General features: G+C 38.6%; 9 protein-coding genes, 2 non-coding genes and 1 pseudogene across 16 annotated transcripts; 7 read left to right on the top strand and 5 right to left on the bottom strand.

Moving 5' to 3' along the window:
• The first annotated feature begins 19,042 nt into the window (after positions 1–19,042).
• On the top strand, positions 19,043–22,290 carry LOC121780449 (proteasome subunit beta type-3-A-like). The gene is made up of 7 exons (XM_042178085.1): positions 19,043–19,192; positions 19,312–19,493; positions 20,235–20,342; positions 20,650–20,739; positions 21,239–21,323; positions 21,787–21,881; positions 22,004–22,290. The coding sequence occupies exons 1-7, from the start codon at positions 19,187–19,189 to the stop codon at positions 22,050–22,052; spliced, it is 615 nt and encodes a 204-aa protein (XP_042034019.1). The 5' UTR covers positions 19,043–19,186; the 3' UTR covers positions 22,053–22,290.
• Positions 22,291–23,792: 1,502 nt separating this feature from the next.
• On the bottom strand, positions 23,793–23,895 carry LOC121780473. Its single transcript, XR_006046017.1, has one exon. It is a non-coding gene; the product is annotated as a U6 spliceosomal RNA (small nuclear RNA).
• A 3,096-nt stretch (positions 23,896–26,991) lies between these two features.
• Positions 26,992–27,094, bottom strand: LOC121780505. The gene has a single exon (XR_006046046.1). It is a non-coding gene; the product is annotated as a U6 spliceosomal RNA (small nuclear RNA).
• Positions 27,095–27,295: 201 nt separating this feature from the next.
• LOC121778449 lies at positions 27,296–29,428 on the top strand. Of its 3 annotated transcripts, XM_042175802.1 has the most exons (5): positions 27,296–27,670; positions 27,818–27,830; positions 27,907–28,009; positions 28,627–28,727; positions 28,818–29,428. In XM_042175802.1, exons 3-5 carry the CDS (start codon positions 27,912–27,914, stop codon positions 29,357–29,359), a joined length of 741 nt encoding a protein of 246 aa, XP_042031736.1. In that variant the 5' UTR covers positions 27,296–27,670; positions 27,818–27,830; positions 27,907–27,911; the 3' UTR covers positions 29,360–29,428. The 3 variants fall into 3 exon arrangements, with proteins under 3 accessions (XP_042031736.1, XP_042031737.1, XP_042031735.1); XM_042175803.1 differs by lacking the exon at positions 27,818–27,830; XM_042175801.1 differs by having other exon boundaries at positions 27,296–27,830.
• A 6,376-nt stretch (positions 29,429–35,804) lies between these two features.
• On the top strand, positions 35,805–36,134 carry LOC121780141 (GPI-anchored hemophore cfmA-like). The gene has a single exon (XM_042177663.1). It carries the CDS (start codon positions 35,805–35,807, stop codon positions 36,132–36,134), a length of 330 nt encoding a protein of 109 aa, XP_042033597.1.
• A 9-nt stretch (positions 36,135–36,143) lies between these two features.
• LOC121780140 lies at positions 36,144–41,128 on the top strand. The gene is made up of 4 exons (XM_042177662.1): positions 36,144–36,343; positions 36,401–36,530; positions 40,666–40,758; positions 40,847–41,128. Exons 1-4 carry the CDS (start codon positions 36,144–36,146, stop codon positions 41,126–41,128), a joined length of 705 nt encoding a protein of 234 aa, XP_042033596.1.
• A 10,048-nt stretch (positions 41,129–51,176) lies between these two features.
• On the top strand, positions 51,177–52,585 carry LOC121779964 (NAC domain-containing protein 2-like). The gene is made up of 3 exons (XM_042177455.1): positions 51,177–51,425; positions 51,514–51,791; positions 51,925–52,585. The coding sequence occupies exons 1-3, from the start codon at positions 51,263–51,265 to the stop codon at positions 52,342–52,344; spliced, it is 861 nt and encodes a 286-aa protein (XP_042033389.1). The 5' UTR covers positions 51,177–51,262; the 3' UTR covers positions 52,345–52,585.
• Positions 52,586–66,398: 13,813 nt separating this feature from the next.
• On the bottom strand, positions 66,399–69,681 carry LOC121778085 (replication factor C subunit 5-like). The gene is made up of 9 exons (XM_042175367.1): positions 69,184–69,681; positions 68,479–68,695; positions 68,054–68,133; positions 67,812–67,971; positions 67,592–67,673; positions 67,226–67,355; positions 67,083–67,146; positions 66,943–67,011; positions 66,399–66,687 (listed from the first exon to the last, which is right to left on the bottom strand). Exons 1-9 carry the CDS (start codon positions 69,374–69,376, stop codon positions 66,588–66,590), a joined length of 1,095 nt encoding a protein of 364 aa, XP_042031301.1. The 5' UTR covers positions 69,377–69,681; the 3' UTR covers positions 66,399–66,587.
• Positions 69,682–70,511: 830 nt separating this feature from the next.
• On the bottom strand, positions 70,512–73,669 carry LOC121779834 (aspartic proteinase Asp1-like). The gene is made up of 9 exons (XM_042177279.1): positions 73,326–73,669; positions 72,746–72,863; positions 72,438–72,664; positions 71,803–72,030; positions 71,588–71,726; positions 71,324–71,518; positions 71,175–71,247; positions 71,001–71,088; positions 70,512–70,899 (listed from the first exon to the last, which is right to left on the bottom strand). Exons 1-9 carry the CDS (start codon positions 73,487–73,489, stop codon positions 70,803–70,805), a joined length of 1,329 nt encoding a protein of 442 aa, XP_042033213.1. The 5' UTR covers positions 73,490–73,669; the 3' UTR covers positions 70,512–70,802.
• Positions 73,670–76,612: 2,943 nt separating this feature from the next.
• Positions 76,613–82,294, bottom strand: LOC121778534 (annotated as a pseudogene).
• Positions 82,295–84,973: 2,679 nt separating this feature from the next.
• Positions 84,974–87,842, top strand: LOC121780283 (protein YIF1B-like). Its single transcript, XM_042177827.1, has 5 exons — positions 84,974–85,127; positions 85,932–86,124; positions 86,210–86,308; positions 86,381–86,532; positions 87,211–87,842. Exons 2-5 carry the CDS (start codon positions 85,954–85,956, stop codon positions 87,596–87,598), a joined length of 810 nt encoding a protein of 269 aa, XP_042033761.1. The 5' UTR covers positions 84,974–85,127; positions 85,932–85,953; the 3' UTR covers positions 87,599–87,842.
• Positions 87,843–90,522: 2,680 nt separating this feature from the next.
• Positions 90,523–95,063, top strand: LOC121779838 (probable L-ascorbate peroxidase 6, chloroplastic/mitochondrial). 4 transcript variants are annotated; one of them, XR_006045942.1, is made up of 13 exons: positions 90,523–90,757; positions 90,832–90,981; positions 91,536–91,656; positions 91,728–91,828; positions 91,928–92,015; positions 92,780–92,847; positions 92,927–93,013; positions 93,287–93,361; positions 93,452–93,529; positions 93,975–94,079; positions 94,509–94,583; positions 94,719–94,775; positions 94,863–95,063. XR_006045942.1 is itself a non-coding variant. In XM_042177286.1 (12 exons), the coding sequence occupies exons 1-12, from the start codon at positions 90,599–90,601 to the stop codon at positions 95,013–95,015; spliced, it is 1,257 nt and encodes a 418-aa protein (XP_042033220.1). In that variant the 5' UTR covers positions 90,523–90,598; the 3' UTR covers positions 95,016–95,063. The 4 variants fall into 4 exon arrangements, 3 of the variants coding, with proteins under 3 accessions (XP_042033220.1, XP_042033219.1, XP_042033221.1); XM_042177286.1 differs by lacking the exon at positions 94,719–94,775 and having other exon boundaries at positions 90,835–90,981; XM_042177285.1 differs by lacking the exon at positions 94,719–94,775.
• The last annotated feature ends 18,999 nt before the right edge of the window (positions 95,064–114,062 follow it).

The raw sequence follows: 114,062 nt of genomic DNA, 5'->3' as shown, positions 1-114,062 counted from the left end.
AATTAATTAGAGTTTATTTGCTTTTCTTTTACTTCGAGAGATATTTTGGATTTCCTTAATTATCGTTTATTTGCTAGTCAAATCTTTTCGGGTTTTCTTCTTGATTCTTTTCCAAATCGTAAGTCCAAATCAAGTAGGGGGAATTCTATAAATTATAGAATTCTCATAGATCGAGTCTTGAGAAATAAGTAATACTCCCTTCGTCCCATTAAAGATGACCCACTTTCATTTTTTATTTGTCCCAACCAAGATGACCCATTACTAAAAATGGAAACACTTTTTTTCTCTACTTTATTCTCTCTCTCTTACTTTACTCTCTTCACTTTATACACAAAATAAAGTTGCATAAATTTTTGTGCTGCCCAAGGAAGGGGCCATCTTCCTTGGAAGGGATGGAGTAATTTTTTTATTGTCTCATCCATAATCTTCCACAAACTAGACATGCCCACGGTTTCCGGTTTCGGCGGTTAACCACCGAACCGGAACCGTGACAATTTTTACGAACTGAAACTGTCGTATTTGGAACCATGGGCCGGTTCCGGTTCAAGATTTTACGAACGAAACCGTCATCGAACCGCTGGTTCCGGATGGTTCTGAACCGCCGGTTTCACGGTTCCGGCTAGGTATCCGAGGAATCAGCCGTTGGCAGCTTTTTCAGGCAATTTTTTGACCGGAACCGGCAAAAACCAACGGTTAACCGGTTTTCTGGCGGTTTCACCGGTTTTACCCCAAAACCGCCTGTTTTGGCCGATTTTCAATTTTTTTGAAATTCTGATTTTGAATTCAAATTGATCCATTTCCCTCCCATTTTTTAGATCTCCAGCGATCGGATCTACTGGCTTTTCGAATTGAGTGTCGCCTTTGGGTGGTGGCGCCACCCGCAGCCTCTTGCATTTTCTCTTCTCACTTCCTACACTGGACATAGATAAGATTGAGCAAATAAAAGAAGGATTGTGAAGGAAATGGTGGTTTGAAAAAGTGAAGAAGGTGAGTGTAGATCAGAATCGGCTGAATTTAAGTAATGAAACGACTGTATTTATGGTGAGAGAGATGAGAGGGGAATCGGTAATGTACCTTTTTAAAATGACCATTGATAAAAAAAAATCAATTTAACCTGCGGTTATAACTAGAACCAGCGGTTTGGATTTGACTATTTGATTTGGATTTATGAGACAAGACAACACTGGTAAAACGTAAAAGTAACCTTACGTATATATTCTTAGGAACTGATCGGCTATCGAGAGTTTTCGATACTCTCGATAATGGCTAAGGAGATTTTCGCCGTTCCCGCTTCCACCGTCGCCGTTGAACAAGCTTTTAGTGTTGGCGGTTGTGCCCTACACGACAAAAGGAGCAATCTCTCCGCCAAAAATATGGAAGCCACTATGTTACTCGATGATTGGGTAAAGGCGGACATGAGAGCACAAGAGCCGGATTTCGACTTCCGTGTAGAGAGTGATGGTGAAGACTTTTCCACCGATGACGAGGTCGGAAGCGAGGGCGCTCAACAATATCAATGACGGGGGGCGGTGAATGGCGAGCACGGCCGACAAAAAAGGTAAGCAGGGTAAGAGAACTAGGTGGGCTTTGATTCCTCAATAAAATTATGGATACGTAGGCAACTCAACTTAAATTTGAAAAGTTTATATTTAAAAGTTTAAGTTGAGCTCAAACCCTTTTCAATTTTTTCCTTTTTCCCCCATTTCATGATTTTTTATTTATGTTCCGAAGACACTTGTAAATTATATCACATTGTTGTATATGTATTGTAAATTGTAATGTATCGTTGTCCGTTACAACTCAAATTCAATAAAACTGATATGATTTTCACCTTATTCGTCTTACTTCAATTTAAATTATCCATTGTCTTGTTCCAATTTATTGTATATGTCCAAAATTCCAAATTACATAGCAAAAAAAACCTCAAAAATCGTCAAAACCGAACCGGAAGTGCGAAAACCGTCCGAAAACTGGCGGTTCGGCACCGGAACCGGAACCGCCAGTTTTGGAACCAAAACAGGAAACGTGAAATATCCTCACGGTTCGGTTCCGGTTCCACATTTCTCAAAACCGGAACTGCCGATTTACGAACCGTGGGCATCTCTACCGCAAACCTTAGCACTTCAACTAGGGAAAGATCGACAAATTCCTATTAGCCACCACCGATAGGATCTCGTATCCTATTAACTGGCGCTTCATTGAGCTTCTCTACCCTTATAGTTTTTTTTACCACCCGTCATCTACCAGCCATGGCGTCCGACGACGTCGTAACCGGTAGAGAACCCAATCACGACTACACCCTTCAAGAACTGGGACAGAGCATGTTTGACATCAAAATTCGCATCGCCGGTGATGAGAAAGAGATATAGTCGAACTGTTTAGCGCAGGAGGGTTTTGAGCGACAAAAACACAATGGAATAAGAGCATGGATGACCATATGACCTGTCTGTTAATGGCCATCGAAAACTTAGGAAAAAATCCACCCAACGCAGTAGAACCGACCTCATTAGTGGCGGTCCCTCGTGGTTGAAAACTACCACCCTCGACCATGATCAAGCCGGTAGGGTTTACCCAAGATTCTTGGCCAAAATTGAAGATGGATCCACCCCGGTTCAATGGCGAGGGGGTGGTTATGTGGATCAAGAAAATTCAAAAATTTTACAACCATAGTTTCACTTTGCTTTCCGACCGTTTGTATCTGACAGAATTTCTGTTGGATGAGGCTGCAAATGAATGGTTTGAGTGGTGGGAAACTAACAATACCAACCGAGGTTGGGCCGAGTTTTTACTCAACATTAAATGGCGCTTCGATCCGGATTTGTATGAGGATTACATGGGGCATCTCGCAACCCTATGACAGAAAGGATCTTTGGAATCGTATCTGGCCGACTTCGATCCCATATTCAGGAAGGTGTCACACGTTGGCGACGACACCTTAACATCTTTATTTGTTGCGGGGCTGTCAGCTTCGCTCAAGCATGAACTGTTGATTCGCCATCCCGCCTCTTTCAGCGATGCCATCGCACTCGCCCAACAGTTAGCAGGTTGTCAGACGGCTTCAAATTCCGGCCAGTCATCACGAGCACGGCTGGCATGGCAGTCTCGTGACTTTAGACAGCAATAGAAACCTACCGGCCCTAACCCAAAACCAATTGACTCTGTTCGCCTGCAGAATTCTCAACCCCGCCAGCAGTGTGAGTCGCAAACCCTACTGATTACCCCCCATCGTCCGCATCTCAGTTGCCGAACGGGCGGACCGCACTAGGAGGGGTCTGTGCTGGTGTTCGGAACCATACTCTAGGTCACATGTTTGTAGCAAGACATTTTATGCTCTCATGGGCGACGACGCCGATGAAAGTGACTGCGCCCGTGACATTGAGGAGCTAATTACAGACGAGGAGGCCAAGAATATGGTGATCTCAGGCGATGTTTCCCACATTCTTGTTATTGGACACAAGCTCAGACCACGCTCGATTCGAGTCACTGGCGCTGATGTACTATTTATTAGCACTAAAAATACATGCAAGTTTACAGGGTAGATCTAGTATAGCTAAAGGTTAGTACCGGGATATCGAACACAGGGAATAAGATTGCAAATGGCTATGCGTCATATACTATCTAGAGACACATAGTATTTTTGGTTTTGGTTTATAAACTAGAAATAAATAAATAAACATGTATAAAAACAAAATAATACAAAGCAGGCTAAAAAATGTAGAGTTTTAGGATCCAATTACTACGATCTAGTGATGATTAATCTCACATAACCTTTAACTTCACGCATCTCTAGGATTATTAGGAAAGTCGCAATTCTAGGATAAGTCATCTGTCAAGTGCACCTATCTAGTAGATTAGACTCAAACTATCAAAGTCTACTTCCAATAGATTAGATTCTAACTCCTTAAGTTCCTAAGACTCAAGTCCTCACAAAGGGTCCCCTCTCGAGTGCAGATAAACCTATGTGTTGTACTTGTTCCTTTTACCACGTAAAACTAGCTATTTCTCGATTAATCTAGTTAGACGAATATAGTTCTAAAGTTGGTCAGGCAAAAGAACAATAAAAGCACAAGAACAAGCAAAACAATCAAGAGCTAGGAAAAAGTTCAATTCAATAAATCAAAACAAGTTCATAATAGTCTACAACAAAAAATCTACAAAGGTTGTTTAACTACTCATAGACAAGTAGTAAAATCAATAAAAGTACTAGACATGAAAGAAATTGATAAAACCCAAGTTTGAATCTTCAATCTTCAGTCTCTCTTGCCTGGATCTGCAGAGCTCCTCCGCTCCAGTGGAAGATGGATGAATTATTTGTGGAATATGGAATGGAAGAATATGTAGATGGGAGAAAAGTTGAAGGCTCTGAGATGAAGATTATGAATTCGGTTAGAGGTATTTATAGGTTGCAACAAGGTTTATTTTTTATAATTTTCGTGGTCTACAAGAAATGGGAGAGATTTGGCTTCATAATATAATAATTTCTTTTCTTCCGTGAATTTCCGCCTAAATTCCCGCCAGCTTTGATTGCACTGCGCAACGTTCGTAGAATAGTCATAACTTTCTCCAAAGAACTCCGATAGAGGCGTGTGAGATATCCTCACGAAGCCCTTTTGAAGTCAAAGAGAGTGGTATGCATTAAGAACTTAATAGAGTTCACATCTGCTGGAAAAGCGGCCTGAACTGATGCTGCTGCACTTTGGCCTTTTTCGTCTTTTTTCTATCATTTATCAACAAACACGTCAAAAATACCAAATGTATAAAATATTCAATTTAAGAACATAATCTGCATGATTGAAATTTAAAACAAGTCAAATCTAGCCCTTAAAAATATGCAAAATCCGTGTTTGTCAGGCATGATTTATGAAGCTATGGTAACATAAGGGAAGTTTTATCCTTCATTAATAAGGATGCCGCGAGGTTTTGTATCTGTGTTGATCGACGGCAGCAGCATCCATAATTTCATCAAGCCCTCCGTCACTGAACAGCTAAGTCTTTCACTTCACACTATCTCTCCTTTTCGGGTTTTTGTTGGCAACTGGGCATCATTGCGATGTGATTATGTGAGTCTCAATACTCCAATTTCTCTGCAGGGCAATTGTTTCGACATAGACCAATTTCTACTGCAAGTAGAGGGTCCCGACGTCATTCTAGGCGTCCAGTGGTTATAGGATCTAGGCAAAGTGACGTTGGATTTTTGTGACTTAACCATGGAATTTAATTGGAACAAGTCGCCGGTTATGTTGAAAGGCGATGACAGACCACCGAAGCGAATATCCTACAACAATCTATTTTCGCTTATTGGCTAGGACCGTGACTTAGAAATATTTGAAGTCGTTCCTCTGGACCCGAATTCACAGGTGGTTCGTGCACCCCAGACCAACGTGGACACGACCCTCTTGTCGGTGATAGACAAGTTTGCTGGAGTTTTTGAGGTTCCTTTGGGCCTGCCGCCTGCTCGCTGCAGGGATCACCGAATTCACATACCGCAGTCAAGCAAGCCAATCAACGTTCTCCTATACCAGTATCCTTACTTTCAGAAAGTGGAGATTGATCGTCAGGTGAAAGAGATGCTCTCACAGGGGGTGATTCAACACAGTACTAGCATGTTCTCTTCGCCTGTGATCTTGGTCCAAAAAAAAGGACAGCTCGTTTCGGTTTTGTGTGGACTACCGTGCTTTGAATACGGCTATGACTCCGAATCACTTCTCGATCCCCACCGCAGACGGGTTGTTTAACGAGCTACATGCAGCGGTGATCTTCTCAAAACTGGATCATCGTTCAGGTTATCACCAGATTCGAATGCAGGTGAATGCCATTCATTAGATGGCTTTTCGAACTCACGATGGCCATTTTGAGTTTCTAGTAATGTCGTTCGGTTTGACAAATGCTCCATCCACATTTCAAGCCACTATGAATGGGATCTTCAAATCGTTCCTCCGTCGCTTCGTAATTGTATTTTTTATGATATTTTGGTCTACAGTACCTCTGCAGAAGAGCATCTCACCCACCTCTACGAAGTACTCACCGTCGTTAAGGACAATGCATTCTTTATCAAGAAGTCGAAATGTGCATTTGACGTATCACCCATAGATTATCTCGGTCACATAATTTCAGCACTGGAGCTCCTGCTAGATCGAAGCTATGTTGATTTGGCCCCCACCCACCAACATCAAGCGTCTCTGAGGTTTTCTAGGCCTTACAGGCTTCTATCGCAGATTTGTGCATAATTACTCAGTTATAACTGTTAGAAATCAAGGATGAAATCAAGTGAAATTATGAAAAGATTATGAAATCAATTAGGAGTGATTCTTTCCGGTTTTGTAGCTAGGGTAAATCTTATGAAATCATACCATATGTAAATACTCTCTAAGCCTATTTAGGCGTGTATTCTCCTCCTTTGCTACATACTTGAGAAATGTATGAAAACCATTCTTCAACATGCCATCAGAGCCAAATAATCGAAGGCTCAAAAGATAACCTCATCATAGCCCGAATACCTGTCCCGACCAGAAGGTGGCGACGGACGACCAGACCTGAAAATGGCATACGAAGGAGATGTTAAAACCGATGATCTCAGACTCAAAGCAAGCAAGAATGTTACAGTAGCATTCAAGCTAAATGGAAGGAACTATGCGTTATGGGCTAGGCTAATGAGAGTAGCCATCGGGAGCTGAAGGGCATTGCGGCACATCACCGGAGTGCCGGAACCCCCAAAACCAACCGACAAAGAATATCTGGAGTGGGATGAGACCGACTTAGTGGTCTTCTCCTGGATCGTGGACAACATGGAGATCGAAATCATCACAGATTTCGCACACCACCAAAGTGCGAAGGCGATTTGGGACAGCTTGGCCGTGACATATCAGAGTATGTTGGATTCGTATATGATATACGATCTGGAGGACAAAGCCAGCCGGATTGTTCAAGGGGACACGGATCTGGAGACCTACTGGAGGACCCTGCACGGGGTCTGGATCGAGACTGATCGATGCCAAACCAAGACCATCACCTGCTGTGATAAAGGAATTGGTGAGTATCGAAACATCATCAATCAAAGGAGATTTTACAAGTTCTTGGCGGGATTAAACGCCCAATTCGAAGTAACCAGACGGGACATCCTCAAAGAGAGTTCAACGCCTCCGGTAGATGTTGCATACGGCTGGGTGAAACGAGAGGCCATATGGCTAAAGATTATGTCGTCGGCAAGTCCCGACTCAACCACTGGAGCAAATGGAATGGGGCTCGGTTTCAGAGCCCGAAACACCAGATTTCAGACCCAACAGACACCTCCTCCACCAATCCGTCCCGGACCACCACTCACTGCCACCAACGGCCGCCGCGGAGCCACTAAGCCAGACAAAACAAAGTTATGGTGCTCCAATTGCGGGATGAATAAACATACCCGAGAAAATTGCTTCAAGTTGATCGGATTCCCCAAATGGTGAGACGAGAATCAAAAGGGAAAGGCCAAACTGGCCATCGGAGTAGAAGAAACAGACGGAACAGAGAGCGCCGCTTGTGGATGGGGTGCTGACGGTGTCACTCCACGCGGCGGCGGCGGCAAGCGAGCGGAGGAGGTTGGACAGGCGGCATTCGCCAGACGAGTCGGAGAAACAAAGAGCGGCGGGGTAGAATGAGGTACTGGGCTAGGGTTTCGAAAACCCTACCCATTTTATAATTTGTTGCATAATCCTCTCATTTTGCATAAATTACATGATGCACCCCACACATCTAATTCTGATCCCCATAGTTTACATAATCCGAAAATACACCCCCAGTATGTGATAATGTTGTTTTCAGCCCCAACAGATTTCAAATATTGCATGATATGCCTATTGCGTGTAATGTGCAACGTAAATCTAGATATAAGATGAACGGTGGATTTTTTATTGTGGGGCGACTGACACAATGACACATGATAAAATGGATTTTGTGAATTTTTGTGGTACTATGAAAAGTTAGATACAGACAGCCGATGGGGAATTGACATCTGTAGAGGGGAGTGGAACGATAGAGATATCACCAACATTAAAACTGTCAAATTGCCTCTATGTTCCTAAATTATCGCACAAGTTGATGTCTATTAGTCATGTGACGAAGGAATTAAATTGTACACTGCTAATGCATCCCAATTTCTGTGTATTATAGGATATCAGGACGAGGAGGATAATTGGGCGTGGTACTGAGCGTCAAGGTCTCTACTATGTTGACGAGATGGCTCACCAAGGCAGTGCCGCAATGCTGGCTCACGGATCTGCGACTCGAGACGTTTAGTTGTGGCACAGACGTCTAGGTCATCCATCTCTTGGTTACTTTAAATTGTTGTTTCCTAATTTTTCCCACCTAAAGGATTTTCAGTGTGAATCGTGTGTTTTGGCGAAAAACCACAGACAATCTTTTAAATCTACTGAAACTCGGGTTGAGAGTTTGTTTTCTTTGGTACATGCTGATGTTTGGGGCCCTGCGCCCGTTACTGGTGATCATGGTTTTAGATATTTCTTGTTATTTGTGGATGATTGTTCGAGAATGACGTGGGTATATTTTTTAAATAACAAATCTGAAGTTTATGATAAATTTGTCCTTTTTTACAAACTAATCCAAACCCAATTTCAGACAACCATTAAAGTCCTTAGGTCTGACAATGAGCGGGAGTTCGTCAATAAAGAGATGTCAAGTTTTTTCATGGATAAAGGGTTAGTTCACCAAACCTCGTGCCCATATATCCCCGAACAAAATGGTGTTGCCGAAAGAAAAAACCGAATAATTATGGAAATCGCTCGGGCTCTGTTTTTTTACTCTAAAGTTCCAAAATTTCTTTGGTGAACCGTCTTCCTACGAAAATTTTGAAAATGAAAACCCTATTACAACTGTTATCTTATCTAGCCAACGTACCCGAACCCCTTACCCTACCACTTAAGATATTTGGATGTTCTGTATATGTTCATGTTCCCAAACACGAAAGAACAAAATTTTCCGTGTGCGCCTTAAAATGTGTTTTTTTGGGATGTGAAATCAATCAAAAAGGGTATAGGTGCTTTGATCCGACATCTAGGAAGATAATAACGACCCTGAATTGTAATTTTTTGGAGTGTGAGTACTACGCCAGTCTTAGTGGTCAGGGGGAGAGTAGCAGTAGAACTGATAGGTCAAGTGGACCCCTAAACTGGTTTGTGTCATTACCAAGCGACTCTGACGTGGAACCAACAGAGACAGTTAGTACTACCGTCGAGCATGTCTTGTCGACGGTAGAGCCTCCTCAACTGCCTTCGCCTATCAATCCTCCTCCAGTGATATCCGAGATAATTCCTGAAACTAGCATCAATAGTACAAATATTCCTGATGACTCTGCCGCATAACCTATAGAAGATAGGGGACCAACAGAGAATGCTGTGATCGACGGAGATACTGGACAATATACACTTCCATATCGAAGCACAAGATGAGTCCCACCTAAATGATATAGTCCAAAACGGATCTCAAAGAAGAGCAGATATTCAATGGTGAATCTGGATAAGGCGAATCTGACAGAAATGGCAGGGGCCTTTATGACGGCGCTATATGAGGAAGAAAAGATCCCTAGGTCAGCGGAGGAGGCAATGAAGATTCAACATTGGAGAGAAGCAATGATTGTGGAAATGAATGCACTGATGAAAAGCAAAACGTGGGTAGTATGCGTGAGACCAGAAGGATCTAGATTGGTGGGATGCCGTTGGGTGTTCACCATCAAGAGGAGACCAGACGGGTCTATTGAACGCTACAAAGCAAGGTTAGTGGCAAAAGGGTATACCCAAACCTATGGAGTTGATTATGCAGAAACCTTCTCACCCGTAGCAAAGATGAACACTATTCGTGTACTATTCTCGATTGCTGCAACAAAGGACTGGCCACTGCACCAATTCGATGTAACTAACGCCTTCTTGCACGGGGAACTCACGAAACCAATCTATATGGAAGCCCTACCGGGATTTGAAGGAGAAGTCAAGGCATGAGAAGTGTGCAAACTAAAGAAAACTCTTTATGGCTTGAAACAGTCACCAAGGGCATGGTTTGGAAGATTTACGGAAGTGATGAAGAAGTATGGATAACAACAGAGCAACTCAGATCATACTCTGTTTCTGAAGAAGAAAGAGGGGAAAATCACATGTCTAATTATCTATGTGGATGATATGATCCTTACAGGAGATGATGAGGAGGAAATAAGACAACTAAGGAAGAACCTCTTTGCGGAATTTGAGATGAAAGACTTGGGCCTCTTGAAATATTTTCTGGGCATTGAAGTGATGCGATCTAAGAAGGGAATATTTATAAGCCAACGGAAGTATGTCTTGGATCTCCTGACGGAAATAGGGATGCTCGATTGCAAGCCTGCAGAAACACCAATGATGCAAAACCATGGACTTAGATTGACGGAAGGGGCTGAACTCACTCACCAAACAAGGTATCAACGCCTAGTCGGTAAACTTATCTATCTCTCTCACACTAGAACGGATATTGCATATGCCGTGGGAATTGTTAGTAAGTTTATGCATAAGCCTCAAGCCGACCATTGGGAAGCAGCGTTGAGGATTGTACGCTACTTGAAGGGAACACCGGGACACGGACTCTTATTCGAGAACCATGGAAACTTGGAGGTGCATGGGTTCACTGATGCAGATTGGGCAGGTAATCCAAATGACCGAAAATCAACTGCAGGGTACTTTACCTTCGTGGGAGGTAATCTTGTGACTTGGCGGAGTAAGAAGCAAAAGGTGGTAGCTTTGTCGAGTGCAGAAGCAGAATATCGTGGGATCAAGAGTGGCGTGACAGAAATCTTAATGACAAGAAATTCGTGCAAACTCTTCTGCGACAACAAGACAACAATCAGTATATCTAAAAATCCTGTGCAACACGATCGAACGAAACACGTTGAGGTTGATCGCCACTTTATCAAGGAGAATAGAGAATCAGGGGTGGTAGACCTTCCATTTGTACGCTCGAAAGATCAGCTAGCAAATATTCTTACAAAGGCTGTGGACGCAAGGAGCTTCAGTGAAGTATTGGGCAAGTTGAACATAAGAGATCCCATTGTTCAACTTGAGGGGGAGTGTTAGAAATCAAGGATGAAATCAAGGGAAATTATGAAAAGATTATGAAATCAATTAGGAGTGATTCTTTCCGGTTTGTAGCTAGGGTAAATCTTATGAAATCATACCATATGTAAATACTCTCTAAGCCTATTCTTCAACAATATATGAAAACCATTCTTCAACAATAACAGCCCCATTGACGGAACTGCTCAAGAAAGACTCATTTATTTGGAGTGATGTTGTGGCGTAGAGTTTTACAGCACTTAAGGAGGCGATGATCTCGACACCGGTGCTTCGTCTTCCTGATTTTTCACTGCCATTTGTAATTGAGACGGACGCTTCCGACTTCGGGGTTGGAGCGATACTTATACAACAAGGGCATCTAGTGGCTTACTTTAGAAAAAAGCTTGGCCCCTACCGCCGCGTCACGTCAACATATTGTAAGGAACTTTACGCCATCGTCGAGGTGGTGCAGAAATGGCGACAATATCTTTTGGCCGTGAGTTTATAATTCTGACCAACGAAGCTTGAATGACCTCATCTCCCATGTAATGCAAACTCATGATCAATAGTTTTATGTTCGAAACATAATGGGGTTCATATTTGAAATTGAGTACGTATCTGGAGCATCAAATAAAGTAGCAGATGCCTTATCACGCTGAGATGATGAAAGCCCTGATTTTGTGCTTACATTGTTTGTGCTCTACGCACGACCAATTCCAGCCGTGATCGACACGATTCGGCGTGAGAACGAACAGCTACCGGATCTGCTAGCCTTGCATCGTGCGGTGAGTTCTAGAGAGGCACCGTCACATATTTCGGTCTCAGATGGCTTGCTCTATTTCGCAACGTATCCACGACCGTCGCACAATGCGGCAGTAGATGAGCTGCTGTTGGAAAGGCATGAGACATTGATGGCTCTGAAGCAGCGGATTACACGATCTTAGGAGTCAATGGCGGAGTTCGCAAATCGGCATCACCGTGACGTCGAGTTTAATGCAGGTGATCGCGTCTTGTTGTAACTACAGCCTTACCGTCAAATCTCACTGAGCAAACCGGTTTCCAACAAGTTGGCTAGAAGGTATTTTGGGCCCTACGAGATGGCTGAAAGGGTAGGTGATATGCTTGGATTTTGCATTATTTTAAGGCCATTATTTGGTTCGTTTTCAGTGTCAAAGTTGCATTACATGTCCATTATATGCATATTATATTCATTTTGGTATTTTGACGTGTTTTGTGAGAAATGTGCAAAATATAGCTAAAAAGAGCATAAAAGGTCAAAGTTCGGAAGCTGGAGTTGAAGGGCAACCCAACGGGCCGCTGGCGCATGCCAGCGGTCGCTAAAAATCATTCCAGAGGGTCAGAAGCTGTCCAGCGGCCCGCTGGACCTGTTCGTGCACAGCAGCCTCACTTCAAACCTATTTTTCTAGCGATTCCGAAGTCCGATCAGGGCGTACTACATACCATTCTTTGAAAGAGCTTCTCGATGGTACCTAGAACATCTAAATCGGATTTCTATGGAGAAAGTTATGGCCATTCTACGAACGTTGCACACTGTAGTCAAATGCTGGCTGGAATTTAGGTGGAAATTCAAGGAAAGAAATAAATATTACCTTGTGAAGCCAAATCTTTTCCTTAACTTATAGGCACGAAATTCACCTTCTCCAAACCTTTTTCAAACCTATAAATACCCTATAGCCTAATTCATATTATTCACCAATCTTAGAGCCTTAATTCCATCCCCTACCTTACATATAAATTCCTCCGTCTTCTACAATGAGCATAGAATTCAAGGGAGATCAAGCAACAACAAGATTAATTCTTCCGAGTTTTATATAGTTTTTGTTAGATTGAACATGTCTTATTTTGCTTATATTTATTTAGATTATCTGTCTATGGATAACTAAATTTATAGAATCCTAGGGGATGAAAGTAATTGACTCTATGTAGTTCTTTTTGTTTGTTTAATGTAATGGGGTTCGGTACGGTATACCGTACTATGGGTGTCATACCGTATACCGTACCGAAAGTTACGGTATGACAAAACACCATACAGATACCGTACCAAATTTTTCGGTATACCGAAGTTCGGTATACCGGCAATACGGTAAGGTAGTTTTTGATAACGTTATCATACCGTGTTTTCGGTATACCGTACCACATTTCGGTATACCGTACTTTTGCGGTATACCGAACTGCAGTACGGTATACCGTTATACCGGAAAAAAAATCTATTATACCCAAAATATTCAAAAAAACAATTCTAGTGTTCAACTACTTCAAAAAGGCTAAAACAATTAAACTTCATCACAATCAAATATTGTTCATACAATTATTCTTTTTAAATTTTGGTATAAATATAACATAAATATATATATATGTCTATATATATAATAATCAATCGGTATACCGAAGCGTCAGGTATGACGGTATATACTGGTATACTGCGGTATAGGAAATCTAATACTGTTACCGTACCGAATCTTTTGGTATGGTATCATACCATACCGAAAACTACGATACACCGAAAAATTGGTATTTTTGATATTTTTTCGATGCAGTAAGTCCGGCATTTCAGTATAATTCCCCACCCCTAGTTTAATGTTCAGAACTCGTTTTACATTAATTATTCCTTAGTTTATATTTAACTGCTTGGTTGTTACTTTGATTATTGTTTATCTCTTATCGGTGATGACTTTGAGTGGTTTATATTCTATGTGTCAATACAATATTTGTGACATGAGTGTTGATAGGAATAGCTCCTTGTAGAACTTGAATCGGATGAACATAGAACTAAATAATTAGACTTACTAATGAGTTGATGAAATCACTACCCTAGGATTTCCTTGTCTCGTCTGCTTTATCAAACCAAGTTTACTGCAATTTTGTTTCATTACTTGTTTTCTTTATTTATTTCGTTCTAGTTAATTACTCAACCTAAAAAAATCATGTTTTTCCAAATAGTCTTTGAGGTTGCGTATGTGGTAGATAAATCTGCAAATTTATTCCCCGTGTTCGATATTCGGTACTAACCTTTAGCTATACTAGATCTACCATGTATACTTGCAGGTATTTTTAGTGCTAATAAAAATTGCATCAGTAGGTAAGGTGGCGTATCGTCTCCATTTACCGGCGTATAGCAAAATCCATGATGTGTTTCACGTCTCGCTTTTGAAGAAGTTCGTGCCGTTTATTTCGGCCACTCCCAGCTTCTTTCCGATGAAGTGACCCCTATGACACTCCGATCAGTGCTTTCGCCTCACGCACAGTGTCTGTAGACGGGGTTCCACAAGAGCAGTGCTCGGTAAGCTGGGCGTAAGATGTTGGTGCAAAACCTTCATGGGAGTCGGCGGCCTTGCTAAAGAGACACTTTCCTGATCTTCACCTTGTGAACAAGGTGGTTCTCGTCGACGGGGGAGTTGATAGGAGCCCAACGATAGGTGACGCTATACGCACGATGAGCATGCATGAGGAGAAACCGACGATTGATGAGGGACCAACAACAGCGTTGAGCAGATCGAGCAGCACAACAATAGGGCCGATAGCAAGACCAAGGCCATGAAGAAGTTAGCCCAGCCGAGGAAGGTGCGACCCAAACGTAGCACGTCTCGGACCAGCAAGTGGAAGGATTTTGTATCAAGATAATTAATTAGAGTTTATTTGCTTTTCTTTTGCTTCGAGAGATATTTTGGATTTCCTTAATTATCGTTTATTTGCTTGGATAGATAAAGTCAAATTTTTCGGGTTTTCTTCTTGATTCTTTCCCGAATCGTAAGTCTGAATCAAGTAGGGAGAATTCTATAGGAATAATTCTATAAATTATAGAATTTCCATAGATCGAGTCTTGAGAAACAAGTAATAAAATTTATCTTATTGTCTCATCCCTAATCTTCCACAAACCCTAGCGCTTCAACTAGGGAAAGATCGACAAATTCACGATTCTCCACCTCCGATAGGATCTCGTCCTATCAGGCGACGAGGTTGACGGGGGTTGGAGGGCGGCGAAGTAGCTAGGCGGAGGGAGCGGTGGTCGTGGAAGCACCGATGAGGGAGAGAAAGAGAGATAGAGAAGAGGAAATGGTAGTGTCTCCTCTGTAGGTTTAGAGAAATATTAGGGTTTGAATGAATAATGGAGTAGTAATATTTGGGCTTTGTTTTGGGCTTTGTAATGTATTTTCTATAATAAATAGTAATAGTTGTATATAATTTTTACTCCTACTAAGTAACTGGTATCCTTTTAAGTAAATTGGGCTTTAATTTAGATGTTGAACGCTATTATCTATACCATACATAAAATGGGAGTTTTGGAGAAATTTATAAGATTGTCATTTAATTTGAAAATTTATATTAAATTAAATATATAAGTATAATTTAAAGGCCATTAAATATGTGATTAAGTGGAGTGAGTGGGAGGTTATACGATGTCATTTAAATTTGGTTTAAACGTTTGATTAGAATTCCAAATAAAAATATTTTTTGTCCTTTCATCGAATGCATGTGGTGTGAATTGTTCGATTGTGTACTTTCATGGGTCTCATCTTATGCTTTGTTCTATGGATGATTGTTTTAATACATATTGATTATTGATTTTGTGCATTGCAAATTGATTTTGTTCCTTATTTTATTGTAGTTTAGGTGAGGCGGTCGGCTTTAAAGATTACAAACGAGTTATTTTACCTATGAGTTCTGTTGAAGAGTGACGAATTGTGAAGAATTGAAGGTTTTAGTTTATAATGATGAGATTGATTTTAATTTTAAAGTTAACGTAGTGTATAAAGAAGTTTTAAAAATGATGAGTAATTATCCATTGTGTTTAATTCTTTATTGTGATAGATTTTTATCTTCCTACTCCAGGATTTAATGTTTAAACATTATGTTATGCGATTTGTTTCAAATTTATTATGCTTCAATGTTGATTTGTATAGATTTTTTATTCTCATATAACTAAAATTGTTACTCGTATGGGTCATGGTTAATGTTGATTCTAATTTTGTTTAATTAATTTAAAAATGAAAATTAATGTTTTAAAAATATACCATTAATATGTGCACATGCGTGTTACTAGTTATATCTTAAAAGTTGGGTTCCAATTTTGACTTTTAATATTTGTTACAATTTTATGAGTTTTTTAAGTATGTTTTACAGCTTTAGAGAAAATATAAAAAAAATTACTATTTTAGTATGTTTTACAGTTTTAGAGAAATTAAAGAAAAACAACTAAACTTGCATAGCACAATATATTATAGTATACTTTAACAAATGTTCAAAAAATTAATTACACAAAACGATATGTTTGGGTGATGGAATTCGTCGGATAAGATTATGACAAAATAATGTGTAGAATAAAAAATAAAATTAAATAGATATAAAAATATTAACAAAAGAATAATAATTACAAGAAAAGTTTTTAAAAAATTTGAACTTCATTTTCTTCAATAGATGTTGAGTTTTTAATCTTAAAGCATATGCTTACTTTTATTGTTGTAATATTTACTTTTTCTTATCTTTTTTTACACTTTTGTTATCAATCTTAGTTTCCGATATTTCTTTATGTTTAATTGTCTATTTTGATAAAAAAAATTTAAAAATTGTTGACTGATATTGTTTAATGACATGTATTATTTTAAGTTTTATACTCCCCGTCCTACTTTAACAATCTCAGTTGAGTTGTGCGCATGCGCGAATTTTAAGGAATGTAAAGAAAAATTGGTGAAAAAGGATAGTCGAACATGTGTCCTATTTTTATACATGAAGTAATGATTATGATTTGTTGAATATTAAAACTGAGGAAACTATGATAAAGTATGAATTTTGGGAAGTTAAAACTTAAAAGTGAATAAATAGCCAATTGTGACTTACACATATGGATAGGAAGTAAGGAAGTACCACAAAAGCTATGGCTAAATGATACTGAAACTAACTAGGTTATTTTAATAATTTACCATCCTTTCATTCGAGTAATTTTTGTTTACTCTCACATATTACAAATGCATTAAATTTTTTATACAATCTGTATTCTTTAGCCGAAATAATAATGATGATAAACTCGAAACCAAATTAATGTCTCTAATTAATCTAAGTTTATAGAATAAACTACGAAATTAGATGAAATTATAGATACTTAAAAATTAAATCTAATATGGAATTAGATTAAATTATAAATATTTAAAATTAAATCTAACTTATATAGTTTGTATGACTTCTTATAATATAAAGAGTAGTATGAATTTTAAGTGATAAAATGTTATCACTTATTTTAAGTGATAGTTTACTTTTTATACGTATATACGGCGGGAAATGAGAAATTTATCTTTATCCTATACTAAAAATACATTTAGTCTTTGGTCATGCATATCAAGTTATGCTATGGTCTAAAATTAAACATAAGAAATAAGTAATCAACCAAGATGTGATTATTGGATGATCCAAATTTTCTATCTTGGATCTCAAAGAAATTTTAAATTTCTATGATCTAATTTATTTGTATGTTTAATGTGGGTATGTTCAATTATTTATTTCTTACTATTGATAAAATATTTGTAAAAATTGTTGATTAGTATAGTTTGTAGCCATGAATTTATTTAAATTTTATTATATTTAAAACAAAAAAAGTAATAACAATAATATTTATAAAATATTAAATAATGATATTTATTAAGAAGATTGATGAGAGCATGATCAAAACAAAAATAATAATAAATACTTTATACATGGATCCTCAAGAGTTGTGCAATTGTTTACATGATCGTGCTATATTTCGTTGGATCGGTCTCAAGGTCGAATTTATTTGGGCTCTGATAGCATTTCAAATTCTGATTCGACATCGAATGGTTCTTCTGAGATACATTCAGTTGAATTTTGAATAATTTGAAGTGTTCGGGTACACCTAATCATGAATTGTTGTTGAAAGTTGGTACTCTTGTGATGTTGTTAAGGAACATAGATCACTATAATGGTTTGTGTAATGGCACCAGATTGATAACTACATGGTTAGGTGATTATGTTATGGAGGCTCGCGTATTGGGTGGCCATAATATCGGTCATAAAGTCTTGATTCCTCGAATGTCTTTAATATCGTTTGATCCAAAGTTGCCATTCAGATTCCAACGGCGATAGTTTCCATTGGTTGTGTTGTATGCAAGAACCATTAACAAAAGTTAAGGTCAATCTCTCCCTTATGTTGGATTATTTTTGAAAAAATTGATCTTCAATCATGGACAAATGTATATTGCTATATCTAGAGTCACAAGTCGTGAAGGTCTAAAGATTTTTGTTTTTGGAGATGATGATGATAGTGGAAGTGATTCTACTGTTAATGTTGTTTACAAATAAGTTTTTCAAAATTTATGGACTACTGGTTTATTGTTGTTTTTTAAGTATTTTTTTTTACAGTTATGAATACCTAATATTTATTGCTCGAACGAAATCATGAGCTATTTATTCATTCAAATTTTTTTTTGTATTTTAGGAATACATTTTCCTTATTTGTACATGTTATCTATTTAATTCATGCATGTCCTTTTTGTTATTTTTTTTTTATTTTATGTTACTACACCTATAATTGATATATTAAAATTGTATGATTGAATAGTATGTTGAGTATGAAATGTTTCATTAGAGTGGGTTGAGAATTATAAATGTTTGTATGTTGTTTTTTATAATTTTTAAAATTCTTTATAATCTTATTAATATCATTTTTAATTAATTCAGATTTTTAAAAGAAATAATTTTTTATATTATTTTTTATGTTCGTTAGTTTAATCTATTTAACTGTAAATATATTTTCATGAAAATCTTTTATCCCTAACATTAGTTTATTATAAACAAATTAAAATCAAATTGTGATTGTTCATACGCAGTGTAATTATTTTTGTTGTGACTAGTACATCAATTACAAACATAGAAATACTCCAACAAATTTAGATTGCAAAAGACTGACCCAATATAGTGAGCCCATTTAAACCTGGACCGGAACGGACCGGACGACTGAACCGGCCCGACTCGTTCACTTCAGACTGTCCCCTCCTTCAAGCCATCGTTCACCAAAACCAGCTCAAATTTCTCTCTCTCAAAATATTGCTTTTCATAAATTTTCACGTCTGCATCACTATCTAATCTGAATGTCGGTGAGTTATACATCATATCTGGTTCCAATTTTGGCAGCGGCGTTGTTGAAAACCCTATATTCGTTCCCTTTTTTATGCGATTTGTTGAGTTGGATTGATTCACGCGGCGATAATTGCAGATCTTTGAGTATAATGGGAGCGCCCTGGTAGCGATGGTGGGGAAGAACTGCTTCGCTATCGCCAGCGACCGGCGGCTCGGCGTGCAGCTGCAGACGATCGCCACTGATTTCCAGAAGATTTATAGGATCCACAATAAGCTCTTCATCGGTCTCGCTGGCCTTGCTACTGACGCGCAGACTCTGTAAGCTGATGCAATTTAAGAATTCCTTACTAGCACTGATTGATTTTGGTTAGGGATTGAAATTATATATATATATTTTTGTTGGAAATGTGAAGGCTTTAAAGTGTGGTATATGCTTTGCAATGTTAAACTCAGCTGTGACGCATTGACTAGCCATTTTAGGGCAAGCTTATTTTGTTTTCTTATGTGAAGTGCCTTTTCTTTCTTCTGGGGAAAGAGAGATTATAGAAATTTAAGTGGCCTTCATTGTTCATATGCTACTAGAACAATATTGTTAGTTCCTTTTTCAACACAGAGTTTAGAATATGCTGGTATATAAGAGTGAGATGCTAGAATGATACTAGTGATTTTGGCTGTACCCCCTTGATGAAAGAGAAATGATTGCCAATACATAAAAGACTCACATTTGATCTACACCTTACAGATCAATATAAAAAACTAGGAGAAAATGCGGATGCATTATTTCACAGACCTCAGTCCTTACTAACATAAATGTGGAAAAATACCCCACATACATCCTTATATTCAGCTGTGAGAGGCTGATAGCGCTTTATGTCTTGATTGCCAAGATTTTGGTTGAGGAATATTAAACAAAAATGGCTCTGGTTATGAACTTATGATGCATGTGGAGATAAACTTGGTCCTTCTTTGGTTATGTATAATGCACATGCATGGTTATCTTTTTTTGTCTAGTTTATGGTCAGGCTTATTAATTTGTGTGTTGGTTGAATCCACTCGAAGGTATCAGAGACTTGTATTCAGAAACAAGTTATATCATCTTAGGGAAGAGAGGGACATGAAGCCTGAAACATTTGCTAGCCTTGTATCTGCAGTTCTCTATGAAAAAAGGTATGTAGTTCCAGAGTTTAATAGTTTATACATCAACTGTGGTTGGAACTGCTATCATCAATAGCTGTTTCAGAGATTAAGTTGCTGTCTGCCGTCAATTTAGATGCAGGAAACAATTTTTCAGTGTTAATTCTCATTACCATGGATTCCATTATTTCTGTGTGAAGGACTATAAGTTGTATATTTTCTTTAGCGTTGAAGAATGTGGGACCCCTGAAAGTTATAACCGTTTTTTAAATAGGGGTGGTATATTTTGTTCAAGAAAAGGTTCAGGATGATATAATGTCTTTCATTTTATTTGGTTCAGGTTTGGTCCATACTTTTGTCAACCTGTTATTGCTGGACTGGGGGATGATGACAAACCCTTCATTTGCACCATGGATTCCATTGGGGCAAAGTACGTTAAACTCCTTCATTTTCTTATCATTTCATTTTATTCGCTAACTAGATTTCTTCAAACTCTGAACTCATTATTAAGACATTGTAATTTGGTGGGTCTATCCTTGATATTGCAAGTAATATAGAAACTACAGATTAGACATCCAAGTGAATGTGAAAACATGGAGGCATTTCCTACCATTGGAAACTAAATTCTTCTTTTGCCTCATGTAATTTTTTTTTCAATTGTCAACGAGTTCTTCAAATGAGAAAGGAGATTGGCAATCTTATACTAACATTTATTTATATGCTCTGAAGAAAATATGATTTTGGTGCTCATTATTCTTTTTTATGTTTAGACATGATTACTGTGTTATCATATACACTCCATCTGTACCAGTAATGCTTATCCAGGCATTTGGATAATGTGTATACATATCTATTGAAATTTGAAGGTACTCCCATTTAAGGTTATCATTTTTCTTTCTTTCTTTAATCCCTTTTCCCTATGAACTCAGGGAACTTGCCAAAGATTTTGTTGTCGCTGGAACTGCCTCTGAATCACTCTATGGTGCCTGCGAATCAATGTTCAAACCTGACATGGTTTGTTACTATACTTGATGTTGCTTATATCTGACTAATTGCTTTCTTATTTTTTTAGTAACAGGCCTTACTGTTCATTTTAAATTTTATGGAAACCCCATATGCACATTTTGTACTGAGTTAATACATACCACCTACTTGAAGAAATTGTCTTAGTTGCCAAATAACTTAAATTGGAGAAGCAATTCTTGGCTGCTTTATTGGGGTGGCTGCTTGGCTGCTTTATTGGGGTGGGGGAGCAATTCTTCATCATAGTACAAGATTTGCATGTTATGATTAAGTGATTGATATTGCTATCGCTATCGATCATATGAACCTTTTAATGACATGCTAGTCAAACATAGTGTTTCTGTGAGTAATTTCCTTTATTTGAGGCATGCTAATTGATAATAAAACTCCATATTTTAACAAAACTTACTGCTGCCGATTTTGTATTAATTGCTATTTCATACCAAAATAACAGGAAGCTGAGGAATTGTTCGAGACCATCTCACAAGCTCTGATATCTGCAGTAGACCGTGACTGTTTGAGCGGCTGGGGAGGACATGTGTATCTCGTGTAAGTATCTATATCCGATACTAGAGTCTCATTTTTCAAGCAAGGGTCTGACTTACTGCATCAATATTTTATACTTTCAACCAGAACTAAATGTTTGGATGAATATTTTATAATTGTAACAGCACTCCGACAGAAGTTACAGAGAGAATTCTCAAGGGAAGGATGGATTGATTTCTCAAGCAGCAAAACTAGAAGGCTATTTTTCGTTTTTAATAGCGACTTGCTTTATGTTGTTGGGACAATCCGTTGATTGTTGGTGATTTCATGTCTAGTGCTAGCTTTTGTCCCTGTCTCAAAACTTCAAATTTCTTAACATATCATTAGCAATGTGGAGATTTCAAAACAGACAATTATTGTGTTGTTACCATATTGCCGTGATTCGATGTCCTACTCATTTCAAATCTTTAAATTTGATGGTGTACACGTCAATGTTCTTCACTACATTGATTTGCTCAATGGTGAAAACGCCAAAGAAATCATCATCTGAGACGGCATTTATCACTGCGAACGAATGCAATGTTGTCTACACTCAGGCCATCCACAATAGGCGCCCGGCGACCGCCCAGCCGAGCGTCGGTGCTGGGCGGTTCGCTGGGCGGTCTATTGCAGTCGCCCAGCGGACGATTGGAGAGAGAAACCGCGCAGCGCTGGGCGGTTTCGTGGCGCTGGGCGGTGCGCTGGGCGATCCGCTCGGCGCTATTGCAGCGCCCGGATCGGCCAGCGCAATTTTTTTTTTTAAATTCGAATTTTTGAAATTCGAATTTTTAAAAAAAAATCAAATATAAAAAAATATTATTTATTTATAAAAATTGTTTTCTATATATAAAAATCAATTTTTATAAATAAATTTATACTAGAAATTCGTAATAGCCCATATATTTAATGGGCTTGCGAATTTATGAAACTCATTTTTGGTTGTCTCTCTTTTATAGAGACATCCTTGAATGTTTTATGTTCCACTTTCGATGTGGGACAATCTCATTCAAGGATGTTTCTCTTTTATAGAGAGATATCCTTGAATGTTTTATGTTCCACTTTCGATGTGGGACAAACTCATTCAAGGATGTTTCTCTTTTATAAAGAGATATCCTTGAATGTTTTATGTTCCACTTTCGATGTGGGACAAACTCACTCAAGAATGTTTCTCTTTTATAAAGAGATATCCTTGAATGTTTTATGTTCCACTTTCGATGTGGGACAATCTCATTCAAGGATGTTTCTCTTTTATAGAGAGATATCCTTGAATGTTTTATGTTCCACTTTCGATGTGGGACAATCTCATTCAAGGATTTTCTATAAAATTGTATTTTAAATTATGTCATTTTTATTTTTTTAAGATTTTAATTATGTCTTTTTTTTATTTTTTAACTTTAAGTTGTAATGTTATTTTAAATTTTCATTTGTAAATTTAATTAATGTAATTTTTTTAATTATGTAATTTTTTTTAATTATGTACTTTTTAAATTTTATTAATATTAGTGAATTTTCCCGTATATGTCTCGTAAATTAAACTTCGTATATTGCGTTATTGTTAATTATTGCATTTTGTATATATTTGTTAATAGTGATGTGGATAGTATGTGGCTAGGCTATGGCTGGGCTATTGCTGGGCTATTTGCTTGTTTTGATGAAGTGGCAGGAGGATTTTTAGTGCTGATGATGTGGCAGTGGCTAGGCTATGGCTGGACTATTGCTGGGCTATTTCTATTGTGGATGGCCTCACAGGCAGAGACAGAGTTCAAAGGTCTGATTGAGAAGTAAATTAAGTAAATGATTGATCCATTAAAGTTTAAACACAAATTGATGGAACCATGAACTGACATATAAGCTACTCTGTTTTGGAAACTCAAAATCCTCTATGCAAAAGAGAAATAAAGATGCCATCATTGATTCAGAAAAATAGGAAACAAAAAAAATTTGGACCATTTCTCGATTTATGCGTGTCATCCTTGCGCAGGGGCCATGTTAATCTTCTCTGTATCGTTCCAATTTTATCGGATGTCCCCGAAGGGACAGAATATGTAGCTTGCTGATGTTAAATAAAGACAAACAAAGCTCTTCATTTTTCCGATGTGGGAATTTGAATTAGAACCATAATTTGGGCCTTCAAATTTGGGCTGGGCTTTGTTGAGTCTGTGCCTATACTTAATTCCATCGATTTTTACATATCATGCAAAACACGTCAAAGTAAATAAATCCTTAAAATATGAAAATTTATTAAATTAGGGGAAAATTACATAATATGGTAACTACTATAATATGATTCAGAAAATCGAGAATCAATCCTCTGCTGTTTTATACTCCAAAAACACTCAAATCGTGTTTGTTCCAAAAAGCAATATGGAACGCAAATTGCAATATCCTTTTTTAACAATATTTTTATGTTTTGTTTAAACACTCAAAAATAATACTAGAACTAACTTTCAGTGAAATGTATAAATTAAATCACATACTATAAATTATGATTATGGTATCAAAGATTATTCTTAGAATAAAATGAATAGATTTGAGTATTTAAAGAATAAAAAGTGTTTTACGAATTAATCACATATTTAAAAAAAGTAAAAGTGTCAAATGAAAATATGAAAATTGAAAAATCGAGATATAAATATTCCAATTAGAATCGAGCAAACTATAATTGATTCATTCAATTTCTAAGGCTATTTTGATCATCACAGCTATTCTCAAAAACTCACTACTCAACATCAATCTTCCTCATATTTTGAAACAGGTGAAAATTGTCCATCCTCTTTCTTCTTTTTTTACTTTAATTACTACTTGTCTTGATCATCAATATGATAGTAGATACACAAATTAGAAGCTGATTCATGCAATTCTTAGGGCTAATTTCATTGTTTGGTGGTTTTAGATATATCATTAGTATTTCATTAAGTGATTCAATTGTAATTATTTTTGTTTAAAATAAAATAAATTTCAGGATCATTAGAAGCGGAACACAAAATCTTAAACTCAGTTGAGTTGAGTGACTTGAGCAGCATACACTATGAAGAGCTGGTTGAGCTGGAAAAGTAAATTCAATTAGTGCATATTTACCTAACTCATCTAATTACTCAATTTAACTTTTTGATTTTAGGAACTTCTCATGAAGAAGGAGAATCAAGAAATGTACCACTCGGTAAATGATTTAATTAAAACATTAGACCAATTTAACTCTATATTTGCTTGTATTATGTTGAATGCCTTTCTTTTATGCCCTTTGCTCATTCATCGAATTCCATTTTCCTTGTTATAGAATATTGAAATTTCAAATTTGGTTTTTCCTTTTACCTCAAGTAGAAGATCAGTTTGAATTTAGGTGAGTGCTAAGGTATTTCTCAATGCCTTGCATCCTTAAAGATGTCATTTAAATAGGAATTCTAAACTTATAAAATAAACCCTAGCTAGAAAGAAACTTGTAAAATAAATAATATCCAAAGAATAATTATATTGATTCTATCTCTAAATATAATCTACCACATATATTGGAGGAATGATACAAGTCTCCAATATATATATATTGGAGACTAGGAGTGTGCATTAGGGTTTCGGTTCGGTTTTTCCCTCAAACAAAACCGAACCCGAAAAACCGAATTTAGGCTAAAACTTAAACCGAAACCGAAAACCGAACTTAAAAAACCGAATTAAACCATAAAACCGAAATTATATAAAAAACTGAAAAACCTAAAACCCGAAAAATTGAATAATCTAAACCGAAAATCCGAAAAAAAACAGCACAGAATATTCCTAATCCATCAACCAACAAATACATACAAATATTCAATCCACATTCCACAATAAAAAAACATCAACCAAAATATCTTCAATAGTTTCAACATATTACATCAAAATAAATCCAAAATGAAGTTCCATGACAAGTCTTCAACATCTTCTAAGTTTCACCAAATAATCGAGATTGACTAATTTGTTGAATCTTGAGTAGACATCAATGCAATACCTACACAAAAAGAGTTATATAAGTATTATAAATGTAATAATCAACAAATAATGGAGATTGATTCATTAATAATGGAGATTGATTCATTTGTTGAATATTGAGTAGACATCAATGCAATACCTGTACAAAAAGAGTTATATAAGTACAATAAATGAAATAGGAGTAATCAATAACAATAAACTTAAATCTGAAATCTGTAAGTACATAACACTTTTATCAAACTTAAATCTGAAATCTGGAAGTACGAAAGAAACCTGTCAAAATTAGCACAACACTGTTATCAAAATTGGAGTAGTTTAAACGTGTTAATTTGTGCTCAATTTTTTATGCACAACTCTAAAACACTACCATTAGTTTAAACTGCTAAATGCCTAATAATAGATCTGCACTTCTGTTACTTGTCTTGGAGCTCATTGATGTTCATTGATACATATGAACATGGCAACAGTTTGATTAATTGAGTCAAACAAATCTTAGTTTGATTATAATAATTCTCAAAGTATTATTTCTTGGCATAATTAAAAATCAGTATGATAATTAAATCTCCATAAGAAACCACCCAAGGTAATTGATTTAATAAATAATCAATAAAACTGTATATAATATTAGATAATTAATTCATAACCTTTTGAAAGAATATGTAACCACCGATCACAGCATTATTGAACAAGCACGATGCAACCAACAATAACAATATTATTGAACAAGCACAATATCAGAACATACTAAGTCCTTTAAAAATCATTTCCCAGTCAGGCAGTCATCATCTAAGAAATAATTTCCGTCCCTCCGTCCACGAATAGGAGTAATTCACAAACCCAAAGCTTCGTGGGCGTTGAGATCAAAATTGCACCGTCTTCCTCAAACATGTCCATGTATAACAAACATGGCTTTAAGTAGACTAAAAAAGATTATAGTACCTCATTTTCAACAATCTCAAGCATTGCTTATTGTTGTCTTTACTACTGAACTTACGTTCCTTATTGATTCCCAATATTCTTGTGTGTGTTCTATATTTTTCAAAATACCTCCCACTACAACAATTGATAAAAATCATCAATGATAAGAGCATTAATTTTCCAAAAACAAATGCTTCAAGTTTTTGTGCTACTAGTGCCACTTAGCATCATTTGCATAGAAAAAATCGGATACAAAAAAAATTTGGACCATTTCTCGATTTATGCGTGTCATCCTTGCGCAGGGGCCATGCTAATCTTCTCTGTATCGTTCCAATTTTATCGGATGTCCCCGAAGGGACAGTCTATGTTGCTGGCTTATGTTTAATAAAGACACATAAAGCTCTTCGTTTTTCCGATGTGGGAAAAAAAACTACAACAATTTGGGCCTTGAAATTTGGGCTGGGCTTTGTTGAGTTGGTGCCTACATTTAACTCTTATCGATTTTTGTTTTCCACAGTAAATACAAGTTCCAATAACGGAAATAAAAAATGAATTAATCACGTGTTTCGAACAATTTATATTATGGATTCATAATTCGTATGGAATTAGGCGGATTTATTTCAAAATTAAAATACAAAAATTCTTCTCCTATTTCTTTGGAATTCATCGAAGAAGCAGTTATTTTTCTTCCTTGATGATGCTATATTTCTCCTTTTTCCCCCTATAATTTGCAAACACATGCTCTGTTCTTTTCATATTCACATACCAAGTGTTCGACGGAAGTTCCGAGTGACAAATTTTGTGCAGAAACTGATCGGCAACTTCGAAGTTGGGTGAGGCGGCAATTTTTTACAGCCTGAAAGTTTCTGAAAATGCTGGCTGAGACAAGAGAAGAAGGCAGCAATCGCGGCAGCGGAGGGCAGTGATCCATTTCGGTTAGAAATCTCAGATTCGTATGAACATTTGAAAGAGAATTAGAAAATAGTGTGATCATAGTTGTGTTCCTCTTTGATTATGATGAACTCGTTTATTGATACTTATCGCTTTCGAATCCGAATTTCTTCTCCACGGATGATTAACAGATAAAATTTCCAGGTAGTTTCTCGTGTTATTAAAATGGAGGGAATTTAATCTCGTTATTTAGAACTAATCTGTATCTTATTTTTGGAAGGATCAATGGGAAATTCAGTTGGTTCGGTTTTCTCAGGAGTTGGACAAGTTGTTGGAAATATTTTCGGCCATCCTCTTGATTTCCTCTCTGGAAAAGCTTGCAAGTAATCAATCTCGTCTTACTCTAATTTCTTATATTTTCAACTCTCTTGAGCTTAACCGAAATCGGCTTACCGGCTCTATCGCCTCGGTTTCAGAATTTCGAAACCTTAACTAGCGATTAACCGTTAATTCTGGCTGGGAAAATCGTTGGAAATCTATAAAAAAACTGTTGGAAATCAGCAAAAAGGCGCCGGTTTTGAACTGGAAGATGGAACATTTTTTATCAGTTCAAAACCGGAACCGTGAATTCAATCTACACTGGATTCTACCAATTTCGAAGCCGATTTATTCATTTTATGAGCTACATTTTGTCAAAATCCAAACCATACTACCAAATTCAGTCTACACTAGATTCTGCCCAAGTTTCCGTAACCAGATGAACGAGTCAAGTATTCAGATTCGAACCCATATTCAATGACTTATTTATACTTTCAGTAGCATGCATTAGTTTTTGGCTCGGTGTCTCTCGACATCCCTGTTGGCTTTTGACCAGTCGGACGATCCTACACAAGACTCTTTCTAGATCCCACGATAGGAATGCTATAGTTTCTTGATCTATGGTGTTAAAATAGACTAAATAAATCAATCAAATCTCATTCTAATTTAAATCTTCATGCAGCTCAATATGTACACCAACATGGGATTTCATCTGTTACATCGAAAACTTCTGCGTGGCACAGTTGTTGAAGTTTGTGATGGTTGCAATCTTGGCCTACTTCGGTAATAACTGCCTAACTTTTCTTGATAAATCAGACATTTTCTTCCAACTAACAAAATTGATATGTATAATATCATTATATATCTATGCAGTGCTCTTGTTCTTTTATTTATTGTTCAGCTTGGGAATCTGCCAATGCATTTGCCGCACACTTTGTCGCGTTATATGGTGCTTTTTCTCTAGCTATTTCTCAGCACTACACTGCTGTTGCTCCTACTTCTGCCTCAAGCTTCAATCTGTGAAGCAGAATCGGAGGCGGAGGCAGAGGCGAGATGTTGAAGCACCGAGCAGTAGCAGTAGCAGCAGCAGCAGCAGCAGAAGTAGTGTTGGAGAGGATGAAGGTGGAGAAATGTCGACATTTGGACCGCATAGGAACATGGAGTGTAAGAGATCGGAGTTGAGTAAGAGGAAGAGGTACAAAGAGGAGCATTTGAAGAGATCTTTGAGGGCTAATTCTCATCGAGCTGGCGTTGAGGTTTCTGGGAATTCTCGTCGTTTGAGTAGGATGAGGAATGTTGATGATCATATTCGAGTGACTAGGAATTCTAAATTTGCCCGCAAGGTATCGAGGCATGGGGCTAGGCCTCGTCGCGGGAGGCCTAGCCCTATGTTGGAAAGTAGAGTGACTGAGTGATGAGTTATGTTTTATGATGTAAATAGTTATTCTATGGAATGTTGGTCAATGGTAGTATTATTGTTGTGATCTGTGGTATTATCTTGCATTAGTTCAAATAAAATTTCACATATCATCAAGAATAATCAAAAAGAGATTACGAGAATGCAAAATCTTTGTTAGGAGCATTTGAGAGTAGAATGTGATTAATATTTGATTCATGAATATCACTTTCTGAATCAATAATATATCTTACAGTGCTAATTAATAATAATAGTATTACATGATCAATTAACTGATATCGTTTTAGTTATAAGAATTCTCATTTAAAAAGCTTCTCAAAGGAACCACTCCCATTTTTCATATACTATAATTGCACCGTCAGCAAGTTTATCGCTTTTATTAACGGGTCAATTGCCATCTTAACACAGGCATTTACCATATTCATAGATACCACATGACTTTATAAATGTCACAATTATAAACAATCTTTTATATTCAACTATTTATGTTGCGAGCTAAAGCGATTAATACTATATTTTTACACATGTGCATAGGCGTGCGTGCGTGCATGTGACTAAAGCATAAGTCATTTAGGATTGAATTGAATTAAATTCAATTGAATTTGCCGGGTCTAGAATTATGGGATGTTTTGACCTTATCCTAAAATAATAGTACTATTGAAGCCAAGTGGCTAAGTTTATTGCATTCACACTAGGATGTCAATGTAGCCCGTAACACGTGGGCTGACCCGAATAGCCCGCTAAATTTATAGGATTAGGGCTGGAAATTTCTAGTCTGATAAAATTAAAACCCGATTAGCCCACACCCGATTAACCCGCGACCCGTTAGGGCTAGACCCGAAAACACGATGGGCTGGCCCGAAAACCCGATAAAATTTCTATTATTCTATTTTTTACTCCTAATTCGACACTTCATTGATTAATTTTATAATATAGATAACTTAAAAAATAACTTTCAATTTTATATTAAATATACAAATTATATATTAAATTTTTATTAATATAATAATTGTTAAATAAATTAAAAACTTCAAATTCACTTAAAAATATTTAAATTTCTAAAACATGTATTAAAATTTCACGAAATATCTCAAATATTAGTATTTGATCATGTTTATGATTGAGTTTGACCATATATCTCAAATTTATCATAATTAAATATTTTACATTTTATGAATATAACTAATTTTCATCATTATTTATTGGATTGATCGCATGTTAATCTTATCGGTAGCAACCCGATTAATCCTCTTGGCTAGCCCGAAACCCGAGCTTTTAGGGTTAGGGTTGAACTTTTACAACCCGAAAGAATTCACAACCCGATTAGCCCGCACCCGATTGACCCGCAACCCGAGAAGGTCTGGCCCGAAACCCGATGGGTCGGCTCGATTAACATCCCTAATTCACACACAAAAAGTGACATCTAGCTAAATAGTTTTAGTAATAGTCTATACTACATTATTCTCTATTTTATTTTACTTCTATACACTTTAATATTTATTACTATCATTTTCTTAAAATACATGCGAGAATTAAATGTAAAGGAACTTAAATGTCTCGCTTATATTGAGAAAGGGATAATAATGCAAAGGAACTTTAGTGTAAAATAAGAATTGGACCAAATTTCAAGCTTAGATGAATTATTGTGTCACATTTTTGTTGATTAACATATTGCCCACAAGGCTCTTATAATAATTCCAGCTGTCTATTTATATCGGCAGTCTGATAAAATTAAAAGTGCTTTTAGACTCTACAAATAAGAATGTTGAAATTTAAGACGACGGCTAAAAAGTCCAAACGTGACAATTATATATCTCAATCACAATGACTTTGAAGTAAATGTGGTGATCAAAAGGGTAATAAAATAAATTAGGGGTGAAGTCATCATATACCCATCCATATCCTTAAGCCATTGTTAATTATATTAGGGGTGAAGTCATCATATACCCATCCATATCCTTAAGCCATTGTTAATTACACTAATTATACTATGTCTAGTGGGATGATGATTATGATCTTGCCCACCGTTTATACTTGTCAACACATGATTAAACTTATTTATTATCTATTGGTTGAGTTATTACACTATTGGTAATTATTGATAGTAATTTAATTTCGGTTGAAAAGTTGCGGCTGCTTTATGAGAGTCAAGAATCATGTGAGTCCCTAAAATGACAAAATAGGCTACCTGGAATTTTGGGGAAATACTAAAAAGTTTATCTACAAAAAAATAATTTTAAAATAGTTTATACTGTATTAAACAATATACGAACTTTTATTCATTTTGCAGCTTTAACATGGTTTTTAAACGTGACCAGAGATTGAACAAAAGAAATTAGTGGTGTTGATTTCGAAATAAATTAAGAAAACTGTGTTGGATCGAAAAGTAAGTATATTTTTTTAACACAGCCTTTATTTAAGAATAGTAAACTATAAAATGGTATCTTAACAATATAATTTAGTTTCACTAGATACCTTAATATGCATCCTATATTTTTCATATATCATTTTTGTAGTTCACGTTTAAGAAAAATCCATAAGTTTGAATGTTTGATTATGTTCGGAGATTATGATGAAATAGTACTATATTTCCACATTCAGTTTTTTATTTTATTATTATCATTTATCGGTAGGTGAACAATCAGATTATTATTGAATGTGTGTTGAAATGATATATATCAATGACGTGGAAATGAGAGTATAAAACAATAATGTAAAAGAATAATTAAATTTTGATTGGACTTGATACTAGGATAAGTTACATAATTATTCTCGTGTAGATTATTATGTCTTGAAGTGTCCAGCCTTAAATAAATTAGCAGATTCACTTTAAATCACACAAGAGAGTGACGTTTTTATATGAGACATTTACTTTTATTCTTGAAATTTGGAGGAATTCATACGAGTTTGTTATTTCTAAAATATAACAATTATAACTAATTACACATTTTTTAAATTTTTTTAATTTTTTCGTGACTTTTGTTTTATGGAGTATTAAAATTTAAAGCTGTACTATATAATTGAAGTATTGAATGGAGTAGAATAGATGTAAGTTTAGAAGTAACGATTGAAAACAAAAGACAAGAAAAATCACATCAAGAATAGCAAGGCGGCTGGAACTTAATTTTTTATAGTCAAACTGTCATTGCGCCAATCAAATATTCTAAATACTTTATTGAAACAAACAGATAAATAATATTGGAGGTTTCCTTAATTCCACATGGGGAAAATCTCAAAAATCGTCTTCTTAATGACAAGCTATAGTAATAGTACCATATGATATTATTATTATAAAATAATACAACATATAATCATATATGTATCAGTGACGGATCTAGAATCGAATACATACAGCGTGAAATGAACAAACATGAAATAGAAGTATTTTATTCAGCCTGAAATGAACAAACATGAAATAGAAGTATTTTTCTCTTTAATGAGAAGTAAAGTTGTGATTTAACAAACAATTTTTTTTTATAAAAATATCATCAGACGACTAACCTTTATCACGCTCCCCATTGGTTGTCCCTTCCCTTTTAAATCCACCACTGCTAGCTATGATTCGAGATTTCGAGTCATATTATGTTTTAAACTGAAATAAACGGAAACTAATTTTTGTGAACAACTTAAAAAAAATAAGTCTATTTTTCATAATCAGAACTCATAAGTGGCACTCCCTACGTCCCATAAGAATATGCATATTCTAATTATAGAAATTATTTTTTCTTTAATGGGATGAGACATATTTTCCACAAATAATACTTTAATTAATTTATCTTTACCTCTCTCTTACTTTATTAGGTGTGTATTAAAATTTGTGCCCCAACTAAAATTATCCCTCCGTCTCTGAAAATTTGTCACTTTACACTTTGACTATTTTGGTAGTGGAACTTGTATTCCACTAATTCATTCTCAGTCACATTTAATTATAAAACTAATACTTATTCCATAAAAGTAGTATTCATGTTTTATTAACTTTTTCAGTTCACTTTCTATTACATTTCTTAAAATTAATGTCAGATCAAATGGTGATAAATTATAAAAGACGGAGTATAAAATTTATTTCGTTTAAAATATGAGTGTTTTATAATGCGTGGGTATGAGTGGTTCCTATTAAAATGTGGCGTTTCTGGTGAAGGTCTTGTCAATATACATTTATGACAAAGTCCAAAACAACAAAAATTAGAGAGCCGCAATTTACAACTACTGAGTTCACTTCACTTGGACGATTCCTGAAACTTCATGCGAAACTTCCTTCCGCCACATCAGCAAACCTGTCTTAATCCATTTTCCTTTTTGTATTCCTCTTCTACGTCGGTAAAATTAAAATATTGCATCTTTTAATTAATTAGTTAATCTATGCAAGGATGTAGCAATTCTAGGTTGTGTCGACATGTTTTAGAATGGTACTAAAAGAGGAAATGGTTGTTTTGATTTCAAGAACAATATGTTTTTATTCCCTTTAGGGGATGTTTTGTTAGTATTTTAAATGATTATGCTAGGTAATAAATGAAGTAGGTATCAACTGAGAAACGATCTCGTTTAATACTCCACACAGAAGTGGGGTATTATTCGTTCTTTATGTTGCACATTTATTTTAATTCTATTTCTATAAAAAATATTATTAAGTTAAACTCAATTATTATTTTTTTTTCTGGTTATAAATGAATGATAAAATTAATATAGTGAATATTTTAAGCGTAAGCTGCAAAATTAATATTATTTGATAGAAATTTATGGGTTCCATCCTAAAACCAATTTGTGATAGGAGGAGAGGAGAGGCCCATGAGACTTATATAGTGGATTAAGCTCTTTGTGTACACCGATGTGTGCTATTATTATATTCATTTTTATATTTCAATTGCCAACACTCTCCCTCAAACCTTTTAATGTGAATCTTGGAGGGGTTGGACTTTTTTATGATCGATTGGACAATGGGCCCAATCTTTTTTCCGATCGATTAGACCACTGGCCAAAATTTTCAGCCCAGTTATACTGGAGGGTCAGTCATTTTTTTCGGTTTCAGCCCAGATATACTGCTGGGTCAGTTAAATATGACCCACAGTCGGCGACCCGCTCTGATACCATGATAGAAATACATGAGTTCCATCCTAAAACCAATTGGTGATAGGAAGAGAGGCCCATGAGACTTATATAGTGAATTAAGCTCATTGTGTACACCGATGTGAGATATTATTATATTCATTTTTATGTTTAAATTGCCAACATTATTAATAGCAATTTTTAGAGTATTATATAGAGATAAATTAGATATATAAAATAAGTAAATAACAAAGCTAAATGAGAGCGGTGATCGATTTTCACCTCCATTTGTTTCACCGTAGTGGAGGGGTTTCTTTTTGGCATACAATTTTAAAAAAATTGTGTTACGTGAGTTAAGTAAATAAAGAATAAAATAGGAAATGAAAAAAGTAGAGAGAATAAAGTAAGAGAGAGTAAAATAAATTATGAGAAGTTTATTGACTTTTACTAAAAAGATAAGTGACTACACTACTATTAAAGGTACGAAAAAAGACAAAAATGACTCAATTACTATGGAACGGTCACGTTTCTCTTTATTATTTTATACTATACGAACTACCGTCATTTCTAGCTTTTGACTGGACTCAATAATTTTATTAGCAGCCTGAAGGTCATCCAATGGTCATGTGTGGTTTGGATTTAAGAATCTTGTATCAACATTAGAAACCATGTTCTTTGATCTTTTATTAGGGTATCCACTATGGAGTGGACGCGGCTCTACGGGCGGGCGGGCTATAGTGGCAAGGTTGTCTGCCCCGGGGGCGGACGTGGCGATGGTAGGCGGACAGGCGATCGCCGGGTGCGGGGCGAGGACGCGGCGGGGGGGGGGGGGGTCTTAGCCGCGCCTATAGGCGCGACGACCATAGTGGGGACATCCGCCGCGGCGCATGCGGCGCGATTTTCAAATTTTATTTTTTATTTTTTTCCTCTATAAATACCACTCCCCACCACCTATTTTTCACCATTTTCACAAAATTCATCCACTCACTATCTACACAACCACTCTCTAAAAAATGCACCGAGGAGACGACGAATCATCCGACTCTCAGGAATCGGGATATGGCAGCAATCCATCAAACCCCTCGGGCTATCCTTTGCAGCCATCGGGTTTTGGCGGATATGCTTCTCAGTCGTCGGACTTTGGCGGATATGCACCTCCGTCCCAGCATTGGAGTTGGAATCAATCTCCCCCACCGTGGGCATCGAGTCCACCCCTTCCTCCATCTCAGTCGTGGAGGTCTTCTCCAACTCCGCCACCGTTACAACGGAATCTGAGTCGTTATGCATTTGGAGATTACAGACCCAACCTAGACACGCTTCACCAGCCGCGTCCGGGTTCCCCTTTCCAAGCCAGCCAATCTCCGTTCACCGAGGCAGATCAAGACGTGTTTGATACTATGATGGGTATGCTCAGTTCTGGCATCCCAGATACGCCGGCAGCACGGCTGGAAACGCCCGTTCCGACCCGAGGAGGTAGCGACAGTCGGGGCGGAAGCAGTAGGGGCGGAGGCGACAGTCGTGGCACCGGCCACGTCGGTGGGTGCACGGGCAGCGGGGCCGGCATTCCGATTGGCGAGGGCAGTGGCACTGGCGGTAGCGGTGGCTCTGGTTCTGGGTCCAACCGGGGCAAGCCATACACCAAAGACGAGAGCATTGTCGTGGCGAAGGCTTGGGATGCTATCACTTCAGATTCCGTGGTGGGCACAGATCAGGCCGAGGGGAGCTTTTAGAGGCGCGTCATGTTTGCATACGAGGAGTTCAAACCCGACGGCGCCGAGAGGCGCGACCCAGAACAGCTCCGGAAAAAGTGGGGTAGGATTTTCCATGCGACCAAGCGGTTCACGTCCATATACGAGAACAACCTTCGCCACGCTGAGAGTGGCCGCAGCGCAGCAGATGTTAAGAACCTGTCTGAGGGCCAATACCACACGGAGGGCTGGTCGAAGTTCACCTTGTGGGAAGAGTATCTTGTCCTCGCGGATTGTCCGAAATTCAGGTCGATCGTGGCGAACGAGGTGGGAACAGCTCCTGGGCTAAAGCGCACAAGGCACAACCTTGCCAGCGACTACAGCAGTGGAAACGGATCCCAAGAGTTCGAGCAGTCCGACGAACAAGTCGAAGAGCCAGTCGATACTCACACTAGGCGACGACGGCCCATGGGACAACAGGCCTCTATCCGCAGCGCCAGAGGGGGTAGAAGGGCCTTCCGCCGATCGGCGGGCGCGTCGGGATCGCGCATCCAACAGCCCTCCCCAATCCCACAGCCCACGGTGCAACCTCACGAGGTATTGGCCAATACCATAGACGTGCAGTTGATGCAACAACTGCAAGACGTATGCAGGTCATACACAGAGGAAATTGACCCGTACGTCAGGAACGTCTACAAGAGGCTCATCAATCGGATTGAGAGTCGACTGGGGTTGGTTGATAATGCGCCTGGGGATACCGCGGCCGGCAGCAGCGAGAGAGGAGGAGCGGGAGGAGAAGAAGAAGAAGAGGAAGACGAGGAAGCCGACTTCGACACCGAGTAGACGGTGCCGGAGTTTTGTAGTTGTATTTTATTTTAATTATTCGTTGTATAATTTTATCGGTTTGCAATACAACGAATATTCGGCCCTAATTACCTCGTATTCTAGTTATTTACACTGCAATTATTTAAATTACACTTGATTGAAACTAAAAATATTTAAAAATGAAAATTGATTATAAAATTTGGGGGCTATTGGAGGTGTCCACTATAGTGACGGAAATAGAATTTTGGGGCTATAGACAACAAAATTGGGGCTATGGACAAAAACTGGGACGGAACTATTAGGCGTGTCCGCCTTATAGTGAACACCCTTAGCTTTTAGTTGAGTTTGAGACTCACCTAATCATTAGTTGAGTCAGTCATCTATTACTCATTAGTCATCTATTAATCATTAATTGAGTCAGACAGCTATTACTCATTAGTCATCCATAACAAGCAATCTTATCTCTAATTCATGTCACATGTTTCATTATTTATAAGAGCATCCACAATAACACCTAGCGCACCGCCTAGCCGAGCGCCGGCGCTAGGCGATCTATTGCAACCGCCTAGCGGATTTCGTGATAAAAAACCGCCTAGCGCTCAGCGGTTCCGCGGCGCTAGGCGGTGCGCTAGGCGCTATTGCAGCGTCCGGATCGCCTAGCGCGAATTTTTATTTTTATTTTTTTTTCCGAAACATTATATATACGCGACTTGCCTGTCATTTTCATTCGCACCACTTGTATTAACGAGTACTCTCTCTATCTAAATTTCTGTACAAGATCAACAACGGTAAATGGATCTCAACAACGAGCCTACTTCAGGGAGTAGCGGATCTCAAACTCCCCCGATCCCTGTGGGAGGTGGATGGAGTCAGATGCACCCGAGTCAGATGCACCCATACTAAAACATGTACCTGTGGCAGCAGATGATGCCCGGGATACCAGCTGGGGGGAGTCCACCGGGGGCGTTTCCGGCGATGTCGGGGTGGGCACCCAGTGTCCAGATGCCGGGGTGGGCACCCGGGATGCAGATGATGCCCGGGGGGGTACCGGCGACGCAGTGGACGCCCGCGACACAGGGGACACCGGGGGACGTCTATCGCCCCAGTTTTGATTTTTGGACTGGTTCGTCGCACACATCGACGCCAACGGAGGCTGCGCCTCCGGCCCAGTTTGACACTTTCTCCTTCGATGACTTGGGGATAGATCTTTCCGGTATTCCGGATGCTCCCGTTCAAACGGGGGGCGCAGGGCGGGGTCGGGGCGCCCCAAAGAAGAAATGCAAGGGGAAAAGGGTCGGCGAGTCCTCGCAGCCGGGTGAGGACGACAACGCGGTACGGAGGAGGTGGACGGACGCGGAGAACGTCGCGCTGTCCAAGGCGTGGGTGAGTGTTTGCGACGATCCTCTCGTTTCGAACAACCAGAGGATCGTCAACTTGTGGGGCAAGATAGCAGCAGCCTACCAGAGGTTTTGCCCGGAGGGGAGGCCACGCAATGGGGAGGATTGCCGGAAGGCGTGGGACCGAATCAGGGTTGCGGTCTCCCGATTTTCGGGCTTGTACACCAACGCCCTCCGCATGATGAGCAGTGGGCAAACTGAGGACGACTGCAGGAGGATAGCGGAGAAAGCCTTCCCCCTGAAGGGGGTGTACAAGGACTTCACCTACTGGAACTGCTATCTTGTGTTGAACGACTCCGAAAAGTTCCGAGTAGGTGTCGACTCTGGCTGGCCGAAGAAGCAACGGCTGAACTATTCCGGTGATTTCAGCGGCAGTAGCGGTGGTTCCCACGACCTCCCTGAGACGGCCCAGGAGGTCCCGACCTTTCGTTCGTTTGCTCGCCGTACTCGCCCGGTTGGGCACAGGCGGGCTCAACGGGAGGCGAGGGGGTCGCCGGGGGTTCACAGGAGGTCCAGTCGGCATCCCCCTTGGCCAATCCACAGCGGATCTCAAATTCTTCGCGCGTCAACAAATGCGCGCTCAGATGGTCAAGACGATGGCCGAATGGCGGGCGGCGATGGACCCCGTGGAGAAGAGTTTGCTTCAAACATTGCTCATGAGCATGCAGGAGGATTTGGAGGCGGCACGGAGGGAAGCTGCCGGGAGTAGAGGCGGCGGCGACGGAGGCGGAGGCGATGGTAGCGACAGCGACGGAGGAGACGACGACGGCGACGAGGAGTGAATTATTTTACTTTTTTTAAAAAATTATTGTACTTTTTTTTAATTATTGTAATATTTTCAAATTATTGTACTTTTTAAATTTTTAATAGTATTATTAATGTTTCTCGTATATGTCTCGTAAATTAAATTCCGTATATTGTGTGATTGTTAATTATGTCATTTTATATAATTGTTATTAGTGATGTGACTATTGATGTGGCTGGGCTATTTATGATGTGGCTAGGCTATGGCTGGGCTATTTATGATGTGGCAGGAGGATTTTTAGTGCTTATGATGTGGCAGTGGCTAGGCTATGGCTGGGCTATTGCTGGGCTATTCCTATTGTGGATGGCCTAAAACACATTTCTTATTTGTTTAATTATTTATATTTTATATAGTTTATAAGTGTAGATTCTAATTAAATAGATATGCGACTAAAAAAATAAATACTACTTCCTCCGTCCGCCATTAGGAATCTTATTTATGTGCGGCACGAGTTTTAAAAAAAATGGATGGAAAAAGTTAGTGGAATATGGGTCTCACTTGTATATATATATATATATAGGGGAATGTTATTCTCCTATTCATCCCTTATATCCTTTATTCTTCTCAATATGAGCCGTTAGATCTCATTCATCAACGGTCCAGATGATCTGCATTATTACACTATAATGGTGCATTATTAGTCGGTGTGCATTATTCAACTGAAAATCTGCATTATTACACTATAATGGTGCATTATTAGTCGGTGTGCATTATTCAACGAAAAATCTGCATTATTAAATGACACGTGGCACTAATCTAACCGTCGGATGACAAAATCGTGGGGCTGAGATTGAGAAGGAAAAAGGAGAAAATATGCAAAAAGGAAATGAATACATCCCTATATATATATATATATATAGGGTGCTGTTAGGTTGAGATTATTTAGCTAAATTGAGACATGAGATGCAATCTCAGCCACTAATCCACAAGATTAACGAAATGTCTACAGCTATCACATTATGTCAACACGGGGGTATAAGTGTCATTTCGTGTTTTAATGTGTCGGATTGTTGACATAGCTTGTATGTCTAGTTGACATGACTTATAATTGTTGTTGACATGGTTTCTATGTGCAGTTGACATGGTTGTACGTGTAGTTGACATGGCTTGTAACACAGTTGACATAGCTTGTACGTGTAGTTGACACGATATGTACCGTAGTTGACATGACATGTTAATATTCTATACAATCTCATCTACCAAATTGGTATTTTATGGAGTTGTCTTACGAAGGTCAAGGTATGTTCTCATGCTAATTCCACAAATGTCAGCAAAAAACATCCCATAATGTATTCATAAATTTCAAAGAAATGTCACTAGCAACGCAAATGTCAATATGTCAACAGACCTCCAAAGGCACCTACAAAATGTCATCCTAAATTTTCATATTCAATTCACAATGTCAACAAACCAGAATCTCCTACATTTCAACATGTCAACAGCAAATGTCTACAACTGAAGTTTCAATATAATGTCAGCAGCAAATTTGTTCACCCAAAAACCAACAGCCAATGCCGCAGATTTCAACAAATAAACAACATCCGAGAAACGCCGCAGAGACAGAATCAACGCTCAACTCTCCGCAAACTCATCCCTAAATCGCTCAACTCTCCGCAAACTCATCCCTAAATCCGAAAAGGTATTTTCCCCTCTTTCTCTGTCTCTCTCGAATCGAATCAAAATCGAATCAAAATTCTCACTGAATTGACCGATTCCGATCAATATAGATGGACAAGGCGGCGCCATTGGGGCACGTGGTGGATCACGTGAAGGAGCAGCGGCTGAGGGCGAAGGAGGCGAGCAAAATCAGCAGCGGCGTGCCGTGCGAGATCGACGAGGTAATCGTCGATCAGATTGAAGACGGATCGGAGCAGATCAAGTCGTCGATCTGTTGCGACGATCGGCCGGAGCTCTTCGCGGAGATCGGGAGCGCTCTGAAAGCGCTGGAAGCCACCATTGTTGAAGCCAACTTCACGAAGCACACACACCAGCACCCTCACAATCCCTAATTAAAATATGAAATTACCTTTCTGTCCTTTTATAATTAATTAATCTAAAAATATTTTTCATGTGGCAAATTCTGGACCACTCATTTAATAAAAATGAGTGGCTGAGATTGCATCTCATTTCTCAATTAGCCTAAAAATCTCAATTGATCATGGATCTATATATATATATATAGGGGAACGTTATTTCCTTTTCACATCTTAGATCCTTTTTCCTTCTTAATATTACGCATTAGATCTAAGGCATCAACGGATCAGATTGATTCTATAAAACTGGTTCTGTGTTGCATTATAGAAGGTGATTGTATGCATTACAGGGTTATTATTGACATTTGACGGAAAAGTAACTGCCACATTTTGGTATCTGCGAATAATGCACCACATGGTCACGAGTAATGCATATAATTGACTATATAATGCACAATATGTGAACTGCAATGCATACGAATAAGATGTACCATGTTATGATGTTTGGACAAACGTTTCTTGTTTCTCCTAAGGGTTTAATAAGCTTAGGGGCTAGGGTATAGTACGTAGACACGTATGTAATCTTCACATGGTAACGAGTAATGGATATAATTGACTATATAATGCACAATTTGTGAACTGCAATGCATACGAACAAGATGTGTTGTGTTATGATGTTTGACACACGTTTCTTGTTTCCCCTAAGGGTTTAATAAGCTTAGGGGCTATGGTATAGTACGTACGCATTAATAACAAATTATAAAACGATACAAATAATTCACCAAATTGTCACGAGTAATGGATGTTATTAACTATATAATGCACAATATGTGAACTGCAATGCATACGAATAAGATGTACCATGTTATGATGTTTGACACACGTTTCTTGTTTCCCCTATTACCATTTATGGTAAAACTGAATCGGGACTCCTATTCGCGGATAGACTAAAATGAAAAAACGACTCCTATTCGCGGACATAGTAAGTATTTCATTAAAACGTAAAATGTAGCATTACTAAATAAAATATTTACATAATTAATATATAAAATTACATATTATGTACTATATAAGTTACATTGCTGATAAAATAAACTTTAACCATTAGCTGAGGGGATTGAAATGCCCGATAAGTATTTTTTGAGTCAATCATGACTGGTGAATAAAAAATTTAATTCAAACAATCTTTCGACCAAACTAAAAACACTCTTGATGAGTCGGCGAAAATTTGATGTTAGTGATGAATGCAGGAAAATGCAGATCACGACACAGAGAATTTACGTGGTTCGATTTACTGAGGTAAATCTACGTCCACGGGAAGAAAAGAGGGCAGAGTTGTATTGCTTGATCTGTTTTCTACAGCTTACAATACAGACTTGCTATTTTGTATTTTATCTCTAGAGATCGAGAGAATGTAACCCTATCTATCTGATCTAGGTTCTATTTATACAAAGGACCAAGATCGTGGCATGCAGCTATTTACTAGGTAGTGGATGTCGTGGAGATCGTGGCGATCTTGCATGGGTCCACTATCCTGCATGAGTTAATGACTGCTTGACACCACTAAACAGATCGTGGGTGTAGTGGAGGTCGTGGAGGTTCTGCATGAGTCCACTATCTCCCAGTTCGGTCGAATACTGAGACCGAACTGCTGAATTATTGCCGAGCAGCTTTTGCCGATCTGAGAGTAGAGCTTGATGCCGACCTGAGAGCAGAGTTTGATTGGTTGGCTTTTACCGAGCTGTAGGCTGGGGCCGAACTCTTTGGTTGTGCCGAACTGAACTCTTTAGTCATGCCGAACTGATACTCTTTCTTGGGCTTTACTGCTGTTGGGCTTGTTTAGTACGTACTCCATCACTACCCCCCCCGGAAAGCGAAGTGAATTAGTTCGGCATTCTGAATAAAGGTACGGGGTAAGTTGATGTTTGTCCTCGGTCTTATGAAGTGTCGGCGAAAATTTGATGTTAGTGATGAATGCAGGAAAATGCAGATCACGACACAGAGAATTTACGTGGTTCGATTTACTGAGGTAAATCTACGTCCACGGGAAGAAAAGAGGGCAGAGTTGTATTGCTTGATCTGTTTTCTACAGCTTACAATACAGACTTGCTATTTTGTATTTTATCTCTAGAGATCGAGAGAATGTAACCCTATCTATCTGATCTAGGTTCTATTTATACAAAGGACCAAGATCGTGGCATGCAGCTATTTACTAGGTAGTGGATGTCGTGGAGATCGTGGCGATCTTGCATGGGTCCACTATCCTGCATGAGTTAATGACTGCTTGACACCACTAAACAGATCGTGGGTGTAGTGGAGGTCGTGGAGGTTCTGCATGAGTCCACTATCTCCCAGTTCGGTCGAATACTGAGACCGAACTGCTGAATTATTGCCGAGCAGCTTTTGCCGATCTGAGAGTAGAGCTTGATGCCGACCTGAGAGCAGAGTTTGATTGGTTGGCTTTTACCGAGCTGTAGGCTGGGGCCGAACTCTTTGGTTGTGCCGAACTGAACTCTTTAGTCATGCCGAACTGATACTCTTTCTTGGGCTTTACTGCTGTTGGGCTTGTTTAGTACGTACTCCATCACTACCCCCCCCCGGAAAGCGAAGTGAATTAGTTCGGCATTCTGAATAAAGGTACGGGGTAAGTTGATGTTTGTCCTCGGTCTTATGAAGTGAACTCTTCTTTGACCGGACTCGTCTTTGGTCTGATGAAATAAACATCTTTGACTGGACTCGTCTTTGGTCTGATGAAATAAACATCTTTGACCGGACTAAGCTTGTTGTCCTAATTTGGCGAGTTTTATCGCTCGGATCGGACTTTCCGTTGTCCTAATTTGGGGATCGGACTTTCCCTTGTCCTAATTCGGCGAGTTTTATCGCGTGGATCGGACTTTCCCTTGTCCTAATTCAGGCAAGTTTTATCGCGAGAATCGGACTTTCGTTGCAGTTCGTTTCAGACGAAGTGCTTGATTTTTAAGCCGAATTGTGGTCTTGTATCCTCTTTAGAAGCTTTGACTTCACAATCGTTGGCTTATTGCAGTTCGTTTCAGACGAAGTGCTTGTTTAAGCTGAATTGTGGTCTTGTATCCTCTTTAGAAGCTTTGACTTCACAATCGTTGGCTTATTGCAGCTCGTTTCAGACGAACTGCTTGTTTAAGCTGAATTGTGGTCTTGTATCTTCTGTAGAAGCTTTGACTCACAATCGTTTAGCTTGTATATGTTCTAAGAAGGGGATCAGCCTTCGAAGAACAAGATACCTCAGTAACATTTGTAAGAGACGACACGCACAGAGACAGACAAAACGCATATAGACAAAACGCACAGAGACAAATAAAGACCAAGTAAACCAAATAAAGCACATTGACTGAACAAGACTCAAGACTGACTGACCGGACTGTCTCTTACAAATGGAACTTTTTGAGGTTGGAAATGTGCCATGTTCGGGGTACCTGTTCTCCTGACATGTGAGCCAATTTGTAAGACCCTTTGCCGAGGACTTCTGACACCCGATACGGACCTTCCCATGTGGGTTCGAGCTTGCCCAGCTTTTCTGCTCGGCTTACTTCGTTGTTTCTCAAGATGAGATCTCCCACTTGAAATTGTAGCTTCTTCACCCTTTGGTTGTAATACCGGGCTACTTGCTCCTTGTACTTGGCTGCTTTTATGCATGCCAATTCTCTTCTTTCTTCGGCAAGATCTAGCTCGGCTCTCAGTCCGTCGTCATTCATTTCTGAGGAGAAATTTAGAGTTCGGGGACTGGGTACGCCGATCTCCACCGGAATCACGGCTTCAGTGCCGTACACAAGACTGTACGGAGTTTCACCGTTGGAGGTTGTGGGTGTAGTTCGGTAGGACCATAGGACTTGAGGGAGATTTTCTACCCATTGTCCTTTGGCTTGTTCTAACCGAGCTTTTAACCCTTTCACCAGGATACGATTTGTTACCTCCGTTTGTCCGTTTGCTTGTGGATGAGAGACCGAAGTGAACCGCTGTTGAATATTCAGCTCTTGGCACCAATTCTTGAACGTCTTGTCGGTGAACTGAGTCCCGTTATCCGAGATGAGGATGTGGGGTATGCCAAATCGGCACACTATGTTCTTCCAGACGAAATCCAATGCCTTCGAGCTCGTTATCGTAGCTAATGGTTCAGCTTCCACCCACTTTGTAAAGTAGTCCACGGCAACGATTAGGAATTTCATTTGCCGAGGAGCTTGAGGAAGTGGTCCCACTATGTCTATGCCCCATTGCATGAAAGGCCAAGGGCTTTGCATAGTGAATAGATCGGTCTGCGGCATCCTTGGGATATTTGCATGGATTTGGCACTTCGGGCATGTCTTGACGAGCTGCACTGCTTCTTGTACCAAGGTTGGCCAATAATATCCCCATCTTAGAACTTTTTTAGCTAAAGCTCTAGCTCCGATGTGGCTGCCGCACGATCCTTCATGAACTTCTCTGAGGATGTAGTCCGTCTCTTCTGGTCCTACGCACCGCAATAACGGCTGGAGGTAAGACTTTCTAAAGAGGACTCCTTCATGAAGTTCGTACCGAAGTGCTCGGCATGTGATCTTCCGAGCTTCTCTCTTATCCTCGGGCAATTGTCCTTGATCCAGATACTGCAAGATCGGCGTCATCCAGTTCGGCGAGCTGGATACTGAATGTACCTCGGCTTCATCAATGCTTCGATGCATTAATTCTTCCGCCTTTGAGCTCGGATCTGAGGCCAACTTACTTAAGGTATCTGCTCGGCTATTTTCCGCTCTGGGAACGCGGATTATCCGAAAATAGGAGAAACTTCGGCTGAGGTTTTGCGCTTTGTCCAAATACTTCTTCATTCTCTCGTCACGGGCTTCACTTGTACCCAACATGTGATTTACTATGACTTGTGAATCACAATGGACTTTGAGAGATTTGACGAGCAGACTTTGCGCTAACTGGAGTCCGGCCAGGAGGGCTTCGTACTCGGCTTCATTATTAGTAGTGGGGAATAGGAACCGAAGTGAGTAGGTTACCTCGTGTCCGTCGGGAGCGACGAGTAAAATACCAGCTCCACTTCCCATCTTGTTTGAAGCTCCATCTACGAATCCGCTCCAGCAGTCTGGCGGCTCTACTTTGGATTCCGAGGGCTGTGCTAGTTCGGTATTGGCAGAATTTTTCTGTTCGGCAATGACAGGGATTGCTTGATCGAACTTGGCCTCTGCAAGAAAATCTGCCAAGGCTTGTCCCTTGATGGCTTTCCGAGGTAGGAACTCGATTGAGTGTTCTCCCAGCTCTATGGCCCATTTGGCGATTCTGCCTGATGCTTCTGGCTTGGTCAAAACTTGCCGAAGAGGCAGATCGGTTAAGACGCATACCTTGTGAGCATAGAAGTATGGCCGCAGTCTCCTTGCTGCATTTACTAACGCCAGAGCAATTTTTTCCAGAGGTTGATACCTTGTTTCTGGACCTCTTAATGCTCGGCTTGTAAAGTAGATGGGAAACTGCTTTAGGCCTTCTTCTCGTACAAGCACCGCGCTAATGGTTTGATCGGATGCCGCTAAGTATAAGAAAATCACTTCGGCATCTGTTGGAGCAGAGAGAATTGGAAGCTCGGCTAAATAACTTTTGAGCTCGTCAAAAGCCTTTTTCTGCTCTATGACTTCAGAGACGATTTAGTCTTCCCGGCAGGGAGAGCGTCAATAGTTAGGATTACTCCATCATATTGCGGCTCGTTATCGTCTTCGGGATCCTGTTGCCTTTTCGGATCCTGAGGGGCGCAGTTCGCACCTCCCTGCTTTTTGTTCTTTTTCGGCTGCTTGCTTTGGTATTTTTTTAACGTCCCTGCTTTCACAAGGGCATCAATACCTGCAGCCAAATGTCGGCACTCCTCGGTATCGTGACCGTAGTCTTGATGGAAGGAGCAATATTGATCCTGAGGTCGGCGCGCGGCCGATTTCGTCATCCGTCTTGGCTTTTCGAACATATCGGAATGTAGTTCGAAAATTTCCGCTCTTGACTTGTTTAATGGTACGAACTGAGCGGGCGGCTTCTCAGGATTGAGACGTGGTCCCAATCTGCCTTGTACCGGTGCCCTTTGAATTCTTTCAAAAGGAGTTCGGCGAGGAAGCCTCTGATCGCTATGATCGGGCTTCTTTTCGTCTCCTCTAGATGAGCTGTCTAAAGACCGTTTTCGACGGTCTGCCTCATCGGCACGGGAGAACTGGTCCGCAATGTCCCACATCTCTTGAGCTGTTTGCGGACTGCATTCCACGAGCTTTCTGTAGAGAGCTCCGGGCAGGATTCCATTTTGGAATGCCGAAATGACAAGTAGATCGTTGAGATCATCTACTTGTAGGCATTCCTTGTGGAATCTCGTCAGGAAGTCGCTGATCTTTTCGTCGCGACCTTGACGTATAGAAAGCAGCTGAGCCGAAGTAATTCGGGCTTCCGCTTTCTGAAAGAACCTCCTGTGGAAAGCATCCATTAGATCTCGGTAGGATCTAATGCTGCCTTGAGGAAGGCTGTCGAACCACCTTCTGGCGTTCCCGATGAGCAGCTCGGGGAACAGCTTGCACATATGGACCTCATTGAGACCCTGGTTCGCCATATTATACTGATAGCGTCCCAAGAAGTCATGAGGATCCACCAGCCCGTCATAAGTCATTGACGGTGTCCGGTAGTTCCGCGGCAAAGGAGTTCGGGTGATATCGTCCGAGAACGGAGTCTTTAATGCTCCGTACATGGCGAACCCGACATCTCTTCGGCACGGAGGAGATGGAGTTCTCATGTGGTTCCGGTACCGAGGAGGAACAGGAACATGTCGGGGCTGAGGATTCTTTCTCCTGGAAGACACGTCACTACTGCGGTAGTGACTTTCATGTCTGGATGAGGAGGGAGAATCCGCCATTGTCTTCTCCGGCTGTTGGCTCTTCTGCAGGAAGGTTAAGAACTCCTCCTGCTTCTCGGCCAAGAACAGCTTGACAGCTTCATTTAAATCGGGCTGCTGGGAAGACTCGGTGCGATGACTCCTGGAGTGGCTTGTTCCTTCTTCGTGAGAACCGGAGGTAGATGTCTCCCGAGGCCGTTTTTCAGACCTGCGAGCTGGACTAGCTTCCTCATGGTTATCACGAACGGTATTACGGGTAGTGTGTGATCTGGTATGCATTTTTTTTTTTGGGGTGGAAAAAGGGTCAAAAATTCGCTTTTATCACAAATTTGGTTCTCTGTTTCCCACAGACGGCGCCAGTGATGAGTCGGCGAAAATTTGATGTTAGTGATGAATGCAGGAAAATGCAGATCACGACACAGAGAATTTACGTGGTTCGATTTACTGAGGTAAATCTACGTCCACGGGAAGAAAAGAGGGCAGAGTTGTATTGCTTGATCTGTTTTCTACAGCTTACAATACAGACTTGCTATTTTGTATTTTATCTCTAGAGATCGAGAGAATGTAACCCTATCTATCTGATCTAGGTTCTATTTATACAAAGGACCAAGATCGTGGCATGCAGCTATTTACTAGGTAGTGGATGTCGTGGAGATCGTGGCGATCTTGCATGGGTCCACTATCCTGCATGAGTTAATGACTGCTTGACACCACTAAACAGATCGTGGGTGTAGTGGAGGTCGTGGAGGTTCTGCATGAGTCCACTATCTCCCAGTTCGGTCGAATACTGAGACCGAACTGCTGAATTATTGCCGAGCAGCTTTTGCCGATCTGAGAGTAGAGCTTGATGCCGACCTGAGAGCAGAGTTTGATTGGTTGGCTTTTACCGAGCTGTAGGCTGGGGCCGAACTCTTTGGTTGTGCCGAACTGAACTCTTTAGTCATGCCGAACTGATACTCTTTCTTGGGCTTTACTGCTGTTGGGCTTGTTTAGTACGTACTCCATCAACTCTAATGAATAATCATATACAAAATGACTTGCCACTTGCATTTCGACGAGTCCAACAATGCACGCCCCTTATGAGTTACTCTCTATCCCATTAAAAATGAAACGTTTTCCTTTTTTTAGGTTATTCTAATATAAATGAAACGTTTCATAAAATAGAAATAACAATGTATCTACTTTTTCTTCTCTTTTACTTTACTTTCTCTCCATTAACTCACAAAACATCACTGAATAAAATTCTTATGAGTTATGACTTGTGAGGGACGTGTGCGAATTGCGAGCCGTTTATCGACTTTCCATCCATCCATCGCTCGATCACACCTTTTCCCATTGGCTTTGTGCAACACGACTTGCTGCCATCTCATTCTGATAGGGCGGGTCATGCGTCGCCATGTTGCTAATACCCAAAAAAAATTAATTTTATACATTTTAACTAATTTTGCAGACTTATACCACATCCATTAACAATTCACTAGTCTTATACTCTTATTTATCGTTATATAAGATCAAAAACTATTCCCGCTATTTTTAGACCGGATATAATACTACATGTGACCATATGATTTCATAGTCGCTTGGAATTTCAATAGTCAACTTCTTCATTAATGAACGATGGCGTGACGTACTATTTGATTACCTACTATACATACCATATTAAGAAGTTAATTACAACCTCATATCTAATAATTCAAAATATGACAATGAACAAAAAAAAATTAATGATATGAAATTAGAAAGTACTCCCTCCGTCCCGCACTACTCGCACTTATTTCCTTTTTGGGCGTCCCAAGTTACTTGCACTCTTTACATTTTTAGTAAAAATTTTCACCTACAGCCGTCATTTTTTACTTTCCTATACACTCATTCCTTAATCTCCGTGCCGAAAATGAAACGTGCGAGTAGTGCGGGACGGAGGGAATAGTACTTGTCATCAAAGAAGAGGTCTACAATCAAAGATCGACACATAGTTGGCCTTTAATCATTGACGGTTGTTGCCACCACCGCTTTGACTTCAGTACTCAATTTATTTAATATGGTACACGTCCGGTTGCCATGACTAATATCATGAGACTATCCATATAGGATTAAGTCGTGGGATTATTTTAGTTGGAGGGGAAGGTTATGACTAATTATCATGAGACTATCCATCTAGGATTAAGTTGAAGAGTTCAATTTTATGAACCAAATATGGTACATATTTAATCATGAGATTTAATCTTGCCAACCGAACACCCCTGTTAGTACTAATATGTTCGCATTGCATATCATAAAGTAGAAAGGAATCGTGTTTAAGCGATATTGTTTTTTTTATCTTCTCTAAGTTTTAAGCGGGTTTTATAATTTTATTAGTAAAAAGTGTAAAATTAACTTTTCCTACGCTCAAAATTGACATAGTAAAACTCTTTTATTAGCATATCGTTTCTCTAATCTAGAATATGGGTAAGAACGACTGTAATTTCGCTGTCTTCCTTCATGATTTAAAGATCTATTTGCCATTTTATCATGTCCATAATTTTTCAAAAAATCATTTTTGCTATGCAGATTTTATATTTCTATTTTTTTCATTCATATTTCATTATAAAACTAATACTAAAAGAGAGATATTTCATTAACTTATTCCATTCATTTTTTTTATAAAGCTAAATAATTTTTTAAAAATCATACCAAATTAAAATAGCACTTTAAATCATTGGAAGGAGTACTTCTAATCTTCCTCCATTAATTTACACCAACCTTTTTTTTTGTCCCTAATTGATTGACACCATTATTTTTTTTTACTTTTTAGTAATAAATTCCACATTCCACACTCATTTTCTACTAATTTATTCCACTAAATTTATTGTAATATATAAAAGTAGAATTAAATTCCACTAATTTTTCCATATAATTTTTATTATATGTATTAAAATTTATATTAATTAATGGGACCGATGGAGCAATGATACAGGAAAAAGGGTTAAAACAAGGGTCCAAATGCCACCGATTGCATGACCCTCCAACGTGTCACCCAACCCATTCCTCACTGCCCAAATCCGTCCAAAATTTATTGCGTAAGCCATGACAGAATCACACTACACTCAGACCCACCACTTGTCCTCTCGCCACGTGTCCCTCCGCTACCTTATCATCCACGTGTGTTCTAGAAACCGCCGCGTGTCCCCCTCCCCCCTATATATACCCCTCCCCCTCTTGCGTTTTAAGTTTCACAAAACCCCTCCTCTCTCTATCCCTCTTTCCTCTCCACAGCTCATTTCCCCCAATTTCCGAGAAAGAGATCTTTTTCAAATCAAATTCCTCCAATGGCCGCCGCCGATTTGCAATTACCGCCTGGATTCCGGTTCCACCCTACCGACGAAGAGCTCGTGATGCACTACCTGATCCGGAGATGCGCTTCTCAGCCTATCTCCGTTCCAATCGTCGCCGAAATCGACCTCTACAAGCACGATCCATGGGAATTACCAGGTATTGAGCTGCGAATTTTCATCTAATTCCCTCCGATTTTGTCAATTCGTTTACCTAATTCGCCGCTGCATTGTTGATTGATTCGCAGGCTTGGCTCTGTACGGCGAGAAGGAGTGGTATTTCTTCTCGCCGAGGGACCGGAAGTACCCCAACGGCTCCCGGCCAAATCGCGCCGCCGGGAGCGGTTACTGGAAGGCCACCGGCGCTGACAAGCCGATCGGTCACCCGAAATCCGTCGGAATTAAGAAGGCGCTGGTGTTTTACTCCGGCAAGGCGCCGAGAGGCGAGAAGACCAATTGGATTATGCACGAGTATCGCCTCGCCGACGTCGACCGCTCCGCTCGGAAGAAGAACAATAGCCTTAGGGTTCGTAGCTCTCAATTGACTAAATTATCGCTTAATTCGATTGAAATTGAAACTAATTAAGCATTTGCAGCTCTGAATTAGCTGATTCATTGCTGAATTCGATTGAAACTGAAGCTAATTTTGCGATCTACAGCTGGATGATTGGGTGCTGTGCCGAATTTACAACAAAAAGGGGACGATCGAGCGGCGCCAGCAGCAGCAGCAGCAGGGGAACGTGATCAGCCGGAATATGACGGAGCCGGAGGAGGACGACGACCAGAAGCCGGCGATTCTGAAGGCGATGCCGGAGGCGGCTGCGGTGGTGTACGACGACTTCATGTACCTCGACGCTTCCGACTCGATGCCGCGGCTGCACACGGACTCGAGCGGCTCCGAGCACGTGCTGTCGCCGGAGGTGGAGAGCGCGCCGAAGCTGGCGGAGTGGGAGAGAGATTTCCCGTTCGGGTTCATGGGCGGCGTAAGCGGGATGATCGGGTCGGCGTTTCAGGAGGGGAATTATCAGATGGAGGCGATGCAGGAGGTGTTCGCGCCGTATATGAGCAAGCCGTTTTGAGCCGGCGTGGAGAGGGTTTGGGTCGCACGTGGCACAGGAGACTTGGGTCTATGAGTGTGCACGTGTGAGCCGTGAGGGGGTTTAATTAAGTCAGACAGTCATGTAATAGTCATTAGTGGGTAATTAAATTTTTATTTACAGTGTAATTTGGGTTGGTATAAAATGATGGAAAACATTAGTATTATGGAAATGGAAGTTAGAAGTGTAATTACAGAAGGAATTTATTTTTTTGTTAAGCCAATTTGTGACGCTATAATACGACTCTTAATTTGATCTAAGAAATTCAATTAAAGAAAGGGTAAAGATAATATTCGTAATTAATTGCATGTTTAGCAGTATCAGTTAATCTAAGAAATGGTATCTGTTTCACTAATTTGTTTTAGTACTTAGTTAACATAAGTAGAAGAAATACTAGTATTTGTTTGTCACTTATATTTTTCTTAGTTATAGCTAAATTCGGAGGGTATCTGTTACTTCCGGCATCGAAATATTTCTCTCACTTAATTTTTTCAACAAATATATTTATTTGTCACTTATTTTTTCAACAAATATATTTATTTGTCACTTATTTTTTTCTTGGTTGCACTAAATTCGCGGGTATTGATATATGACCCTCCAACTCAAAAATAATTAATTTTTTATGCCACAACTTTTCATTTCAATAGTAAAAAGTTAAGAAAATAAAATGATTAGAGAAATGTTTAGAGATTATGTCAATCGGTATCGACATATATATGTATCAATGCAACGAAGAAATATATTTTTTTGTACAACTTTTTGTGTTAAGTAGAAAAAATTTAAGAGATTATGTCCATATATATGTCATTTTGGTACAATTTTTTCTATTCAGCAGAAAGAATTTAGAGATTAAGTTAAATGTGTGTCAAGTTAACATTTAAATAAATAATTTTTGGTATAACTGATAGTAGAAAAGATTTACTGATGTACTGTATATGTCAAATTCAATGTAGAAATAGATAACTTCTGATACAATTTTCTCTCTTCCGTAGAAAAAGTTTAGAGGTGTATACGTCAAGCTGATATATAAATAAATAATTTTTGGTATAACTTTTATTCTTAGTAGAAAAAGTTTATCATCGTATATTGCAATCCGATGTAGAAATACAAAACTTTTGGTACAACTATTTTTGTTCGGTAGAAAAGGTTTAGAACTTATGCCAATTGGTATCGATATACTCAATGTGACTCATAACTTTTTGGTATAACTTTTATTTTTAGTAGAAAAAGTTTATCATTGCATATGACAATCCGATGCGGGAATATAGAACTTTTGGTACAACTTTTTCTGTTCGGTAGAAATAGTTAAGAAATTATGTCAATATGTATCGATACACTCAATGTGACACAGAAATAAATACTTTCTGGTATAACTTTTATTTTTGGTAGAAAAAGTTTATCTTCGTATATGACAATCCGATGCAGAAATATACAGCTTTTTGTACAACTTTTTCTGTTCGGTAGAAAAAGTTAAGAAATTATGTCATTGTGTATCGATATTCTCAATGTGACGCATTAATAAATTTTACTTTTTTGGTATAACTTTTATTTTTAGTAGAAAATGTTTATCGTCATTTATGACAATCCGATGCGGAAATATGCAACTTCTTCTGCTCGATAGAAAAGGTTTAGAGATTATATACGTAGCTATTGATGTATATGTCAATCTTACGCATAAATAAATAAATTTTTGTAAAACTTTTATGTCTAGTTGAAAAAGTTGATCACGTACTATATGTCAATCCGATGCGAAAATACATAACTTTTGGTACAACTTTTTTCATTCGGTAGAAAAGTTTAGAGATTATGTCCATCAATATTGAAATACTCCATCGGTCCCTGAATAGTATGAATATTTGGTTCGGCACGGGTTTTAATGTATTATATAGAACTTTTGGTACGACTTTTTCTGTTCGATAGAAAAAATTAAGAAATTATGTCAATATGTATCAATATACTCAATGTGACACAATAATAAATATTTTTGGTAGTATAACTTTTATTTTTAGTAGAAAAAGTTTATCTTCGTATATGACAATTCGATGCGAAAATATACGACTTTTGGTACATCTTTTTCTGTTCGGTAGAAAAAGTTACGAAATTTTGTCAATATGTGTAGATACACTCAATGTGACGCAAAAATAAATACTTTTTGGTATAACTTTTATTTTTAGTAGAAAAAGTTTATCTTCGTAAATGACAATCCGATGCGGAAATTTACAACTTTTGGTACAACTTTTTCTGTTCGGTAGAAAAAGTTAAAAAATTATTTCAATGTGTATCGATTTACTCAATGTGACGCATAAATGAATACTTTTTTGGTATAACTTTTATTTTTAATAGAAAAAGTTTATCTTCGTATATGACGGATATTTACAACTTTTGTTACAGAAAAAGTTAAAAAATTATTTCAATGTGTATCGATTTACTCAATGCAACGCATAAATGAATACTTTTTTGGTATAAACTTTATTTTTAGTAGAAAAAGTTTAGCGTCGTGTATGACAATCCGATGCGGAAATATACAACTTTTGGTAATAACTTTTTCTGTTCGGTTAAAAAGGTTTAGAGATTATGTCCGTATACAACTTTTGGTAATAACTTTTAGTATATGTTAATCTTACGCATAAATAAATAAATTTTTGTAAAACTTTAATGTTTAGCAAAAAGTTTATTACGTACTATATGTCAATCCGATGTGAAAATATACAATTTTTGGTATAATTTTTTCCATTTGGTAGAAAAAAGTGCATCACGGGGGATATAAATTTTCTTAAATAGAAGTTTTTTCTATTTTTTACTCCATTCGTCCCTTAAAAATAGAAACTCGTTCCTTTTTAGTCCATCCCATAAAAACATAAACTTTCTATTTAAGAAAATTTCTTTCTCTCTAAAAAGGTTAGACCCATTTTCCACTAACACACTTTTCTTTCTACCTTTATCTTACTTTCCCAATTTTGCATTAAAATTTGTGCCGTTTCAAATGTTTCTAATTTTAGGAGACGGAGGGAGTGTTATTTTGTCTTGATTAATTAAAGTCTAATTTAGTTTGGTTTACATATTTTTCACAATAAATTATCATGAGTTGAATAATACTAATCCATTTTTTGGAAATTTAAATGTAAATAGGTGACTTGAATCCCTAAATCTTTTTTGAGATTTGGATGCACATGGGTTACTGATCACTCAAACTCTTGCATTATTGATTGGAAATTTGGAATGCATATTTACTGACTCGAATTCTGATTATTTTTTGAAGGAGAAAGATTTTTATTAATGTGAGACTTCAACGCTGACAACGCACATTGAGTTAATCAAATCCTTAAATTATTATTGAAATTTGAAACACACATTGAGTTCCTCAATCCTCTACTTAATAGAATACAAATTTCACCAACATTTGTTCCTTCACGTCTTCATTCATAATTTTTTAATATTAAATTAATTTATACAAGATTCCCCCTATATTTGGATTTTCTCACTATTCTTCTTTCGTCGCCTTTTCTCCACCACTATAATTAATTTTTGGTGCTAGACCAAATAAATTAAAAATTTTAAAATTATTAAATGATTCCTTCTTTATTTTGTTTTGTTTCTTTTCTTGATTCAATTTCTTTTCATGTAGTTGAACCAAATAGTCATACTGAACACGGAATCTATTAATTATTGCAGAATTTGAACATATATAAATAATTATAAACAAGATTTAAAAAAAAAGAAATACAACAATTGTTCTGATAATAATGCAGTTAATTTAATAAATTTGAGTAACATATTTTTGCTTTTTTGGCACAATAGTCAGTTTGATTATCCTGTCACCATTTATTAAGGTGCATGCATAGGTGCATGCATACACATCATAACACATGTTTTCCTTTTCTTGTATAGCAAAATTAATGTGGTCCAAAAATACGGGTCGGAGTTAGCTAGCTGGACTATTTGGCCCTAACCAACGTGTCAATCGGGTACGAATTTGGTGCATGTGGTCCTTCCCATTTTGCACCCTCTTCCACGCAATTTCTCGACGTTTTTTTAGAATAATCGAATATTCGTAATATCGCCACCTCCCTCCTCCTACTCGGTTCGTGTAGGGATCAACTATTCAACATTGGCCCATAGGAAATTTCATTAAACTTGGTTTTTAGAATTATTGTCGCCGATTTTATATTGTTGCAGCTCCACAACAACATTTTAGAAAGTGTTGAGGTTCACTTTCATTCTTGCACTACCTTTATCTTCTAACATTAGTGACAATTTTTTTCACTGTGTTCAGCTACTTGAGTTTTATTTTCTAGATATGCTATTGGTGTAGACTTAGCATAGACTATGTGCAATTGGTGTAGATGTAGCATAGACTATGTGTTGATAATTAAATTGGTGATGATTGTATTAAATTGGTACATATATCATAATTTAATAATATTGTAAATTGGTTGATATAAGAGATTGAAATCAAGAAAAAGACTTACGAAGTGAAATTAATGCGATAGAAGATAGATAGTATCACTTCCAAGCACCAAAAAACAATAATTTTGTTATTAAATGACCCAAATTTAAAAGATTTACTGCCCATGGCCCATGATGTCCTTATCAGCATTATTAATACTGTCTTAATGGTGTTTTTCGGGCATTCGAATGAGATTAGAGCATCCGCAATGGTGCGGATGTCCCGACGGACTTCCCAAAAACACCTCATGTCACGTCATAAGGACCTCCCACTGCACTGCCACGTCATAAGGACATCCCACTGCACAATGACGGACATCCCCAAGGACATCCTGACAGACATCCACAATAATAAAAAATCACAAATTCACAAATCTGCAATTTACGGAATTAAAATTCGGACACGAATACGGGAAAAATGCAACGATTTTATTTTTAAAAAAAAGCACACATATTTAAATTATAAAAAAACATCTCAAACCAAAAAACAATTTAAACAAAGTACTCCCTCCGTCCCAACTAAGTTTAGACATAACTTTTGGGCACGGAGATTAAGAAATTGTGTTGAAAAGTAGGAGAGAGGAATAAAGTAGGAAAGATAAAGATAGAGTAAAGTAGATAGTGGAATAAAGTAAGTGCGATTGAATGTTTTGTTTTTTGTTATAAAAAGAAGTGACTCAACTTAGTTGGGACGGAGGAAGTACATGTTATGCCTTGAATCTCTATAGTTTGCCGCTAGCCGAACGGGGGTATATATAGAGTTTGCAACGAGCCGTATATATAGAGTTTTTAAAAAAATCAAAAATCAGGACGTCCGTCGTGGCATCGCAATGGCGGACGTCCCGACGGACGTCGTCGGAAAGCCGCGGATCTGCGGTGTCCGCAAGCGACGTCCGCGTCCGCCTCTCGCTCGCCTAATGGCGGACGTCCGACACGCCGGTCCGACGTCCACCGGGACGTCCTCCGTTGCTGAAGCTCTTAAAATACTTGCTCCTGCAGCTCAAATGTTGAATGCAGCTCAAATGTTGAATGAACACGGAAAATCAAATCTTATTGTAGCAAAATTGTTGAACGATCAAAACAAAATAATAATTTTATACTCCCTCCGTCCCATGTTACTTGCACTTTTCATTTTAGGCCGTAAATTTGGGATTGATTTTTTAGTGTAATTAAATTAGAATTTCAAGTGTAATGAGACATCACTTAATAAAGGAGCTCTTAACTTAAACTAACATTTAATTAAATGCATTAATTCTAATTTAAACTATAAATAGTGTAAGGAGTTTGTGACGAGCTGAAAAGCAACAGTGCAATTAACATAGGACGGAGGGAGTACTTCTTTGATGCTTTCATCTTCGATCTTAGCACTTGTCCTCCCAAAAACACATAATATAGGTGTCGTTCAGTTGCTTTGATAATATTATATTGTAGCATTTTAATTGAAGAGCTTGAACTCTTGTCAAAAAGTAAAGAGTAAAATTGTACTACTGCAAAATATTAATTTGAAGCTAAGATTAATTTTGTTGGAGAGTATGGCAATGATTCATTATCTCATGATTATCTATTCGAAATTATATTGTGCGTAATCTCAAGAACTAAACATGAAATATACATACTATATAATCTAGAACTTCAGTCTCGCAAACGAACATAGTCTGCCACCGTCAAGACCAGCTCGCCGAATATGTAATATTGTACTCAACTTTGTATCCCTTATTACCAAAAAAGAAGGCCCATTAAGAAATTTGCGTAGTCTTATGCCCGATATTATTAGTAAGGGTTATATACTATAATACTAGGAAGTTTTACATATTATATTTTTAAATATAATTATTTTATGTAATATTGTACTCAACTTTGTATCCCTTATTACCAAAAAAGAAGGCCCATTAAGAAATTTGCGTAGTCTTAGGCCCGATATTATTAGTAAGGGTTATGTATAATATTAGGAAGTTTTACATATTATATTTTTAAATATAATTATTTTATTTTATTTAGAAGCTATAGTGAATGAGAAAAATGAGCAATACATAATCTTTTAGAAAGCGCCAAATCTCTTTAAATTGTGGGCTTGAAAAGTATAAATGGGTCAATCAATATCAAAAGCTTGCTCCTTTTAAAATCTAGCCCAATTGCATTATTGCTATAATTAACTTATTGTAAACCAAAAGATTGATGATCTATTGATATGTAGTAATTGAATAAAATATAATTGCATTGCATGTCATGAAATTTGATCAAATCGTCAAAATTACAGGGTTGAACAATATAAAAAAATCACAAAGAATTGATATGATTTAGGCCATCCACAACGCTGTCTCTATACCGTCTCTTAACTACTATTTGAGCACTATTTGAGGGCCCCACTGTCCTTTTTTCCTCCATCTCTTAACTAAGAGACGGAACCTGCAACGCTCCGTCTCTTAACCGTCTCTATACCGTCTCTTAATTACTATTCATTCAATTTAATTTATAATTTTTTTTAAAACCCAATTCAATTTAAACAAACACACTTTATTAAAATTAAAACAATATTACAACTTAACATTAAAAAAAACGAAGACATAATTAAAATTCTAAAAAAATAAAAATGACATAATTTAATCTTCTCCGCCAAAGTTTTCCCAAATGTGCTCAATTAGATCCTCTTGGAGTTGGGTGTGGGCGCTAGAGTCGCGTGTCCTTGCCCGAATAGCCAACCGTTCTTGTATAGATGGATGCGCTCCACTTCGCGGCGGACTACTTGCGGTTGAGCTTCCGGGGGATTCGGGGTCGAACCAATTTCCGGCATCGGGTCCTTCGTCTCGGACAATCATGTTGTGCAAGATTATGCACGTATACATGATGTCGACCATGCTCTCCATGAACCACGAACGAGCCGGGGCTTTGATGATGTTGAAGCGCGCTTGGAGAACCCCGAACGCCCTCTCCACATCCTTGCGCGCAGCCTCCTGCTTCTGCGCAAAAAGAGCCTGCTTTGGGTTCGCTGGCCTGCCGCACGTCTTCACGAAGGTCGGCCACTTCAGGTAGATGCCGTCGGCGAGATAGTACCCCATTTTATACCGCCGGTTGTTGGCGACGAAGTTGATGGCCGGCGCTTTACCATCCAAAACTTCGGTAAAGAGGTCGGACTGTTGGAGCACGTTTACGTCGTTGTTCGAGCCAGGGACCCCGAAGTACGCGTGCCAGATCCAAAGTCGGTAGTCGGCAACGGCCTCGAGTACAACGGTTGGGTGGGTGCCTTTGTGGCCGCTCGTGTAGGAACCCCTCCAAGCCACCGGGAAATTCTTCCATTGCCAGTGCATGCAATCGACACTGCCAAGCATCCCGGGGAATCCGTGCACTTGTTCGTGCAGGTTGAGGAGGAACTGACAATCCTCCGTGGTTGGCCTCCGGAGAAATTCGTCACTGAAGGCTGCCCGGACGCCTCTGCAGAAGTTGAGCAAGCACAAGCGCCCAGTGCTGTCTCCGATGTGCAGGTATTCGTCGAATATGTCGGCCGTTTGTCCAGTCGCAAGCTGCCGGATGGCTGCAGTACATTTCTGCAGCGTCGTGTGGCTGGGACGACCGACCGCGTCGAACCCTTCTCGGAAGAACTCCTCCCTGGCCGCCAAAGTATTCGCTATGTGGAGAAATAGCGGTTTCCGCATGCGGAAACGGCGACGGAAATAGGTATCTCCCCAAATCGGGTTATCGCAGAAGTAGTCGCGTACTAACCGTGCGGCGGCTTCCTCCCGGTTCCGATTGATGTACTTCCGGGAGCGTCGTGGGGGTGGTGCGGCTTCCTCCGCCTCTCGTCGTCGATCTTCTTCGAGTGATTGTTCCATTAATTGGCGCATTTGCTCAAAAGGATCCATTTGTTTGAGTTGATTGAAGATGGAAATTGGAGTGATAGAGAGGATTTGAGAGGAATAGATGTGTGTTTGTGTTTGAAATGAGTATGGAATAGAATTATTTATAGAGTAAAAAAATTAAAAATTTAAAAAATGAAAATAAATATTTAACGGTAATATTACCGTTTGAAAAAAAAAATTTATTAAAAATCGATTTTTTTTTAAAAAATGAATTATTGCGTCATCAGTGACGACAACGCCCACTCGCTGGCCAGCGAGTGGGCGTCACGCACGCATGGGGACGTGCCACGTGTCCCTGGCGCGTGGCGAGACATCTCGTCTCGTGTCTCGCCGAGACGAGCTACGCGACGAGATGGGCGCGAGCTGGAGACGAGATGGGCGCTGCAATGCGTCTCGCGGGGGTCTCGTCTCTCCGAGACGAGACGCGAGCCCGGCGCGAGACGCGTTGTGGATGGTCTTAAGCTTTAGCATTTTATAAAATCTATGGAAATAATAGCACTTTATTACAAGCTATGTATTAAAAAAAGGATGGGAATAAAAGTGAAATAATGAAGCGATTGAAAAGAAGAAAGTTTGGTATTCCCTATTCATGTAAAAGTTAACCCTTTTTCTATAAGTTGATAAGTTAAGTATACTTTTAGTGATAAGGATGATATGAATATATAAAGTTTTTAACTATTTAAGTAATGATGCGTCCATGCATGGGAAAATTTTTAAAATATTGGTCACATAGGCGACACCTTTGTCTCAATAACAAAATAGCCTATGTTTGACATGATTGTGGTTTTATCCCTAAGAAGGGTGATTGTTATTGAAAAATATGTAAAGTACATAAAATGCTCTCCCCCTGTTTCTAAGATTTGGAAGAAGTAATAATTCCAAGAATTGAGCCATAATTGGCCACATATATAATTATATTCCCCCTGTTTAGTATACTAGAATTGGCCCAAGAATTGATCCAAATATTATATAAAATAAAGACTTTGACTTAATAGAATTATGGATTGACAAATTTATCCCTCCAAGTGGAAATGTGGAAATGTGGAAATGTGAAAAAGTGGGGCAAATATGTAAAACCAAGTCCATTTCTTGGTGCACTTTTCAATGCACAACTAAATCTTACCTATTTTGCAAGATTTAAATTCTTCCTCAATTGGCATGAATAGCGCGGACCCCACCTCAATTATAAGGCCCCCAACAATTAATTAGTGGACGGTGAACACAAGAATTGGCCCAATTAGACCAAGAATTGCCCAATTCTTTCAAAGTGAACATGCCCTTAGTTGAATTATTTTCTTTATTAACAAAAGACTTTATTCTATTTCTTACTTTACTCTCACATTTCTCATATTATATTCTCTTTCATTATTTAACTTTTAAATATCAATTTATTGAATTTCATATTTAAATTAATATATGATGGAGATAATAATAAGCAATCTCGAAATTAACCTACTCATTTTGTGCCACTGCAAAAATTAAAAGTGTCACTTGTTATTGAGATCTACCAACCTCCGATAATTGCAAAAGTCCATGATGTCCATCGAGGTGGGATCCCCTGTTGTGGTGGGGAGCACATCAGGGGCTGCTGCTGCCCTCTCACATACAAATATTTTAATAATAAATTTGAATTATTAAAAAAATTAATATAAAATATTTTTGTGAGAGGGTAGCCGGCCATGCTGTCTCCCCACCACAGCAGGGATCCCATCCCATGTCCATCACCATATATTTGTCCTTATCCAGACAAGGCAGTTTCATCACGTGTCAGGTTACAATGGTAAATTTACCGCTACAAACAACGGGCCAAAACTATTTACCGTTTAATTCCTGCTAAAAATAACGGCTAGTGTTCTTCTATACCATTCGCCCACCAAGATTCAAATCTCACCTCTCTATTTATTTTATTAATTAATTATTCAAATGTATAAAGAAATGAGAAGAGTGATCCAACTGTGATTACCAGAACAATCATCCAATTTTGTTACAGTCTGATTAAGCTCACATTTAAAAAAGATGTGGATTATCACATTTTTAATATTTTTCTCAATTATTTTATAATGTCGAATGTGTCCCAATTTAGTAGTGACCACGTACTTATCTAAAAGTTAAAGACGTCACAGAATCACTTTAATTTATTAAATTAATAACATAGTTTCGATTAGGTGTATTTTTCATTTACCACATTAGGAATCACAATTCCATCAATAGCAAGAAACATAGAAAATTTAGAGGATTTTACGTTCAGCTTTATGCTTGCACGTTCATGTTCCATTCGTGCACACTCTAGTTTCTACAACAATAGAGAAAATCATAATTGCACATGAGGAAACCATATTCCATATGTCATTATTTTAGTACTCCTATATAATAGGATACTCTCTCAATATGAAAATGTAACCAAAAAAAAAGAAACAAAATTCACCATCAATCTACTTTTGACGTATTACAATGACACCAAATATATTTAGCCATTAAATAATCTAAAAAAAGTGCTCCCCTCTATTTCTTATTAATAGAGACATTTCCTTTTTACACGAAATTTAAAAATAGTGTGTTGTTAAATAGATGGTGAAAAAAAGTAAGAGAGAATAAAGTAAAATGGAAATTACTTTTTGCCAAAAATAGAAATGACTCAATTAACTTGTAACTTACCAAAATAGAAAAATGACTCTATTAACATGGAATGGGGGAGTAATAATTAGAACCTATTAGGCCAAAAAAAGAATGTAACGAGTTTCTAAATTTATATTTTAACTCATTTATACACACGAAAAAAGACATTAGAAAAGCAAAGCATAATTAAATCGTTCATGCAAAAAGGAACATGAAAAAGATAAGTAAGTTGGGTCATTAATAATGTTTTTGGACATGATGGAAACTTGATTTCCTGTTCTGCAGTTGAGTTATTGGAAGCTCAAAGAGTTGCAACTATGTAGTTTGGACACAGAAGTAGCAATTGTTTTCCTGTTTTCTAACAAACAAATAAACTCATAGCTCACTACTTGGCCCAGTAGCTCGTGGATTTGAATGCTTTCAATCACAAGGGAATTCAACTTGCAAATGTATAGATAGGCCATGTCTTGCAATATTCTACTATGTAAACGGATATGTTAGGCCGAATTGTAATGAACTAAAATATGTGTATTTTCAGGAAGTCAGGTGGTGATGCTGAAGAGGATGCTTCCAATGCATCCGCATATGAGAGAGAACTCACTACAGCTCGTTTGCTAGGTATAGCCAAAGCGAGAAAGGAAGGACGAACTCTCATTGCATCTCATGTCCAGGCAATGCCACTGTTGGTATCTATTCTTCGATGCAGGCAAAAGTAAATGAGTAAAGAAGAGGATTTAAGATTAAAGGTGCTTCTGGGTGGATGTATTCCCCATTTACTCTCACTATTGAAGTCTGATGCAACAGAAGCTAGAAAAGCCGCTGCAGAGGCATTATGTGAAGTATCTTCAGGTGGACTTTCTGATATTTGTTACAGAGTCCTTATGGGAGGCATTGAATGCAAAGTATAACCTTTGTGGGGATAAAAATGGGTTCTTGATGAAAAGGTGGAGTGGATTTGATTGTCAACCTTCTACATTCTGATAATCCTACTTCTCACTCCAATGCTGCCTCTCTCCTAGCATATCAAAGATAGTCGATTCAGGGGTAATCCGAGTTTTGCTAAGTGAACAGAAAGATGTTTCTGTAAAGGCCAGTGCTGGTGAAGCCCTTTCTTTGAAATCAGAGAAAGCTATTAGTGATTCACAAGGTATGCAAATACTAATTGGAGGTGTAGTTGCCTTGCTCCTTCAGAAGCACTCTTTAGCAAACATCTCTGGGGGGTATGTCGGCATTAATAATTCACCTTGAGTCACCAAGGTTAGCAGCTCCAGTTCCTGATATTCTAGGTTCACTTGCTTATGTGTTAATGGTTCATTTAAGTTAACCAAGGTCGAAGGTATTTTAGTTGCGCTTTTGACAGCAATCACAGCAGCTGGTGGAATTAGTAGAATCTGGGTCCCAGAAGGCAAGGGAAGTTGCAACTAATATTTGTGAAGATGTTCGAGCTTGTGTTGTAAGTTCTGGAGCTATCCCTGCATTTGTGTGGCTTGGTGGAGCAAAGGCGCAAGAAGCTGCGGCTGATGCCCTTATAAAGCTTGTTCAAGATGCTGATTCAGCCACAATCAACCAATTGTCAGTTCTGCTCTATGGGGTCCCTCCACGTCATCAAAGTTTTAGGACATATACTTGGTGTAGCATCATGTGATGATCTTGTGGATCAGGGTGGTGCTGCTAACACAGGTTTGAGATGACTCGTTCAGATTCTAAAATCATCAAATGAGAAGACACAGGAGTACACAGCATCTGTTTTGGCATGGCAGATTTATTCAACCATATATGTGATAGCCTTGCAACAGATGGAAGTTATTAATCCATGCATACAGCTTTTAAACTCAAGGCATTGGGTGCTTTATCTCGACCTACCAAGTCTACAAATAAGATGTCTTATATGGCAGATGGTGATGTGAAGCCATTAATCGAGTTAGCCAAAACATCATCAGTTGGTTCTACAGAAACTGCAATCGCCCCATTGGCTGAGGATGTTGTTTCAGCTATAACAAAAGTCTTAGAAGAAGAAGAAAGAAGAAGAATGGTTTCAGAGCACTTTCCCAATTATTGAGGCATTTTTCAGAGCTCGAAATGAAAAAAACACATCTAATCTATTATTTTATTCTCCCTTTTACTTTACTCTCTATTCTCTTTATTTTCTCTTCACACATAACCCATTAGACACAACTTTCTTAAAAAAACGACTCAAGTAGCGTGGGAATGAGGATATGCAAAGATAGAATAGCAATATCTAGTGTGTATAGATTGCTTCTGATAATTAACCAATTTTCTGTCTTGTCATGAATAAATTTGAAACATGGTTAAAATCTCTCCTTTTTTTTAATCTGTTCATTGCTCGATTTTGTCAGAGTACTCTCGGTAAGATCACAATTCAAATCGACAAAATCGTGAATGAAGGATTACACAGTGGCGTTTTCAACCTCAGCCACCATGACAAAGACGTATGAAGGAAGGGTAGAGTGGCCTTTTCGGCCTGGGGCAGCAACCATGACAAAGATAATTTCCTGTTATTTGTTTTTTGAATTAATCCTATTGTTCACATCCATCAATCAGCATATGTTTATTTTGTTTACAAACCAATCCAAATTTTGCTTTCAATTCTAACTTCCAAATGTGGTAATCCTCATCATCTGAGTTCCACTAATTTTACATCAAATTTGAAATGTTGTAATTCTTTTTGGGCTTGGCTCGATCGGGTTCCAGTATGCAGCATCGATTAAAGGTCTCAGGGACAAGTCATCCCTTCGATTTTGCCACATCATCGTTCTCGATTTTAGGAAAATATTTGAAAAGGGGAGACATTGACTCATTGAGTGAGTTAGTACCAAGAATGAGGGAAGAAGGCGTCAATATCTCTTTGGACTCTGACAACATTTATGCGGCTGACGATCATCGCCTTCATTTTTTGTGTATCGTGTTCTTAGGGTCATACGCCAAATGCCATTATCACCCTGACAACTAAAACACTATCTTCTGGTTTTATTACCATATGAATCACGTGTTGAACTATGATTCTACTAAGTTCCAGGGACCCTTTTTGAGCAACGATCCGAGTACCAAAACTCACAGCCCGGGGTGCTGGTTCATCACAGACAAACCAAAAATTACAAGTGCGAAGAAAAAGTCACACGTTGTAACAAAGTATGGCATTCTCAGTTAAAACAGGGTGGGAAAATAGAGTTTGCATCTCTCAAGTACAAAGATATACACCAGTCAACCAAACTACAAAGGAGAGTTGTTACTGTACGGTAGCACATAAAATGAGTAGCACACTAGCAGAAACTCGTCACCACATGATCGTTATGCTGTAGCAGCAACTATCGAACCTCTGGCTCGTGTAAAAGCAGCAATTAATGACCCCAGCTGCAGCTTGTCATTGCATGCCATGCTCAACCTATATCTGCAAAGCACAACTAACACTTCATACAGAAGTAACAGAACTAATAAAACTCACACAAACGACAAATTTGTGTTCAATGTAGAGGCCCATGAAAAAGTATATGGAAGATATACAAATTGAAATCCAATTGCCTTTCCTAAATAGATGACTATTGATTATTGAAGCAACCGAGGTATATTTAAAGCATAATGTCAATTCACAGCCGAGCTCTAAGTTCAGAAAACTGATGCAAACCATAAAGGAAAAGATACATACTCGATATCAGCCATATCGTTAATAAGTTGAATGCGGACAGCTGGTGGCATCTTGATCTTAAAAACAAACCTGATATTAAGAAGTAAGATATGAGGAAGAGGAGATTTATGCAGTAAATAAAAATGTATCTGAGCACATACATGGTAACTTCTCTCACGATATCAACCAGAGCCAACCCTTTTCTGGTCTTCATCTCAGATATTCCTGGAGGTTTAAAACAGCAGAATAAGCACACCTGCGTAAGAAAATTATGATAATATAGTGATACTTGGAGTGAGATTACTTTGGCTGCTAGATGTGAAGGGCTCATTCAGGAGCCAATGGGATATCTGCTCGATGTCTTTGGGCAAAGGGTTCCCAGTACACAAGTAGACAGCTTCTTCTGTGATCTGCTGACAGGCCATATGTGTTGACTGCACACAAACAGCAAGTACAAAACTATTTTATCAATTATCATTGAGCATAATGAATTCCAAGCAAAAGCAATAAGCGGAGGACATATGGGCATCATCGTGTAGACGGGGAGATGCTAACATAGTCCTCATATGGACCATCAATAAACTCTATATTTCCATCTTGATATTTGGCTTGATGATGGAGATATGCTGAAGAGATATATAAAACTAACGAGGTTATGTGAGAATGATACCTGTAAAATATTCAAGGCTTTTCTCATATCACCGTTGCTAAGCTGTACAAGAGCTTTCATACCATTTTCTGGAACATCAAGCCTGAATGAATAGATGAAGTGTGAAATAAGTTGATATTAGTCTCAAAGATTCCACACTAACTACATAATACTAGCATCTAGTGAAGAAATAAGAGATGCAAACCATCAAAGACCAAAGCTAAGTAACAATAAAACTTACCCTTCAGATTCAATTACGTGTCTGAGCCTATCCCTGACATGAATAGCATCAAGGGGGGCAAAGCGGAACCGTGTACACCTTGATTGCAGTGCTGGAATAATTTTATTGACATTGTTGCAAATCAAAGCAAATCTATTGCTTTTGGTGTATTTTTCGATCACTGAAAAGCAAATAATGCAGAAATTTTTGTAATATAAAATCAAATGGAATAAAAATGTCAACATAAGTAAAACAAATCTTGCCTCTGCGAAGAGCAAACTGGGCATCCTTAGTCATGGCATCTGCCTCATCCAGTAGAACCAATTTTACGGCAGATTTTCCCCTGTACAAAACAAGATAGTCAGAAAGGTGATAGGTCTGATTGAAGTGACCTCTGGAATCCAAAATAACTAATGTAATATCACAGTAATAGACACAAGGATTAAGTTTAGAAGCAGTCAACAACAAACTTCCCAGATCCTAGAAAAAGTACCGATATTTAGCATCAGAAGCTCCCTGGTTGTTTTCAAATTGCAGATGTAAGTTCATCATATGTTATTCTTTTTCATTTCCCAACATAACCAGCCAAGTGAGTATGTAATGTTTTGTAGGTGCATTTGATCAATGTGACTGATTAGAAACATTAAAAGGTATGTGCAAAATAGCAAATGTGTGTGCCGGAAAATACCCAAAAGAGATGCTCTGTGTGCTTGCAAAGTCCTGAATCTGCTGCCTAACAACATCAATACCACGATCATCGGATGCATTCAGCTCCAGAACCATGTTTTGCAACTTGTTTCCATAAAGTTTCCGAGCCATTGCCAAAACGGTGGAAGTCTTCCCTGTCCCCGGTGGTCCATAAAGCAGCAGGTGGGGCAATCTGTTCCCAGATGCTAATCTATCAACTTTGCACAGAAAAAAAAGGTAAATAACCAATACATAAAACAAAATTAAGCTCACAATTTCGATGCAAACCATTGAAATCATAGAATTAAGCAACAAGAGTTACCAATGGAGATTATAATGGTAATGTTGAAAATCCCCAAATGCAAACATGAAACACTGAAACTACACGTAGGATGCACAAATGAACTGGAAAAACATCCCTTAACCTTAACTCATAAGCATAAGGTGCAGAAGATTCAAATTTTGTAAAAAATATCAGCATTGCTTGATAAAATTCCAACACTATGTATACATAGCTAGAAAATTTAAATGTTTCCTTGAGCTTGAATCATCCAGAAACCGTAATTCACTGAAGATCGAATCCTTCAACAGGTAATTGTCAAAATACGCAATAAAATTGAACAGTCTAATAAGTGAAGGGTTTTTCCAAAATCAAGCCTACCGACTGTTCGACGAAATGCTTAAAAAGAAAATAGGCGTAACTTACTGGTCTCAACAATGTCGCGGTGGGCGGCGACGTCATCGAGAGACTGGGGGCGATATTTCTCTACCCAAGGGGTGGCTCTGGTGTCCGGTGGAGCAGCTGAAACGACGACGTTTTTGCCCTTGAGGTTGGGCCTGGCGGAATTGAAATTGCCGTTGTCGTCGTCGATATCCATGACATCTATCACTTCCGCCATTCTTTCTAAGCTCGAAAACGACGCCGCTTCAATGCAGCTGTTTTTCGCCTCTGCAATTTTCTCTCTTAATTCTCAATGCAGTGCTTTTATGGAGAAGAAGGAGCGGGGGACTGCCTCCGGTGGAGTGTGGTGCGGTTCCTGCAGTGAGGCTGTCAAGCTTGTTGAATTCTAGAGTGAATCGCGATTTTAGTTGGCAAGGAATTTGAAAAAAAATACTAAAACAAACTAGATTATTTTGTTTTCTTTTTAATTAGAATTGGATGAAACAGGAGAGAGGAGACCCGCAGAGGCGCACTGAGGAGATTGGCGCCAACCCGCCAATAATAGTCGCACGGTGCGTCCACCTATTTTTTAATTAACTAATTATGTAATTTTATTTAATTAAATTATTATTACATTCTGATTGGATATAAGTAAAACCCTAATAGAACACTAATCAGGATTTTAATTAAGCATTGTTTAGCGATTAATTAAGATTATTTGATGATATCCACCCAATTTAAAGTTGACAACTAAATATAAAATCAGTAAAATCGACAACGAAATATAATATCAATTGATAAAACGTTTGCTCTATTGACTATTCCTAATGCTTCAGAGAAAGAAATCTCATTGAGGCAAATTGCAACTTCATCACTTCCTAAGAGTAAGGGAGCTCCGGCGGCCGCCACAGCTCCCTATTGCGCTGGATGGAGGGGGCCGGGCTGGGGGTGGAAAGGCCACCGCCGACGGTGGGGACGGGGCTGAGGGAGAAAGGGGGGGGGCGCTGACCGCGGCTGGCTATTGCACGGCGCCATGAACCGCGGCACCCTGGAAACTCTGTTTTTTGGCAGCCAGCGGTGGGAGAAGGAGAAGGAGTGTCCACCTTATTGCGGACACTCTAATGCTTCAGAGAAAGAAATCTCATTATGAGACAAATTGCAACTTTATTCCTACTAAATACCCACTCCGTCCGTACCAAGATAGCTGAATCGTATTTCTTTACATATCGTTCCTAGATAGTTAAATCGTTTCTTTTGTTGAAATTTTATTTTCTCCACTTTAACCTTTAAACACCAATTCATTATGTCTGGTACCCAAAAGAAAAGTCGCAACTAATTTGATTAGCCTGCTTATAAAAATGACATCATCAATATGCACTCGACGATACAACACCTATACGAAACAAGTTTAATTAGCCCGTTATGAAAATGACGTCATCAATATACACAAAGCGGTACAAAAGACAAAACACCATTGAGCTATACAAGATGGTAGCATCTTCCTCTAAAACCCCAAATAATTATGTTATTCATCCATGTTCTTTGCCTCATCTACTACAGATTATAAACATTCAAACATTTCTATATTTCCTAAATACTAACAACACCATAGAGTCACTGCACCATATCTGGCTACAAATCACCTCTGCGTAAAATTTCTGCGCCTAACGCGTCCAGAATCTGAGCCTCTCCGGGCAGATATCTCTCAAGGCACCAAAAACGGGAGTGGCATAACGCTGATCAAGATCTCCACGATCCACGCTGTTTATAAATAAATAAACAAAGAAGTTGCAGTGAGACTGCCCCCAGCCTAGTAGTAAAGGCGAAAGCAAATGAAAAAGAGTGTAAGTGGTCAGGACGACTTTGGAAGCTTGTTGCAGTTCGCAGGCGCCCATCCCACTTGCTGCCTCTCGTTGTCGTAGATCACCAGTTTGTCTTGCAGGAAAATGTCTGCATGTTCAACGTTTTCACATATCAGATTGCGAGAAAAACAGGTTATTAGCTGCAGTGGGCTGGGATGTGTCGAGAACTCCTACCTCCGATTACGTTCAGATTTTCTAACCCGACCTCTCCACCGTTGAGAATGCCTAAGCAGACATTGCCTTGTTCCTGAATCAAGAAAGTGTGAGTTTTTTGCTTCCAAGAAATCGACTTTGTTGAAAGATAGGTGAGTCGAGCTACTAACCGTAACAACAAGGTAAGATTCCGGGGCGAGATGAAGCTGCACATTTTTGGCATTTGTGAAGCTCAGACCCAAAGGCTTGAAGTGGTTAGCAGCATCAAGAACCGACTTGAAGGGCTTAGCGCCTTTCCAGCAGATGGGAAGGCTTTTATCCTCGACTGCATCTTTCAGCTGCTTTCCGTTTAAGCTGGCTTTTATCTGGGAAGATTTAAGTTTGTTAGACGACATAGGCAGAGCTTAAAACAAACCATCCAAACCAAAACACACCAAGGAAACGAGAGCATTGTATGCTGGAGAGCTGAAGTACGTGTAAGTACTTCCACTATCGAAAACTATGGGAAGGCCCTTAATATTAGTAGCTTGACCACCAATCTGGAGGTTGGCCGGTCCTAAGGCATAGTATTTCCTGAATAACGATGGGAGGACAGTAAGCAATAGGAATATCATACTTAGCTTGCATCTTTACAAATTATGAAACTTACGATTGGCTCAATAGCGGTGTCCAAACGATTCCTGAATTAGGGAGAAAGTCATCTCCAAAGAAGAGAAACCCTCCACCTTGTCGGCTTAGACAGTGACCAATGACATTTTGTATCGAACCCATGTTCCGTAGCTGAGCTAGGATGCTTGATTTGCCAAGGCCTAGTCCGAGGACTCCATCCGTGTAAGGCAGATGGGTCGTGTCTTGAACTTCTTGGTTGTATCCACATCTAGATGCATTGAAGAACATATAAGTAGCTGAATTGGAGGCATAAGCTATGTAACATGATAAACAGAAAAAAGTATAAACTACCGAAAACAGCCCAAACTATCAACTTACACCCAAAAATATCTTATACTCCTATAATTCCCATACTTTCAAATATTTATCCTGATCTAAGCTCCGTTTATTTTTCACCAGAAGAACCTTTAATTTTTGCTAACCGTGCAAAGACCACTAACACCAGTATCCACGTAGATGGCATGTCAGCATCTTTGCAAGGTCAACAAAGATTAACGATTTCGTTAGTGAAAAATAGGCACTGGTTGGATTAGGATAAACAATATTTTTCGGTTGAGTTTACCCTAAAAATTACGAGCCTTGTTTTAAGCTCATAAAGCAAAAGATAATCCTCACCCAAATGCCAGCTTTGGAGCAACAATGGTGCCATTGGTAAACCTAAGCGGAAACGAGTCCTTAACCATCACGCCCAAAGATGAACCATGGTCGGCATAATCCACCTCGTAATCACACTGCTCATCCGGTGATTGACAATTATGGTTCCCCGGGCCATGGAGCGAGATACACACAGGGTCAATGCACGTGATGAGGTTCCGTTTGGGTTTGTAAAGACTGTGAGGAGCCTGAGAAATGTCCAGCAAAGTATAAACCATGTCTTCTCAAAACAATTCCACTCTAAACTAACGTCGAGCAAGAAGGGTTACCGGGGTGCATTTCGTGCAAGGTGCATCGCACTGAAGCCATGTGAGATCGCTGCCAGTATCGATATCAAGAAAGTACTGCTTCGGAGGCTGCCCCACATTCATTGTTACATGATAGTACCTATGCAAGGTCAGCAATAAAAATGAAATTGAGAACAAGATGAACTAATGTTTCATCAACTGATGCAGATTCAACATCAAAGTTTGATCATTTATATCAAGAAATGTACTGAGCAATAGTGATCATGAATTAATGATCTCAATCAAAACATCCAAATACAGATTCCTCAAATAAATACTTCTACAAACTTATTTACCAAATCAAAACACACTAATTCCATAAATCAGACCTAATTCCTCTAGCACACAAACATGAAAAATCAAATTCATCACAAAACCAGCAAAATGGTCTCACAGTTTAAACATAAAATAACAAATTAAAACAAAAAAAGGCCCTTAATTTTCAGAACATCATAACTATATATTCAAGAACAAAACATCAAACAGGTGGGGATCACATTCCCCCAAAATCACAACAGGAGAATTTCTCATTATTCCAAACAAATTGAAGAAAACGAAGTACCCTTTTGGATAAACATTTCCGGAGAGGGAGAAAATCAGAGAGGAGCGGAAGCCTCTGCCGGATTTCAAGATGGTTTTGGTGAAAGTGTGAGGCTGGAATGCTGCAGCTGCAATCCATGTCAGAAGGCACAACACCAGCGCTTTGAGGTACAACTCTCTATGCATGTTGAAATTGATCACGACGAGTACTCAATTCTAGTAAAAGGGATTTAGGATTCTGAAGAAGAAAAAATGGTAATTTATGTTAGAATGAAAAAGACTTGATTTTTACGCTCAGTCAGTGGGATTTTTGGGAGAGAATATAAAGAAATGAAATGACTTGGAAGTTAGTATGTGAGCTTTGTAGCTATATTAAATTAAAGAGATTAGTATATTTAAAAAATAAAATGTTTGCATCATGATTTTGAGTGATCTTGGAAATGTCCATTTGTACGCGGTAACCAAGACATATTTACGCGCTTGGACTATAGTAACGAGTTCTTGATTTCATTTTCTAGCATATTTTTTAGTAAATTAATATGATGATGTAATTTTTGGGACAAATTTCAACGAAGTTTGATGGAAAAACTCTTTTTCTACTGCTCCTTTCCGTTGGAACGACATTAGTCTTTTTTTATTTTATTTTATTTTATTTTATTATCCTAATAAAGATGATCTACTTTTAAAATAAAACATTTTATTTTTTATTTTTTTTATATTTTATTCTCTTTTCACTTGATACACAAATAAATAATACTTATAAAATTTTTAACTTTGCCCAAGGAAAAGACATCTTTCTAGGGATGAATTGAGCATGAGAGAGGAAATAATACGGATTACTGCTTTTGTCTATTGCCATTAATTTTAGTGGATTTTAATACAAAAAGTGATAAAATACAATAAATATCAGAAGAAAAAGTGTTTAAAATATTATTAGTAGAGAATTGCATAATTCACTTCAATATAGATATAAACATATCAATTTTTTGTGGGCACTGGATAGTTAAAAATAGAAAATAAGACTATTAGTCATATACGGATTTACTAGGATTATTATATTTGGGTTGTGAATAGCTTAATATTCTCTCTGTCTTATTATAATTGAGACAAATTTTTTTAGTACAAATATTAATAATTAAATTTTTAGTAAATTAAGTTGAAAGAAAATAAAGTATAAGTGCTTAATAATGCAGAGGAGATTATATGTATTGATATTACTTTATTAAACAAATGAAAAATCTTGACCATTGAAATTGTCCATTCATCGTCCCTATACAGAAATGTTAAGAATGCATATTTTAATTTTTTTCATCGTGTAACTCCAAGATAGATGAGTTATTTATCCTATAAAATTTGTTTGAAATTTAGATTCATCTAATATTTGATAACATGACAAAAAATACAGGTGTATCATTCGGTGCCTTATGAATCTATGCTGAATTCAATACGAACAACTGCAAATTTGTAGAATAATCCAAAATTTGTTGGGCCATTTTGGGAGAAGGCATACCTTAAATTTCGGGCACGAGAAAACTGTTATAATTTTTAAAAATGGCACATGTGATGACATACTAAAACAATACTCTATAACATGATTTGTTGTAAGCTTGTACTATTTGTTTTGCTTTTAATATTTGGGGCAAGAAAACAAGGTGCATGAATGAAAATATTTGTTGTATGAATGAAAATATTTCCCCTTGAAATGATTGGCGGCTTAGGATTTAGGATATTTATGTGTGCAGCCAATTTTAGGTAATGATGCAAGTTGTGATACACGACAAAATATCGGAAAAATTGTTAATTTTTGTTGAAATTTGGTCTATATCACAATACTTGAAAAAATTATAATATTTGAATTTATATACTACTCCCTCCGTTCCGATTTAATTGTCACTCTTGGAGTGAACACGAGTTTTAAAAAATGTAAAGAAAAGTTGGTTGGAAAAGTTAGTGGAATGTGGGACCTACTTTTTTATATTGGTTTTATAATAAAACGTGAGTGAAGTGAGTTAGTGGAATGTGAGATCTACTTACCATTTATGGTAAAAATGAAGTGTGACAATTAAGTTGGGAGAGTGAAATGGAAAAGAGTGACAATTAAGTTGGGACGGAGGGAGTATTATTTCACTATAATTTTTTTGTGAAATTTCATTTGATATAATTAACGTAAAATCATTAAGTGAACGTCAGTGTTAGTGAGTTAAACGATACTGTCTACTTATAATAAAACGACGTTTGGAAAAAAACATCAATAATATATCGCACACGATCGATCGAAATTTTTAGATATTAATAATTCCAAACAAACCCAAATTATGATTTTTTTCAATTGATTAATAAAATTGCAAGAGATATCAAACTAAACACATCATTCACTCTACATTTTTTGGGAAGCTAACCACACGTTTCATTAACTCATTTCATTCATACTCTATACATTCCATAGTAGTGGAGACAATTCTTTCCGGTACGGAGATTAAGAAAATGATGTGTAATTTAGTATTAAATAAAAAGATAATAAAGTAAGAGAGATGAAAAAGTAGAGAGAATAAAGTAAGAGAGTGAGAAAAGCAAGTGAGAAGAAATGTGTTTACTTTTACTAAAAAGGAAAATGACTCCACTTAACGTACCTAAATAACAAAATGACTTCACTACTATGGAACGGATGGAGTATTAAATATGACACACATTACAAAGACATTATTTTTTTAAAACTCGAGCTAGTATAAAAATGGAATATATATTGCAGGATAGAGAGAGTACTATTGATGTAGAACGTAAGGAGAAAAAGACTAAATGGAAAATTAATCAAAGAAACCCTAGTTTCTGTGAAAAATAAAAATAATATTATTAATAAAAGTCTATCTTTTAAGATCAACAATGATGCATTTATATAGACAAAGAGAAATCCTAAACTTATGGAAAGAAAATAACTAAAAATAAAATAAATAAAAATAACTGTAAGAAAAATAAGCAAAAAAGGAAAACCTAATTTGGTAGAAGGAAAAAATAATTACTTCTAATATTTTTCATCTACTAATTCTACTAAAAATAAAATCCAAAATATAATTTTCTTAGCTTTCAAGTCTTGTCTTTCGGAACTGCATCAAAATCAAATATTTGGTGGATGATAACAAAAATAAAACATTATATTGCATAATCTTAAATATTAATAACATCAAATTACAGCCATCGAAATATCTAAAATATAACATTCATAATGGTTCACAATTTTACTACTCCTACAAAAAATTCTCACAAACACAAACACACACCTCAGAAAGAGGTTGCTCTCCATACTAAGAGCATCTCCAGTGGTTCTGGACATGCAATAGCCCTCTCATATAGCCTTGCCACTGCCATATCATCAGCACTAAAATCCTCTTGCCACATCATCTGGACATGCAACTGGACAAGCAACTGAACATGCAATAGCCCTCCCATAGCCTATCCACATCACTAATAACAATTATATAATTTAATTTACAATCGTAGCAACATACGAAATTTAATTTACGAGACAAATACAGGAAAATTGAATAATACTATTAAAATTTTAAAAAGTACAATAATTTTTAAAAAAAAGTACATTAATTTTTTAAAAAGTACAAAAATTAAAAAGTACAATAAAAAAATTACATAAAAAATCACTCATCGCCGCCGTCCTCGCCTCCGTCGTCGTCGCCGCAGCCGCAGCCGTCGCCACCAACACCGCGGCTACTCCCGCCGGTATCCCTCTGCAACCCCTCCAATTCTTCACGCATGCTCCGGAGCAATACGCGAAAATGATGTCCAAAGCGCGTATATATAGTGTTTTGAAAAATTAAAAAAAAAATTAAAAATCTGATGCCGGTATGACGCCGATCCGGGGCCTACAATGGCGCCGTGAGGATCGGCGTGAGAATCGGCGTCAGCCCAAGAATCGGCGTGGGCACGCCGATTTCGCCGACGCCGGCTGCAATGGTTCGGCGTCAGCACCGACGTCCGCAAAAAATCAGCGTGCCGGTGCCAACGCCTCCATTAGAGATGCTCTAATCTCTCATATATCTTTTGTTCTTGTTGTCGTTCTTCTCTCTCTAGAATAGCATAGCCATATCATCAATGGGAGAGCATTCAAAACCAAATCCTAGTGATTTGATTCGTTTACTAGGAATTGCCAACGTTTATAGGGCATGCAAATCCTTCCTCTCCAAATGCTACCCATTATACTCAGAGAAGCAACCTTTTTTTTTAAGAAGACACCAAACACTCGAAAACCCAAACCAATAGAAGATACCAAGGTACGTTATCGCTAATTACGCCATTCATACAAAATGTTTCACCATTATCTCATGTTTGTTGATACAAAATGGGAATAAAGTTTGCATGAATGATAATTACAAAGAAGTTTCATTCGCGTTGCACTTTAACACATTCTGCACTCTATGTTTCGATGCAATAGCGATTAAATTTTTTATACCAATATCAAACAACTGTAAAAAAGTTGTATACCATGTCCAAGAGTTGACGGAATACTGAAATGAAACGCGAATAAATATGCAACAATGATGAAACATTTTATCGTTTGCATGTAATATGTCATATTTCTAGAAAACAAATCTAACATCCTAATAATCGCGCTGATCAGCAGATCTAAGACGAAGAAACATAATGGAGGGAGAGAAGGTGATGATAAGAGACATGACAAGGGTAAATTCAAACAAGGCATTGATCACGACGGCAAGCAGGCAACGACGTTGCCACAGTTGGGGAACGGCTCTGACTTGCCCCGGCTGTCGAGGAATCTGAGCTACCACAGCCGGATATCCCAGCCTACGGGGCGAACAGCTAAAGGGCACCTTTCAAGGGCATTCAGCGATATACTAACAACGAGGGGTGCCCGTGCCTGTGCCTGTGCCCACACCTTATCGAGAAACGTGAGCAAGGGGGTCCCGGCCCCCATCATTTTCTCGAACTCTAGTGGGTTACTCAAGCCGGCTGCAATGGAGAAGCGGCTCGAGTGCACCCTCGAGGAGCTCTGCTTCGGTTGCATCAAGAAGGACGCCATCACACGAGACGCATATAAAGGCAACGGGTATGTTCGGGGAATAAGTAAAGTTGCAAGCAATATACTATGTATATAGAAAACAGGGCTGTAGAGTGTAGACTATCTTAAACACCTTTTTCCCCTGGTGCAGGCAAAGTGTGAAGGAAGATGAAACGGTGACGATCAAAGTGGAGCCGGGATGGAGGAGAGGCACGAAGATCACGTTCGAGGGGAAGGGGTGCCCAGGAGCCGCGGATGTAGTATTCGTGGTAGCAGAGAAAGAGCACTCCTTGTTCAAGAGACGAGACGATGATCTGCAAATGGAAGTTGAGATCATGTTGGGGGATGCTCTATCAGGGTGCACGCTTCTCCTCCCGTTGCTGGGGGCGAGACGACCAGCCTCGTGATAGAGGACGTCGTGCACCCCGGCTACGTGAAGCCCGTTAAAGGCAAGGCATGCCAAGCCAACACGAGCACGGGGCAAGAGGGGACTTGCTCGTCTACATTTCCGTCAAGTTCCCTGATGAGTTGACACAAGAGCAGAGAACTGCTGCTGCTGCTATTTTGCAACAGGCTTGTTAAATTTATGTGCCTCTTCTTTTTCTACACCAACACAGATGCAAAGCTGATGTATTTCTATTGTTTTGATGTATACTACAACATCAAAAGGAATAGCCATAAAAGTATGATAAACTGCAAAGACAGAGTGTCATTGATATCCATTTAACATACAAATGAGTTATATGTGGTGAGAAAAAACGAAAAGTAGACGAAGTGTTTAGCATATTGAAGAGATATTGAAGCGAACGAGAGACATGTTTCAATCTACATAGCCATCTAAACCCGCTACATCTTATTAACTAACCCGAAGGAATGCAGGTGTATGAATCTTACCATCCGAGCAAGGCGCGAATAATGCCAATTATGCTACCACTCATTGCAGCTTTCAGAAATTTCATCTTTCTAGTGGTGTATGGTGGATACCTTGCAGATATATCCCCGTTGAAGTCGCGATACAGAACTGGCTTTTTGGGCTGAAAGCTTCGAAAGAGTATTTTCCGTGGTATGTTCCCATGCCACTTTCACCCACGCCTCCGAATGGCAATGCCGGATCAGTAAGCTGCCCAAACGAGTTTATCAATATGATTAGAGTCACATTTTCCATCAAATTTAGCAGGAAAATAAAAATTGAAGCAACAAGAAGAAAAGACTTACATTAATAGTTACTTCATTAACAGCAATGCCACCAGCTGAGACTCGTTGCATGAAATTTTCCTTGAGCTTTCTGTCATTTGTGAATATATATGCAGCAAAAGGCTTTTCTTTAGAAGTGATCAGGTTAATTCCATCCCTAATGTCCTTGACCTTCATATGAAATGAAAATACAGAAACATAAGAAAACCAATATGTTTCCACAGCTAAAACATATGGACTTTTACCATGATGATGGGAAGTAAAGGACCAAAAATCTCCTCAGTCATGATCAAAGAATCTAGTGGGGGATCCAGTATAGCAGTGGGAGCAATCTTGCTGTAACATGGAAAAGAAAAGGAGTTTATGAATACATCATCAACCAACATCAAGAAGGAAGTGCAGAACCAAGTTTGAAACTCACAGATTGGTTTTATCGCGTTGGCCACCAATAACTATTTTACCAAAAAGCTTATCTTCGTCCAAAAGCTTAGTTAGGCGTTCAAAATGGCGGGAATTTATAATTCTTGACATGTCCGTTGAGTTCACAGGATCCTTTCCATAGAATCTTTCTAGCTCAGAAGAAATAGCGTCAACCTGGGAAATTACATCAGAACGTATATACCCATATTCGCATGTAGAATTTAGAGTTCAGTTGGTATATATGGCTTACGAGTTTTGAAGCAAAAGCCTTTGTAGTTATTACATAATCAGGTGCAACACAGGTTTGTCCACTGTTGCATCCCCACTTGCCTGAGACGAGTCTTTTTACTGCAACCTAGAGGAATAACATCATCTGTTGGTGTTTGTTTCAGAAAAATCCAGATTTGATCAAGTTTGGGTAAGTAAGGGACTTACTTTTAAGTTGATGTTTGAATCAACAATTACTGGACACTTCCCACCAAGCTCCAAAATCACAGGTGTAAGATGCTGGGCAGCAGCAGCTAAGATAATACGTCCGACCTTGTTATTCCCTGTCGAAAATTTGTTGAGATAGAGATACACTGACACTTCCATCTCCAAAAAGAGCCAACTATATCCAAAAACAGCTGTGAAATGTGTCTTCAAATTCCTGTTACTTAACTAGTACTCCCTCCGTCCCAAGATAAGCGACTCTCATTCCTTTTTGGGACGTCCTAAGATAAGTGAGCCATTTCCTTTTTTGGCATTCTCTCTCTTACTTTTTCTCTCAACTTTATTAACTCTCTTACTTTATTCACTTTCCACTTTACTAACAAAACCTCATTTTCTTAAATCTCGTGCCGAAAAGTTTGTGCTCACTTATCTTGGGACGGAGGGAGTACTACTTTCTAATAAAGCTATCATTTTACAGAACCTTCTTTTACTAATGGACAGTGTTATTGATTCGTCGATTATTATTAGAGTTTCATTACTAAAACCTCTGGGCCTAGACTAAGAGGTTATTGACTTCATTCAGAAATATCACTTGACTGTTAAAGCTGAAATTATCGATTACTACAAGCGAGTGATTCAGTTATTTATACTGGTCCTCAAAACATTGCAGACCATCAAATTCAACAAACCTATCACATTCAAACTAAAAGAACTTCTAGTCACACATGGTGCTAATTTTAGCATCACAAGTAGGCAAGAGAAATGAACCAACTATGGATGTCTAACAATAGCTCGAAGTACCTGTATAAAATATTTTGTCCCATTTCTGTTCGAGTAATGCAGTTGTTTCTTGAACACCACCTTCTATAACTTTGACAGCCGAGGCATATCCATATACTTCCCAAGAAGTTTTGCCATAGCTTCTGAAGTTGCGGGGGCAACTTCAGAAGGCTTCAGTACTACAGCACTGCCAGCTGAAATAGCTGCAATGAATGGCTCAAGTGACAACACTTTGGCACAGAACAATAACAGGGCCAGCTTATCAATATCACACAGAGTAATTTAAATCAAGAAAAAGGCCAAACATATGCAGGGTAAGAAATAGAACATACAGATAGGATAGTTCCAAGTTGATATAACCAGTACGACACCGTAGGGTTCTGGCACCAATTCACCCGATGAGGGAAAAGTTGTCATCGACGTTTTAACCTGCAATCACACAAAATCAGAACCACTTGAAAAACAAATAGGAGAATCTCAATAGTTTTAAACTATAAATAAACACAAATTTACTTTTTCAGGCTTCAACCATAGATGCAATTCCTTCAGTGCCATCCTGCATGCCGCTGAAACTGCAGAGATCTGAAATAATAGCACAATGTAGTTTACTGAACACGAATTTTATACATATAGGTAACAGTCAAAATATGAACTGGAAACGAAGAAACAGAGAATTGAATAATAAACTCAATTAATTAGATCATAAACTTAATCAATCAAGTGCAATTTGAATCTGTGCGTTCAGCGCGAAAAGCATTAACTCCTAATTCCTAAAACATCATCAAATTAAAGCGCATACACGTAATCCAAATCGGATAATCAACGCAACGCAATCGAAATTGAGTACTGACCTCATGAAGGAAAGCTTCATGCTCGTGCTTGCCGAGGTCGGAATTCAGATCCAGGACGATATCCTTCTCGTGGCGAGTCGTGATTTTGAGCATCGCGCCATTCGTACGTCCTCGTCTTCCCCGAGGTGTATACGGCTCTCAGCCGCTCCGCCGCCGCCGGCACCACACTCACACTCACACTCGCAGCCATGATTGTCGAGATCGAATCTATGCGGTTGCGATGTATATTGACGTCGATCTGAGCTGTATCAGAAATGCGGTTTTACTCTTCTTTTTGGCGGGATTCGATTGAGAGTTAATGGAGTTGGATTTCTCTTTATCTATTTTGCTTTTAATAATCGAGAGAATATTGGTTGAATATGAACTGTGCTGGCAAAATAACGTTTTTTGAATAGAGATAAAGTAATTTTTTTAAATAAAAAAGAGGTTTATGAAATTCTTAAATAAAACGATAAAAAGAAGTCTAGTTGTATTGGGACTATCCTAAAAACTATACTATGACTCAATTACAGATGGAGTAGTATACATAAGAAAATTATAGGGATGATACAAATTCGTCTACAAAATAATGACTCATTTTGTCATTTGAGACGTCGACAATTAAACTTTCATTTATTTATTTATTTATTTTGGTAAATAGAGTGGATAGGGTAATTACACCAACTTACAAATTATTTCACATAAAAAGTTTAAAATATATATCATACAAAAAAATATGTTTTTTTAATAAATATGTTAAATGAAATAATCATCACAAAAAATATTGAACGACCAAAAAAGTTCCCCACACGGCTCTTTCTAGTAAGAAAATTATCAACAACTTAGCAAATTTATGAACTATTTTGCTCTATGATTGCATGACTAATACAAGTATTTTCAAGCTAGATCGAAAACCAATTTAATAGTACGATACAAAGCCAAAGTTATGTGTAGTAATGACAAATTAGAAAGTGAAACTTGTGAAATCGAACCATGAATATCTAACAATATTAAATTCTAACCCAATAGATATTATTAAAGTGGAGTACTATTAGCTCTAAAGACTGAATTTAATGAAATTTTTTAGTTCTCGTGGACACATCATTGACATGCAATCACCGGTACCAACTATTTGCATGCTAGACTTGTAAACTTCAACACGATCACATGAGGTTGGGGCCAAGCCATGGAACGCCCAATGACGAATCCATAACTTTAACTAGGTTGCGACAAATAATTACAACAATTTGCAGTTTAAAATCGGATCTATCATTTTTCGTCACTTTGTTATGTTCTCCGAATCAGAGTACTATTTTTTACTATAAAAAACTTGTTTGTATATAAAAAGTGTTAAGCTTTACCCACCAAAAGTGAGAAATAGCATGAAAATTATGTATGGTGAAGAGTTTTTTATGGTGTCTTCAAATTTCACATGAAACTTGAGATGATTAAATTATTGGTCATGGTTAATTGAATTTTTAAATAAAAACAAGGGTAGACAAAAGAGTGTTATACTGCTATACCAATGGATACATATGCATGTTAGTAGATTATATAGCTAAGTTTGAGGGTACAATTATACGCTCTTGTGCCAATGCTGATGCAAGGCATTTAAAATAACATTTCAGTTAGATTGTATTTCATCTTTTTTTCTACTATGTTTTATGTAGGATGTGTAAGGAATGTAAATTAATACTGTCAAGTGTTTCAAACTTTTCTACCATGAATAGGCAATAGCACATTCCATTGAAAACCACATGGATCTTTGCCCTCTAAAGCCGATTTTATATTGCATTAATACATAATTGACATATACTAATATTAACGAGTTATGATTTATTGTTATTTGGAGTATAAGAAATACATGTTCCTTAACATTTGATAATTTTGATATATTTTGTATATTATATTTTATCATTCACTGATTTTAATTATGGCGTATGTATTTGCAGCAACGTTACAGTTCGATAAGTGGCTCTACCGGTAGTTTCGCCTGTTCACTCACCAATGCAATTTTAAAACATTGATTTTGATTTTTATAACAATATTTAGGCAAAATTCATGTGAATTGTGCATTAGATTACCACATCGATTTTAATTTGAACGAAAACCATAACAATCTAACAATATTACAATAAATTTAAATTTGAATATCTATTAACTTATTTCAAATCTTGTATTCTAATAAAAAAGCAAAAATAGTAGGACTTATTAAAGCGTAGTATGTATTTAAGGGGTGTGTTATATTGTTAACTCACTCCTAAATTGCTAACTACAACTAAATAATAAGCATTAGATCATTAAATCAAAGCACAAGATCATTCATCCACGAATAGAAGCAAAAAAAAATGTCAATTAGGGGTTTTAGTTTCAATTAACAAAAGTTAGTTATAACTAGCTTTTAAAAATATCTCAAAATTTTAAATGATTATAGCTATCTCAATTTATATTATTTTTTTACACATAATATATCAAATTAAAGGTAATTTTTATAAGGATTCCAACGAGATCTCACTTGCATATGTTCCGATGTCAAAATTTGAAAAAAATTATTGAATTTTCGTGAATATCAACTACCAGTTTAATGTCAATATAACTACCATAATATGTCAATATAATACTTATACAATGTCAATGTTAAATTGTGTTGACATATTCAATGAATCATATTGATATGTTTAGTACACTATATTGACAATTTGATTCAAAAACCTAATTTTGGTAGTTTTCTTATATTTTCAAATTTAATTAATAATAAAATTATCCATGATAATTTATGGACCACTAGATCTCTACAAATCTAATGATTTAAAATTAGTTGTAATTAATAATTAAATATAGAGTTAGCAATTGATCATACCCATATATTTAATTAGTCCAATAATTATCTTATAACACCAATAATTATAGTAGTATCTTACTTTCTTCATTATGAATGTAAGTAAATTGGGCTTAGAGCACAACTTGAAGGCCCAATGAAAGCCGCGTCGAACCTTAGAAGTGAAGAAAACCACCCATATTTATTTCTCAAAAATTAAAATTCGAGAAGAAACCAACCGACTTTTCAGTTTTCCCGTACTACCGATCGCCTGAATTCCGATTATCGTCACCGCCGGCGAGCAACCGTTTTGGAATCGATCAGGTTTTTCTCTTTTTCGACGATTCATACTTTCTATACATAAATCTTGTTTACAGTATTTAAGATTGGATCTGAGAGCTTACGAGATCGTCGTTCGTGATTGACTATTCGTTGCCAAATCGCGATTGATGTCCAGGTCGCTGATGTAAATCGTCATTTCTGCGATATAATTGAAGCGATTTGATCTGTAACAGTATCTAAAGTGTGTAATCGCACCATTTTGTGTGGGGGGAAATGTGCTATTTTTTATCTTTTCATTTCTACTTTGCCGATCGATGAAGCTTATTGATGTTAGTGTGTAGGATTCTATCGTAATTACGGATACATGAAAAATCCCTTTGTGGTTGATGTAGTTTTTGCTTGTGAAAGTGTGGTGTTGTTGTTGTGTATACGAGCTTCGTTGTTATTGTGCATTCCAAAGGGATAAGCTTGTATTCCTGGTATTTGACACATATGCTTTCATATCATTCGAGTATATATAAATTTAAAGTGCAATTGTAATTCGAGAAGATATACATCGAGCTCTCTTTTGAATTTTGTAGGAGTAGATCAAGTCTAAAATTATTCTGAGTTGCCTCCTTGTTATAATTTGTGTGCACTGTTTCTGTTTAGTATCCATTTCAGGGAAAATGTTGTTTGTTTATGTATCTTTTTGACTGTGTTAATGGAATGAGCATTTTTAAATATATATTGCGTCTTGGATTATCAATCTTGTCAATAAAGGTTGTAAGGTGAATCTTGCTGGTTTCTGGAGTCTTTAACCAAGTGTTTACCTCACATAACCCTTTCCCAAACTTATCCTTGCAGATTTTTAGGTATTCTGTAAGACATGTATGATAATCTAGGAGGACAGCCGGGAGTACCCAGACCACCTAAAGCGCAGCAGCCCGATCCTTTTGGAAATACATTTTATGGTGCGAGTTCGGGATTCATAAGAGGTGGGCTGGGTGCCTATGGGGAGAAAATCTTGGGATCTAGCTCGGAATATGTGCAAAGCAATGTAAGTGTCTAGGTGCCTTTTGAACTACTACATGATTATTAAGAATTAGATTGATTTCCTTTTACGTTTGAATTGTTGTAAACAGATCAGCCGCTATTTCTCTGACCCTCAATACTATTTCCAAGTTAATGATCATTATGTGAAGAATAAGTTGAAGGTTGTTCTATTCCCGTTCCTGCACAGGGTAAGACAGTGTCCGTCCATAGTTATTACCCGTTCCGGATGTAGCGTGTTCAGCTGATTTAATCTCTTTCAGGGTCATTGGACAAGAATTACAGAGCCAGTGGGTGGCAGGCTTTCCTACAAACCCCCTATTTATGATATAAATGCTCCGGACTTGTACATACCTTTCATGGCATTTGGTACTTATGTGGTGCTTGCTGGGTTATCATTGGGACTTCATGGAAAGTAAGTTTATTAATTTTTCTAATATTAACTTGTATAGTTTGTTTGCAAAAATACGATCCTGTCAGTTACCCACTATTAAAGTACACTTACTTTCTCCCCTCTCGTGTCAATATGTAGTATATCTTTATACTCTGACTTTCTATTGAAAGTGGAGATATGTATTCCCATTCTCACTTTATAACCTTCAGTCCTTCATACATCTTTTCTTATTCTCATTTCTTTCTACACAACCACAATTCCTTAATAGAAAAATATAACTGCACATGTGACATTCAAATCAATATCAAGTAAGAGTTACTTGCAAGAATTCCTCTCAGGGACATATTTTTGTTTGTATTTCATCTTCTTCTTTCTTTCGTAGTTATCTAAAATTTGATCAACTTTTTTTTCCATGATTACATGAAAATCCTCAATTGATTAACTGCATTTAGAGTTGAACTTGAAATTTCAGATAATAATTTGTCACAAATCTCTTTAGCTCCTGCAGCTTGCCTTATCTTACTCGTGTTGAATGTGGTGATCTTTTGTACTATATCATTGTCCTTTGCTCTAAAACACATACTTTTCAAGATATATCATCCTATCTGTTCTTCCACACACCTTTTTTTCTTTATACATACTGCTAAAATAGCTTTGATGTCTTTTCAACTAACAGCAGGCTTTTGCATGCTCTGTCAGGTTTAGTCCCGAAGCCCTGAACTGGCTCTTCGTTAAAGGTGTCGTTGGCTGGTCCTTTCAAGTTGCGCTGCTAAAGATGTCACTTTTCTCCCTGGGTAGTGGGGAGGCTCCTTTACTTGACATTGTGGCGTATGCTGGATACACCTTCACCGGATTGTCTTTTGCAATACTAGGGAAGATATTTTGGGGCTATGCATACTACTTTCTGCTGCCGTGGACATGCTTGTGCATGGGAACTTTCCTGGTGAAGACCATGAAGAGAGTTCTTTTTGCAGAAGTGAGGACCTACGATTCGAGCAGACACCATTACCTGCTGCTCTTCATTGCCTTGGCGCAGTTCCCTCTTCTGATTTGGCTCGGGAATATTACTCTCAACTGGCTTGTTTGAAGTGGCGATCGGGCACAAGCTGCTGCTTTAAGGTTTAGTTGATGTTTATATGCAACATTTTGCAGGCAAATTTGTTAGTTGTTTGTTTGGTCATATATAATTCTTATCGTCGAGTATGTTGTCCTTTATTTCATGTTCAGTTGCTTCTTTAAAGAGTATAGGTGATGTTAATATGCTACTACCTCATAAATTTTGCAGTCGAATTTGTTTGTTTATTTAATCAAACTTTATAATTTTCAGAGAATATGTTGTGTTTTCTTTATGTTAAGTTATTCTTTCTCAAATTGTCTTGTTCTCATATTAATATAAATGTTGAACCGCATACGTGTCACATTCAATACACATACGATTGTTAGTGGTGGATCCAAGAATTCTTAATTTGTGGGTGCGACCGAATGAGGAGTTGGTGTCTCGTTTACCTGAGTCTTTTAATCAAACGATTAATGTGGAGTCTAGAAGATCTAAAACACTTCATTATAATAATCGATTAAATTTATACTCCACTTAATTTGTGAAATTCCGCTATTTTCGAAACATATTTTCACAAATTATGGTGGTGTTGTTTGATTACATTGATTGGATCTTTAGTTACAAGTATTTCCAGCTGCAGTTTTTGTTTTTGTTTTTTGTTTAATAAATGAAAATGAAATATTTTTATAGAATAGGACGAAAAAAGAAAATAATCTTATTTTTCATAGAATGAAAGGAATATTATGTTAGAAAGAAAATTTCTAAAAGTTACTACTAATCAAGCCTTACATTTGCTACGACTATGAATAGTTAAATGCGACTATAAATAGTTGGATAAGTTCCCTACATCTTATAAACAATGATACTTTTGATTTAATTCGACCAACAAAAAGTGATTATAAACAAATCCATTAAGAGCATCCACAATAGCGCCTAGCGCACCGCCTAGCCGAGCGCCGGCGCTAGGCGGTGCGCTAGGCGATCTATTGCAGCCGCCTAGCGGATTTCGCGAAAAAAAACCGTCTAGTGCTCGGCGGTTCCGTGGCGCTAGGCTGTGCGCTAGGCGATCCGCTAGGCGCTATTGCAGCGTCCGGATCGCCTAGCGCACCGCCTAGCGCGAATTTTTAATTTTTTTTTTCCGAAACACTATATATACGCGACTTGCCCGTCATTTTCATTCGCACCACTTGTATTAACGAGTACTCTCTCTATCTTAATTTCTGTATAAGATCAACACCTAGAAATGAGTAACGCCGGTGGTAGTGGTGGGAGTGGTGGGGATGCTGAGGAGTACGAGCGTATAATGAACGAAGCCCTAGATGCCTATACGAACCGTGAGATTGATCAATGGATGCAGAGTGCCTTGCAGCCGGCGGTACCTCGACCTTGACCAGTGGTACACCGCCGAGCGGTGATTGATCGTGATCACGTAACTGCACATCAGCGCCTATACGAAGACTACTTCGCACAGGAGCCGCGGTTCAACGCCAACCTTTTCAGGCGCCGTTTTAGGATGCGCAGGTCCCTGTTTATGCGTATTGTTAACGGATTGGAGCAACGATATCTGTATTTCCGCTTTAGGCACGATGCGGCTGGCAGACCCGGCCACACTCCTATTCAAAAGTGCACTGCGGCAATCCGGCAGTTGGCCTACGGAGGCGCTGCAGACATGTGGGACGAGTACCTCCACATCGGTGAGACGACTGCCCTGGAGTGTATGAAGTATTTCTGTCAGGGCGTGATTGAAATATTCGGTGATCAGTACCTTCGAAGCCCTACCCCCGATGACTGCCGGGATCTGCTGCGGATGCACGGGGAACAGCATGGGTTCCCAGGGATGTTAGGCAGCATAGATTGTATGCATTGGGAGTGGAAGAACTGCCCCGCCGCCTGGAAGGGGATGTACACTACCGGCTACAAGGGAAAGAATCCCACGATGATCCTCGATGCCGTAGCTGATTACCGGCTGTGGATTTGGCATGCGTATTTTGGGATAGCTGGTTCGAACAACGACCTCAACGTCCTCAACTCATAGCCACTTTTCAACGAGCTGTGTCAGGGTGTCGGTCTGGCCATCAGTTTTGTCGCCAACGACAACCGACATGATATGGGCTACTACTTGGCGGATGGGATATACCCTAGGTGGCCCGTCTTTGTGAAGACGATCCGATGCCCAGGAGATGAGAAGAAGGCCTACTTTGAGGCACGGCAGGAGTCGGCGCGCAAGGACGTGGAACGCGCATTTTGTGTGCTCCAGGCTCGATGGGCGGCAGTTAAGGGGCCAACGCGTTTGTGGCACGTCGACTGCATTGCTGATATAATGTACGCCTGTATAATCATGCACAACATGATTGTCGAAGATGAAGGTGGACAACTGACTGATTGGGCCAACGATGATAATGAAGCTGGTCCAAGCCACGGCGTTGCCGCCCCTAACGTACGGAGTGGGGTACCCCACGATGAAGACGACCGCCTCCAAGCACATGCCGACATGCGCCAAACGGAGGCTCATATTCGACTCCAAAAGGATTTAATTGAAGAGTTATGGGCGCGGAGGACTGCACGACGTTAGTTTTTTTTATTATTATGTATTTTTTTTTAAATTAAGGTACTTTTTAAATTTTATTAATATTAGTGAATTTTCTCGTTTTTGTGTCGTAAATTTAATTCAGTATATTGTGTGATTGTTAACTATTTCATTTTGTACATATTTGTTAATAGTGATGTGGATAGTATGTGGCTAGGCTATGGCTGGGCTATTGCTGGACTATTTGCTTGTTTTGATGATGTGGCAGGAGGATTGTTAGTGCTGATGATGTGGCAGTGGCTAGGCTATGGCTGAGCTATTGCTGGGTTATTCCTATTGTGGATGGCCTAATAAGCAAAAGAAACTTCTACACAAACTAATTTAAATTAGAAATTACTTGATAGAATTGGAGGAAAGAGAACAGGAGAGAACACGCGGCCCGCAACAAAAGGTCACCACTACACAGCCAGCGACTGAACGTCTCACATTCAACTCCCGCAGCTATGGCTTCTCTCTCCGCCGCCACCGCCACCGCCGCCGCCGCCGCTACTCGCCTTCTTCCTTCAGCCTCCACCTCCGCTGCCAGGCTCTCGTACCGCCCCTCCGTCTCTCTCGGTTCCCTCAGATCGTCGCCTCTCCTCTCGCGCATTTTCCTTCCTCAGGTATTTCGTTCATTTTGTTTCTCTCGATTATGCGCGCCTGCGAAATTCGTATTAACTGCGTGTTGAAAATGTAGAAGAGCACCGCGCGGCGGTTATCGACTGGCAGAATTGGCTATTCGACTGCGTCGCCGCCGAAATGCGCGGCGTCAGACCCCGATCAGCTGAAGAGTGCGCGTGAGGATATCAAAGAGCTTCTGAAGACTAAGTTCTGTCATCCTATACTGGTAAAATTATCGCCGCTGATTTTTCTGCTTTTTTTTTGCTTTTTTTTGGCCTAATAATTGTTCAGCTGAGGTTTCGTATCGGATGCTAGTTTCTATAGCAGATTTTGATTATCGTTTGCATTTTTTATTTAGATTTGCGGAACTATTTACGATCACTTTGTATTTCCTCAACCAACCAAGCATTGAAAGGAAAATAAATTTAGTTTAACCACCTGGATTTTATGGTATCAAATGGCATTTAGGGTATAAAGAAAATTCATAATCAAGTTTCTAAAACTTGGTAGTCTTGGGTCGGTAAATAGAGGTGAAGATCAGTGGTCTTATCAATACTAAAGAAATTGGGGGCAGCAATAGTGTTTCTTTTTAAACACTGGTCTTATCAATTTCACTGTTCTGATTGCTGATTGTCACTTAGTTGAGAAGACACTCCCCTCCAACCATTAGGTTAGGGTTCTGAGTGACCTCAGATGTGTACTGAGGTGCCTGAGATGTAAGTCAAAAATCATGAACAAAAATGCGGTATGTTACATATTATCTTCATCTTTCTTATATAGGTACGGCTAGGTTGGCATGATGCTGGTACATATAACAAGAACATTGAGGAGTGGCCGCAAAGGGGTGGTGCTAATGGAAGTTTAAGATTTGAAATAGAACTGAAACATGGAGCAAATGCTGGTAAGATGTCCCCATTTATTGGTTTTTGTTTGTTGATTCAATTATTTGCTTGACATTTTTGGGCGGTACAGGTCTTGTCAATGCTCTTAAGCTTCTTCAGCCCATCAAGGACAAGTATTCCAATGTGACATATGCAGACTTATTTCAATTGGCTAGTGCTACTGCTATAGAGGTTGATCTTTTCTTCTGGACTTCTGGTTCAATATGCTTGAATTTTCGACCTGATGCAGTGATTAGACATTTAGACTAATATGATTATTAAGTACTACAGGAAGCTGGGGGACCCAAGATTCCTATGAAGTATGGAAGAGTAGATGTATCCAGACCTGAACAATGCCCTGAAGAAGGAAGGCTCCCTGGTAAAACAACTGCCAAACTTTAAAATCTGGTTTTTACAGTGCTGAACTTTGAAAAACAAAATATTTTCTTAGAATGGAGGGGTTTTACCCTCAAAAAATGGTTTTACCGTGCAGAAATTTTAAATAGGAAAAAATTCCTAGAAATGAGGTGTCATTCAACCGATATATGTTAACGTGTGCTCTGAGAGCCTAAACCTGTTACACAAGGAATGGTCAAATGGTGCTACTTATTTCATTTGTATAGCCTGTAAGCCTATAAGTAGATGGTGGTGTGTGTTGGGACTGGTAGTGGTGTCCTTTTTATGTTGAAGGCTCCTCTACACTGTTCTGATGCTTTAAAGCTAAGGAACAGATCACCTTGCTCTTGATAATTGGACAAGATAGGGTTTTGGAGAGTATACTATCTACTTAGGAAAAGTTTTGTGGTAGTTAGGCTTGTTCTTCAAATACAGAACATTACACAACAAGCCAGTTTAATGTTTCTAGAAGCATCTAATATGACCGTGAAATATTTCATCTGGCTCTTTTTTATATTTAGACATCAAGGTTTACAAATGTATAGCTTTTCCCCCTTTATAGAATGATGTCCTCTTTCTCATGTTATTCTTGAAACACGGAATATTTTACTATATGCTATCAAACATTTCTCAACGTAAGTAGCATAATCCTCTATTGGCCCTGACAATCAACTTTAGTTGTCTTATTACTATTTTCTTCTACTAGCTTTAGATTCAATTTTTCTTATTAATATTTTCTTCTATTAGATGCTGGCCCACCTTCCCCTGCTTCACATTTACGTGATGTCTTCTACAGAATGAGCTTGAATGATAAGGTAATTGTTCGTTCTAACTTGGACGTTATAATTAGTTTCCATTATAAGGCTTTTCATTGATTATCCTTTTAATTCCCAGGAAATAGTTGCTCTTTCCGGTGCACACACTCTTGGAAGATCACGGCCTGATCGCAGTGGATGGGGTAAACCAGAGACCAAATACACGGTATGGAAAGTTGACATTTGTTTACAGTTTACTCGTAGATTAAAATATTCTACTTCAGTGTGTTATGTGATTTGGTTTTAACTTGTAAAAGATTGATAGTGTGGAGCTGTCATAGCTTGGGAAGGTCTAAAGAACTCAAATAAATAACCTAAATGCTAATAAAAGGGTGTATATATTTCTGAACTTATTTTTTCTAAAAATGTTCCAACCTTCAAAATATGAAAAAAGATCTTAGTGTTTGTGAAACATTAGCATATTTGCTTTGCATGACAGAAAGACGGACCAGGGGCCCCTGGAGGACAATCATGGACAGCACAGTGGCTACAATTTGATAATTCCTACTTCAAGGTGATACAAGAAAAATGATGATGTGAGCTCTTATGGTTTTGTGCTGTTAGTACAATTTACTCATATTTCTTTTCCATGCCTTTTACATAGGATATTAAAGAAAGAAGAGATGAGGATCTGCTAGTTCTACCTACTGATGCAGTCCTATTTGAAGATCCTTCATTCAAGGTAAAATAACAAGATAACACTAGAAAAACAAAAACATATAACTAATTCTTTTCTGAGATGTAATGACTTCTGTGATACCATTCATCAGGTTTGTTTTATTTCCTTAATTTGTTTAGTTATTTAGGGTTAAGTTATTGAGGGGTAGAATAAAGAGATGGATCATGCTTTTGTGTGGGCTTCAAGTTGTTGGTCTTTGAATATGAATATTTATTAGTGAGTTAGGGTTTTAGAATCATCACTTGAGTATGTGTTTTGAGACAGCATCGGTGTGGGCTTCGCAAGAGGAGTTCTAGTTAGCATCTCACTATAGGGCCTAACAAGGATTTCTTTCTATTTTCCTCGTTCATATTTTTATTGCAACGATATCTTTCTGTTTCATTGTTCATAATTTATCTCAATCACCAACTCTGCCAGTGCTTACATAGAGTAAGTTGCACCCTTGTAGGAATATTCGGAGAAGTATGCTGCAGACCAAGATGCATTTTTTAAAGATTATGCTGAGGCCCATGCGAAGCTGAGCAATCTTGGAGCTAAATTTGACCCAGCTGAGGTATCTATGCATGTGCTTATTCATCATTTCCTCTTTTATTTGAGCTTGCTGAAACTCACAATGAAATGAGTTCATAGGGAGTTCCTTTCTTCCTTATTACCCAAATTTTCTTTTATTGATAAGCGACTCTTAAAAAAGCATAGATGGCATTAAACATTTACTAAAGTATAAGAATCCTACTGCAAAATATTCTTTCATCTACTACTTTAGTACTACGCTGAGACTGCTTTAGTTTCTGTTTAATTAATAAGAACTACTCAAACAACTCTTTCTCGTTCTGTCTGACTCACATTTTTCATCTTTCTGAAAATTTCTGATCCTGAATATCAAACTAAGCATTCTTCTTGTTATTAGTGTTTTATCTTACCTTTACCTGTTATTAGATTAGTAATTGCATTGAAGTGCTACACTCACAACTCTTCTGTACAGGGGTTCTCGCTAGATGACAGTCCTGCAAAAGGTCAGCCAGAGAAATTTGTAGCAGCCAAGTACTCAACGGGAAAGGTGAGAATCAATTATAGTGTATACTAAACTTCTCATAACCTTTATCTTTTTCATTTTTTTGCTTTTATCCTGAAATGCTTTTTGGTAAAAGTAATAGCACATGCTTTAATCTATCACTTTTTATGGCTGCTGCAGGACTAAAACTGAATACAAGTATCTACTCTTAGTATGTTGTTACTAATAATAACACGAGTGAGCAACCGTGTGAACAGCATAACTAAAATCTGGAAGTTTTAATGGAGAAGAATAAATTCAATGAGTGTTATATTTGGATTGCAGAGAGAACTCTCGGATGCTATGAAACAAAAGATTAGAGCGGAGTACGAAGGCTTTGGAGGGTCTCCAGATAAGCCTCTCCAATCAAACTATTTCCTTAATATCATGATTGTGGTTGCTGTTTTGGCATTGCTTTCATCTTTGATTGTGAACTGAAAACGGGTTTGGTGTTTCTTATAAGGGAAGATACACATTTTTCTCTTACTTGCATTTGCCTTAGTTTCTATCTGCTCTGCTCTTCCTCTTCTCTTTTGTTTCTTCTCAAAAATGAAACTAATTCATCTCTAGAAAGAAAATCAAAGAAAAACATAGACTGGAAGAGTGTTTGTCGGAATTAATAAACCATAGCTAAGTTAGATTGTTGATTACTTGTATAAGATTATGAAAAAATATGTAGAGTTAGATGTAGTACTTTTTTCTGTGGAGGTTACCAGTTGTAGCAGCTTGTGTTAACTTATAAGTTGTTTAGGAATTTATTTTCTCAAACATTTTGAAGGAATAAAAATTCGATGGTCCAGTGTGTCCAACATCATAATTGTAGAAAATCACTTCTCTCCATTTTTTTTCTCTTTCTACAATTATAATTGGTTGGACACACGGCTGTCTGAAATCTGAATCACTAAATTAGGTTCTTGAATAGGCATCTGGGCTTGTTTTTTAAATTAGGTTATCACAAGAAATGTTTGATAAAATTAGAAAATAAACAAATAAGATCTAGAAAATTTAGTCCATTTTATATTGAAACCGAAGCCCATAAGCTCAATCATCTAACACTTTTGACAATTTATAAACTCTAGCAACATCTTATATGTTGAAGATCATTAGAACTTAGGTGGAATTCATAGAATTTAAAATAAGAGGGTGCATAGGGGCTATTTCAATCATGATCGAATTTGGTGTGGTCTTCACACCTTTTCACTCGAATGGTGCACCAAATTCGGTTTTTGGTAGATCCCACATGCTTTTAAGATTTTACTTTTCTTTCAAGTAATTACTAATAATATTTTTAATTATTGTATATAGAGTTTATGTATGCTTTAGTCTACAATCTGATTTATGTTATTTCATTCATTTATTAAAAACATGAATATATAACTACGAATAGAAATGACTAAATAAAGTAAAATAATTTATGGAATGCGATTTCTAACATAAAAGAGTCCGAATGTTTTTTGTACTAAATTTACGTCATTTACATCTTTTAATGATTATATTTCACCTAAATTATATAGGGGCATATAAACATTAAACATATATAAGTAATATTCTTACAATTGATGGTATTACCTTTATGTGCTTTTAACTAGTAATAATTGGTCGAGCCCAGATTCGTTCATCTAATAACGTGACACCTAGGCATGCCCCTCACCCACTATTGAACTAGATAATTTATGTTTTTTTTTTTGCTCAAAGAAAAATAAAAGATGGGAAAAAACTCAGAGAAGAAAGAAACCACAAAGGGAAAAAGATTGCAATATTATGGAGGAAACATGAGTTGTTAACTCATCTCCACAAGGCATAAAGAAAGCCATGAAACATGATCGATGGGGAGAGCTTGTCAGATCTGAAATTCGAATACTATGCCGATCCATCTTAACAAGTGCCTATAAATGAGTAGGTGTTGAGGTCCTAAGAGAAGGTTTCTGGGATTACAAGATAACAAAATCGGGCGTAATACAACCCAAAAGAAGGAATACAAAAAAGAACTGAAGTTACAACGAAAATGAAACAACTAAACCAGTATGCTATGACAGCCGAGTCGAGGAGGCCTCTTCCCGCAAGACGAGATACGCCCCGGTAGTGCTCTCGGTTTGGCGTGTCGTCCCCAAAGGTAAAACGGCTACGTCTCTTCTGATGCAGCACCGCAATCAGCAGAGCTCCGGCGAACGGGATGGAGGAGAGGGCAGAGCTTCGACAGAAAGACAATGCAGGGAGAGGGAGAGAGCTTATGCAGAGAATGCTTGTAGGTGTGTGTCCTAATGCAGTGGTATGGCTAGCCTATTTATAGGCCAACCACCATGCAGGGTCAACCAGCCATTGAAGCCTCATCATGGCAAAAACGTAACCGACGTCGGTTACAGGCGTGTGGCTGTAATGTGCCACCCGTGTGTGGAGCGTGTGGATTTCTCACGTGGCAACCGTGACTGTGCCTCGCTTGACGACGTGTCAAGCCACTTGGATTGCTGACTCGGCGGTGGTCCAAAAAGAATAGTTTGGGCCAAGCACCAAGCCCAAAGACCACCCAAAGACCAATTGCCAAGATCCAAGTCCAAGTCCAAGTCCAAGTCCAAGTCCAAGATCAAGATCGAGATCGAGATCGAGATCGAGATCGGGATCGGGATCGGGATCGGGCTCGGGCCCGGGCCCGAGGCCCGGGCCCGAGGCCCGCGGCCGCGAGCGCGAGCACGTGCACGGGCACGGGCTCGGGCGGGCGGGCGGCGGCGGCGGCGCGCGCGTGTGCGCGCGTGTGGGCTCTTTCACCCATCTTGGTCCACTATAATTATTAAGTAACATAAAGTCACTTAATTTATACACATTAAAGATGTGTTAATCCTCCAATGTGGGATAATTAACACTAGTTAATTATTCCCTAAGCTCCATCTCCAAGCTTTAATTAAAAGCTAATTATGCCCAACTTTAATCCACTATTTCTCACTCACCGGAAATCGGATTTGAGAAAGTGAATATACTACATTTACCTACGTAAAATGTAGATCGACGCTATGTCATTTAATTTCACAAAATTAAATGTCTCGTCACATTTATTATTCGGTCAAAAATCCATTGACCGGGCATATTTAATCCATGATTTTTTACAATCCCCCACATGAGTGGAAATAGCCGAATGCATATGCATGCAGACACAAGCTCAACCCTCGCGAGGTATATAAGCATAAGGATAGGTAGTTGTTGACTTTGAACCCTCCATAGTCGACACCATCGGATACACAGGCGGCTTAGTAGCGCGATGCTTTGAACTAATCCCCCACGGCGTGCACCGAGACAATGGTGTTAACACTTAAACACCTCAACCTCATCCGTTCTCACGTTTTGTGTCCATTGCGGTCTTGGACACCACTTTGGATTCATAAGTGCGTTTTTTTATGAAGCGACCACATTTCGCACTTACATAGGTGATTCTTAGTCAAGTACCTTGCCATACTTGGTCTCTTTGAGAATTCCATCTCTTTGAGATCCTTAAGAACCATTAAAAGTCATAGACTTATCCTTTACCACGAGGCAAGTTCTCCAACACTCTATTGCTCTCTAGGGAATAGATATAGTTTGAGTGTTTTTCCATGAACTCTCATAGCTTAGTTGTCCCTTTGAACCAAGTTCTTGGGATCTCCAGTCATCATGGTTGGGTTACCACTATGACAATTCTTTAGTTTGTGGATTTCAAACCCATTCCCTCTAGCAACTTATTCATTTGATCACGGTTTAACCCTTTGGTTAGCGGATCCGCTAGATTATCTATTGACTTCACATAGTCAATTGTAATCACCCCTGTTGTGATCAAATGTCTCACGGTGTTATGTCGTCGACGTATATGTCGAGACTTACCGTTATAGAAACCATTGTTTGCCCTTCCAATAGCCGCTTGGCTATCGCAGTGAATCAGCACTGGTGGCACTGGCTTAGACCAACATGGAATGTCTTCAAGGAAGTTCTTAAGCCACTCGGCTTCCTCACCAGCCTTATCCAAGGCAATGAACTCCGATTCCATTGTTGATCGGGCTATACAGGTCTGTTTTGTGGATTTCCACGATACAGCACCACCCCCAATAGTAAAGACATATCCACTTGTTGAAAGTGAGTCTCTATTATCGGATATCCAATTGGCATCACAGTACCCTTCAAGTACCGGGGGGTATCTCGAGAAGTGTAGCCCAAGATTTTGAGTGTGTTTTAAATATCTCAAAACCCTCACAAGAGCTCTCCAATGCTCTTTGCTTGGATTGCTCGTGTAACGACTTAACTTGTTCACGGCACAAGCAATGTCAGGTCGAGTGCAATTAGTCAAGTACATAATGCACCCGATGACCCGTGCATACTCTTCTTGTGCAACGGGCTCGCCTTTGTTTTTGCTCAAGTGAACGTCGAGTTCAATTGGAGTCTTAACCGGCGCGCCATCATAGGCTTTGAATTTATTCAATATCTTCTCAACATAATGTGATTGTGTTAAGATGATTCCATCATTCGTTCTTAGAATCTTCATTCCAAGAATTACATCGGCTAGACCCATGTCTTTCATGTCAAAGTTTCTCTTTAACATGGCCTTTGTATCGTTAATTACTTGAGTGTTGCTACCCAAGATTAACATATCATCAACGTAGAGACACACTATAACATGACCGTTATTAGTGCTCTTGATGTAGACACATTTGTCGCACTCGTTGATTTTAAACCCATTTGATAACATCACATTATCAAACTTCAAGTGCCATTGCAATGGCGCTTGTTTCAATCCATATAGGGATTTCACGAGCTTGCATACCTTTTTCTCTTGTCCAGGTACTACAAACCCTTCGGGTTGTTCCATATAGATTTCATCTTCTAGTTCACCATTCAGAAACGCGGTCTTTACATCCATTTGATGAATCTCGAGATTGTGCAATGCAGCAATAGCGAGAAGCACCCGGATAGATGTAATCCTTGTTACAGGTGAATAGGTATCGAAGAAGTCATGTCCTTCTTTTTGTTTAAAACCCTTTACTACTAATCGGGCTTTATACTTATCAACTGTTCCATCGGCCTTAAACTTTCTTTTAAGAACCCATTTGCATCCTAAAGGTTTAGCACCTTCGGGCAAATCAACCAACACCCATGTGTGGTTTAGCAAAATTGAATCAATTTCGCTTTGAACAGCTTCTCTCCAATGCAGCCCGTCTGGGCCAGCAAAGGCTACTTTTATCGATGTTGGTTCTTCATCCAACATGAAAGCAATGTAGTCAGGACCAAAAGTTTTTGGTGTTCTGACTCTATTACCACGTCTTAGTACTGTATCTTTTGGATCGGGCCTTGCACGCTTGCGCGATTCAGGTTCCGCATCTGTTGATTTAGAACTAGTGGCTTCTTCTTCCACTTGTTTAGAACTAGTGGCTTCTTCAATTCTTGTCTCAGAATTGGTTGATACTTTTTCCTTATCTTTGCAAGGAAAGGTATTTTCGAGAAATACAGCATTCCTCGACTCAATTGTTGTTCCTACTGTGATAGTCGATATTTCAGACTTGTGAACAACAAATCGATATGCACTACTGTTAAGTGCATATCCAATGAAGATGCAATCAACCGTCTTAGGTCCGATTGTAACTTCTTTGGGCGGAGGAACCATCACCTTTGCCAAACACCCCCACACTTTGAGGTATTTGTAGGATGGCTTCCTTCCCTTCCACAACTCATAAGGAGTAACATCTTTTCCTTTGAGAGGGATTTTATTCAAGATATAGTTTGCTGTCAAAACAGCTTCCCCCCACATGTTATGTGGTAATCCTGAACTGAGTAGCAGTGCATTCATCATCTCTTTTAGAGTTCGATTCTTGCGTTCTGCAACACCATTAGATTGTGGTGAATATGGAGCAGTTGTTTGATGAATTATACCACTTGCGTTGCATAACTCCTCAAACGGGGCTACATATTCGCCTCCTCTATCGCTTCGAATCATTTTGATTTTACAACCAAGTTGATTCTCAACTTCGTTCTTATAATTTTTGAACGCCTCTATTGCTTCATCTTTGCTTCTTAAAAGATAAATGTAGCAATATCTTGTGCAATCATCTATGAAAGTGATAAAGTACTTTTTACCACCTCTAGTTTGCAACATCTTTAAATCACATACATCCGTGTGAATTAATTCAAGGGGTTTTGTGCTTCGTTCAACCGAGTGAAACGGCAACTTAGTCATTTTTGCTTCAAGACAAATTTCACATTTATCTTGGATATCCAATTCATTAGCCTTTAGTAAATCTAAATTTACTAATCTTTTAATGGCTTTTGAATTTACATGTCCCAATCTACAATGCCACAAATTTGAAGACTCAATCAAATAAGAGGAAGTAGATGCTTTATTCTTATTGGCCAATGGCTTCGCAACACTTCGAGTTGCTACACTAAGCTTGAAAAGCCCATCGGTTACATAACCTTTTCCGATGGATTTTCCAAACTTATACAAGACAAACCTATCGGACTCAAATACAAGTTTAAACCCTTTATTAACTAGTATTGATCCTGACACTAGGTTCTTGCGGATGTCCGGGACATGCAGCACATCCTTCAAAGTGATAGTTAGGCCAGACGTCATCATGAGAATCACGTTGCCAACGCCGAGGACTTCTGACGATGCTTGATTCCCCATGTTGATCTTCATCCCTTCAACAGCAGTGTAGGAGGCAAACTTGCTCCTGTCGGAGCAAACATGAGCAGTAGCGCCGGTGTCGATGTACCAGCCTCCCTTGTTATCAACAAGGTTAACCTCTTCAGTGACCACTGCAATGAGGTCATTCTCATCCCAGTCCTTGAACTCCTTCTCAACGACGTGGGCTGCCGGCTTCTTCTTCTTGCTGCGGCAGTCTTTAGCAAAGTGGCCTGGTTTGCCACACTTGTAGCAGTCGCCTTCAAACTTCTTTGAAGGCTGCTTTCCCTTCCCTTTGTCGTTTGGACGGTTTGGGCGAGGGCGTTTGTTGGAGGGACCGCCCCGCTCCAACAGGTTGGCTTTGGCTTCATTTGGGGTGAAGCCCTTAGCCTTTTGATCACTTTTGCGCACGTCGGCCTCAATGCGCAACTTCACGATCAAGTCTTCAAGGGTCATCTGCTTTCGCTTGTGCTTGAGATAACTCTTGAAGTCCTTCCAACTTGGAGGGAGCTTGTCAATGATCGTGCACCTTAGGAACTTATCGGGCAAGGTCATCCCTTCAGCCACTAAGGAGTGGATGATCATTTGGAGCTCTTGGACTTGCTCCATGATGGGTCGAGAGTCGACCATCTTGTAGTCCATAAACTTGGATGCTACAACCTGTTCAGTCCCTGCAGCATTGTCTATGCTATATTTCTTCTCAGGGCTTTCCCACATTTGTTTAGATGTGGTTACATTGGAGTATACATTATAGAGGCTATCATCTAATGCACTTAAAATAAAGTTTTTACATAGATAATCCCCTTTTCTCCAAGCTTCATAGTCCGCCATGACTTCGAGCCTAGTCTCTTGGTCGCTTGGCGCGGGCGGCTCGTTCTCCGTGAGGAAGTTGGCGACGCCCAATGTTGTCAAGTAGAACAACATCTTTTGATACCACCGCTTGAAGTCAGATCCTCCAAACTTTGGTGGTTTCTCGGCAGGTGGCATCATTCTTGGTGCCAAAGGTGCCGCAGTTGGTCCTTGGAAGGAACCAATTCCGTTCATGTTGGGCATAGAGCCCGCACCATTCATGTTGGGCATAGAGCCCGCCATGGTCGTACCAGCCCCGAAGGGACTAGCACCCGCATGAGACCCGAAGGTCCCAGCATTCGTGTGAGACCCGAAGGCCCCAGCACTCGATCCGTTAAAGGACCCGAAGGAACCACTAAAAGTGGAACCAACCGAACCACCAAAGGTGGAACCAGTGGACGCCCCGAAGGGGTTGTCCCAAACCCAAGGGACGGTGGATGAAGCGGCTGGGAAGCCAGGAGTTGGCATCATCGAGGGAATCGATGAAGTGTTGACCGGTCCAGTGGTCGCCATGGTGGAGGGAATGGCGGCGGTGGCGTTGGCAGCAGCAGTGTTGGATTCCGTCGACATCTCCAGCAAAAGGTGTTAATGTTTCGGAAGTTTTAGTTCAGTTTAGAAGTTCAAATTCCTTCAAAGGCAAGTTATCTCGTCTTGCGATTGTTGGTTTCTGGGATTACAAGATAACAAAACCGGGCGTAATACAACCCAAAAGAAGGAATACAAAAAAGAACTGAAGTTACAACGAAAATGAAACAACTAAACCAGTATGCTATGACAGCCGAGTCGAGGAGGCCTCTTCCCGCAAGACGAGATACGCCCCGGTAGTGCTCTCGGTTTGGCGTGTCGTCCCCAAAGGTAAAACGACTACGTCTCTTCTGATGCAGCACCGCAATCAGCAGAGCTCCGGCGAACGGGATGGAGGAGAGGGCAGAGCTTCGACAGAAAGACAATGCAGGGAGAGGGAGAGAGCTTATGCAGAGAATGCTTGTAGGTGTGTGTCCTAATGCAGTGGTATGGCTAGCCTATTTATAGGCCAACCACCATGCAGGGTCAACCAGCCATTGAAGCCTCATCATGGCAAAAACGTAACCGACGTCGGTTACAGGCGTGTGGCTGTAATGTGCCACCCGTGTGTGGAGCGTGTGGATTTCTCACGTGGCAACCGTGACTGTGCCTCGCTTGACGACGTGTCAAGTCCAAGATCAAGATCAAGATCGGGATCGGGCCCGGGCCCGCGGCCCGCGACCGCGGCCCGCGAGCACGTGCACGTGCACGGGCACGGGCACGGGCACGGGCTCGGGCGGGCGGGCGGCGGCGGCGCGCGCGTGTGCGCGCGTGTGGGCTCTTTCACCCATCTTGGTCCACTATAATTATTAAGTAACATAAAGTCACTTAATTTATACACATTAAAGATGTGTTAATCCTCCAATGTGGGATAATTAACACTAGTTAATTATTCCCTAAGCTCCATCTCCAAGCTTTAATTAAAAGCTAATTATGCCCAACTTTAATCCACTATTTCTCACTCACCGGAAATCGGATTTGAGAAAGTGAATATACTACATTTACCTACGTAAAATGTAGATCGACGCTATGTCATTTAATTTCACAAAATTAAATGTCTCGTCACATTTATTATTTGGTCAAAAATCCATTGACCGGGCATATTTAATCCATGATTTTTTACAATAGCCAAACCATAATCGGCGACAGCGTCACAAGTAAATTTAAGCAGATCTATAACTGTCAACACAAGTAAACTCATGATTCCAATTTTAAATTTTTTTTTTCATTTTTACAATTGCAAGGCAAAATTAACGGCCAATTGCCTATACGATTCCAAAATTTCTAGAATAAAAACCTGACTGATAGAACCAGTATGCCATTTCAGCCCATGTAAAAAATTGCATTTCCAAAATTGAAATTATCGACCTAATTTCGAGTGTAACCAACAATTTTAAGTTAACTATGCATCACTATATCCAATTAATTAAAGAGAATATGGTGTTCAATTAATTAAAGAGTTTACAATTTTAGTTTAACTATGCATCACTATATCCAATTAATTAAAGAGAATATGGTGTCTAAGAGTAAATGTCAATTTTGGTCCTAAACATATGGCCGAAATACAAATTTAGTCCAAAGCATTCACTTTTTGAAAAACGGGTCCGTAGCATATGAAATTGGTGTCGTTTACGTCCACTTTTGACGGTGCCTTCAATTAACACAATTTTGACCCGATTAGGCTTATTTAATTACTGTAGCATACATGACAAACTAGTCTGTGATATTCATAATCATGATCAACTACGTCCTGAAAATTTTACGATTGAAATCAAGGTCATTCCCGAATGATGTCAAAAAACAAGTTTCTATGACATTGGCACAGTCAAAATCACAGTTGATTTCTGGAAAATTGAACAGCGGTGCTCCACAGTCGGAAGAACTAGTCCTCCTTGCATCGTCTTCTTCCTCAGGGACTTCGTCGTCGGGCTCGACTTCTAGAATTGGAGAAAGCTCGATTTCTGCGTCGGCGTTAGGGTTCGCCGATGTCTGAGGAAGAGAATGGTGTCCGACGGGATCGGGCTCCCACCGCCCTTCACTTTCACCTTGATTTTCAGGCGGATGGTGGCTGGACTTCCTCTTCCTCGAATATGCCGCCTTGACGTTCACAAGTCCGTCAATGGAGCGGAACTTAGGGTATGACGAGTTCCAACTCATGGCTAACAAGAGATACTTGGCGGCGGCGGCGGAAGTGTTCTTGGTCGGATTCAGAGCTAGGGTTTTTGTGTAGAACGGCGAGAAAAGAAAAGGAGAGAAGAGAGAGTTGGAGAGTTTGGAGGGAGTCGATTAGTTTCTAAGTGTTTGGAGTGTTGTGGAGAAAATGAATGATCTTTCAATTAAAAATGCAAAAGGAATTGAAAAAGAATTAAAATCCATTTAATTAGCAAAATAATTAGAAAATAATTAGATGCATAATAATCCAAGATTAAGCCTAATCGGGTCAAAATTGTGCTAATCGATGGTTGACGGTCAAAAATTGACGGCACCGTAAAAATGGATGTAAAAGACACGAATTTCATATGTTATGGACCCGTTTTTCAAAAAGTGAATGTTTTAGACTAAATTCGTATTCAGACCATATATTTAGGACCAAAATTGAAAAAATTATATTCTAACATTTTGAATCTCACCTAGTGTCACTCACAATCACATCACTGCTAACATGCTACATATGTGTCTCTATATCCATATACTAGTATACATAATAATATGAACAGTGTTGATTGTCTGATATTAAGAGGCAGGGCTATCAACCAAAATATTGATTGTTACGTATCAGTTTGTATTTAATACTACTATGTTTCTTGTACCTATAGTATAGAGTAAGGTACATAAATTTAATACGACTGACTTTCCAAAAGCTGTATTAATTTCTGTAGCATGAGATTTACCCATTTCACGAAAGTAAAGGATATTTAGGTAAAGAGTAAAGTAATTAATATGATTAGAAGCAAATTAATTAGTGGCTGCTTTTTGTTAGGGATTAGGTTAACTTCTGGTACTACTTAAGATCTGAATACCGTTTAGCAGAGTAGTAGCAAATGTACACTACTACATCAAAGGTCAGGCTCAACCACCACGTTACATCATTAGTTTATAGTATTTTATTGATTTTTTTAAAATTAAAATTAAAATTAGTAGTGAAATTGTATTTAGGGGTTGTGGGGTTAGGGTTTCCAGATCTGAAGCACTGAGTGTGCACATGGGCAATGCATGAGGATACGTGTATTGTATGGCGTGTCTATTTTTGGATTATATCTATGTAATACTCTCATTCACATGAGTTCCAAGACCTTTGTCTCTTTTGGGCCCACATTTATGTTGGGTGGGTTTGGGGTTGATGGTAGTACTCTTCCGTCCCAAAATAGATGATACATTTAGAAAATGATACTCCCTCCGTCTCAAGATAAGCGACTCATATTCCTTTTTGGGACGTCCCAAGATAAGTGAGCTATTTCCTTTTTAGGTATTCTCTCTCTTACTTTTTCTCTCTATTTTATTAACTCTCTTACTTTATTCACTTTACACTTTACTAACAAAACCCCATTTCCTTAAATCTCGTGCCGAAAAGTTTGTGCTCATTTATCTTGGGACGGAGGGAGTACGAAATTCTACGAGAAGTTGTTTTGTGTGTTGAGTGGAGAGGGAAAATATTATATTTATATTAATGTAAGAAGGAACTTTTTTCAAAAAAAGAAAATGTGACATCTTTTGTGAGACAGACTAAAAAGGAAAATGTGACGTCTATTATGGGACGGATGGAGTATTAATTTGTTAGAATTTTTGATAATCAAAATAAAAACTATAGCAAATCAAATACTCCATTGTCTCATAAGAATATGCACTTTTGGTTGGACACAAGTTTTAGTGCACAATTAGTAAAGTAAAAGAGAAATAGAAAGAAAAGATAATTAAATTATTGTTAGTGGGGAATGAATCTCACCTTATTAGAGATAAAATAGTTTCCAAATTTAGAAAGTGCATTTCTTGTGGGACGGAGGGAGTATGTTACGACAACAGAGCCACGTCATTTTAGATACTCCATTCGTCCAGAAGAATATCCACTCTTTCCTTTTTAGTCCGTCTTACAAAAATATGCATTTTAATATCTAGAAACTCTTTTTCTCTCTAATGAGATGTGACGCATTCTCGACTAATAATACTTTAATTAATTTTTTTTCTATCTGTCTTACTTTACCAATTGTGTAATAAAATTTGTGCCGAAACTAAAGTGCATATTCTTTAACTGCGGATGCAGTATACACATGAGTGTGTGAGACAAAATGTGCATCTATAATATACTCCATCTGTCCGCGAATAGGAGTTCCGTTTTTCCATTTAAATCCGTTCTGAATAGGAGTCCCGGTTTATTTTTACCATAAATGGTAATAGAGTCTCACCTTCCACTAACTCGTTCTACTCACATTTTATTTAAAACTAATATATAAAAGTAGGACCCCTATTCCACTGAATTTTTTCCTCCCATTTCTTAACATTTCTTAAAACCCGTGTCGTCCATAAATGGGACTTCTTACGGCGGACGGAGGGAGTACATGTTTATGTTAAATAAATGTAAAAAAATGCAGTTTAATTAACAAAACATTTCTCTCATTTTCATAAGTTGGAAGTGTAAATAACCACAGTTTACTAAATAAATAGGCGAGCATTACATAACTTCTCAAATAAGAAATAAGGTAATTGGTTGTTCTTAATCAAAGGTTATTCTGTAATTTTTCAAATACAGATTTTTGTCATTTTACATAAGAACAAGAATAAGGGTTTTAAATTATAGTGTGTGACTGGCTGAAAATGATTGAAGTAAGCATAATTAATAAATCTATTCTCTTAACATCAACTAGTCATTTTAGTGAACTATACATGATTTTGACAATAATTGACTTAGATACAACATAAAGATTCTTTCAATTTAAAATATATAATTATTTACTTTCTAAATACCCCACACACAAAAAGGAGAGGTTGATAATTTAACAATGCTCTGCAAAAACGTTTTAAAAAGCTAAAAAGAAAATGCGCTTTTTGCGTGACAAGACCCTAAAAAGATCCTATTCTTTATACAAAAAAGTTAGAAAAGTGAATATGGGCCGAAAAGGTGGGCCATACTACTTGAGTTTAGAGGGCCCACTTGTGTATCGCCCTTTTGAAGCCCAGCATCCTTTCTATCGAATATTCAAAACCAGATTTATAATGTATTTTTTCTTTTTATTGGGATAATAGTAGTAGCATTTAATTCACAATAAGTGTAGTCAGATATTTTTTGCAATAATATTTGAAAACGAAATATCATACTTTTTTAATTTAATTGTCTTGTACAAAATGACATTTTTTTGGTAATACTTAAAACAATGTGAATTTATCAAAATAAGAAAAGAAAAGTGAAGAAAATAAAATACACATATTTTAATGAAATGGTGTCACTTTGTGCATCAACAAAAGACATATTTGTGAAAAGTAAAAAAAAAGTTATTGTGGATATTCAATGTTTAAACATTATAAATTAATTAAAATTTCTTTTATTTCCTGTGTTTAAATAACTGTAATTATTCATAATATATAAATTAAAACTAATTTTACTAAATCACGCTATAAAGCATAGTTAAAAGTGAGGTGCATATCATTTAGATTCTCTATTCGATCGATACATTTGTCGGCTACTAAGAACTGAATTGATTTACTATACTCAGGTCAATTATTACAAATAGTAATAGTAGTGAATTATGAAATTATTTGCTATTCAAACTAGATAATATAATTACCGACAAGTTCAATCACATGCTCCATGTCTTCGTTTCATCCCCAATTATTAACATGGTTCAAGAAATATAACTAATGGAGTGGGACATTAGGAATAAGGTCGTCGTTAATGCCGGAAGGCAGAAGCAGTACTATGTTCGTAGTTGGCAATTGATAACGAATGAAGAATATACTTACCCAAGAGGGTTATAGCAGAGCCACCATCATGTGAGATTGTCGATAATTTCAAATGCCAAAATTAATGTAATTTTAAGAACCTCATATATGTATATTATGGATCAAACATGAGAACTTATTCCAAAATATTAGTCTGTTAGAAGAGATAACTCATTTAGTTTCTTACAATCGATGTGGGACATAGAGTCCGTAACACCATATATTGGTCGTCGATTGGTCAACCTCTCTATCCCATTTGGTTCAACCATTTCCCAATATTTTCATCATCGAGTTGGCTAGTCTTTTATTGCGGTGCATTGCACTGTGTGCACCACATGAAACCATGCATTTAATTATCGCACTAATTAATCATCTATAAACACTCTAAATCCCTCACAAATGATTTCTTGTTTAACATGCCTTATAAACACTTCTAATATATTGATGATTTATTATTTTATTTACACTACAACTTTAATAGTAGTATAAAATATTAGGAAATACAAACAACTCATTGAGAAAGTAAATAAATCGATTGGACCTCAAAATGGTTTGATGAAATTACTTGAATCAGATTTTTAAAAAAATCTTAATTTGATTCAATTTAATTTGATATGCTAACCTTTTACTTGCTGGCATTTTATTATTTGATCACTGGCAAATTCAGCATTTTGAATTTTTTCAATGGGAAAAATTAATGCAGTACTATAGGATAAGACTTGTTACTTGGCATTTGTTTTGCGGTCAATGTCAAATTCAGCAATATGAATATTTTTGTGATGGGAAAGCTGATCCAGGATAACCACAATTTCACATATTCAAATTCCCCAATTCACAAATTAACCGATTCACAAATTCACATCATTGTTTAAGAGCATCAGCAGTGGCGCTGAGCTCCCGGTAGAATTTTTTGTGAAATTTCAAAAAACACCTCCCGCCACGTCATACGTACTTTCCACTGCACAAAAGAGGAATTCCCCGCAAAATTCTCGACCGACTTTTCACAATAAAAAAAATTCACAAATTAAACAATTAACGGAATTAAAATTTCGACACAAATAGAGAAAAAAATTCCATTAAAAAAAGAAAAGTACATTTCAACGGGATGTATTTATAGAAATTAAAAAAAGCATTTAATTCAATAACGGCAATTCCGCGCGGACGTCTGTGGGAGTCAACGCAATGGTGGACGTCTGCCACGGAATTCCCGCACGCCGGTGAGAATTCCGCGGTGACATCCGCCACTGCTGATGCTCTAATACTCTTTTCCTCCTTTCTTTTTTATTTATCCAATCCTATGTCAATAGTCTTAATTTGTCTACAATATTAAAGTTATTCAGTAGTAGTACAATATTATAAGTAATTATCATGACATATGTAATTAAGATAAGCTCCACAATTATCAAATAGGAGTAGTCAAAATGTTTGTTCACTACATGGATTTTGGGGTCTACCCATGTGAAGTCTGAACACTTCTCTTTTCTTTTTTTTTGTGAAGAGAATTGAAAAACTCGTTACACAATTTTATTATTTCCCCCAACGTTTAAAATTTGGCACAATTTGATCCGATACGAGTTTTAAGAAATGTAATAAAAAGTGAGTTAAAAAAGTTAGTGATAAGTGAGTCCTATTTTTATATATTAGTTTTAAAATAAAATATGAGTGAGAATGAGTTAATGAAATGTGAGGTCTAATACAAAAATGGTAAAAGTGAAAGGTGACAAATTTTTAAATACGGACAAAAAAAAGAAATAAGTGACAAATTTTCAGGGACGGAGCGAGTAATATTTGAAATTGCTGCAATATGTTTCATACTCCCTCCGTCTGCCTCTCTCTCAAGTTTGTCTCATTTTTCTATTTCTGTTCGTTCTACAAAATTTGTCTCATTTTCAATTTTTACTATTTTTTATAGTGGATTTCATATTTCCCTGACTCATTTCTACTTATATTTTATTATAAAACTAATATATAAAAGTATGACTCGCCTTCCGCTAATTTTTTCAACTCACTTTTCATAATACTCCCTCCATCCCGCACTACTCGCACCTTTCCTTTTGGGCACGGAGATTAAGGAATGAGTGATAGACTGTAAAAAATCATGGATTAAATATGCCCGGTCAATGGATTTTGACCAAATAATAAATGTGACGAGACATTTAATTTTGTGAAATTAAATGACATAGCGTCGATCTACATTTTACGTAGGTAAATGTAGTATATTCACTTTCTCAAATCCGATTTCCGGTGAGTGAGAAATAGTGGATTAAAGTTGGGCATAATTAGCTTTTAATTAAAGCTTGGAGATGGAGCTTAGGGAATAATTAACTAGTGTTAATTATCCCACATTGGAGGATTAACACATCTTTAATGTGTATAAATTAAGTGACTTTATGTTACTTAATAATTATAGTGGACCAAGATGGGTGAAAGAGCCCACACGCGCGCACACGCGCGCGCCGCCGCCGCCCGCCCGCCCGAGCCCGAGCCCGTGCCCGTGCCCGTGCCCGTGCTCGTGCTCGTGCTCGTGCTCGTGGTCGCGGGCGCGGGCCGCGGGCCTCGGGCCTCGGGCCTCGGGCCCGGGCCCGAGCCCGATCCCGATCCCGATCTCGATCCCGATCCCGATCTCGATCTCGATCTTGATCTTGATCTTGGACTTGGACTTGGACTTGGACTTGGACTTGGATCTTGGCAATTGGTCTTTGGGTGGTCTTTGGGCTTGGTGCTTGGCCCAAACTATTCTTTTTGGACCACCGCCGAGTCAGCAATCCAAGTGGCTTGACACGTCGTCAAGCGAGGCACAGTCACGGTTGCCACGTGAGAAATCCACACGCTCCACACACGGATGGCACACTCCTGCCACACGTCTGTAACCGACGTCGGTTACGAATTGCCATGATGACAGCCATCATGGCTGTTGACCCCCTGCAGTGGACTGAGATAACTTGCCTTTGAAGGAATTTGGACTTCTAAACTGAACTAAAACTTTCGAAATATTAAACACCTTTGCTGGAGATGTCTACCGACTCCAACACCGCCGCTGCCACCACCGCCGCCGCCATTCCCTCCACCATGGCGACCACTGGACCGGTCAACACTTCATCGATTCCCTCGATGATGCCAACTCCTGGCTTCCCAGCCGCTTCATCCACCGTCCCTTGGGTTTGGGACAACCCCTTCGGGGCGTCCACTGGTTCCACCTTTGGTGGTTCGGTTGGTTCCACTTTTAGTGGTTCCTTCGGATCCTTTAATGGATCGAGTGTTGGTGCCTTCGGGCTCAATACTAGTGTTGGATCTTTCGGGATCAACACGAATGCTGGGGCCTTCGGGTCTCATGCGGGTGCTAGTCCCTTCGGGGCTGGTACGACCATGGCGGGCTCTATGCCCAACATGAATGGTGGGGGCTCTATGCCCAACCAAGTTGTTGGCTCCTTCGGGGGCAACGGAATTGGTTCCTTCCAAGGACCAACTGCGGCACCTTTGGCACCAAGAATGATGCCACCTGCCGAGAAGCCACCAAAGTTTGGAGGATCTGACTTCAAGCGGTGGTACCAGAAGATGTTGTTCTACTTGACAACATTGGGCGTCGCCAACTTCCTCACGGAGAACGAGCCGCCCGCGCCAAGCGACCAAGAGACTAGGCTCGAAGTCATGGCGGACTATGAAGCTTGGAGAAAAGGGGATTATCTATGTAAAAACTTTATTTTAAGTGCATTAGATGATAGCCTCTATAATGTATACTCCAATGTAACCACATCTAAACAAATGTGGGAAAGCCTAGAGAAGAAATATAGCATAGACAATGCTGCAGGGACTGAACAGGTTGTAGCATCCAAGTTTATGGACTACAAGATGGTCGACTCTCGACCCATCATGGAGCAAGTCCAAGAGCTCCAAATGATCATCCACTCCTTAGTGGCTGAAGGGATGACCTTGCCCGATAAGTTCCTAAGGTGCACGATCATTGACAAGCTCCCTCCAAGTTGGAAGGACTTCAAGAGTTATCTCAAGCACAAGCGAAAGCAGATGACCCTTGAAGACTTGATCGTGAAGTTGCGCATTGAGGCCGACGTGCGCAAAAGTGATCAAAAGGCTAAGGGCTTCACCCCAAATGAAGCCAAAGCCAACCTGTTGGAGCGGGGCGGTCCCTCCAACAAACGCCCTCGCCCAAACCGTCCAAATGACAAAGGGAAGGGAAAGCAGCCTTCAAGGAAGTTTGAAGGCGACTGCTACAAATGTGGCAAACCGGGCCACTTTGCCAAAGACTGCCGCAGCAAGAAGAAGAAGCCGGCAGCCCACGTCGTTGAGAAGGAGTTCAAGGACTGGGATGAGAACGACCTCATTGCAGTGGTCACTGAAGAGGTTAACCTTGTTGATAACAAGGGAGGCTGGTACATCGACACCGGCGCTACTGCTCATGTTTGCTCCGACAGGAGCAAGTTTGCCTCCTACACTGCTGTTGAAGGGAGGAAGATCAACATGGGGAATCAAGCATCGTCAGAAGTCCTCGGCGTTGGCAACGTGATTCTCATGATGACGTCTGGCCTAACTATCACTTTGAAGGATGTGCTGCATGTCCCGGACATCCGCAAGAACCTAGTGTCAGGATCAATACTAGTTAATAAAGGGTTTAAACTTGTATTTGAGTCCGATAGGTTTGTCTTGTATAAGTTTGGAAAATCCATCGGAAAAGGTTATGTAACCGATGGGCTTTTCAAGCTTAGTGTAGCAACTCGAAGTGTTGCGAAGCCATTGGCCAATAAGAATAAAGCATCTACTTCCTCTTATTTGATTGAGTCTTCAAATTTGTGGCATTGTAGATTGGGACATGTAAATTCAAAAGCCATTAAAAGATTAGTAAATTTAGATTTACTAAAGGCTAATGAATTGGATATCCAAGATAAATGTGAAATTTGTCTTGAAGCAAAAATGACTAAGTTGCCGTTTCACTCGGTTGAACGAAGCACAAAACCCCTTGAATTAATTCACACGGATGTATGTGATTTAAAGATGTTGCAAACTAGAGGTGGTAAAAAGTACTTTATCACTTTCATAGATGATTGCACAAGATATTGCTACATTTATCTTTTAAGAAGCAAAGATGAAGCAATAGAGGCGTTCAAAAATTATAAGAACGAAGTTGAGAATCAACTTGGTTGTAAAATCAAAATGATTCGAAGCGATAGAGGAGGCGAATATGTAGCCCCGTTTGAGGAGTTATGCAACGCAAGTGGTATAATTCATCAAACAACTGCTCCATATTCACCACAATCCAATGGTGTTGCAGAACGCAAGAATCGAACTCTAAAAGAGATGATGAATGCACTGCTACTCAGTTCAGGATTACCACATAACATGTGGGGGGAAGCTGTTTTGACAGCAAACTATATCTTGAATAAAATCCCTCTCAAAGGAAAAGATGTTACTCCTTATGAGTTGTGGAAGGGAAGGAAGCCATCCTACAAATACCTCAAAGTGTGGGGGTGTTTGGCAAAGGTGATGGTTCCTCC

This window comes from Salvia splendens, chromosome 19 (genome assembly GCF_004379255.2).
Source record: "Salvia splendens isolate huo1 chromosome 19, SspV2, whole genome shotgun sequence".
Taxonomy (NCBI): domain Eukaryota; kingdom Viridiplantae; phylum Streptophyta; class Magnoliopsida; order Lamiales; family Lamiaceae; genus Salvia; species Salvia splendens.
The sequence above is the reverse complement of the archived record's forward strand: the minus strand, read 5'-3'. Positions and strand labels throughout refer to the sequence as shown.

Bases quoted from the DNA above. Each gene is read 5' to 3' on its own strand.
- LOC121780449 (XM_042178085.1), top strand. The intron at 20,343-20,649 runs GTATGTAGTTCC...TATTTGGTTCAG, and splicing joins GCAGTTCTCTATGAAAAAAG to GTTTGGTCCATACTTTTGTC. The intron at 20,740-21,238 runs GTACGTTAAACT...CTATGAACTCAG, and splicing joins ATGGATTCCATTGGGGCAAA to GGAACTTGCCAAAGATTTTG.
- LOC121778449 (XM_042175803.1), top strand. From the start codon at position 27,912: ATGGGAAATTCAGTTGGTTCGGTTTTCTCAGGAGTTGGACAAGTTGTT. The intron at 28,010-28,626 runs GTAATCAATCTC...ATCTTCATGCAG, and splicing joins CTCTCTGGAAAAGCTTGCAA to CTCAATATGTACACCAACAT. The intron at 28,728-28,817 runs GTAATAACTGCC...ATATCTATGCAG, and splicing joins TGCAATCTTGGCCTACTTCG to TGCTCTTGTTCTTTTATTTA.
- LOC121780141 (XM_042177663.1), top strand. From the start codon at position 35,805: ATGGGTATGCTCAGTTCTGGCATCCCAGATACGCCGGCAGCACGGCTG.
- LOC121780140 (XM_042177662.1), top strand. From the start codon at position 36,144: ATGTTTGCATACGAGGAGTTCAAACCCGACGGCGCCGAGAGGCGCGAC. The intron at 36,531-40,665 runs GTCGATACTCAC...ACAACATCCGAG, and splicing joins ACGAACAAGTCGAAGAGCCA to AAACGCCGCAGAGACAGAAT. The intron at 40,759-40,846 runs GTATTTTCCCCT...CGATCAATATAG, and splicing joins TCATCCCTAAATCCGAAAAG to ATGGACAAGGCGGCGCCATT.
- LOC121779964 (XM_042177455.1), top strand. From the start codon at position 51,263: ATGGCCGCCGCCGATTTGCAATTACCGCCTGGATTCCGGTTCCACCCT. The intron at 51,426-51,513 runs GTATTGAGCTGC...ATTGATTCGCAG, and splicing joins CGATCCATGGGAATTACCAG to GCTTGGCTCTGTACGGCGAG. The intron at 51,792-51,924 runs GTTCGTAGCTCT...TGCGATCTACAG, and splicing joins AGAAGAACAATAGCCTTAGG to CTGGATGATTGGGTGCTGTG.
- LOC121778085 (XM_042175367.1), bottom strand. From the start codon at position 69,376: ATGGCGGAAGTGATAGATGTCATGGATATCGACGACGACAACGGCAAT. The intron at 67,972-68,053 runs GCAAGATTTGTT...TTTGCTTTTCAG, and splicing joins CCAGTTTGCTCTTCGCAGAG to TGATCGAAAAATACACCAAA. The intron at 66,688-66,942 runs GTATGTATCTTT...TGTGCTTTGCAG, and splicing joins AACGATATGGCTGATATCGA to ATATAGGTTGAGCATGGCAT.
- LOC121779834 (XM_042177279.1), bottom strand. From the start codon at position 73,489: ATGCATAGAGAGTTGTACCTCAAAGCGCTGGTGTTGTGCCTTCTGACA. The intron at 72,031-72,437 runs GTGAGGATTATC...CAATGCATCTAG, and splicing joins GCTCCAAAGCTGGCATTTGG to ATGTGGATACAACCAAGAAG. The intron at 71,248-71,323 runs GTTAGTAGCTCG...TTCTTGATTCAG, and splicing joins AATCTTACCTTGTTGTTACG to GAACAAGGCAATGTCTGCTT.
- LOC121780283 (XM_042177827.1), top strand. From the start codon at position 85,954: ATGTATGATAATCTAGGAGGACAGCCGGGAGTACCCAGACCACCTAAA. The intron at 86,125-86,209 runs GTAAGTGTCTAG...TGTTGTAAACAG, and splicing joins CGGAATATGTGCAAAGCAAT to ATCAGCCGCTATTTCTCTGA. The intron at 86,533-87,210 runs GTAAGTTTATTA...ATGCTCTGTCAG, and splicing joins TCATTGGGACTTCATGGAAA to GTTTAGTCCCGAAGCCCTGA.
- LOC121779838 (XM_042177285.1), top strand. From the start codon at position 90,599: ATGGCTTCTCTCTCCGCCGCCACCGCCACCGCCGCCGCCGCCGCTACT. The intron at 94,080-94,508 runs GTATCTATGCAT...TCTTCTGTACAG, and splicing joins CTAAATTTGACCCAGCTGAG to GGGTTCTCGCTAGATGACAG. The intron at 94,584-94,862 runs GTGAGAATCAAT...TTTGGATTGCAG, and splicing joins CCAAGTACTCAACGGGAAAG to AGAGAACTCTCGGATGCTAT.